The sequence below is a fragment of the Micromys minutus genome, assembly GCF_963924665.1.
Source record: "Micromys minutus genome assembly, chromosome: 8".
NCBI classification, from domain to species: domain Eukaryota; kingdom Metazoa; phylum Chordata; class Mammalia; order Rodentia; family Muridae; genus Micromys; species Micromys minutus.
The window spans coordinates 46,435,174-46,546,585 of record NC_137977.1 but is presented as its reverse complement, the minus strand read 5'-3'; the positions used below and the strand labels follow the sequence as shown (position 1 = coordinate 46,546,585).

The window sequence follows — 111,412 nt, the reverse complement described above, 5'->3', positions numbered from 1 at the left end:
GATCGCCCTATAAGAAGAAATGAGGCTATTCCTAAACAGGAGCCATGGGAGCCAAACGGCTCCTCAAGCCGGAAAAGCCAGGAATAACTTCTCTGGAACCAGCTGGTGGAATCCACCAGCACCCACTGTGAGCCAGAATCTCACTCCCTGAACTCTTCCCCAGAGACAGGCCCTCGGACACTGCAGTTCCTTTCCTGCGTTTAGCCATCACTTTTCCAACTTGATTTCTAGGACAGATCCTGATTTACTGAGATTTGTCCTGATTACCCAAAATTCTGGTAATGATATTATGTAGAATGTGTTTGCTGAGACTCAATCCCAAAAATCTTTGTAATCTTCAAAGCTGTCCCTTTTAGGAACCATTGAGTTGCCTGATAGCTGACAGTTGTTAGGTGGCTTCCTGATGGAGTCTGGTTACCCGAAAGACTAGTGAAGACTAGAACTTTCTGGTTAAAGTAGAGGTTTCTAGAGGAGGAAATGTCCCTTTGTCCCCAGATCTTCATCTGGGGTTTTTTTGCCCTTTGCCATGTCCTGTATAACAAATCAGTATGGGGTTGGAGAGATGACTCAGTGGTTATGAGTACGTATTGCTCTTGCAGAGGACTAAGGTTTGAATCCTATCACCCACATGGTGGCTCATAACCATCCATAACCCCAGAGGACCCAACAGGTATGCATGTGGTGTGTTACATGTATGCATTTTAAAAGTTCACATGTGAAGTGAGATGCTCTAGTGAATTAATAAAACCCATGGAGGACTGTGGTCCCCTAATCAAGAAGTAGGGTAAAGTGGAGACTGGGTTTCTAACTTGGGTATGGGATCTCTCCAAGCAGATAGTGTCAGCATTAGATAGAATAAGAAGACACTCAGCTGGCGTGTGCTGTAGAATGGATAGTTTGTTTGATGTGAGGCATAATTCACTCCCACCACACACATTCCTCCTCCTCCTCCCTCTATTATTGTGTGGGAAATCTTAGCTAGAGTAGCTAGGAAGGAAAAGAGACAGAAGAACTCTATGTGAAAAGGAGAAAGTATAATAATTTCAATTTGTAGATAACATGAAATATATATAAATATATTTCTAAATAAACTAGAAAACAATTAGATATAATAAATGAATTAAATAAAGCCACAGAATACAAGCTCAACACTCAAAACTAAATTGTATGTCTATATACTAGTACTAATCAAAAAAGGAAACTAAAACAGTTTTAATTTTTAGTGCTTACTTTTAGTTACATGTGTGTGTGTGTAGACCTCTGTGAGTGAGTGCGGGTTCACACAGAGGCATTGGATCGCCTGGAGCTGGAGTTACACGTGCCTCTGAGCCACCCAACATGGGTGCCAGGAACTGGGTTCAGGTCTTTCGCAAAGCCAGTCTTCTCTCTTAACTACCGAGCCATCTATCTCTCTATCTCTCCAGCATACCTTATAATAGCATCAAAAATTAATCTCCTGTAATGGATATGGTGATATGGCTCATTGGATAAAGGGGCTTGCTGCCAAGACCAAGGACCTGTGTTTGAATTAAGTTTTCATCTTCTGAGTGACCTAAATGGAGACAACGGACTCTTGCAAGTTGTCCTTTAATTTCCACACATGCATACACCAACACATACACACACACCAACATGCACATACACACACACACACCAACATGCACATACACATATATACACACACCAGCACACACACATACCAACATACACATACACATACACCAACACACATACCACACACACACATACACACACACACCAACATGAACATACACATATACACACACACACCAACACACACATACCAACATGCACATACACATACACACACACACACAGACACATCATATACACAAACACCACACACACATGTGTATGAATGAAAGCTGTAATTTACAACTCAGTAACAAAAGAACAAACAATTCAAATTTAAAATGGGCAAAAAAAATTAAGTAGACATTACTCCAGAAAAATATATACAAATGCTCAGCCCTCCCATGGTAAGATACTCAGTCATGTAAGTCACTAAGGAAGTATAGACCAAACCACAATGAGATGATGTGTCACATTTACTACATTGGTCATCTTTAAAAAAAAAAAAAGCAGAAAGCAGCAGTGTACAGTAATACAGGCCTTTAATTCCAGCACTAGCTTGGCAGAGGAAGGCAGGTCTTTGTGAGTTCCAGGGCTATATAGTAAGACTTTGTTTCAAAAATAAAAAAGAAAGAAGAAAAGAAAGAAAGAAAGGGTAAAAAAGCAACCAGAACCTAACAAGCATTGATGCAGATACAGACAAACCAGGAATCCCACACGTTGCAAGTGTGGTGTGGCTTCTATGGAAATTAATTTGTTAGTTCCTCAAAAAGTTCACAACAGAAGCCAGGTCTGGTGGTGTGTGCCTTTAATTCCAGCACCCTGAAGGTGGAAACAGGCAGATCTCTTGAGTTTTGAGGCCAGCCTGGTCTACAGAGCAAGTTCCAGGATAACCAGAGCTACACAGAGAAACCTTGTCTCAAAAAACCATTTTTAAAAAGTTAGCAACAGAATTACCATATGAACAAATATTATGGTTGGTTTTAATGTCAACTGGTCAAAAAAACAGGGGCTCAAACCAATACATGGATATTCAACTCAGCACTGCGTCTAATATTCAAAAGGTGAAATCAGCTAAGGAGTGGATAAACAGAATGTGGCCTAGCCATGCATGGAATATTACTCAGATACAAAAGGAGAGAAGTTCTGATAGCTTAAGGCAAATGATTCCCCGGCTGACAAGATGGCTCACCTGGTAAATACTCTTGCCACAAAGCCTAACAATGTGAGTTGGATCCAGGCCCCACAGGATGGAAGGAGAGAATAGACTCCTGGGAGTTGTTCTTTGATCTCTACACATATCAATCTCTCTCTCTCTCTCTCTCTCTCTCTCTCTCTCTCTCTCTCTCTCTCTCTCTCTCTCTCTCTCTCTAGCATTCTCTCTCAATAAATACCTTAACAGGCGATAAGTAAGACTTGAAAATACAGAGCCAAGCAAAAGAAGCCAGGCACCAAAGTCAACCTTCTACATGAAACACTTAGAATAAGCAAGTCCATAGGGACAGACAGCTAACTAGCCAACTAGTGGTTGTCAGGGCCTGGGGGAGAAGTGGGAAGAGGTTACTTTATAGGTAGTGGCCACTGAGTCTGTGTGAGAGACAAAAAGACCTTGGAACTATATGGAAGTGGGAGCCCTACAGTGACCAGTTGGAAATAACGTGAATAAACTGGTCTTAGACAAACAACAACTGACTGTGGTTACTGCCGAGCCAACAAGCACAAAGTGTGTGTGTGTGTGTGTGTGTGTGTGTGTGTGTGTGAGAGAGAGAGAGAGAGAGAGAGAGAGAGAGAGAGAGAGAGAGAGAGAGATGTACCTTAAAAGGTAAATGAAAACAAAGATAGCTAAGAATGGAATAAAAGTAGCTAAAAATGAAACTTTGCCATTAAAAATAGCATTTATTTGCTGAGAAGCTAATTTTGGAGTATTTTAGGTCTTCTTGGCCCCATGAACTTTTTCAGCAGCTACTTCACCATGGTGGACACAGATGATACGTAAACCACTGAGAGTAACTGCCAACTGTTTTCAAAAACAGAAACAGGAAGCAGTCTCCATTTGGTCCAAAGGCCACTGTGTGCTGATGACTGGTTAGAGCAAAAATAGCCAGCATGCCACTGTGCATTTGTGCACAGGCAAAAGGGAAACAAATGGCCACCTGCCACAAAGGATGGGAGGAGCGCTCTGAGTGGCCCTGAGGCTCTGCTTCATTCAACATAATATTATTTAGGTAATGTTTCTGAACTAAAGTCATGTACTTGTTAAGCCTCGGATAACCACTGGAAACATGCACTGTTGTTAGCCAGTGGGGAGGCTAATCTAAAACACGGTCAATACAGAAGGAGACAGACACAGAGAGAAAAGGGAAGAGAACCAGAGGAAGCAAACAGAAAGATCCATGGTAGATTTAAACCCACTGTATTAAATATTACCGCAAATGTAACTAGTCTAAATATGTCAATCAAAAGGCAAAGACTCTCTTTGAGTAACAATTTTTAAAAATCCAGCTTTTTTTTTTTAATCTAGAGGAAATCCATTTTAGAGATATTTTCTTCAGAGGTCTTACCAACGGTCCCATAAACAACCCTACTTATATCTATTAGCTCAAAAACAAAAGACAATAGCAATATCTATTCCTAATCTTTAAAAACTCTTGCAAGCTGGATGTAGTGGCTCACACCTGTAATCCCAGCAGTTGAGAGGCTAAGGCAGGAGGATTTTAGGCCAGCTAGACTGCTTGGAGTAGAGAAACACACACACACACACACACACACACACACACACACACACACACACTATCTGGGGGAACAATGAAATCAAATGGAGACAGAATGGATACTTTCCTCCTAGAATAAGAAATAAGGCAAGATGTGTATTCTCTGTTTAAACACTGTACCAGAGACAGACACTGCAGTGAGGCAAGAAATACACACAAAAGCACACACATTTGAAAAGGAAATAATGATCTCTTTGAGAAGATAAAATGAGGGTTTTTACAAAAAAAAGTGTGTGTGTTTGTGTTTCCTACTCAAACTAATTAGAAAACTTAGTAAAATTTTGTGCCAGAACAAGATAGACACATAGAAAGCAACTATATTAAAACACCCTGGTCTGTATAGGAAGAACTAGACCAACAGAGGTTGTATAGACAGAAAAAGTAAAAGCCCTAGTATTTATTTTTAGAAAAATACTGTTTTCATTTATATGTGAATATATTAGTTTATTTCTTAGAAATAAAACAAATTTTCTGAGTTCACTGCAAGGGACAGAAACCCAACCTCCAGCCAAAAAGGACCATTTCTAACAGCACCAGGGACACATGAAATATACACAAAGTGGACTCTGTGTAAAATCTGTATATAGAATACAAAACATTAAAGAAGATATATCTAAATCCCAAGATACGCACCCTGCCTATAGACTGGCAAGCTTAGTTTTGTCAGGCATATCAATTCTATTCTACTGAAAGCTAGAGATTCAACCAAAAAAAAAAAAAAAAAAACCAAAAAAAAAACCAAAAAAAAAAAACCAAAAAAACCACAATAATAAAAATTGCATCAGAAAAGAAATCTAAATTTTTCTACAGAAAATTGTGTAGAAACTGGCAAGTCAATGCTAAAATTTATATAGAAACAGGAAGAAGGACTCAATAGATGGTTCGGCTGGTAATGGGCTGGCTGTATAAGTGTGGAGATCAGAGGTCAGAATTCTAGCACTCACACAGATGCTGGGTGGACATGGTGGCCCATCTGTAAACTCAGCACAGGCGAGGTGGAGACACGGGATTCCTGCTAGACTCTCCGGATCTCTGGGCTCATGTGAAGACACCCTTCCTCAGCATATAAGGTGGAGAGTAAGCTAGGAAATCCCTGATGTTAACTTAGACACACATACACACACACACACACACATGTGCACACACATGCTTACACACATGTATGCACACCCACATATGTGTAAACAAACATGTACACACTCATACCACACTCGCAGACACATGGTTTTTCTTTTTTTTAAAAAAAAGGCAGAAAAGAAAGGAGAGTAGAAGAGAGGGGAGGGGAGAGGAGGGGGAACAGAGGAGAAGAGGACAGGAGAGGAGAGAAGAGAGAAAAACAAAGAATAATAAATAATAATAAGATATATAATAAATAATAATAATAAATAAATAAATAATAAATAAGAATAGGCAATCGGGGAAGAAACCAAGCTGGAAGACTCATATATTACCATCAGTGGAAACCAACGTGCCGTGCCATGCTGTGGTGTGGTCAGGCAGTCTGAGGACTCTCCGTCAGCAACTCGGGGATCTCCATGTAGATGCAGACAGGATTTTTAATTGAAATAGAAGCAGAAAATAATTTTGGAACAAGGCAAAAAGGAAGCAGTATTGGTGGGTTTATTGATTGGGAGAAAGAGGCTTGGAGAGAGTCGCATGTGAGCGTCAGAGCGCGCACCTAAGTGCTTCAGCTGCAGCTATGTGAGTTATTTGGGAGTCATGCTGTTGAAAGAGGTAATATGTAACTGAGGCGGAGAGAAAGGAGAAAATGTGTTTGTTTACTCTGGTCACCTTGACAACCTTGTTTGTGGCATTCTTAAGGAGTGTATGCTTGTGAGTCCTGTCTAGGGCAGTTTCCAGTTGTCAGGGTGTAGAAACTCTTGGGCAGCAAGAAGCCATTGTGGTTCATATTCGGGATGGGAGGGGCTCTTTTTATTCCCCATGCCCTTCTCACCTCTGCCCATCTTTCTATATCACCCTGTCTGTAGACTCCCCGGAAGCTGCCCGTGACACTGGCAAACAGACAGACAGACAGAAACACACACGGGAGCTTAGCATAGTGGAGTCCAGAATCGTGCATGGAGGTGCAAAGGTTTCAAAACAATCACACCCGGTGGGAACAATTGCATATGCAGATAGTGAAAAATGCAAGTGAAACAGGAATAGAAAGCCCTGACTATTCTTTATCCCTGGTTTTAAACACTATACAAAGTTTATTTTTAAATGAACCCAAGACCTAAAAGTTAAAACTACCTAATCATTACAAAATCTATAGAAAACCTTAACGGCCTCGTGACTTGGGAATTCTGCATAGGATATATCAACAGTTAAAATATCTACTCTGAAAGACATGCTTAAAAGACAAAGGGGCCGGAGCAATGGCTCAACAGCTAAGAGCACTTGCTCTTTCAGAGGACCCAGGTTCAGATCCCAGAACCTACATGGTGGTTTGTAACCCCAGTTCTGGGGTATTAGATGCCCTCTTCTGGGTTCCTCAGGCACCAGGAATGCACATTACACATTGCACATATATAAATGTACATAAAAATGCACATGTACACATCAAACAAAAGCAAATGAATCTTTTTTTAAAAGGCAAAGCATGAGGGCTGCAGGCGGCTCAGAAGACTGTTGGCTGCACCAACACGAGAGTCAGGATCTCCTAGCAGTGTGGGCACAGAGATAGGAGGGTTGACTGAGGCTTGCTTCTGCCAGACTACCTCAGGGTCAGTTAAGACAGAGTGACGGACAATACTGGGCATTCTCCTCTGGCTTCATGTGTGTGTGTGCCTGCACATTGCACATACATAACACACACACACACACACACACACACACACACATACACACATACACACACACTCCTCTCACATGCACAAAAGAAAAGTGTGGGGGTTGGAGAGATGGCTCAGCAATTAAGAGCACTGGCTGTTCTTCCGGAGGCCGAGGTTCAGTTCCCAGCACCCACATGGCAGCTCACAATTGCTCTAGTTCCAGGGGATCCAACACCTTCACACAGACATACACGCAGGCAAAATACCAATGTGTCTCTCCTAAGTCTCATATCCAAATCATACAGCGAACTTTAAAAACTGGATACTTCAATAAAAATGGACAAAATGTTTGAATAAAATATATTCAGATGTCAAACATTTTAAAAATATGTCAATCAGTATTTCTTAGATTACAGATTACAGCCACAAAGATATACCACTATATGCACACATGTTAGAATGGCTAAGCAAAACAAACAAAATGCTGCTAACTACAAGTTTCAACAAGGATAGGGACAAACAGCTGGCACTCACATCTTCTGAAGCCAGTACATAGAGATTAACTTCCCCCCACCTTTGGTTTGGTTCCACATAGGTATGTGTATTTGTATACACACATGCATATATATTATAGGGGTGCAAATGGTATTGGTACTTTGGAAATATGTTCAACTATTAACAAAATAAAGTTAGAAAGAAAATATTTACCATGTCACCATAACCCTAGTTTATGCAAAACCTCTCAGACAAATGTTTATAGCAAAAGATCACCTCCATCTGGGATCGTTTATTGACCTGAGCATTTATTTGCCTAAACTAGACTTGTATGTGAATCTTCTGTGTAGAGTAAGAGTTAGTGAAGCAAATGGGGGAAATGTGAAGGACCGAAAATAACCAGGATGATCTTAAAGAAAATGAAAACTTATCGGAGGGAAGTCTCCCTTTAAGCAGTCATCACAATACATCGTGATATAAAAAGATAGTTTACAAAACAGACCCCAGAATAGATCTCTATATATGAACTCTATATATAATCCCTATACATGAACATGACAGAATTGGAATAGGGAAGAGCTCTCTATTCAATAATGGAACTGAGTTTATTAGCTAATCATACAATTTCTTTGTTTTGTTTTGTTTTTTGAGACACGATCTCACTATTTATCACAGGATAGTCTGAAACTCACTTTGTACCACACTAGCTAGAACTCTTGATCTCCTGCCTCAGACTCTGAGTGCTAGGAATGCAGACAGAGAAGTTGCCACACCTCATTAGCCATGTGATATTTTAAATACCATTGGTTCCTGTTGAACAACATGAACATAGGTGAACTCTTACCAATTGATGGGGAAGGTATGGGGACAAGGAAAATTCCCATTTATTGATTCAAAGGGTAAATATTAATGTGGCCACTTATTAAAAACAGGCTGGAGATACACATATCTCAGGATCTAACAAGTGTCACTCCCAGCAGTCAAACGTGCAATTCAAAATATGTGCTCACATGTGTCAAGATACACAGCATCACTTTGTCCTTGCAGACTCAAAGCAGAAACAATATGAATACCCATCACTAATAGACTGGACAGAACAGACAAACCATGATAATCTTATACGATATAAACAAGTGAAAATAAGCTACCCATAATCATATGGATATTTAAGTTATATGGCTGCTGAAGTCTTGTCTCACTGTGGACCCCAGTTCATAGTTCTTTCTTGTTTGAAAGCTCTTGGTCATGTGACCTAATGGTTTCTCTCAGAATAAAAGGTAGACTACGTTTCTCCATGCCTTGACTATGATTTTGGGCCCTCGCTGGCCTTGGCCAGTAGATAGAGAAACAGGGAGTTTCCTTTAAGAGACCTGCTTGTGAAACTGTGTGAGTGGTTAACCAATGACTGGGCCAGCTTGAGACCCATGCCCCAAATGGGAGCCCAACCCTGACACTGCCTGCAAGGCCAGGAAGCAAAGGCTGGATGGTTCTAGGAAAGAAGCAGACATGACTAACAAAACAATAAAAATCATCATCATCATCATCATCACAAAACAATCAATGAAAAGATTAATAATATTTTACTGTATTCATAGATTAATGTCTAACCCAATTGTCATCTGGGAGCTTTCACCCAGCAACTGATGGAAACAGATGCAGAGACCCACAGCCACACATTAAGTAGATCTTGGGGGAATCCTGTGGAAGTGGGGAGGAAGGATTGTAGGAGCCACAGGGGTCAAGGACACCACATAAAAAAAAACCACAGAGTCAACTATCCTGGCCTCATAGGGACTCACAGAGACTGAATCGACATCCAGGGAACCTGCGTGAGACTGACCTAGGCTCTCTGAATATGTGTTAACAGTTGTGTTGCTTGGTTTTCTTGCCGGACTCCTAACAGTGGGAACAGGGACTGTCTCTGACTCTGTAGCTGGCTTTTAGGACCCTTTCCCTCATACTGGGTTGCCTTCTCCAGCCTTTCCCACTCCCACCCCCGATTGGTGAATTATTTTTAATTGGATATTTTCTGTATCTACATTTCAGATGTTATCCCCTTTCCTGCAATCCCATCTCCCTCCACTCCCCTTGCTTCCATGAAGATGCTCCCACACCCCACTCCACCTCAGCACCTTGGTATTCCTTTACACCTGGAAAATGCACCTTCACTGGACCAAAGGTCTCTCCTCCCATTAATGCCAGACAATGCCATCCTCTGATACCTATGCAACTGGGGCCATGGGTCTCTCCATGTGTACTCACTGGTTGGTGTTTTAGACCCTGGGAGCCCTGGAAGGTTTGGTTGGTTGATATTGTTGCTCTTCCCATGAGTTTGCAAACCCTTTCAGCTCCTTCAGTCCTTTCTCTAGTTCCTCCATTGGGGGTCCCCAAGTTTAGTCTGATAGTTAGCTGCAAGCATCCTCATCTGTATCAATAAGGTTCTGGCAGAGCCTCTCAGGAGACATCCATACCAGGCTCCTGCCAGTAAGCACTTCTTGGCATCAGCTATAGTGTGTGGGTTTGGTGGCTGTATATGGGATGGATCCCCAGGTGAGGCAGTCTCTGGATGATTTTTTTTTCTAGTCCCTGCTCCTCTATTTGTCCCTTTATTTCCTCCTATGAAGGACTGAGGCATCCACATTCTGGCCTTCCGTCTTTTTGAGCTTCATAAGGCCTGTGAATTATTTCTTGTATATTCCGAGCTTTGGGGGCTAGTATCTGCTTCTCAGTAAGTGCATACCATGTGTGTTCTTTTATGACTGGGTCACCTCACTGAGGATGATATTTTCTAGGTCCATCCATTTGCCTAAGAATTTCCTATAGACATTGTTTTTAATAGCTGAGTAGTGCAACCTTAATACAAAGGGAGGTGCCTACTCTTAGTGCAACCTGATATGCCATGTTTGGTTGACATCCATGAGAGATCTACCTTATTCTCTGTGATATAACACCATGACCTAAGGCAACCTGGGGAGAAAGGGGTTTATTTTGCTTATACTTCCAGCAAGGGAAGGAACTCGAGGCAGGAAGCTGGAGATGCAAATGCTGTAGAGGAGTGCTGCTTGCTGACTTGCTCCCCCTGGTTTGCTCAGCCTGCTTTCTTATAGCACCCAGGACCACCAGTCCTGAGTGGCAACAAAATGCATCCCAGACCAATCCGGCAGAGACATTTTCTCAGTTGAGTTTGCCTTTTCCAGAATGACTCTACCTGTGTCAAGTCTAGCAAGCCTAGCAAATGTCCACTAGCCAGCAGTCAGCACTTCCTGAAATCAAGGTGTGTGTTGGAGATTACACTAAGTGCTCAGAATTGTATTCTGCCACACTTTAATCAGCCAATGATGTAACAGCTCGAGGCCCAGCCCTAAGCACTCACAGCACACAGAACCTTTTGCCTTCCCCAAATCTTCTGGATTTGTAGTCATTTCTCAAAACCCAAGACCCATTTCTCAAAAGTACAAAGATTTGCTGTATTGTTGATTTGGTTTGGTTTTATACCTTGAGGATGGGTCTTGCTAGATAGCCCCAGTAGTTAAACATATGAACTTTCTGCCTCAGCCTCTAGTTGCTGGAATTAAGGAAACACTCCACCAGACACCCAGGCAACTCTGGGACTTTCACATTGCTGTGTTTGAGTCTCTCCCAATCCTCTAACTGATGGACACTTTTAACCCTTCTGGGTTTTCTCTATGAAAAGCAATGCTACAAGGGAGCATGTGAACCATCAGGTGTAAATCCAACCATTTGAGCTGGATCCATTTCTAGAGAAGTGATGTGTGGTCAGTGCGGACATTTGAAATGTGGAAATACCAAGCTCTGAAAGAGGCAGTGGGCTTGTACACTTCCACAGTGGTGTGGGAAACACAGCACTGCTGTGTTCTTGCTGACACTAAATATTACTGGTTTGTATCTTTTTTTTTTCCCCAGGGCTGGGGGTGCTGATCAGTGTTAAACCATTTACTTAACATGTGCGATCTCAGATTCCATTCTCAGCATCACTAAACCCCTACACAGATGGACGCGCGCGCGCGCGCGCACACACACACACACACACACACACACACACACACACATACACCAATCACTTAGAAACAAGTGTTAATTTACTAGTGTTTTAATATACTTTTCCTGGACCAGTGATAAACACATCTTCATATGTCTCTCATCTTCCATCTTTTGCCCACTTTCTATTTTCCTCTTTGTCTTCTAATGATTTATTGGGACAGCTCGCAAGTGGGACTGTATCTGCTAACCTACTACCGTAAATGTCGAGAACATTCTCCTAGCAGTCTGCCACGTCTCTTGTCATGGTCTTTGGAGGTGTCCCCCACACAGAACTTTCTACTCTGTCCCTGATCAAATCTCCCGTCTTTTCATCTGTGCTGCGTTGTTTACAAGACACATTTATTCCCCTTGTCTCAGGTACAGTCACAACAACCAGGGTCCTGAATGTTATCTTCACTGTACAGATAAAGGAAGACGCTCCTCTGGGGTCCCACTGCTGCTTTGGAGGAGACGAGGGGCCAGAATTGGGTCTCAGTCCCAGGTAAAGGGTTGTTGCTCTTGGCTGCCTAGGTGAGCTGGCCTGTTCCTTCACCCTGAAAAATACCCTGACATTTCTCCTACAGGATTCTGTTGCTGGAGAACTGTTGGCATGCACTTCCTTACTGAGAACACACTGCCTCCCTGGGGTACCCACCCATCCTGCTGCTGTCCTGTGGCTCCCCCAGGAACCCTGTTTCCTGTCCCGAGACAGTCCTGAAGTGTTGGAGAGACAGACCGTGTGGCTATCTTGGCTTTGTCCTTAGACCCCTCAGCCACCTTCCTGGCACAGGATCTCCAAGCACATCTGGTTTCCTTATTCTCTTCACATCTCCAGTAACACGCAGGCTCATCAGTACCACGCTTACTTCTTATGATGTGATACTTTTGGAGGCCAGCAAGTGTGGGTGTATTGAGGCTCCGTCTGTTGCTATGTACTGTAATGATAAATACTGGTTCTGGTTAACTCAGGGTTGAGAGAATCCTCACGCACACCGAGTAATGAGAAGGTAGAGGGGGAAGACACCATGGGGCAGGTGAGTCATAAAAACATTGCTGCTGGAGTTAAGAGCAGCCCAGATGGAACATAGCAAGTTATAACTTGGGGTTATTAATGGAGAGGTAGAGTCTAATAGCTATCTGTCCAGCTTTGGTGCATTAAAGGTGCATAAATATAAAAGGGTTTTTTTTTTGTCATTTATCTTGGAACTGAATGATCTAAGGAGGAGTAGAAACCCCAGACCGAGATTAAATATTTACTACGACAGCTGTGACAGGCAGAGGTCGGAGCATCTGTAAGTTGTCAGAGGAATGGAGTCTAAGCTGGCCTTCAGGAGGAATGAAAATCTCTGTTCCAGAAGAATATTTCAGGGAGGGAATAATATTACGGTAGAGGCTAGTCAGCGTGGGAGGAAGGGGAGGAAGTGAGAGTAAGAAGCAAGTAAGGCCCACATGAAAAGATTTCAGACCCTTCTAGACTCTCAGGCTTAACCATTAGATGATGGGTTCTCAGTGGCCTGAAGGTCCCTAGAGGCATGTGGTTCAAGAGTCGCACAAGCTCAAACAGCAGATTCTAGGACCTGCCAGCTCTGCTGTCTTAGAAGTGGGTGGAGGAACCTGTATGGTACCATGTACAGGCTGATCTCTTATTGCTAAGGCCACTGCTCACCCACCTCTATGGGCACTTGACACACTCACCAGTGGGAAGACCCCAGGCTTTTTGTGCTACCTGGCACAGACCCTGCAGCCAGACTCCCTCATTCTAGTCAGCTCTGTTATCCCTAGGAGTTTGGGTAAGATACCACACCTCTCTGATTTCATGATTGATTTTGTCATCATGAAAACAACGAGCCTCGTGGGTTATCATTGTACAAGATCATCATACAGAGGCTCTGCCTTGGGGCTTGGCACAAAGTCTCAGTGGGTGACCCCAGGGTGAGGAGGTACTAACAATGTAGTCAGGAAGATGACAGGCAGGAGAGACATTGTTCAAGCCCTGATGCCTTGCTCCCTTCTGCCCATGCTCTGGAGCTCTCTGGGCCAGGAAACAGATGACCAACATTGTGGTGGCGTGGCAGCTGTTTCTGTCTCAGCTGCAGGTCATGAATAGAGGGCTGGCCACATCTCCATGAACCACAGATGCTAGGACCAGCCAACTCTGCTATCTTAGAAGTGGGTGAGAGAGCCTGTATGGAAAGTGGCACACGCCTGCCCAGCAGGAGCTCCCTGGTAGGCCTGCAGTTCTTCCATCTGCTGTCCAGCTTTTGTATTTGGCTGTGCCTGGCCAAGGAAAACTCAGTCAGCACCAGCTGCACGAGTGAACGCATCCGGGGCGAACAAGCCGTGAAGAACAGGAGTTCCTCCTTCTCAGAACCAATTCACTTGATGGATACTTCATAGGCTAGGCCTTATCTAGGGCTTGGGGAGACCAGGACTCAGTCTTCACCAGCCTGGTGGAGGGAGGGGCAAATGGCTAGGTGGGGCAGTTACCACTGGGCATCTAGAAATAGGCAAGTGGGACCATGAGTCTCTGCCATGGAGTCTGGAGGTTTCCAAAGCTGAACAGGGAGACAAAGGCTGGGCTCTCTATACGTGTAGACTTCTTACCCAAATGAAGATAAGATCTTAGAGGCTGAAAGGTGGATGCCAGGGCTTCACTGGTACAGGAGGAGAGGCAGTTCTGAGACCCCTGTGCAGTGGGACACTCTTGATGCCACTCTCTTGGCTGGGCTCATTTGGTCACTTCCTTCTGGAACTCCCAGCCTATTGTAGACCGGAATGGATGTATGGGTGTGTTGCTGGAGGTCCTGAGAGTATCAGAGAGTGAGTGAAGGAAGACTTAATGAAAACTGAGGAGTGGGTGTGTGTGTGTGTGTGTGTGAGAAGGAGCAGTGAATGTTCTAGCGAAGGGAATGGGTGTGCAGAGGGCACCAGGGGTCAGGGGTCACTGAAAACATAAACAAACCAACAATAAAACAGCCCTCAAGAGGTTCACAACAGAGCACAGAGACTGCTTTAGCCAAGTTGCAGGAAGGTTTGTGGAGAGGCCACTGCTGCCTAAGGACTCAAGCAAGATGACACAGCCGGCTAGGAATGCCAGGTGAAAGGTGCTGTGCAGAGACCAGCAAGTGTGGGTCTCTCACGGGGAGAACAGGCTTTGGAGGCCAGAGCTGGGAGAGAACATGGCTTGTGTTCCTGGCTAGGGAGGGCCTTGAATACCACGTGCTAGCTGTGTTGGACTGGGAGGAGCCACTGAGGGTGTCTAAGGAAGGAGAGCAAGGTGGTGTCACTGTGTCACAGGTAGATAACAAGGACACGGCCCCTAGGAACTCCCTATGGCTTCTGTGAGGGGACAAGACTCTCTCTGACGAGCCTGGAATTTTCCTTAAGCTTTGCCTGCCAGGAAAACAGCACAGAGGAGCTGGGGAGCACAGACCTGCAATGTTGTCAGACACAGACAGGGAAATGATTCTGGAAGGTAGTATAGCTTCCATCTGCCGTGAGCAGGACTCCTTACCAAGGAAGCAGCCGAGAAAATTCTACTCTGAATTGGGAGACAGAATTCCACGACTCAGAGTGGGCTGGGGATCTCACAGAGAAGCCCCACCCCCAGCTTCATCTTAGCAGGTAGACAACACCATAACCTTAGGCTCTACCCACTGTCTTTGCGGAGTCCAGGGTCTGGCCTGAGCCGGGAAGGCAATGACAAGGATACTGGACAACCCACTCGAGCTCTAAAGCTTCATCTTCATCTGAGCCCGTCTTTCCTTGGCTTCCCTCCTCGGCTCCCTGTGAGGAGTCCCTAGAAAGTTAAAGCGTGAAGTGGGATACCCCCGGGAAGTAGGAAGGCCCAACCGGTGGAGCATCAGATGCAAGGTGGAATTGTCTGTCTAGTTAAGAGCCCGGGGGCTTTGGTCAGTGAGTTTTTATTACCATTCACTGGATCTCTTTCCCTGCTTGTTTACAGTAAGCCGGACAGGTTCCAGACTTTCCCAGTAAGGCCAGGACACCGTGTCAGAATCCAGTATTGTTTGCCACATTTTCACCTTATAATTTTTTAAGCTTCCCAGGGACACTAGAACTTTGTGCATTTTAACCCATTTTTTTAAAAAAGGTTTATTTGTTTTTATTTTACGTGGACAGGGGTTTTGCCTGCTTGCATGTCTGTGCATCACATGCATTGCAATGTTCTGCGGGTGCCAAAGGAGGTGCACTGGGTCCCTTGGAGCTGGAGTTACAAGTGGTTGTGAGCCACCTCAGAGGTGCTGGGACCCAAACCTGGGTCCTCCGCAACAGCAGCAAAACCTCTTAACTACAGAGCTGTTCCTCTAGCTGGAATGTTAAGTGGGTTGTGATGGTTTATGGGGTAGGAGGATCACAAGTTCAAGGTCATTCTCAGCTACAATTGCAAGTTTGAGGCCAGCCTGGGCTACATGAAACCCCATCTCAAGTGGTGGAGGGTTGGGAGTATGGATTTCAGATTCCAGTAGCTTTGTTGTTGCTGTTTACTGTGGGTCTCTATGAAGCCCAGGCTGGCCTAGAATTTGCTGTTCTACATCCATTTCCTGAGTTCTGGGATTACAGGTGTGAGCTTCCATACCTAACACCAGTAGTGTGAGAGGGGAGGGGGAAGGGAGACAGCCAGCCAGCCAGCCAGACAGACAGACAGACAGACAGAGACAAGTTCTTGCTATGATGATGATCCTCCTGCCTCTACTGCCCGAGTTCTGGTATTCTAGGTGTGTGCCTCCCCACCTCTTCTTTAGTTTAAAATAACTATTCCCTTTAATCAGCAATTCTGACTGGAAATTCATATGGAAACAGCCACACAAATGTATATATACACGAGCATGTTTCAAGTTAGAGTGTTGCAACATAAGTTTGTCATTGGGAAGCTGGAAACAATGTAACTGTCTGTCGTAGGTAGTGAGGGCCCAGGAGTACTTTAAACCATATGCAGCTCTCAGGATGGATGAGTGGATGACTCCTGTGAGTATTAAAATACTGTAAAGAAAAACCAAAAATTAAAGGTGCAAAATGCTAGTGGTAGTTTAAAAAATGATTATAACTTAATTATATATGAAGCAAAAAATGTTAGCACAAATACAAAGAATGAAAAATTCTAGACAAACTAAACTTTACACTGAGAAAAAAAAATTCCATTAAGATAAGTTTCTATCCTTGGAGTAGCTAAGCGGAGAGAGTAAATGTTTAAACTGTTAGCAAAATTTAAGCCATGAAAACACATCTGAGGATCCGACTGTGGTATTAAATTCTGTAACAATTACAAACTTAAAACACTTTCACAAAAGGAACTAACTAACCAACGCAAACCTAAACGATAAGCTCAGACCAAATACCTCATGGGAACAGGGCCCTAATGCATAGAACGGGTGCTGATCAGGGCTGGGACCCCTTCATGGGGCAGCCAGAGCCTTCAGTATCGCCCTCTTTTTCCAGGAAAAAGGATCCCTGGCTGGGAGTACAGCAGTGGGAGAACTGAGTGGTCCAAGTGGCTCATTTGTCTGGGGGGAATTCCAGCTCACTTTTCCCCCTATGTGGAGAGGTTCAGAGGCAGGAGCCCGAAAAGGCCTGGGAGGGTCAAGCGAGTCTCCAACTTGTTTTTCATTATCTTTACCCAACCCTAATGGGAAAAGATGAAGAGTACACAAGGAAGAGTCTGTTCTGGGCCCCCTTTCTTGACCTTCTGTTGCCTGAGTCAGGAGTTTCTATATACTGAGTAGAAACTGCCTTATGCAGAAACTATGCAGAACTGTACTCCCTTCCTAAGAATACCACAAACAAGGCTATAAAAACAGCTGACAACCCATGCTTGGGATAAAAACACATGTCATGATCTCTTGGTGTAAACTATGTAAAGCAAAACTTCTTTAAATTTAAAGGTTTCTGTCTACGGGGCTGGTGGTTAAGAGCAATAGCTGCTCTTGCAGGACACCTGAGTTCAATTGCAAGCACCCATATGGTGACTCACAACCATCTGTGACTTCAGTTCCAGGGCATCCAACACCTTCTCCTGGCCTCTGCGGGCACTGGGCTCATGTGCAGGCAAAACGCCCATACACATAAAATGAAAAGGTAAACTGAGGGGAGCAGAGGAAGCCCTGAGTATTTGAAGTCCTGAGCAAATGTGTGTTGTTGACATAGGCACAGCCATGTTAAAGACCCAATAGGCTCAGACCCATAAGCATGGCAAAGCCTTCCTCTAGTGCCTGTGTGGCTGTTGACAGTGTGTGCAGAGATTGTCCACCATTCTTCCCTGGGTGTTTACCACTTGAAGACAACCCTACAGAGGCTGCACCTACTGAAATCAGCCTAGACTGCCTGATCCCAGTGATTTCTGTGTGTCTGTAGGTCTGTTTTTTCTTCATTCTTTTGCCCTTAGATCTATACTGGGAGCCTTGCAAAGATGGGTCAGCAAACAAATCTTGGCAGGGGTTGGGGGGAGGAAGAAGGGAATGAGAGAGAGATTTCTGTGGGTATTGCATGCAATTGGTATATTGTCATACACACACACACACCTAAAATAAAAATAACCTTTAAAAATACATTATTTTTAGCTGGATGTGGTGGTGCACACCTTTAATTCCAGCACTTGGGAGGCAGAGGTAGGAAGACCTCTGAGTTCAAGGCCAACTTGGTTGTCTGGTTCCATGACAACCAGAGCCACACAGAGAAGCCCTGTCTCATAAAACCGAAAAGGTAATTTTGAATGCAGAAGTCCTATCTGGAATCTGAGTCTTGTTCTTTGTAGGGCACAGTGGGATATTGCTTCATTTTGTGCCTTCCACAGCCAAGAGAGAAGGATGTCACTGGCTGGAGATACATTCCTAAAGTCAGGAGTCCTGAGAGGTCCTCTAGTCAGGTGGTTTTCCCTGGTATGTCTCAGCTGCCTCCGAGTCAGCAGCCTGCCTGTGAGTCAGGGCTGTCCCAGAACTCCACAGTTACTCACACTGGGAGCCACAACCTGACGCTCCAAAGCGAGAATTCCTTCACACATATCCAGAGAAACCCTTCCCTCAGCTCAAATAAAGCAAGAGTGTGTCCAAAGACACACAGTAAGGAGGCAGGAGGCCTCTGGTTGAGCTGGGGTGCAGTGGGCCTGGGCTCAGCAGAGGAGCCTCTAGGCAGGAACCAGCAGAAGTCATGATGCTTACCTCATGGTGGTTTCACAATCTCTGGGATGCTGAAGCCACCTAGTCCTGCATTCCGCTGCTGCCAGACACAGTGTGACCCCTGGTGCTCCTCCTCTCCCCTCCACCCTTTTGCCTTCCATACTTTCTCTTGTTCTCTGAATCTCCTGGGTGTTCTCTCTGCCTTGTTCCTACCTAGGTCCCATTGACAACTCTCAAGGACCTAAGATTCAAGTTCTGGTAGAGAACTTTTCTCTATAAGCTACCCCAGCTCAAGTCTGGCTGTGAGCAAGAAATGGGGCAGGGAGAGTGAATCAGCTTAGTGGGCAAAGCCAGAGCACATGGTGAAGCGTGCAAGGTGGGGGTAGGGGACTTGGACCATTTGCCTCCCCTTCTAGATGCCAAGGCCAGAAAAGCCTCATTTGACATCTGGGAACTCAAGCACCGGGTGGTCACCCATACACTTCCCAGGATGAAAGGAAATGAAACTCACTTTGAAGGAAGGCAAACTGAAGGGACACATCTGGGACAAACTGTCTCCACTCCCCTGGATGCTCAGACCCAACCCCGAGAGTTCAGTTATTCTGTGAGAAGCACCAAGTTTAATATTAAAACCTTTCCCTTTAAAAAAGTACAGATAGCAAAACTTAACAGCATACAAAAGAGCACTTCCGGTGTCTAAATGTGGGTTATCGCGAGTCCTACAAGTACTTGGAAACCTAGGTGATTACATCTTTGGTACCATTGTGAGCAGTACTCCCCAGCCTCTGCTGTTCCAGGCAGGGAACTGCCAACCAGCCAGCCAGCAGGGAGGACCCCCAGAAGGGCTGACCTCCCCCAGTCCCTAGGCACTTGTAGTGTCCGTTGGTTCAGGGTTAAAAACATCTGTGTGGTGCTCCCTGAGGACTGGGGCAGCTGGCCATTGAGACGGCAATCCCCTCAGCGTCTTCCTCTCGTGCCCATCTCAAGCCTCATGTCCTGCATGGGACATCTGTCCTCACTGTCCATCAAGTCTGTCCACACTGCTGGTGACAGTGGCCTGAGGTAACCTGGCTTGCCTTCCCTGCCACGCTTGATGGCTTCAGAGTTTATCATGGTGTGAAAGGGTCTCATGGGCTTCTGTGTCCTCAGGACAGCTGGAGGGGGGCTTCCTGGGACACTGACTGTCACTCCAAGGTCTAGGCAGTTGCACTTGGAGACTTGAAGAAGAGGCTTGGTTGCTGGATTCCCCGGAGTGTGGTGTGTATCTGTATCTGGGATCTTCTGGGAGCCCAGCTGACCCCCAAAAAGGTCAGTTTAAGGACTTGATCCTGCTTCCTCCAGACAAGAGAAAACTCTCAGAACACACTAGAAGGGTACTATTGACAGGGTACTCAGAGTCTGTGTGTCCAACTTGCTCATTTTTCAAAGGAGAAAGAAAACTGGTTCCCAGAGAGAACAAGGAAGACCCTAAGGTCTCATAGCAGGTCCAGTGCAGAGCCAGGGCTCCTAGTGGTGCTTAGCACATCACAGGCATGGACAATGGCCCTGGAGACTCTGGTAGGCGGGTCAACTGAGAGCGACATAGTTCTAGGACTGATGGGGCTAAAAGGAGTGGGTGCTTCCTGTGGCCAGGTGTACCCTGAGTGCCGCAGGTAGGGCTGCAGGCCAGAGCATTCAGTACTGGGCTCACCTTCACCTCTGATAGTATTCATTAGGCATGGCTGGCCCCAGACCAGCTCGGGCCTGGGAAAACTAAGACCAGGGGAGGTGGGTTCTGAATGAAATGACCTTGTCCAAGGCTGGCTTCAGTTTGGCCAGGAGCCAGGCACCAGGTCCTTGCCCTGTTCTTAGGAAGATCAAAGTAGAGTGATCTAGCTGAGAGGCGGCTGCTACACAGGAATCTGGGCCCCATGCCTATCCTGTAAGCCAAATACAACTCTTCCTCCTACATTTGGGGAAACTAAGTCCCCTGAAGGAGCCCTGGTTCAGAGTCCAGTGACCTTCCAGAGGCAGAGGCTCAGTCCCCCACAGTTCTCTTGCCTCCTAAGCTAAGCTGGTCCCTGGACCTTGGGAGCTGCAAACCAAAGGCTTTCCTCCAGGGGACAACTTGTGGCAGTGTAGTGCTGGAAGCCCAGACCAGGCCAGGCCAAGAGGGTTGGGTACTAGGAGGCAGATAGGAGTTTCAGGCAGGATAGGGTGGAGTCAGTCCCTACAGGAAGCTGTCCTCTGCTTCAGCCAGAGGTCCTGAGCAGCCTGAATCCTGGGGCAGTTCCAACTGTGCCTCAGACTCTGCCTGTGGCTCTTCTTGGAGCTCCAGGGGGCTGTCACAGGAGATGGTGGAGGAAGTGTTGACTTCATTCAGTGTGGAGCTAGAGGAAGGGAATAAGTCAGAGAGGAACCAGGGGAAACCCCAGATAGGTAACAGCATTGTCTAAGAGCTTTCTGTGTGTTGGCTTTACACACTAAGAGGCCTGGAGTACAACTCAGAGAGGTTACATCATTGCTCCACACCACACCTCGGGGAGCTAGAACCTGAGAGCAGAATTGTTAGACTCTCAAGCGTCTTTCTCATCCCTATGTGTCAGGTATCCATCTTTGTGTGCAGGGAGATGGTAGTATTTCAGCCCCCTAGGACTTTTCACCAGTTCCACCTTATAGAAAAGGAAACTGAGGTTTGTGGAGGTGGAGAATCTGGTCTGAGGTCACAAAGCAAAATGACCTCAGAGTAAACTCTTGAGTTGACTCTTGCACAGCCTAACACCACCCCTACCCACCCCCAAACCTCACACCCACCTCATGCCCCCCTGACAATGCCTGCCTCATTCACAGAACAAATGTGGCCTGCAAAGGCCTATATGCACTGCTAGTTCCTACAGAGAAACTAAGGCCCACAGAAGCAAGTCCTGTCCAAGTTTCATAGTGACAGAAGCAAGCCTGTGTCTCCTACCACTCATCCATGGGCTGAGTCTTGATTTGGGGAGTCCCCCTCTCTGGCTGAACATCAATCCAGGAAAGCAACAGGGTTTCCTGAAGCACACCCCTCAATGGTCTCTGCCACAACCCAAGGCAGACCATGTGTCTCTTTCCCTGTCTGAATTCTAAACTGGATTTGCAGCTCCTCCATCTTCTACAGGCTCCCAAAGTGACAGCTGGGAAATGTCAAATGTTTCCTCTTTGTCCTGGGGACAAGCACAGGACCTAGAAAGGGTCCTGTGGCAGCAATATCCTTAAAAGGAAAATCAATCTTGCAAATGGATGTCTGAACAACTTGTTTCTTTCCAGTCTGCCTTTCTTGACTGCAGCTGTAAGCACTGACTACATTTCAGCTTTACTTGTCACTGGTAAGAGTTAGTCCTTACCCTAGCTAGCTCACAGTCCTTCTGTGGCAAGTCTGGAACACACACACACACACACACACACACACACACACAATATACATGGGTGCTTGAGGCCAAAGGGTCAGGGTGGCTACCTGGCAAGGCTGGGGGAACTGTCTAGGACGCCCTCATCAGCAGCATCAGGCTTGGGGTCAGGCAAGGGGATGATGTAGTCATTGTCACTCTCATTAGGCTGCACAGCAGTGTAGAGAACAGAGCTGGTGTCCAGAGGGGACCGGAGGCTGTGGATCCCAGGCAAGCGGGCTTGGGACCTCAGGATGGCTGGATGGTCACTCCTCAGAAACTCCTCATCTACCTGCTGGTATTTCTGTTCCATAGGATGGATGGGGAATGAAGAAAACATTCGTGAGAGATGGGCAATGTGTACCCCAGCTAGTGCTCTGAGAACAAGGTCGTGCACAAAGCTGCACCGGTGAGCTGCCCTTTCACCTGTTCATCTTGTTCTACCCTGTCCTCTCAAGACAAGTTCTGAGTCCCCAAGGGAAGGGCAGGTAGCGAGACATTGTAACCAGGTAACCATGAACCTAACTCCCACCCCACTTCAGAGTAAATAAATATGGGCTCTTATGTCACTGTGGTCTCCCACAACCTCCTGTTGGGGCTGGAGGTCAGTGTCACTTGCAATGAAACAATGGTGACTCCACTCTGTCTCCCTGGGGCCACCCCAGATGAGAAGACTAAAAGCCGGGGTCAGGACAGACTGGTTCTGTCAGTTTTGCAGGACCCTGGGACAAGGTTTAAGTAGTTGCTGTGAGGGTCCCGGAGAGCCTGGGGTTGCTCACACTTCAGGAGTCCCAGTGTTGTCAGAGTCCACAGGTTTGATAGGCAGGACTATCTACTGCTCCTCACTGGGTCAAATCAATTAGCTTCCACATCTTGGTTCTTCTTAAAATAAATTCACAGTTCTGGCTCAACCCTTTCCAGTACCAGCAGAGAAACTGAGGCTTGGTGTGGGCGAGGGACATTTCTTCCCAAATCCCAGCAAATCACACCAAGCCAAGTGCACAGGATTTGGACGAGAACTCTTGTCTTCCACACTGCCTAGTCTCCACATACCTTTTTATAGCCTTCACTCAGAAGCCTCTCCAGGAGCAGCACCAGCTGGGAGAAGGGGGGCCGAGTCTCAAACTTTTCTTCCCAGCATTTCTGCATGATCTCATAGCTGAGGAAGGCAGAGAGAGGGTCAGAGTCCCCCACTGTAGAGGAAGGGCTGTGGGGGTGGGACTCAGAACAAGGTGCAGGGAGAGATGCTGGGGAGGAGCAGCCTCATGCCTTGTGGATCCCAGCTTTCCCCCATCCACATGATTCTGCACAGCCTAAGATGTCGTGGAGAGCACTGCAACCTGAATTTGGCCAATAGCAATTTTCATCCTCCCAACCCAGGCCTTGTTCTGATGCCCTTAAATGGTCAGCTCTGGTCTTTTGCTGGAGCAATGCACGCAGTAAGATGTCAGGGTGGTGCTAATGGCAGCCACGTGTGCTGGGCAGGCTTGAATTTGAAGCCAGCATAGAGAAAGTAGAGACCTGGTCAGGGACAGAACTTCCCAGTGGTACCATTTTGAACACCTTGATTCAGTCCTAGCCAGACTCATCTAACCTTTGAGCAAGAGTTGCATGCCCCTGGAGCCCTCAAATTCCTCCCAAATGCACAAGGTTCCACTCACATCTCGTCAGAGGCATGAGCAGGCTGGGCCATGCGGTAGCCCCTCTTGATGGCATTGTAGAACTGGTCGTTCATGGGCAGCTCGGGGTAAGGGGTACCACCTGTCATGGAACAGAGACAGGGACAACTGTCTCAGGGTGCGGGAGTGGCAGGGTGTCCTCTCAGGCATGCTATGCTGTCCTGGCATATATGAGAACACAGTGCCCTTGGCAACAGAAGATAGACTCCACACAGATGGAATTGGAGAAGCAACAGATATCTAAGCAGGGTGTGTGTTTGTGTTTGTCTGCTTTGTTTTTCTAAGATGGAGTCTATGTAGCTCAGGCTGGCTTCAAACTTTCCATTTTCCTGCTTCCCAAGTCCTGGGATTAAAGGCAAACACCATTGTAGCTGGCTCCAAGCATTTTTAAAAAAATATGTCTAATCCCTTTGATGCTTGGCTAGGAAAATAAAGACCCAGAGTTGGCAGAGGATTTGCCAATGCCATAGAATGGAAACAGTGGCACTGTCTGGACTTGTCCCTGAGCCCCAGTTCATGTTCCAGTGTCTGTCCCACAGTCCCCTGCTTCCAGCCCGAGGAGCAATCAGGAGGGAGGGGGAAGCAGGAGGGTAGATGCTCTGGCATGTAGCCTGGGGCAGGGTGAAGAAATGGCTCACCCAGTGTGAAGATTTCCCAGAGTAGGATTCCAAAGGACCACACGTCACTCAAGGTGGTGTAGAGGCTGTTGAAGATGCTCTCTGGGGCCATCCACTTCAGAGGCAGGAAGGTCTACAGAGGTGAAGATGGGCACTGAGGACCTAGGGAGTCTCAGTGGCCAGTTGCTCAGCCATACCACACTTGGGAAGGAGGAGGCTCGGCAGCTCTGATGTCCAGTCCAAAGCTCTAAGCACACTCCTGGCCAGAACTGGGAAGCTGTTTCCCAACTCACTAGCTAGAGACGCAGCAACCTGTAACCCTGGGGGAAGCCCCAAGGGTGTGCTATGTCTAGAAGTGGGTAGCCAGGGACATACCCAGGAGTTCTCTTTGGTCCCTGGGATCTGCAGTCATCCTACCCCTGGGCGTCAAGATTTGTCTTATATCATTTGGACTACTCCTCTGCCTACCTTACATCTCCTAGAACAGGGATGACTGTACCTCTTCCCATATTCACCCCAGGGTCCCACTGTAGCTGGTCCTGATTCAGCCCCTACTGTGTGGCATGTGATCCTGACCCTCTCCCCATCTTTTCCCACTGTGCACAAAGCTGGGTGGCATCCTGTCCCTGCTCATCACCTAGGAGTGTTGGCATCTCTGCTGGTAGGATAAGTCAGCAGCGGCTCCATACTGAAGTGTGGTCACATGGATCGGAGGTTAACCTGTACCCAGGGACAGAGGCACCTGGGGACAACCCCATGGATGGTGAAGACACTCACACTGCCTTTGGAGATGTAGTTTGAATCCCGCATGATGTCTCGAGCCAGGCCAAAGTCACAGATCTTGACCAGCTTGCCCTCACAGATGAGCACATTCCTGGCCGCCAGGTCTCGGTGGACACACTGGATCAGGGGAGAGGGGAGCTGAGGCCGAGGGGCAATTGTGGGAGAAGACCCTCTGGGCCAGAGCTTTAGGGAAATTGTGTGCCTTCCTAGGTGTGTGGCTTCTCAATCCTTGCCCATCAGAGGGTTGGGAGCTGTCTCACGGGGCCATGCATGTGGAAGACCCTGGTTGGCTAGCTGACCCCTCTTCCCACAATTCTGCCTTGCCCCATCAAGACTGCACATACGTTCTTAGAGGCCAAGAACTCCATGCCATTGGCCACTTGGTAGCTGAAGCCCACGAGGTCTGTGTAGCTGAGCACTGGTGAGTCATTGATTAAGGTGGCTCGATAGGTCCTTTCAGGGGCTAGAGAGCACAGAGAGTTATGGGTTACTTTGTGTACACCATAAACCTAGAAGAGCCCTGTCTTTAGGCTTGTGGATGGCGGAATAGCTAATAGTTGTGACTGCTAATTCTCTAAGTGTTCCCTTAGGAAAATGAGTTCTCAAGTGTCTAACCAAAATCTCTTCAGCTTTCATTGTATGCATTGTCAAGAAAAACCTCTGGCCTTAGCCCTGGAGCCTCTAACTAGAGTTCGCCTGCTTGCTTCTCAGGACATTCACCATCATGGGATCGATCTATCTTTCTTCTTCCAGGCTCTAGGAGGCCACCTTCACCCATCTCTCCCCTTCTTGTCAGCTGTGTGCATGCTTCTGAAGCCAGCAACAGGACTCAGGTCTGGGCTCCACTGCACAGCAGTGTGAGCAGGCAGCCAGCCTGTTTCCACACAAATGGCACGAGCTGTCTTCTTCCCAGGGTTGCTACAAGACTAAGGACATTGTGGACTTTGAAAGGAAAGCATCGCTGTGGGTATGGGATGAGCCTGCCCAGTTGTGACAGCACTTTATCCTCTTACCAGACGGGACATAGTTATCATAAGGGGCCATGTAGCTGGAGGACTCGATGTCTGCGTATTTGATGTCTCCTTTCATGCCCAGCATGGGCACATAATCTACAGATTCATCCTTGCTCATGTCCATGTAACCGCCATCGCTCTCCCCTGTCAGACTCATGTGGCTGTAGGCAAGAGAATGGGATAATGAAAAGCCACGGATTTTTCTGCTCTTGTCCCCTGCTGAGCTCACAGGAGCCTTGTCATCGGTGAATTTCCTCAGTCGCTGATCTGGTCTGTCACCATACAGTGTGAATGACTAGGAATCAAATCCCTTCAGCTAACCCATGTGAACCTGAGCTGTGTCCTGGGATTGGCAAAATGAAAGACCCAGCGCGTGTTCTCAGAGTTCACACCCAGGAGTGATGTCAGCCGCCAGGACAAGTGTGTTCAATGGGTCTGTAGAGGGGATTCTCTCTAGCACCTCCTACTTATACCTGGGGGGGCTTCGAGGTACAAAGTCCAGAATGGCAGCAAGGCCTCACCGGGACACACCCTTCCTACAGCCTTAGCTCTTGAAGAATAATGGGACTAACACGCTGTGCTAAGAAATGGGCCAGTACCAGAGAGGTCAGGGCATCCTCACAGCCTCTGTGTACATCTTTCCAAGGTTACACTTGTCTTTCCTTTTACATCAACAACCAACAACAAAACAAAACAAAAGAAATGTCCCTTCTGAAGCCATCAGAAACAGAGCTGGGTTGCCCATAGGGTACTGGGAAGTCTGGCTGTAGAGGACAATGGAGCTACGGCTTGTAGCATCTAAGCAGTGGCTAGGAGCCTGGCTCTCTGTCCCTTATGTCCTTAAGGCAAGAGAACAAGACACCTAGGACACAAGGATGGTTCATGGGTTCAAGGGGTCACATCTGCAGAAGGCTTAGGATGGAACCTGGCTCACTGAGATAGCACCCCCCACCCCACCCCCCACCTCACCCCCCCACATCACCATGATTATATCTGGTCAGAGTGTTGGCTCTGGGAAGTGACTGCCCCAGTGCCCACACTTGCATCTTGGGCTCCTGGACAAGGAGAACCCATATGCTTGGCAGGTGCTCACTGGGTACTGCCTCCCTCGTACCTGGGTAGGGAGAGCCCCACCGGCAGGGCGTTGCTATAGAGCTCAGCGCTGGGTGGACAATGCTTGTTGGAGTGTCGCTGCAAGAAGGTGTGTTTGTTTCGGTGCAGATAGTCCACCAGGTCACCGTAGCGGCAGTATTCCGTGATAATGTAGATGGGCCCTGCAGAAGGACAGGCTCAGGGACAGACTCCAAGGAAGGCCTCAGTCTTCCCAGCATGGCCACAAAGCCAGTATAGAGTCTTGGGTGTGCAGCCCAGAAAGATGGCAAGAGGTGCTGGCACCCTGCAAACCCCGGGTTGTTTCCCTGCCTCTGTGGTTTCGAGCAAGCTGTTAGTCTCCAAGGTCCTTCCTTTGCCCACCTGGCCAGGGGCTGACACCCACCCTTGGGGTTGGCACGGAGACCCCTGAGATGCCTTTGAGGGCTCAGCATGTAGCATGCCTCATGCTGCTGCTGTTCTCAGACTGGTGCACATTTCAGATTCTGGTCTACGCAAAGCAGGTGAACGTGACGGTTAGCACAATTTGCTGATTATGCTCAAGTTCAACACACTTAAAGCCGTCTGACAGATGAAAACAACACTTTTGAAACACGGTCATTGCAGGCACAGACAACCGTCCGTGTGCAATGTACTTCTGTATTTAGGCCGATTACACAACATCGAGGAAAATCCCAGATCTCACAACAAGCAGCTGCAAAGGGCAATAACTTCATGATTATTACTATGTTGACAGCCCAGTGGGTAACCAGGCCCTCAAACAATCGCAGTTGGCAGAGTGACTTCCAACACTGATGCGAACAAAAACAGTTCCTGGTTAGTACAAAGTTGGGCTCTGCTGTCTGTGTTATAAAAGTGTAAAAAGAAAAAGCTGTTAGGTTCTCACTGTTTTCAAAATGTATTGTGGGAATATGAAAAAGGAGGTTGGGGAGATGGTCGGCTGTTAAGAGCAGTTATTGTGCATGCAGACAACCTTGGTTCAATACCCAGCACCTACACAGTGACTCACAAGCATCTGCCACTCCATTTTCAGAGGCTCTGATGACCTCTTCTGGCCTTCTCAGTTACCACACCACACACACACACACACACACACACACACACACACACACACACAAAACACAGCATGTACACACACACACAACACAGCATGTACACACACACACACAACACAGCATGTACACACACACACAACACAGCATGTACACACACACACAACACAGCATGTACACACACACACACACACACACACACACACACACACGAGCACTGACATACAGACAAAAAAATAGTCTAAAAAGACTTGAATTCTAAAACTGCAGGAACTAGCAGACCAGAGAATCCCTTCACCATGAAGCTATTGTGATTCTGAGATTGTAAAACTGAGCCCATCCAGTGGAGTAAGAGTGGTAGGCAGGAGTGTGTGGACACTCTGCTGGGGGTGTCCTGTTGTTGGTGGGCTGAGAACAGGAAAGAGAGGAGCCCCAGAATCCTCCAGGACATGGGTTCGGTACCTCCTTTGGTACAGGCCCCCAGCAGGTTGACCACATTCAGGTGGGGTCCGAGATGGCTCATGATCTTCAGCTCCGACATGAGGGCTTGCTTCTCACTGCTTCTGGTTGTAGCTGAGGGAAAAGAGGGACTCAGCCTGGGAGGGCCACTGAGGCACTATAGAGACCCTGTGCCAGGCCTGCTGTTTCCTCTGCCCCACCCTGTTGTGCCACTAGTGTCCTAGGGTGGACTGCATCGGAGAGGGAAGAAGGTGGGAGGAGGGGAGAGAAGGAGGAAGCACCCAAAGAGGTCACAGCGGGGAGCCCTTCTGTCCCACAACCTCAGGAACAGGCTCCCTCAGAAGAAACCAAAAGTACAGGGAACGGTAGGACCAAGTGAGGCCCCGGGCGTGAAGAAGGGATGGGCTGGCTCACATTTCGAAACTCACATTTCAGCATCTTGACAGCCACTTTCATGGTGGCCTGTGAATGGCTCAGACCATGAGCTGTGGCCTCCACCACCTGTCCGAAAGCCCCAGAGCCAAGAGTGCGTCCTAGGATGGATAGAAACCCTCAGTTCCTGGGAGCTAAATCCCTCATCCCATCTTCCCATTTAGGTTGGGGAATATTTTCTTAGGTGACCCTCCACATCCCTCCAACTACCCGACTGTGCACCCCCCCAGGAAGCTTCCCATCCTCTGGGTCTCCTGTAGATCCTGCATGCTGTCTGCCTCCCCTGTTAGTCCCCGAAAGACTTCCTGCGTCTTCAGGGAAGCACAACCCCTCTGCACCTGCCTCAGACTCCCCAGCCTACACCCAGTACTTCCTCTTTGGCCTGGAGGAATCCCATATCAATCTTGGGATTCCGGGGCCTCAGTGCTATGGGGTCACCTTATTGTCACCATATAGAAACGATACTAAGATCCAGAGAAGGCAAGATATCAGCTCTATGTCTCAACTAGCAACAGCCATGCTGGGAGCAGATCCCGGTGTCCCCGTTGCCACTTTAACACCTCTTGGGACTGACCCAGAACAAGCTGGTCCCGTGGCAGCTCCCAGGTGGAGTCGTAAGGCAACTGCACAGGGTCCACGTAGATGTACTCATGGCCGTCAGAGCTCACAGACTCAATGACCTTCCATCGGATCTCATAGCGTGGCTTCTGCATGACAAGATCAATAACAGATGAAACGGTCAGAGGACATCTTCGGCATTGAGCCTGTCAGGTCCAGCCCCTTAGATAGCAGACGAGACAGGAGACTCTGAGACTAAGAGAGAACAGGGGCATATCTGAAAATGACACAAGGAATGGCTAACAAAACCAAGGTCGCCATGAGCTCAGAGCAACCGGCACTAAGGGGTCCCAGCGGTAGAAAGTGTGGCTGAGGAACCCCGAGGACGCAGTCTCTAGGGAGCAACTGACAACATGGCCCTCACTCATAGAGCTGCTTTACCAGCTTCTCTCTGAGCCCCAGTTATTCCACAGACGGAAAGAGCAGGTTCCCCAGAAAGTGACATAAGATAGGACAGATTCCAAATGCCAACTCTGTCTCGGTGGGATCTCAAAAGGATACATACAGCCTTTGGATGTGGAAATCTTAGGGTCTTGGAGTCACAGGATTGGAATCTTATAATGACAGGATGATGGGGACTAAAGTCCCGATTCAGGAATCTTAAGTGTTTTGGAGCTACAGAAAGGGGAAATGTCAGAATAGAGTGCTGGAACAGATTCTTGGGGTCAGATTGCATTCTTGTGACTCATGGCAATCTCTATGGGTAAAAGCTGAAGAATCCTGGGGCCATGATAGACCACTTGCAAAATATCATTTGCGCCAGGACTGAACCAAGCGGGAAGGACCTATGCAGAGGAAAGAGCAGGGGCCAGGAGTCCTGGACCAATCGCACCAGATCACGTCAGCCCAGCAAGGACTGAGGGAGCTGGAGACCCAGTGACGCTCAGTCAGCTCCCAGCTGAGCTCCATGTTGCGTGCCATTCTATCGGCCAGATTGTGTGACATTCAATGGAGACCATGAGGAAATATGGGCTTACCTTCTGCCATAGCATGATGAGGATGATGAGAGAGATGACGGTAAGGACCACCAAGGCCAGGATGGCTGAGATCACCACCACTTTGAAGGGTAAGGCTGAAGACAAAGACCAGAGCAGACCATAAGCAAACAGTAGCTGGGTAGCTGCTTTCCCCCATTCTGCTGTGAGCATCACAGATCCCTTGGACTTGCTCTGCCAAGCACATAGTTAGCCTCAGGGCCCACACTCTGGTCTTCCCTACAAGCCCAGGGCCCCTCAATGACTCCCCTCTCAGATGTCAGCCGGGCTCAGGCCGGCTTCTGCAACATCCTGCTAGACTGGGGAAACCCTCTTCTGGTTCCTGAGCGTGGCTTGTACCTCTCACAGCATTAGGTACCCTGAGAACCAGGCCATCCCTCCCTCTTCTCTGAGTCCATGCCCTGTTAGGCAGTCATGCCTGGGTCATAGATTGAAGAGCCATTCCTAATCAAATGGCTGAGGCACTCACTGAGTGACCCGAAGGAGCTGACTCTGAACTTCAGCAGCTGATGAAACCACACCCACCAAGAAGTCTATTCCTTCCAGCCCCGGCCTGGGGACTATGTGTGTGTGGTGGCATGGTCAGAATGCACCTCCCTGAGCACTGAGGTGAACATGCAGGTACCTAGGCCCCACTGAGTCTTCTCTAGACCAAGACTTCAGCCTCAAGTGCTCTGCATTACCTCCTTAGTCATCCTGGCTGAACCCCCAACCCGTCCTTTCCCACTTAGCAATAGCTGTTGTGTTCTGGGAATTTGCTTCTTCCTACCCTCCCCTGTTCCCCAGGGAGCCTTCCTCTGGCTTAGACCCATGATTTCCTTCTTAGGGTCACTGACTGACATTTCTGTTTTCTCTTCCCAACATCCCCACATCCTGGTCTTACAAAGGAAGCCTGCACCCCCCCCCCAGGGACCCATCAGGGTCATCCAGGGTCTCTGCGTAATAGCACATGCTGTCCCGTCCAGGCATCACATATGGCACATTTACTCAGGCCCAGGGTAACTGCATGCCAGGCTGTGCACATGCTGCTGTGCCCACTTGCTCAGGATGAGAGTGTGCAGAAAGTAAGGTCATTTAAGTTTTTAAATATCTAGACAGTAAGTACCTACGTGCTTGGCAGAGTGAGCCCTCAGCAATTGATACATACCTTATATATTTTGCATGTGTGTATGTGTGCATTTGTATGGCTGAATGTCACACATGTGGATGCCAATGGAGGGCAGAAGAAGGCAGATCCATGGAATCTAAACCACCTGTGTGGTTGCTGGGAAAAGAACCCAGGCCCCTTGGAAGAGCAGCAAGTACACTTAACCTCTGGGGCATCTCTCCAGCCCCAATAACAATGTTTTAAAAGTTCACCCTTTTTCTAAGGGCAGGTGACAGGCACGTGCATAGGCAGACATGTACAGGTCTGTGGAAACCTGTGTGTGTACACCTGTGTGGTTGTGTGCATGCCTCTGGGTTTGTGTGTATATGCACGTGTGTCTGTGTCTGATAGTGTACAAAATGCTCTTTGAGGCTCTGCTTCCTCTGACGTCTACACCCTGTGTTCTGCACCTGTACCTTGGATCTGTATTCTGTAATCTGTAACCCCATTCTTTACCTATAACCTCATTTACTTCCCTCCCTGTTCCCTCCCCTGCCCCAAATCCACACCGTCTGCCCTGCAGCCAGGCTCTTTTGCTTTAACTTCTCAGAACCCACTCCAAGCCCACTCTAGGCTTTCCCACAGTCCTCACAGGCTGACTAACACCTACTTATCTTTCGGCATTTGATGGAAAGTTTTTTTTTTTTTTTTTCCAGGGATACTTCCTCAACTCCATGGTCGGAATAGGGCCTCTTCTTTCTCAGGGCCTTTTCCCTGGAAGCAGTGATCCCATGTGGGATGGTTTGTCCTGGTCAGCCTCCCTACTCTGAACTGTCCCATTAGCCTCTGTACCCTAGCAAGTTTAGGTCCCCATAACTTACTGAGTACCGACAATGGTGAAGTGTGCACACACAGGTGCAGGCAGGGATACGTGGGAGAAGTTCACACCCATCTGGACTTTGGCAAGCACTGTTCATATGTGCAGTAAGTGTACACATGTGTATACCCACTATTGTTCACACACAGTATAGAGGCATATGTGTAAAGTTGTGCTCAAGTGCTTGTATATGTTTTATATGTTGCAATCATGTGAGTACAGACATGCACCATGCCAGTTTTCACACATGCACAGGAATCATGTATGCATGTTCTGTACACATGCATGGGGATTGTGCTCCCGTATGTGCATGCACATAGACATTCATTTTGTGGATATACATACAAGTCTTAGATTTGGGCCGGCTCACACACATGGCTCAAAAAATATTCTGCAGGTTTATATGTATAAACAGCATTAGGCATGCTTGAGTAGATGCTAACATGCGTATACCCTGGAGATGAAGCATCCTCCGCACAGATTGCAAATATGCATATGAAGAGTATACACCTGAATCCCAAACGGGCTCGTGCAAGTTTACAGCATGCATCAGGTATTTGTGGGTGTGCATAGGAACATACTCTGGTAGATTTTGTTACATTCCCATGGGCTTGTGAGTTGGCTGACTTGACCTGCTTTGGGAATTTAGGCTCAGTACAGCTGGATCGAGAAAGGGGTAGGAGCTCATCAGAGCCATCGGCAGCTGGGGCACTCACAGTGTGGGACCACGGTGACCTCCTGCGAATCTCTGCCCATCGAGTTCTGCAGTATACAGTGTACTGACAGTGGCTGATCCACGTGACGCAGGCGCAGTGTGCTCACCACCTCATATTCCTGATCTTCCTCCCAGAAAGTCACATTCGTTTCTAGCTGGCTCTCCTCCTTGGAGCTATTTCCCAAGGGTGTGGGTGACAGTTTTCGTGGACACCTGGCAGGAGACACAATGGGACTGGCTCGCAGCTGTTCTTAGTTTCCCCCTTTGCAAATTCGGAAAACTAAGAGTCAACCAGGTTCTATCTGTGAGTGGTGGTAGAAAGAACATATTTAATTTCAGTGAATGCTTGCTCCTTAAGCAGGCTCCTACGATGCTGTCTAGATGGACCAGCAGGGGGCGCTCCCACTCTAGCACTGAGACACTCATTTGACCCTCAAGGTTACCCAATGTGTCAGGGATAGGAAAAAACCCAGAACTCAACCCTCTCTATATGTACAAGATTCAACTCTGGCCAGGGGTACAAAACATCCACTGGGTGGATTAGACACTTCTGAGAACCGGACTTCTGTACCTTCCTGGGTTGGGGATGGCTCAGGATCAAGGTAAGAAAAGGAGAGATTTAGGTTAGTAAGGGTCTCCCGGAAGGCAGAAGACTGATCTAAGATGTGGCCTGGACTTCTCGGGTGAAAGGTGGGTCTAGATCACACTAGCTGGGTGTTCTAGGAAGCTGTGTATTCTGAGAGGCTTGGCCTCAAGCTGTGCTCACCTTTTGAGGTCTCTGCAGGTAGACCAGGTGACATTTGGCTGAGGCATGCCCCGGCCACGACAGCGGATTGTCTGCTCCCCATTGGCAGGGTGACTCTCACTCAGCTCCAGCACACGAACAGGGACTGAACAGAGTACAGGGTCGGGAAGTGAGGTGGTCAGAGTAGAGCACAGAAAAGACCTTCAGGAGGATGTGCTTCAGAGTGTCATATTTTCTTCATCCTGACTACACACACACACTCACACACACTCACACACATGCTTCACACACACACTCACACACATGCACTCACACACATTCACACACATTCACACACACACACTCACACACATGCAGACACACACATTCATACACACATATTCACACACACATATTCACACACACACTCACATACGTGCAGACACTCACACACATTCACACACACACACTCACACACATGCAGACACTCACACACACACATGCAGACACGCACATACTCATACACACTCACACATGCAGACACTCACACACTCACACACACTCACACACATGCAGACACGCACATACTCATACACACTCACACACACACACACACACACACACACACACACCATCCCCAGCAGGGGGCTGCAGGTGAGCATCAGACGCCAGGAGTCCCAGTGTGAACATGACAGATCCCTTTGGGGTACTTCAAAGGACAAGGCTCAGAGTCTGTCTTTAACACCCCTCTGAGACTTGTCCTTCAAAGAGAGAACATGCCAGAAGCCCTGGGCAGCCAGGCCCATGAAGCTAAGCACTGTTGTGTTTTCTCTCAATTTATTTGAATGTTTCATATTTATGGCATATGACACCGAGTTTCCATCTACAATTGAGATGCTAAATTTGTCTTTCAAAATAAATTTATTTTTAGAAAGTGAATTGACAAAACGTTAAGTGGTTATCATGTCGTTCCTCTGCTCAGGTCCCTGTCATAGCCCTTCCTGTCAGACCCAATAGAAGCCAAAGCCATGTGTACTGAGCCCCTCGCCCCTCCCTGTCTGTACTGAGCTGCAGCTTTTACCCAATGACTCCTCTCCACCCCTCCATTTCTGCCCTAACCGTATGCCCCTCCATATATGCCAGTACCCTCTGTTCTGGCCATACCCAACTTCCTTTTATTTCTCTGGCAATGTGACAAGGGGTGACACATGATCTGGAGTGCCCTTTCCACAAATACCCACTTGTACAATGCCCAACCTTCTTCAAACCTTCTCACAAATGTCACCTCCAGAACAAGGCTAATCCTAATCACCACACTGGAAACTACAACTCTCACCTCCTGCTATGCCATGCTGTGCCAGGTTCTCCACAATCTATCTATCTATCTATCTATCTATCTATCTATCTATCTATCTATCTATTATCTATCATCTATCCATCCACCTATATCTATTATCTATAGAGATCTATCTCTATCTCTCTATCATCTATTATCCATCTATTATTTATTATCTATCATCTATTTATCTATCTATATTTATCATCCACTTATCCATCATATATTTACTTATCTATCATCTATTATCTATCTGTATCTATTATCCATTTATCCATCATCTATTATTGATCATCTATTATCCATTTATTATCTATCATCTATCTATCATCTATCTATTACCTATCTATCTCCCTCCTCATCTGCGACAGTTGTGTGTTACCTTCTAACCATTTTTGCTTCCTGTGGGAACTTCTTTCCTCTATTTCTCTTCCCCTACTCGGATGCAAATCATAAAAGGTAGAACTCTGAAGAGACTGCCATATTGAAACTACTCGGCAGAGTATGAATTACATGTGAGAAGTAAAATTGTGCCATCTGTACATAAATGGCCCAGATTTGGGGGAAGCACCAGTGTAATATAACAGTCATCTTTTATAGCTGGGGAAACTGAGGCCCAGAAGGGGGACATGCCAGATCGACTGTCTAAAATACAGCCTTCTTCATTCCAGGCCCTCTCTCCAGCCTCCCCCATGGGTGGATGGACAGAGAAAGAAGGAAGAGAGATGGAGGATGGAGGGAAGGAAGAGAGAGAGAGAAAGGGAAGTAAGAGGTCCTTACCATTGACCTGCAGCTTGAAGGAGAGCTGGACTTCATCGTCCTCATGGAAGGCTCGCATGGTATAGTAGCCCGCTTCTGACACCTTCACACGTACCAAGGTCAGTTCTGATATGTACCTATGGAGCAGGCCAGGCCAGGGGTCCTGTGATCAGAACTGCAGGAACCCCTAAAGTGGCCTCACCTTCCTACAGAATGCCAAGGGAAGGGATGCCTTTGCCAAGGTCATGTGGGGAATAAAGGCAGAGTCAAGATCAGTACCCAGTCTCCCGAGTCCTCAGCCACAGAAAGTTCATCTAAACTACCAGGAAGGCCTGGGGAGGGCCAGGGTATGTTTCCATCTCTCAAAAGCTTATCCCCATCGTTGGGGCACATTCTTGCCCATCTGCAGATCTCTAGCCTTGGCGACACCCTCTTCCCATCCAGTGCTTTTGCTTTGGGCTGCTACCTGCTGGTTCTATTCATCACAAGGTAACTAAACTCATCAGTGTCTGCTTCCCTCACCCGGAGGGGCAGAGTGGCCTGCTCTGTTTCTGCAGCATCCCTAAAACCTGCCATGTGCCCATCACACAACAGACTCTCAGACAAGAAGGTTCTAGGTTTGTGGGTGGTTGAAGGCCCCAGGGCTGTCTGGCAGCTTTGAAGCTTCCAAAACTAGCTGGTGCTCACCGGGTCTCAGACACGTTGCGAGTGGACAGAACCAACTCGCCAGCGCTGGAGTCACCCAAGGTATGGTTGTCCTTGAGCCACAAGACAGAGGGCGTCGGATAAGCCTCAAACACCACCTGCAAAGTTTTGCTCCGGTGCAGCTCAGCAATTTGTACGTCTCCCAGTGTTCTCAGCAGCCGCACATAGCCATTCTCTGTGAAGGTACAACAGTCAGGGGCGGGCCCTGTGGGCGGAGCTATGCCCAAACACCAATGAGAGTGCGTATCCTGACATCTCTAGTAGAGGGTTCGCGGAAGTCTGCTCAGACTAAAGGCAAGATAAACACTTTCTGGGGCTTCTAGAATCTAGGGGCAGGGCTTCTTCAGGCAACAGAGCCGAAGTGCACATTTTGGCTGGGACGGGAGCAGGGATGGAACTTGATGCTGATGGTGTTAGGGTCCGTGCTGAGGCTGGGACTGGACTTGTAGTTTCCTGTTCTGGATCCATATTGTATACACAGTATACAAGGGATCCTCAAACTAGTGCAGAGGTTGACTCTGGGGCGGGGCTGCCAAGGCCTGCACTGAGGGGCTGGGACTGAACTAGGAGTCTGGCTAGGTGGGAAGTCTAGGTTGGGCTCAGAGTTCTATCGGGGGCTGCTACACTTCATTTGGGTCTAATACTGAAACAGACCCCAGGTCTGTTTGTGCCAGAGTCTGGTCCAGCTCAGGGTGAGGTAAAGGGCTGAGTCCAAAGCACCCACCGATCACAGTAATGTTGATGGCTTTCTCATCACCATGGTCATTCACACTCACTGACACGTTGCAAGTATAGGTACCCGAGTCACTCAGCTCAGCAGTGGGAATATGCAGGATGGAGCCAATGCGGGAGGGCACTCCAAAGAGGTAGTCTGTCACTGGCTCTACCAGCCGCCCACTCTGCAAGGTCAAGTCCCCAAATCAGAAGCTAGCGTGAGCTGAGATGCTCAGCCTGCCTTCCAACCTTTGCCCAGCATTTACCTTCATGCGGGGGTACGTCCACTGGAAGTTGACCACATCGTTGCCCATCACAATGCATCTGACGGTGATGCTCTCACCCTGGCGGACCACAGTCTGCACTGCATTCACCGAGACATTGATGGATGACACTGGAGTGAGGCAGAGAGACTGGATTAGGGCCAAGGACGGCATCATTAGCCACCAGCACTAGGCTTGGGAAACAGGAGTGGTCCACAGGGAAAGACTGACTATTGTAAAAGATTCGTTCCTTGAGTCTATCAGTAATAATTAAACTACTATTATATACAAACACTATTCTAGACACTGGGGCTGAGGAGCGGACACCACAGACAGAGCCTCTTCCTTCATGGAGCTGACAGTGAGACAACAATCTGGGGCTGGAGAGAGGACTCAGCGGTTAAGAGCACTGAATGCTCTTCCAGAGGTCCTGAGTTCAATTCCCAGCAACCACATGGTGGCTCACAACCATCTGTAATGTGATCTTAGTGCCCTCTTCTGTGTACAGGCATAGATTCAGGTGGAACACTGTATACATAATAAATAAATGTCTTTAAAAAAAAGAGAGAGAGATAATGATCTGGAAGGAACCCAAATTTACCAAGCACCTTAATCTCTTTTATTTTACCTTCCCCAAAATCTTGTAAGGGAGGTAGTCATCACCACCTTCATCTTACGGTGGGGGTCAGGCTCATGGGGACCATGTGCCTTGTGCAAAGAAGTCCAAATGGGAAGTGACCAAGCTGGTATCCAAACCCAGCTGACTCCAAGCCTGTGCCTTTGTCCCCACAGCCCAGCCCAGCCCTTAGTGCATTATGACTGTGGACTAACCCCATCCTTTCTCTGAGCCACAGTTTCCTTTATAGAATGTACAGAACACTAGGTCCTTCCCAAAACTACAAGAGAATCTAATAAGATATGGGGCTGTGTGCTTAGCAAACAGGCAGGCTATTTTTCCACGAAGGGCCGGAAAGCAGGGCTCACCCTGGAGACTGTAGACATAGTAAGTATCCGAGTCCACTTCCCTGTCCCCAATGGTGGTTTTGCAAATGTAAGTCTTGTCCTCAAAAGTACCAGTGAACCCTCGCTGGTGGTCATAGGGCACATGTAGGGGGATATCCACTTTCTTCTCGTGCAGCGTCACCTCCAAGTGGGGGTCTGTCACTCGGCATGGAATTGTGGTCTCAGTGACATCAGTGACAAAAATGAATAGGTCCTCAGAGTCCATAGGGAGGAAGCCCATGGTGGGATCTGTCAAGAGTAGAGCCAAGGAATGAATGTCCTGGTTAGAATTTGTCAACTTGATATCAGCTAGAGTCATCTGGGAAGAAGACACCTCGAATGAGAAAATGCCTCCATCAGATTGGCCTGTAAGCAAGTCTGTGGGCCATTTTCTTGATTAATGATTGACGTGGAAAGGCCCAGCACCCTGTGGGTGGTTCCCCTCGTGGGATGGTGGTCTTGAGGTATATAACAAAGCAGGCTAAGGAAGCCACAAGGAGCAAGCTAGTAAGAAACATTCTTCCATGGTCTCTGCTTCAGTCCCTACCACCAGGTTCCTGTTCTTCCTGATGGATGTAAGCTATTAAAATGAAATAAACCCGTCCCTTCCCAAATTGCTATTGGTCAGGTTGTTTAATCATGGACAGGACACAGTGAGTTTCTAGCAGTCTTGTGAATTGCTTTTTGACTTTGAGCAGGCTCTTCCCCTCTCTGATGCTGCTGTGTTCTGATGTTGGTCCCCTCCAAACTGCATCCAAATGTAGTTGCTATTGTAACAGTATTTACAGGTAAGGTTAAGGGATGATAGTCAGCTAGCCTGGGTGGGGAGGGCCTGGACTCCTAGCTACTTGTGAAGCAGATGTGGGAGGTTAGAGAACCGTAGATTTGGGGCCTGCCGATGCTTCTGGGTGAATTCAAGGCCATTCATGGCAACCTAGTGAGACTCTGCCTCAAAACAGAGTTAAAAACAGCAATAGTGGGGCTGGAGAGATGGCTCAGGGGTTAAAAGCACTGGCTGCTCTTCTGGGGTATTCAAATTTGTTTCCTAGAACCTGGTAAACACACACACACACACACACAGAGTACATTTATAGACACATAAATAAAAATAAATAATTAATTTAAGATATAATCATAATATAAAGGGGATGTAGTTCAGTGATGACATCCTTCCCTAGTATGGACAAGACCCTCAGTTCAATCCCCAGTGTTAAAAAGAAAAGTAGAGGCAAGGAGATTGCTCATGAAGGCATCATAGGCCGGTACAGCTACAAAGGGATAAGTTCAGCCTCCTCTTCTCTTCTAGCCCTTCAGTGTATCTCATAAGGTCGCAAGGCTTTTGCTGAGGCTACAGATGTAGCTCAGTGGGTAGATGGCCTGCCTAGCATTCATGAGAGAGGTGTGATAGTACATTCAGGTGGTGGATGTAGGAGGGTCAGAGGTTCAAGATCATCGTTGGCCATATAACAACTAGATAGCGCCTTAAAAAGAAATGAAAAGATGCCAAGTGTGACAGCACCCGCCTCTAATCCCAGCACTCAGGAAGGCAGAGGTAGATGGATTTCTATGAATTTGAAGGTAACCTGGATTACATAGTGAGCTCCCTACCAGCCAAGGTTACATGTGAAACCTCCCAGGGTGGGGGAGGAGGAAGAGAGAATAGGAGAAAAAAAAAAGAAAGAACATAGTCTTGCCATATGCTGGCCCCTAGATCTTGAGGGGCCCTTGCTAGATGCTGGCCCCTGCTTCCAGAACAGAGTACTGATCAATTCTGTTCTTTATAAATACTCTTGGGTCTTCTGTTAGCACAGTGGGACTGAAGAAGATGCTCTCATTGACCATTTCCTGCTCTTCATTCGATGTTGACAGTGGGGGACTTGGAGTGAGGAGGTCAGAGGTCATAAAGCTACCTAGGGCTCAAAGAACAGGGCAGTGGATACTGAAGCCAAAATGAATAGGTTGAAACCAGCCAAGAATGCAGAATTTTTGAGAGGCAAAAGCAGAGGTGGCTGGGAGAGAGGCGACAACCGTAGAAGGAACATGCTCCTGCGCTGAGCCAGGCTGGAGGACGCTCTTTGCTGTGTCTCACGGAGCCCCGAGGCTGTCAGGCTTCCTTTTGAACTGTGTGCAGTAGAGATGGGGGCGAAGGAGTAGGCACACACACACTAGTGTCCTTACCTGGTACAAAGATATAGATCCGCTTCCGTTCACTGAGCTCTGGCACTAGCGAGTTGTTGTAGACGCAAAAGTATTCTCCAGTGTCTCCCCCAGTGACATTGGTCAGTGTCAGCACGCTGGAGAAGGTGCCGTCCTGATTCATGGCCGCTTCTTGCCAGGGCACCTGGGACACCTGTTCCCACATCACTGGAGCTGAACTTGAGCAGGTCAGGACGAAGGTGGTAGAGATGTTGAGGATGAACTCTGGCCCAGGGGGCAAGATGACTAGGCCTTGGGGGGTCTGTGGTCCCAGGAGCAAGAGCACAGACAGCAACAACTGGCCTTTGAGCAGAAAGAGTCACACATCATGGTCAGGGCAAAGAGACCTTAGCCCCTCCCCCAGAGTTGGCTGGGAGGCCTGTCTGGTTTCTCCCAAGTCCTTAAAGAATACATCTTCCCAAGCTGCTTGCATGACCACTGTCAGGCCCTTGAGGGCTCCTTTCCTAGTCTCTGCCTCATTTGACTCCAGCGTCCAAAGCCTTCAGCTATGCTGTGCGCAGGCAATATGCAGGAGAAAGGGGCAGGAAATCCCGTGGAAGCAATCCCCAGACCTCCAGTTCCTGCATTGCCTTCCAGGTCACTCCCTGGTCCTCTTCTCTGTAGCTGCTCTCAGGTGGCCATAGGAAAGGGGTCCTCACATAGCTTAGAGTTGGGACAGACTTAGGGCCATTGAGATGCTGAGGCCCCTGGGGGCTTGAAGGACAGGAGGTGGGGAGGGTTAAGACGCGTATGTGTCAAATGACTGGTGCACCTCCGGGGGAGGACTGGGAGAAGCAGCTCTAGTCACTACTGCTCACAGGGAGGATTTGTCAGCCGCATCCTCATGTTTCCTAGTGATGCAGCCAGTCAGCAGGGCCATCAAACAGTGGTGAGTAAGGCAGGCCACTGGCTCGTCACTGGCTGCCCAGACCATGGAGGGCTGAAGGCAGGTATCCAGCTGGACTGAAGAGGGACAGGGGAGGCTGGGCTGTCTCAAGGGAGCTGTGATTCCAGAAGGATAAGCGAGGAACTTGAGCTGGTGTTGACCTCCACAAACCACCTCCCAATCCAGGGAAACTGAGGCTCAAGAGCCCTATGGAGCTTTCAGACGCTCATGTCAAGGTGCTACCGAGCATCACCACTGCCTGCTCCCTAGGGGCATCCTTGGGGCCCTTGCCCTTGTCCCCAAGTTACTTACCTCTGAGGACTGAAGCTGGCATCACACGTGGAAGCTCCATGGTGCCCTGTAGAGTAAAACAGGGGTCAGGGCCCACTGTGGGTAAAGGCAGTACCATGGCCCACCTTAGACCTGGTTCCTGAAGGGTCAGCTCTGCCTGGGCATCCAACCTCCTATCTCAAGGCTGGGAAAACATTTAGGTCCCCAAGTTCTCTCCTCCCTGCTTATATGACCTTGGTTGAGTCCTTTGCCTATGGGTCTTAGTTTCCTTGTATGTTACAGTGGAGGTGGGGAACTGGACTAGATTGGGGGCCCGCCAGCTCTGACAGCCCTGTCCTCTGGGTGACAGTTCCAATACCAGGCACTTATCTGCCAGGACAAATATTTGGGAAAGTGTGATGAAAGGCCCGGAGGAGTAGGAGGGGGTGAGCCAGAGCCTGGAGAGCTCCCACAGCTCCCTCCACAAGCACAACAGGAAATGGGATGTCTGTGGGAAGGGAAGTGGGGAGGGGGTGGGGGTCAGGACTATGGAATGTGGGAGTGGGCTGGCCCCCCTACTCATCACAGAGCTGCACAGGAGGCCCAGGAGAGAGGGATCAGGTTCTCAGCTCCATCTAATTCATCAAGCTTTGAAGGTCCCTGGAGACCACTGAGGCCAAACTTCCCACCTCCACTTTCCACATCTATATGGGGAAACTGAGGAACAAAGACGTTTACCCAAGGTTCCCAACAGAGCCTGTTCAAAAGGGAGAAAGCTGAATAATGGGAACGGATAGAGAGGAGACTTGTGAACTGGATGCTGGAGCAGGGACACAGATGGATACATTGTATCAGGTGAGTCTTCCATTGGTTCTTCCTCAACAGCTATTCCTCAGATTCCAGATAATCACCAGTAGCCAGGTAGGTCAGAGTCAAAGATGAACAAACGTAAGAGGCAATCATGTGACAAGCAACAAGGAGCGTCCTGAGACTGTGGGACTGCCTCGTCTGTACCAGTTCGTCTCTGCTCCTCTCCATCAACGTTGCCCTTTCTAGTTTCCTACTGAGGAGTCAGGTCTCATGAGAACCATTGCCTGGGCCGTGACTGTGGGCTGAGCCGCCAGCCAGAGAGGAGCCAATGAATGCACCATCGCTGAGGGCTATGGTCACACATGGTGCACGAGACACGGACGAGGCGGTACCCCAGCTCTGTTCAACACCTTAAGCAAGCTGCACAAACCTGCTTTTCCTCCTTTACCCCATCTTCAGACAGCCTACCTGAGGCCCCCTCTGGCCCTGAGTTTCTCCTTTCAGAATTATTCTTATCTTCCTGATGTCCCATTCTCTGTCCTCCCCATGACATCCCTCCGGTGCTGACCCCTCCAGCTGGACACCAGGCATCCTGGAACTCCACAGACAGCATTTGGTGCACAGCCAACAGACCCCTCAGAGGCCATCTTCCCCTTGATGGGTGCCCCTCTGGCTCCCCACTTCCTGCCAGAGATGTGGGCCAAAGAAAATCATTAGCAGCCCAGGGTTGGGGAGGGCTCATCTCAGCCTTCCTCCCCTCCCCTCCCAGCCTCCCTGGCTGGCCGCACTGTTTATTATTCTAAAGGAGGAATTTGGCCTGCTGGCCAGGGGATGGGAGGTCACTGTAAGGAGGCTGGCCTGACTCTGGTAGTCTCTGTTGACCCTGTAGGCTGGAACCTCATGGCATGCAGTCCCCAATTCTTCTACTTGTGACACACCATCTTCCCTTCTCAGGCCCTCTCCGGCAGGGAATAAGACTGGAGTGGCTAAAAGTAAGGAGACTCTAAGCCAGGAGGAAGTAGAGACCCAGAGTGGCTCAGAATCATGACCAGGTCACATAGACACAAAGTGGATTCCAGTTGTCAGGAGAACAGAGGAAGCAATGAGCCGAGGGACACTGCAAGTCAAAGATGCCAGCAGTCCAGGACTGCTCTGATTCTCTCAGAAACAAGAACAGCTCCCTTCACCAGACCCTCGAACCCAGCCACCGTGACAATGGCTGAATCTTCTGCTATCCCAGGCCTCATTTGCATATTCATTCACAGACAGGTTGTTTTTTGTTTGTGTAGGTTGTTTGTGTGTTTTGTTGTTGTTTTCTTTTTTACAGGATTTCTCTGGGTAGCCCTAGCTGTCCTGGAATCTACTATGTAGACCAGGCTGACCTCCAATTCAGAGAGAGATCTGCCTGCCTCTCTGCCTCCCGAGTGCTGAGATTAAAGGCATGCACCACCACGCCCAGCTCTGTGATCTTAAAGAGCTGTCACTATTCAAAGTTCTACCTGATTGACTAATCAAAGCAAAGGTTCCGGCCACCATTATTCTTGGTGGGGTGGCCTGAGGAAGAAAAGGCTGGTCAGGAATGCAGATGACATGTTTGAGGCCACAGTACCTGGGAATCCATGACCTAGCTCACCTCACTGACCTAGGGTGTACATTCAGACACATTGTCTAAATGGCCACAGAGTCTTTCTCTCTGCAGCTGCGAGTTAGATGTTTTCTCAGGTGACTTCTCACCAAATGAACATGGGGTGCAGAAGGGGGTATGGACAGCAAGCTGCAGATCAAGGACTCATCGGAGTGGGTAGAAAACCCCCAAGTCCCACTCCCTGGCTGTGCTCAGGAAGTCCTCAGTATTGCCCTATTCAGGCTATGTCCAGAGAAGGGATCTGCTCAGCTTCTCACAACAGATGTGAGACACCCCTTAGGGAACAGGAGTGAGCCCCAGGGGAGCGAGCATGCTTGGGAGTCATCCTCAGAGCCTTGGCCTTCCCGCTTGTCACAAGCACACACAGTTTCCCACTCCTTTCCCACCATTTTAATCTAAATAAATCTAGCCCATCTTGGCCACATCCGCCAGCATCAGCTTTCCTCCCTCGGGGTCCTGAGGCTCCCACGACACAAGCAGTCTGGGAAAGCGCGGGGGGGGGGGGCTACATTGCTGCCAAAGGGAGGCCTGCATACGGTGAACACATGCACACAGTCCAGATGCTGCCTACGCTCTCTCTCACACGCTCTTCCACAGCACACACACATGTGTGAGCTATTCGGGTGTGTGCCCAGCCCTCACGCTGGCACGAACCATGTGCATGCCCACACAAGGCACACGTGCACACGGCCCCCTCAGTGCCCAGTGCACGTGTACACTTGGATGCTCGGATACTTTACCATGTGTCCATCAGCGGTGCCCTTGTGTATAATGCCCTCCCTCCCCACCCCCCAACTTAGGACATATCCAGAGCCTGTGTACACAAAATTACAGTCACCCTCTGCCCACGTATCTGTGAACAAGCATAATGGGGCTCTGAGCCTCACCTGCTGTGCAGTACTTGGCATATAGTGTCTCACTGGGTCCTCTTGACAGCTCTGTGGCAGGGAAGGAGTATTCCCGTTTTATAGGTAAGAGAACAGAACCGGAAACTGCTTTTGGGAAACTGCCAAGAAATGCAGACCAGACAAGAAGAGCCTTCAGGCTGAAATGAGGCAGTGTGTCTTTCCACCGCCTGCTACCCCCTGCAGATTTCCCTTGGTACAGTGTGTGGTTGGGCAGAGGTCAGTGGGTGGGGACTGGCCGAGACAGATGGCTTTGAGGTGAATGTAGCTGAGGGTCAGCAGAACTTGATGACTGCATGCTGGAAGGACCCAAGAGGCAGGCTCCAAAGCTATGGAGCCTGGGAGTGCCTACGACAGGGGCACAAAGCCATGTTCTAAGATGAGAATGGATGATACGCAGGCTCAGGAGTGGCCGCCAAGCTGGTTTCACATGTGGAGGGTTTTGTTGGCACTGAGCGGGGGCAGAGGTCAAGTCGGACAGAAACGCAATGGTGTAGAAGAACAGAAAGCCAGCTGCGGTTCAAAGGGGCACTTGGTGGAGTCAGACCGCTTCAGTCCCACCAAGTTCTGAATAAACAAGATACCCAAGCAGGAGGCCCAATCCTGGGGTCACAAGGTCAGAATCTTGGAATGTCAATGCCCTGCAGCCAGGAAGCATCTACCGATTCCTTTCTTTGGCTCACCGTACAGATGGGGAGGCTAAGGATTGGGCCAGGGAAATGAGAAATCCCTCTGTGACTCCCACAGGATGGGCCCAAGAGGGTTATGGGATGTTGGAGCTCACCTACCTGCCTGGGTCCCACCACTGTCTAGGGTCTCGCTACATAAAGCTCTGCCTCCCCATAGAACGGTCGGTCACTTTCCTTAACCTAGTTCAGACAGCAGGAGACCCGTGACAGAGATTCAGAGGTGTGACCTGTTAAATCACTGACAAAAGTGGACCCAAACTTTCTTCCCGGTGTTGTCCTATCCTCCAAATCTTCCCTGCATGGCCCCTGAACAAAAGGAAGCAAACCTGGTTATTGCCTCTTTCGACCCATATTGCAGCCCAGGACAAGAGAGTGGAAAAACTTTCTAGACCGACATTAGAGCTCTCAGGACCCTTGCCCTGTGGACTTGGAATGCTGGGTTATGGGTGAGGGTGGGGTGAGTCTCCTCAACCCAGACTCGGATGCTGTGACTCAGCTCAGAAGAGGCAGCCAGTTCTAGATGGGATGTTGGGGGAGGGGGCGGTAAGAGGAATCTGCAGCCAGGGACAAAATCCTTGGCTAGCAGCTGGACAGTGAGCAAGTGACAGAAGTCTGGTCTGGACCTCACAGAGTTTAGCATTTCTAGCCTTCCCGGAGTCAGCTGACATGGGTGTGGTCTTATAGTGCCAGTTAGAAAGGTGCCCTGTTCCACCCCAATCCTGGGAGAAGATTCTGGGATCAGAAACCTGAGAAGGAAAGAACCCATCCCTCCATCCTAGGGCACATCTTACTGGAGAAGTCTCAGCATGCTACCATTCCTCAGTGAATCTCCCCAGGCGCCTCAGGAGCATCTCCGTGTCCCTTGCCCCTCATGACTACTTAGTTTCCCTTGTCCCCTCTGGCCTCACTTCCTTTCTATGAAGCACCCATCTGACCCTGTTATTCCCCTGCCCCATCCTTGGCTCTCTGTGTGACAGTCAGGCAAAGGCTGCTTAGGAGCCATGGCTATAGGGACCATCATCAGAACAAAGGTCACTGTCCTCTCCACTCCCCAGGGCACCACACTCATCCTAAGCTCCTCTCCCCAGGGACAAAAATGGAAAAGAAACGGCCTATTTTCTGGAAGTCCAAAATAAAATGAAACATCTGTCTGGAAAGGAACCAGGCAGATAAAGAACAAACCGATCCCCCTCCACACACAACCCCCAGCCCAGCCCCCACAGAGTGTGAGAGCTGGGGGTTAGATGGCATTCTGACAGCCTGTGGGAAAGTGCTCAGCGTGTGCCTGAAGGGGAACTAGGGGCCCCAGGGAGGGGGTCTGGGTCCCCACGCATGCTGGGAACCAGCCTGGGAAGGAGGTCAGTGAGGAGAATGGGAGGTCCAACCATGCCTCTGCCCACAGCCCAGGCGCCTGGCCTGCAGAGCAAGCACTTGCTGCCCCCTGCCTCAGGCGCCTTGCTGGCCTCAGGCTCAGCCCCCATGGCTTCATTCCAGGCCATGCAGCCTGGCTCTGCAGATGCCCTGGGACCTCAGGCTTCCAGTCTCCAGGGGCTCACTTGAGGCTTCCATTGCCAGTTATTTTGGAAGATATGGGGGACTTAGATGATCTTGGAGAGTTCCAACAGGATAGCAACTCTATACCTTGGGCCATCCCCTCTGGGCCCAACACCCTTTGTACAGTCACAGAAGGCCTATTTCAGGCCTTGCCTGCCACCTGGTCCAGGCTCTCCCGAGAGTGAGCTTGCCAGGTTCTCGGCCCAATCCACCACACCCCGTTGCTTTTCCGCTTCAAAGATGAGCAAACTGAGGTCAAGAAAGGACACACATCATTTGCCCGGCGAAGGCTACAGTGTAAAATCCCTGGCAGGCTGTCACCAAGCCTCTCTAGCACACAGGCTCAACGTCCACTTGTGTACTGTCTTTCCTGCAGGACTAACAGGTCTGCCCACCAGCCTCCCCATATCCACTGAACAGGGAAGAATAGTAGAAGCCCAGGCGGCACCAACTGTGTGCCGGTCACATGTCTGCTGCCTGTCTTCCCCTATTCTGGACTTCTCTACACTTCTGAGCTAGGCCAAAGTGGAATTGATGGTCAAAGGTGCTACAATCTTAGGGCCAGTAGGGGTCACACATGCCCTGTTCCTCACCTTCTCTGCACTGTCACACAGCCTGAGACAGGAATCTCAACACTTCCTCTGTGGCCCTTTCTACCTAGACAGCTCAGGGTCCTCAGAGACCAGACCACCACGGTGGTTTTATTATAGTGAACACAGTCTGTCTCACTTTGTCCCCTACACCACCAGCCTTCCTATAGTCAGTGAGGGCAGTGTACAAGGGACCTGCACCTCTTAGTCATGCAGCAATTTGAAACACAAAGTGCTTTCGAGACTTCACCACAGAATAAGGGCATTAGTAACGTATTGAGAGAAGGGTCCATATCCTGGGCATAGTGGCATAGTGGCTTTAATCTCAGCACGCAGGGGGTAGGGACAGGAAGATCTCTATGAGTTCAAGGCCAGCTTCAACATCGGGAGTTCTAGGCCAGCCAAGACTGTATAGTAATGTTCTATTTTTAAAAAGAAAAGAAATTCTTGCAGAGAAAAAAAAAACCAGTTTGGTCTTGTTACTAGTGCCGTTGAGACAGAGTATCTAGGCAGTCTGGCTCAGCTTGTTACCTCTACGGGTGCAGTAACCCTGGAATACCCGCCAGAGCCTGGGAAGTTGCAGAGTTCTAGTCTCCATTTCCCGGGGCTGCCCTCCCTCCCCACACCCTCTCTAGAGCCTCATCTAGGGCTGGTGCCATAGCAACTGAGAGCACCAGGCCCTGGCAGCCAAAGGAGCCCCTGAGAGGGGTCCTAGGCTGTGGCTGGGAGGAGCGCATCAGGCACAAACAAGCAAACCTTCTGTTTCCCTGGCTGCTACCATCAGGATCAGCCGTGGGCTGGGGGGCCTCACGGAGAATGTGTTCTCAGAGCCAAGTGGGCAGGGGGCAGGCAGGCCTTGAATCCCAAGCCTGGAAGACCAGCACGCGGCCTTCCCCCACCACCAGCCCATGGCCCACAGACCGGCAGGAGCTGCTGGCTAAGGAGAAACCCCGCCACTGACCCGTGCCAATTACGGAACATTGAGATTCTCCTCAGAGCCCTCCTGGGCAGTGAATCGAAAGGGAGAGTGTTCACGTTTTCTTCCCCCTCACCCTCATGCGTTCTCAGCATCTCTTCCCTATCCCTTCCTGCTTCACCCTCCTGCTAACTTGCCTTCTTCGTGTCTTATTCTCCATGCCTTAAAACAGGCTATGAACCAGGTCTTAACAGAGACATTGGGGTTGTGGATGGAGTTCACGTAAGCAAATACTTGGAGCAGGGCCTAGTACCCCGTATAAAATCCGAGGTCACCTTCTTCATCCCTTTCCACCCACAGAAGTCACTCAGCCAGTCTGAAGTGCATAGCTGAGGCCTGGTAGACTAGCTTGGTCAGGGGAAAGAAGCAGGTGATTCAGAAGGTGGCTTAGGAAGTCCTTATTGAGAAGGAAGTCACCCATAGTATGAAATTGCAAGAGCTCCACTCCCCTGTGTTACCCTGAGGTTCAGTGAGAAGTGGCCTTAGCCACCCACGGAGTAGCCAGCCTAGGGATACGCGAAGTCTGATAGATGTCTCCCAGTTCATGGCTATCAGCTAGGCCTTCTCTGGCCCTCAATTTGATTTCCCACAAATCACAGAACAAACCTAATGGTTATTTGGGATCTCTTCAAATTCCCAGTGTAGGACTGAACCTATAGTCAGTGCCCTGCTGATGCTTACAGTGCGGGATGGAGTGAGCTATGCGGAGTGAACGTTTCTTTTCCCCAGGCCTTGTCCTCAGCTATCACCTAGTCAGTGTTTTCTAGGATGGGGACTGGATTGGTCAGACAAGGGTGACTCTTTTCCTTTTGGTAATAAGATAGAGAGCTGTTGGGAGCAGAACGGACAGAGGTATGGTGTCCTGAAGCCAGCAGGCTAACCCTGATGCCACCCAGGGTGAGGACGTGGCATGGGAGCTCAGGCAGTCTGGGAGAGCTTTACCATCCGTCATAAAGGCACTTTGTCCACGACAAATCTCAAGTCTCCTACCTGGCCGCTATGTGGCAGCTCCGAGATTAGCTTGTCTCTGTGTTTCCGGATTTGAGCCTTCTGCCCCGACAGTTCAAGGTGATGAAGAGCCTGTGGCTTACTCCACTGATCAGTAAATGGTAGCCACTGTGATTCTGTGAGGCTCGGCCTCTGGGGTTTAGTTGGGTTCTATGACAGATGACGCCGGGGCAGGCATTCTGTGTGTGTGTGTGACCCTTGGGAAGTGGGAAGGTATCTGGGGCGAAGGGCAGTGACAGGTCTGTTCAACTAGAGCTGATGAAGTTTATCAGCCAAGTGATAGGTGACAGGCAGTGGAGGAGGGCAAGCCTCTGGGGAAGACTTGGGGCGCTGGGTGAGGATTTGGGCTCTGCCTTGGATATATCCGCGAATATATCAGGGGTTTAACAGTGATGGCAAAGGCTAGCTACTGAAGGTGAGAAGGCCATAATGACCAGCCCAGGAGGGGGTGGGGCATGTTGGAGAGTGGCATGGACAAGTATTTCTTGGGAGCTTGGGAGCTAGCACAAGGACAAAGTCAGAGGTGGTTCCAAACCCAGCCAGAAGTCCCCAGGAGAAACATATATATGTGAATATGATGTACAGCAGGTATAAAGTGAGAAGGAAGGGGTGTTTTGTCTTCCTCCTCCTCCTCTTCTTCTGAAACAAAGTTTCTCTATGCAGTTCTGGTTGTTCTAGAAAGTGCTCTGTAGAACTGGCTGGCCTCCCTCGGGAGTGCTCTGGACTTCCCTGCTGCCTCTGTACCATTTAAGCTCGGCCTCAGGAGAACAGGAGGAGCTGGTGGGACTATAGCTCTTGGAAACCCACTTGCCAGGAAAGAAAAGTAATAAGGGCACCAACAAAATGTGACCCGTAAACCTCATGAAGCCCGGTGGGAGCAAAAGGGGTTGTCAGTTGGGAGAGTGGTAGCCTAGCCCCAGAGCAACTCCAGTTGATTCCCTGCACAATGCAAATTCACAGTGGTGGTGTGTTCCTACCCTTCCTCAGCACAGGAGGTGGAGGAAGGTCAGAAGTTCAAGGTTAACTTCAGCTACTTATCAAGTTAGAGGTAAGCCTGAGCTATTCCAGACCTTGTCTAGAAAAGGAAACACCTGGAAAGGGCTTGCAATGCTAGAAGCAAAGCCAAGTGGGCTTCTGGACCCATTTATTTTTCCCTTTCTCTTTTCTTCTTCACAGAAGAGACACCTATGATCAGAACGGAGAAGGGATGGCTCCGGGAGTTCTATGATCCAGAAAAGCACACCAGGGGTTCCCATCCTTCAGGCAGGCTCTTTGGGTTGTGCCTGAGTCAGCAGATAGCTTGCTATGCAAGCTTGGTCCTCAGCACTGCACAAAACAGAGCTGGTGGGACATGCTCATCAGCCTAGCACTTAGGAGGTAGAGGCAGGAGGATTGAAAAGTTCAAGGTCATCCTTGGCTACAAAGGCAGTTCAAGGCCAACCTGGGATACCCAAAACCCTAGAGGGAAGGGAGGTTTGGGGTAGGGTTAGAGGTGGGGGTGAGCTTTGTTTCTCTTATGCAAAAATCTACCCTGTAGCCTTATCGCCCAGAGAGGCATAAAGGCTGGTCCCTAGACAGCAGGTGGAGCAGGGACCCCTCTTTTGGATGGTGGTACAGACACATGCCTTCTCCCATCACTTGTGACCCACCTGGCATGAGATACATCCTTTCTTTTATTTATGACCTTGGGTCCGCTCTCATACCATAGGGAAATCAAATCAAATGAGCCCCGAACACCTTTTCATCTCTGACATTCGGACATTCTTGAGCCTCTGACCCTCCCCAGGGACAGTGCTGTCTATCACAGAATGGAGAAGCTGGAACGTCCAGCAGATGAAAGCGTCAAGCATCAAGACATCAAACAGGCATACTCTGAGGCAGAAGGAGCGAGGGTATTAATGTGATTAAAGCTGTACACAGACTACTTTGATTTTCGCCCATCTCCACCAGGCTAAGCATTAGCTGTGCCCCTGAGAAAGTGAGAAAGTGCTTGGGAGTGGAGGAGCCTTGGGGCCAAGTCTGGGTGGCCAGGAAGCTGTTTTCTGAGCCTCAGACCCTAAGCCTTGTGGGGGAAGGATACCTGGAGGGTTTCTGTGTGAGGGTAAGTGTGTGAGTTCTATATTGCTCCCATAGGGGTGGCTCCCTGGGGGTCCATTCCCACTGCTCCTATTAGTACCCCTTTTTGTTTTGAACCAAAGGCTGCTTCCTCTTCAGACCAAGGCTCTTCCCTGGAAAGGATCTACAGGTCATTCTCATACAGCCCTCACAGCCTGCTTCCCAGCCCTGCTTGCTCTCAGGGAAATAGGCATACAGATGGCAGGAATACGCCCTGGGACGGGAAACTGAATACATTAAAGGGGCCTTTCCAGGTTAGAAAGTTCTCTCCTCCTCATTGCAGGTTAAGGTTTTCCATTAGCAGCCATTGATCCAGACCTCTTTCTGCAATGTGTAGAGAAAGGGTAAGAAAAAGAAAACCTTTCATTGTAAAGTTAAATATGCATGATCCCAGAGTACACAGCAGGGCCTGTGCGGCTGCCAATCTGGGCTGGCAGGGCTTGGAATCCTGGGATTGTTCTGTGGTGGCAGGGAGCTTAGTAATCATCGGGGTCAACCTCTTTGTTCAACTGAGAGAGGACTGAAGCCCACGATCACATGGCATTCTGGGATGTGAACCCCTCTCTGGAACGCTGTAGATAGATGGGGCAAACCATTGGAGTTTATACTGGAGTTTGTACTGCTGGACCCCACCCAGTCTTTCCTCATGAGGCTCTGAAGCCAGAAACACCCAAATGCGAATCCCAGACCCTCTATTTCCTGTCTGTGGGACTCTGAGCAACTGATTAAGCCTCCTCAGGCACTTCCTAATCTGTAAAATGGGGAGGATTTGTATCTACTTTTTAAGATTGCAAAATTTAGTTAGCCTAGCAAATGTGGACCGAAGAGAGTTCTTCAAGGTTTCTTCAAGGCGCAAACAAGGTTAAAACATACACAACAACTGTTTCAAGTTGGTTCTGTTCACACTAGCTGAGATGCCACAGAGGGACCCTGGGGGCCAGTGACTCCTTTCTCCTACCTAATTGTTTCCAGGGTGAGCTGACTATGGGGCAAAAAAGTCCCAGGATCCAGAACCATCTTTCTGGAATGTCTGGTGGCTTTCCTCTCTTTCCTCCCTCTCCACCACACCAAGCGGCACATCTAGAACAAAAGCCAGATTCCCTCTTTTAGCATGAGGGCTGCTGGTCCGGCGACAGGTTCCCTATCAGAGTCTAAAGCCTGTATACAGGTACCAGGTGCTGAGATTCCTTCCACAGTTATCGGTTCTTAGGGCTGTAGATCATTCTCCTATCTGGATGCTGATGCACAGGAAGAAGAGAGAGTCCTGGCTGTTCTCAGCTGTGGCCACAGCTTGCAGAAATCAGACTCACATCGCCTATCTTGGTAAACCCACAAACTGTCACACCGTTCAGAGAAGACTGGGGCCCAGAGAGGCGATACACTCACTCAGCCAACGGTACAATCAAAAGTTAACACCTGATCAGGCATGGTAGTACACTGTTGGTCCCAGCACTCAGGAGGCAGAGGCAGAGGCAGACAGATGTCTGTAAGTTTGCGGTCAACCTGGTCTGTATAGTGAGTTCCAGTATAGTCAGAGTCAGGACTTCATAGAAAGACCTTGTCTCAAAACAAACAGTTAACACCTGGTGTTGATCAGTGTGCTCACAACCTCTAGGTATGGTCCAGGGATACCAGGCTAGCCACAGGGTGCTTACGTAAGAATGGGCTTCTAACTTTGAATCCCTTAGGCTTTCCACTGCCTCCCAACATCTGCTAGCAATTACAAGTCCAGCTTTTTTTTTTCCCCCACAGAGGAAAGAGGGCTGCTGATAACCCCACACTGCCATGCTGTTGTCTGAGGTGCCTGCCAGACAGCCTACCTCCTTGCTCAGGACCAGACATGGGGGTCTTGATTTAGGCCTGATGCTACACTTTCGGCTGGGGATGATGGAAGCCAGGAGAAAGCTCTGCAGGAGGAGGGAGATTGGCCTGAAGATGCACTGCCCAGCCTTTGGGTTTGCTTGCACCTCTGCCTGAACACTAGCTCTGCTGTGCTAGCCTAGGGCCTCCGTTTCCTTGTCTGTAAACAGGGGTCACAAAAGTGGCTCTGAAGCCTTGCTGTAACGCATAACAAATGGATGTGCAACAGGCTAACCCATGACAATGACACTGACTGCCCTCTCTCTGGAGATAAGGGATGACCGATAACTCTAGAGAAATCTGCTGGAGGCTTCAGTGAATCCCTTCTGAACACCACATCTCCATTGCCAACCCAAGGCTGGGCAAAGGATAGTGGGCAGGGGTGGGTGGGGTACAAGCAGCAAAAGCCGGGTCACACTGAGGCAGAGAGGCCAAGTGGTAGTATGCTACCAGGAAAGTCATGGCAGGCACCCGAAGATGGGAGGAACCAGGGAGGGCTGCCTGGAAGAGATTGGGTTAGAGTGCCCAGGAGAGGGAAGTGATGAGGAAGAGCATTCCAAGGGGGATAGAGGGGAGGGCAAATGCCGCCAGGCAGGGTGGTGTAAATTCCTTTCACAAATGCTGGAATCTAACCATCTGGAAGTAAGAAACCAAGCTGGAACCAAAGGCCCAGGTCTGTCTGGGGCGATGGGGTAGAGAAAGTTTATAGTTACTTCAGCTCTGCTACTGGGCTGTGGCTACAGTTTAGTGTCTGTCACATTAGCATAGAGGAAGAAGTCATCCCTGCCCCTGGAATCAGGTGAGCATCACAGGGGACATTCAGATTGCTAGGTTCCGGCTTTCTGCAGTGAGGAGGTGGGGCTTCCCAGTATGTAGACACTGGGAAGAAACAAGAGAGATCTGGACAAGAGGAAGTTCAGATTTTAGGCTAGATCGGAGAAGGAGCGGAGTGCCAAGGGGGAGAAGACATAGAGAGACAGACTGTGTCAGAAGAAAACGGCCCAGCTACAATTCCTCCTCACAGAGGAGCCCCCACATCTGACAGCCCGGAACCAGACCCCACCCCAGACACATGACCACTAGGCGGGTTTGTAAACTTCTCTCCTTCCAGAACTTTGAGACCCAGAATTTTCCCAGTGGCTAGGGGTTTGGAAGGACGTCTAAGGAATCTGGAAAATTTGCCAATCCATTTAAAATCTCCAAAGCCAGCCTGGCGGTTGACTGGCTTGTAGCCCGACTTAGTCTTAGGCACAAGACTTGGTCCAAGGGACAGGGGCCAGGATCCTAAGGTCCTGCAAAAGCTACTGGCTATCTCTGGGTTCTCCTCCTTTACCCCTGATACCTCTTCCCATCCCCCCACAGAGTTTTCTGTGCCTTGGGGGTCCTGTTCAATTGGCACCCAGAAAGCTTTGGAGGTGTCTGAAGACATTGGGTAGGCAGCAGGACTGAGGGACAGTAGCCATCCATGGAGGGTGGAGGGACGTCCTGATATCAAAGGGAGTCCCTGCCTCCTCCTGTCTGAATTTGTTATTTTTTTTCTTTTCTCTCTTTCTTTTCCTTCCTTCCTTCCTTCCTTCCTTTCTTTCTTTCTTTCTTTTTTTCTTTCTTTCTTTCTTTTCCCCCTGCACAAAGAGGTACGAGCTAGGAACAGGGGACAAAACACAGGATGGGGTTTCTCCTCCCTGGACTTACCCGGCTACAGATGGCTTCTGATGTGTGCTGTCACCCCCTCCAGGAAGTCCTCCTCGCTGTCCTCTGTTATTTTGCTGGACCCAAAACGGACAGCAGTAGAAAGGGCTGGCCTGATTGCGGAAAGCCCTGGGAGAGTCGGGGGAATGGAGAGGGTGCTCAGGGACAAGGAGCAGCCCAGCCCCTCCTCACTCCAAAAGCATCCTCTGGGAGGAGCGGAGCCTGAGCTGCAGAGCAGCCTGAGGGGCCGCCCTAGGTCTAGCTGGCAGGCAGGAGAATGACTGGTCTGGGCCCGCGCTGGCTCTGGACTCCTCTGCTCTGCTCTCTCTCAAAGTTACTCCCAGAGCAATCCTAGGTCCCAGATAGGGTAGCCGGGACTGTGGCCACAGACAGCCCTGGAGCTCACACCACTGTGGGCTTTACATGCCCCCACCACCCCCACCACACACTTTGGGGGAAAGGCTGCAGGGCCGATTCTGATTGGCCAAGCTTGGGGAAGGCGGGGGTTGGGGGTGGTGGTGGGGAGAGCGGTGGAGCAGGGAGGGTGGACGCGTGTGTCTGTTTTCAATTTCAGTGGTTTTTTTTCCCCCTCTCTCTTTCTTTTCCCCCCAAGTTTCTTGTTTTTCTTCCTCCTTTCCCTCAGCTCCCTCCCTTCACCGGCTCGTTCAGGATGTTTAGAAATTCCACTGCCCACGCCAGTCACGGAGTCACTTTTGTTAGAGTGGCCTGCCCCACTTGCCTGATGCCCCTCAAATGAAGCCTCCCTTCACCGTGGCACCTAGGGTGGGAGTGTGTGTGTGTGTGTGTGTGTGTGCGTGTGTGTGTGCGCGCGCGTGTGTGTTTTCTCTGTGCCTCATTTTCTCTATCTGTAAAGAAAGTGCTGATAATTTGTATAGTGAACTCAGCATTCACTCACTGAAGATCTGCCCCGTATGAGGAATTGTACCGGGTACGGGGATTCTTTAGTAAGAGACCACCTGAGTTAGACATTCCCAGATAAGCAGGTCCCCAGGAAAGGAGTAACTCATGGCACACTAGAGAAAGACCGGAGGCTCACAGGGCTTGGTGGTTGGATCTCAAACACTGCTACTGCTGAGTTCTAACTCCTCACCTGAGCCTGGAGCTTTCTCCTTTGCTACCTTAAACTTTGCATCTGATTCCTGTTCCTCTCTGCACACCGGTGAGTGCAGATCAAAGGAGTATCTGTCTAAACACTCACTGCAAGCTAAAAACCACTAAGAAGCTGAGGATGGTGGATCTCTGCGGTCCCAGACAGGCGCAACAGAAGATGGAGACCCTGTGTAAAAACAGTATATTCTTTGATTCCAGAAACAGCAAGTCTTACAGGCAGGTCATCCCAGGAACCTAGAGATGATGGGAACTGAATTTCCCTCTCAAGCAGTGGCATTTTCCCAGGAACCAGAGGGACCTTACAGAATCAGACCTGCGATCGATCGATATGGGCCAGACCACAGGATGACGGGAGACAGCCTGGCTTATGCACTCTTTCTTCTCAGTCCCTGCTCTAGATTTGTCCCCTCTAGCTCTTGCTAATGCCAGAGAAAGGACATAGAACAACAGTTCCCATCTCTTCCCAGTGTGGCCGCACTGAGATATAAACACTCTCTTCTCCGCTGTCATATTTCTGACTGGAAATTCTGCACTGTCCACGCAGAAGTCAGGTCTCTGGCCTGGGGCTCCTGAAACTCTCCCAAGAAGGATAACACCAGTCTTGCTTTGCTTTGCTTTCTAGAAGAAACAAAGGCCCAGAGCTAAGGGGCACAGAGAGAGACCGTGATTGCCCAAGGCCATGGTATACCTCGCATGCTCAGGTATAGTATACCTCCTTTAGCATCTGAAAGCTCCTGAGGAAGCAGGAAGAGATTCCTTGCCCTGTTTTATAGCAGGGAAGCTGAGGTATAAGTTCAGTGAGCTTCCTGAGTTCACACAGCAACAGCAAAGGTGGAACTAGGTAGTGTGGAACCACACTAGCAGAGACAGGTGCCCTGCCTGCCTTCCTCGTAGCTTACCAGGCTTAACTGCCTAGCTAGGTGCCACCCATTGTGTTCCTGTTCACCCGTGTCCCTCTCCACAGAGCCCCTGGCTGGTTCTCTTTCACTTTGTCCTCCCTCGTCTTAGGTGCCTATCTCTCAAAGACCCACCGGGCATCCTTTCAAAAGGACGGATAGACTCTAATGAAACCATCCACTCCCACTTCCGAGGAAGCTGGGTTTCAGGGTCTGGAGAAGGGGTATTCCAGATCAGGAACTGCTAGGTTCTGCCCTCTTTCCACCCTATTGTCTGTGTCTCTATGCTCCACCTCTTCCTCTTTTCCAGTCTCACCAAGGTCTCAGATCAGGCACATCTGAGATTCCATCAAGTATCTTGCCTTCGTTTCATGGTCTCATCTCCTTAGCAGTTACTTAGCAACGTGTTGAGCGGGACTGTGTGGAAGAGGAGACTCAGACTGGCCCAGGCCATGTTGGGTAATGAATCTCTAGGTGGAGTGCCTGACCCAGGGGTCATAGAGGACATGGATGAGGCCAAAGGTCACGGGGTCAAGCCTACACAGGATTTCTTGTACAAAGGCAACTCCCTGGGTTTGAGCCACAAACCACAAAACAGAAAGAGGTGTGTGGGGCAGGGAACCATGTCCCCAGAATTTCACTTGGCTGTGCTTCTCTGGACCCTCAGATCAATTCCAGAGACCAGGAGAGCTTGTAAGAAGCAAGGGGGAGTGTCCACTCCATAGTCCCAAAAGAAGTGAGAACACCCGGCCCCGGAGTTTCACGGTCATTGTATGGGTCCGTATCCCATCTGACCCTCAGTTTCTCAGCTGAGGGTCTGCTGTACAAGGACCTTGGATATGACCTAGGGAAAGGAGACTGGCAGGGCTTGGGACAGGGGACAGATGGGGACCAAAGATTTAACATAGAGGGGAGAAGTGGTGGTAGCCGATCCCTAGGAGATGCTGGGGGCTGTTTCCGGCCAGCCCAGCCATCCGCTAGCTCATCTGGAACCACTTAGCTCTGCCACCATTAACCCTTGGTGGGCACAGGAGCTATTTCTCCTCTCACTGAGGGGATGCAGGCAAGGCAGAACTACCCAGAATGCTGCGGGCACTTTTGAGACTCAACTGTTACCACAGAGTTGGGTTCAGATTCCAGCCTCTCTATTCAAAGCTGGAAGACCCTGAATGAGTTCCTGGGCTGCCCCCGCCTCAGTTTCCTGCTCTAGAAAACAGGTAAGTCAGGGCCAGGTCTTCTTCAGCAGTCTTCGGGGAACAGGTAGCAGTATCTTGCTGGGGTGGCAAGCATGACCCCAGCCCCACTGTGAACAGAACAAACCAAGTATACTCCCTCCATGCCCAGATCCTGGAAACCAGTCTGTGGTCAAATGCTGAGGAGAGAGCTGCTGAGGGCAGATGATGGGTAGAGTTCAGAAGGGGCTCTAGGCCTTGGGGCGTCACCCTTCTCACCCACATAGATTGGTGGTATACTTCAGTGCTGAGGGCCTAAGTGCAAAGCCTGAGGATCCAAACCAAACTTCAGTTGCTTCTTAGCTGTGTGACTCTCAGAATGCCCAGAGTCTTGGGACTTTAAAATAATGGTTTGTGTGCCCACCTCACATGAGTAGAAGACTCATACAGGTTCAGTGCAAGCCTAGAGGCAGAACAAGAGGCATCAGACGAAGGGTAAGTGGTCCTCAGGACTTCATGATCAGGGCTGGAGGGAGGCCCCTCCACCCACTCACTTTATAGCCAACCTAAGGGATCTAGACAGAGTGGTTCATGCCTGGCTATATGATCCTGCAGTGTGGGCACAGATACCATGGCAACAAAGGCTTGGCTCCAAGTTTTACACCCGTGTTCTGTCCTAGAGGACTGTGCATAACCCTCAATACCTCCCTCACTGTCAGAGCAGGAAGCTGGGCTCTGTGGGGTGTGGGCTGAGGGGCCGGAAGAGGAGCCCCCATGGGAGAAGTCCCTGTGGACCAGCTCAGCACAAGCAGCAACCACAGCTGGCTCTCCCACGCTCCTGGAGCTGCCCTGAAGGCTCCCAGGGCAGGCACGGGGTGTGAGGAAGCAGCATACGTCCCAGACCTTAGCACGGTCGTCTCGGGTGTCCGGAAGGACGTCCTCTAGAGTAGTCTACTGGACAAGCTCAGAAAATGGAAGGCTTTGCAAAATGGTACCTGAGCGGCAGGATGCTTGAATCTAGTCCAGCACCCTTCCCTGCTACACACCAGGAGTAGAAAGCCAGAATCTTAGGGTAGAAATCAAAGCATGGTGACACTTGGAGCAAGTGGGGGGAGGGGCGCAGCAAGGACATGACTCTCCTTCAATAGAGGTTCTTGGGAACCATCTTGCTGGGCCAGGCTGTAGCCAGGAAAGCAGATTTGAATTTCAAGGCACATCCATTCACACTCACCCCAGCTCCCTAACCATCCTCTCCTATGTTACTCCAGTTTCCCCGGACCACAGGGCACTGTGGTACATCCTCCTACCATATACAGAAGTCTCAGAGAAATACAGCAGTAGAACCCTTGAAGACAATATTGTTTCTCCGTCATGAAAACACTGGCTCTTAAGGTCCAGAGGGGGTACAGAACCTGCTTGAAGGCACACAGCAGAACTTCCATGGGGTCTCTCACCTCTACTCTCAGGCTGCCCTGCTTCTCCCGTCATGCATCTGCACGTGGAGGGAGTTAGTTCACTGAACACCTGCCTCCTCACCCCAGTCCTCAGAGCTCACATGCAAAATTAACAGATTTCTTGCTCAGGTCTGCAGAAGCTCCTTTGGGGGCAACGTATTTCTGCTCAGACCTGAGGTTAAAAGGCTACCCTGTGAAACAGGAATGGGAACAGTGTTGGAAGCAAAGGGATCAGCCTTTGCAAACTCTTTGAGGCTAGCAAGACCTTGAAGTGGTAGATCAGAAGAGAGGAGAGGGAATGCTGGGATGGGGGAACAGGTGGGGCCAGCACGAAGGCTTCAGGGCTCTTGGGTGCCCAGCAAGCCATTGCAGCATTGCATGTACTAGACCAGGTAGCTGAGGTATAGTGTAGAGTTTAAGGCTGGGATGAGTTTCTGGGGAGCTTGTGGACAATTGTGAATCAGAGTTGGAACTTCTAGGTTCTCTCCAAGCTTTGACCACTGGGTCTCCTTGCCTACTTCCCTTCCTGCCTGTCTGTCTGCACATCGTTGGGCACAGGACCCCTTCTGAGGAGGATATTCTCTGCTTGTTCTGAGCCCTGGTTCTGGTGTTTTCTTTGATCTCCGGTGTCTGAAGAAAGAGGCTGTCTCTGTTACCCAGAATAGTGGCCTCTGTCACCAGAGACGAAGCGATAAGGGACTAATTTCTCCTGTCGTGCTCAAGATGGCCAGCAGGTGGCGACCTCACCCATAGAGGGGCGGGAGAAGTGGATGGGCCAGACTGGAAGCCAAAAATGATTACAGGAGACCCTGCTGTCTGAGACTCGGAAAACCATCCCCACTTCTGTGGTGAACCAGGGACCCTAAGAAGGGTACTAACCTGCTCAGTGACAGAGAAAGGATGAAGATTGACTGGCCCTTAATCTGATATCTAGAGAGGGGCTCAGCCGACTGGGGGGGGTGGGAGCACGGTGGGTCGGACTGCCCTGGTGCCCACTGGCTTCTCTAAGGCAAATCATTCTCAGCAGTAACTGAGCCTCAGACCTTTCCAGAGCCATAAACCAAGTTATCAGCACGATCTTTATGAGGCCTTTATCGAGGCACCCCACCCCAGGAGGCCCTGGAATGAGAGTAGCCCAGAGAGAGCTTCAGGTGGAAGAGGGAAGAAGGAGGGGCCCAATAAACAGCCACGCCCAGAGATAAGGGGGCTGCCCGAAAGGAAGAAGCTGCTTCAGGATAGGCTTGGGCCCGGCACAGGGGCAATGCCATCTGCGGCCACCAGTCTCGGGGAGCACATGTGAAACTGGGGTCCAGGGCCTCAAGATCAAGTGACAGGTCAGAGGTGGGGGTGTACGGCACTACAATCTCAGATTTAAATAAGGTTATAATTCCTTTTATTAAGGAACCGAAGGATCCTCTTCTATGATGCTAAAGCCTATACCCAGAGGGTTCACCTAGGTGCAAGGGTGACAGGGACCTAGAGGCTCTTTTGTGTGAAGAAGCCCGAGGAGGAAGAGGAACCAGTAATTTGTTTAAGCAAAATCCAGCTAATAAGTTGTCGGGTGGGGAGCCAGACACACTTGCAGGGTCACTGTGCTTACCAGTCAACCATCTCTAGAAGAAAGAGCAACTGCCAGCTAGGTCTCTGGTTTGCTGTGTGACCCCAGGAGGGTGACTTTGCCTCTCTGAACTCATTTGTCAATCTGGAAGGGGGGAGGGTAGCAATCACTTCTATTTCCCTGGATGGTGGTGAGGGTGAGGTGACACACTTGGTGTGAGGCGTCACTCTTCACACCTGCTCAGTGCATGGAAGTGCCACTGTCACAAACCAGTGTGTCATCTCGGAGAGAGGCTGGTGCAGCCCAGGAGCATCTGTAGAGAGAGTATGTGTGTGGGGGGCGAGGGGGTCTGTCCACCCTTTGAGGGTATAGCATTGGGAACCTCTCTGCAGCAGGCTCCCCAGGATTCTGGGTTTTCTGTGTTTCTCCCTGCTAAGGTCCCCTGCCACTCTGACCCATCTCTAAGCCACTACCAATTCCTGGCTATGCCTCAGTCACTCAGGATCCCTGTCCAACTTCCCTCTCCTGGGGTTGGGAGGGGTGGGCGGGTTCTCAGATCGACTTCCTGCTTCCCACTCAGGACTGGGTTATCTGTTCTAAGGGAGCACACACTGCTTGCCCTTTAAGGCCTCTGTTCATACTGATGGCTGGACTATGGTGCCCTTGTCCACTCGCCCAACGTGTCACCTCCCTCTGAAAGAATTCTCAGGCTTGGTTCCCGACCAGAACCAAGATGTGACAATCCCTTCACTGGGAACCTTTAGTTCACACCTGGCCCCCAGCACTGAAGTCGCCCTGAGGAAGGGGCTTCATTCCTTCCCATGGTGTCAGCATGGCTGTGTGGGTTGGTCTGTATGTGTCAAAGGGACGAATATGTGAGCACATTAAGTTCTAATCCCAAATAGTAAGCCTCTTAACTAGGCAAGAAATAGAGGCCTCCGATCTCCTGTTTTGCCCAGAATAAGATCCTCACTGGAGATGGCCAGCAATCCCTTGCATGCCTCCCCTGACGGTAAACTCACTCTCAACAACCCCTGCTTCATGCTGGATGGTCCCGTAGCGAGCACTTTGCTCTGGACAGGAAGGTTAGACTCCATGCCTGCAGCTATCACTTCCCACAGTAAGGAGCAGGCCGGCTGAGAGCAGAATTCTACCCTCCGGGTCTATCTCTTGGTGTGCCCTCACTGGAACCCAGAACTCCAGGTGTCTTCTGACCTGAAGATGTGGTGGCCCCCATGGCTGTGACACCTATGTGTTCATACTTATAAGCAGCCTTCATTATAAAGCATGAACTGGCGTTTTGCCCTTTCCCCATGGGCACCTCTGCTTCCATCCATTTGGTGGACAGTTTTCCTCGAGCAGGAAGGGGCTTACAGCTCTGTGTAAGTATGACTGAGGGAGGAACCTTCAGAGGCAGGTCCTCTGTGCTGTCACACGGGGGCTCAGCCGAATCTTACTACTGTGAAATTCTAGGTCATTTTTGAACAACCTGGCACTCTCGTTTCACACCGAGTCCACCAGCAAGGTACAGCACGAAGGGAAGTCTAATGGCTAAGACCCGCGTCCACTTTGCTTTGCGGCATTGAACGTTTGGCACATTTCATGGCCCTAGAGCATGAGCCATCCAATCTCGGAGGTCTCCTCTGCACAATTCAGGCTCTGGCCCATAGCCTTCCTTCCCTCACTAACACCTCAGCAATGCCCTTTACTCCCTGTCTCTACTACCCTTCCCTGCCCAGGTAGCTGTGGAATGCCTGCCTGCCTGTCTTCAACTAGTAGGAAGGACCACGTGTATATTTAAAATGCCAGCCAGATCCCTTCCTTAACTAGTGAGGATCATCAAGCCACGTTTCTTTTGTCCCCTTTTCATTTTCTTTCAATCAGTCGGAGCACACTGAATACAAACTGCATTAGATGATAAATACTCAGGAATTTGTCCCTGTATTTTAGAAACACAGGCCGACATGTGTATGAGTAAAATGACATGAAGCCTGGAATTTGTTTTTAAATTGTTCCGAAAATACTTTGGGGGGGGGGAGGCAGTAGATTAGAAAAAAAAAGTGACAGAAACCCGATAATTATGGAAGCCGCAAGGTGGGTTCACCATGCAACTCAGTGAATGTGTATATTTGAAACATCTCAACATGGTAATGAAAGGTAAGTAGGCATCAAGAGTTTGTGAAGTTTCCCAAGGTGTCCCCAGAAGACCCGCTGGCTTTGAGAATTTTTCTGAGCAGCCAGTAAGAGAAACAGTAGCTTGCAGACTGGCTATCTGCATATGCACATTCCCACAGCTTTCATCTGGGACCAGAGGGGTCATGACCCCAACCCCCCCCCCAAAAAACGCCCTCTACCTTACAGACGGAACCCTGTTTGAAGTCAGCTTGCTCTCCACCTCACCTCAAGCTGGTGGTCACTGCTGACAGCGCCACTTGCTCCCTATGCTATGGGAGGCTGGCCTAGGGTCGTGTCACAACCCCCTCCCAGCCCCTCAGAGACAGTTTCTCCACCTGTAACCCGGGGTGGGTGGTGGGGAGGTCCCCGCGACCACCGAAGGAGGAGTCGGAACATGAAGCTGTGCCTGGACCATCATCCAGGCCGCGCCCTCTGGGTCTCCAGCCCTCTGGCCCATCCACCTCCCGCTTAGGGCGGCAATTTGTCTCCTTTTGAACCCCCTAGCCCGACGGGCTTCCCCCTTTGATTCGCGGCCCCGAGGCTTCCCCCCGCTTTGAAATGCAAAGCCGCCCGGCTGGGGCCGCGGACGGCCCGCGGCTATAAAAGGCCGGGGTGGGGCGGGCGCGGCGGCGGCCGCTGGTCCAGGTGAGCAGTCGCTGGTCGTCGGGGCGGCCGGCCGGCGCGGCGGCTCCAGGGCCCAGCATGCGCGGGGGACCCTGCGGTCACCATGTACGTGGGCTATGTGCTGGACAAGGACTCCCCCGTGTACCCAGGCCCAGCCAGGCCCTCCAGCCTCGGCCTGGGCCCTCCGACCTACGCGCCCCCCGGCCCGGCGCCCGCGCCCCCGCAGTACCCCGACTTCGCGGGTTACACGCACGTGGAGCCGGCGCCCGCGCCCCCTCCGACCTGGGCTGCGCCCTTTCCTGCGCCCAAGGACGACTGGGCAGCTGCCTATGGCCCGGGCCCCGCGGCCCCCGCAGCCAGCCCGGCCCCACTGGCCTTCGGGCCCCCTCCAGACTTTAGCCCGGTGCCCGCACCTCCCGGGCCTGGTCCGGGCATTCTGGCGCAGTCCCTCGGGGGTCCAGGCGCACCGTCCTCGCCAGGAGCGCAAAGGCGGACGCCCTACGAATGGATGCGACGCAGCGTGGCGGCTGCAGGCGGCGGTGGCAGCGGTAAGGACCCTCCTCTCCCGTCTGAGCCTCCAGACCTGGCAGGTGCCCGGACAGGCCCAGGTCTCCCTCTTTGACCTTTGTCCTGGCCCTGATTGGCTTCTCAAGAGTGTGGCCCACGACCACTCTTGTCCCGGAGAGTCATTTTGTTTCGCCCTTCCTTATCTCTGGGCTTTGAGAGCTTTGAGTAACCCAACTGAATCTTTGTGCAGAGCTGAGGAAACTGCTAACCCGTGAAGAGAAAACAGTGAGTCTGTGTAAGTGGCAAGGCCACAATCAGAAGGCCAGACGCCAAGTCTCCCTCAGCAGCACTAGCACTGCTGATCTTCCGTAGCTTCTTCCAGTCCTGACCCTGCCACCCAAGCACCTATCTGCTTTGGGAATGTGGATCTTCATCCCCTCCAGAACCAACTGGTTCCCTGTCCTATAGTGAAGAGTAGGATCCTTTCCTTTGGTTGATGGAAGTTCCCATTGGTTGCATAGGCACAGGGGTCCCTACCTAGCCTCCCCAGGACTCTCCATGAACTCTTGACCCCGGGGGAGGGGCAGTAGGAGCAGTTGGGAAGGTGGCTGCTGTTTGGTTCCTTAGCCTGTGAAGCGCCTGCCCCCGGGCAGGCCCCTCTGATCCACCCTCTTCAAAGGCAGGGGAGGGGGCTGGACAAAGGCCTAGCTTAATGAGGGACAGCCTGACCTTTATGGGGACCCCCCTTTGTCATGTAACTGCCTTTGCTTTTGCTCAGTAGTGACTCCTGTTGGCAGGAAAGTGAACAGGACACCTCATTGTCCAGATTGTGTGTTTGGCCTGTCCTGACAAAGGCCACCTGGCCTTGAGGGCGGGAAGCTGGCCTGCCTACTCTTTGATGTCCGACCCCTGCTTCCCTTCTCCCAGCTGGGGGCAGGCCTGGGACTTCCTCCACCTCCTCTCCCTTCCCTCAATTTCTCCCACACACCCATCTATTCCCCTGGGTAGCTGCTCCGAGGTTTTGATCAGTTGCTTCAGGCCTCCGTTGTAGTCACAGCCTTCCTTAGAAGTGCAACAGACACAGACGCTCCGGTCTGTCTCCAGGGATATTTGAGGGGCAAGGCTGTTCACTTCTGTGTCTTGAGTATAGCAGCTAGTAATATGGAACTCTTATACACCATATAAGTACAAAGATGGCAAATACTGGCCCTGGGACACAGCTAGGAACTGGTGGGACACACCAAACACCATACCAGTTCTAATCCTCTGTACAAGCGATTCCCGGGCTCTCTGTCTTATGGCCAATGACACAAGGGGCAGGGGGAGGACGGTGAGGAGGGGGAGGTTACATAGTGATGTATACCCTGCTTCGAGGTTTAGAAAAGAGTCTTGGAAAAGCTGATGGTGAAGATGTTTAAATGTTTCATTTTTTGGAAGACTGTGTGTGTCCGTGTGTCTGTGTGTGTGTGTGTGTCTGTGTGTCTGTGTGTGTGTAGGTGGGTGGTGCTCTGAAGCCTGGTTCATGAGCTTTACATGGGCTGACAGGGTAGGAGGTATAGGGACCTTGCTCCCAGCAGCCTGTGGTCTGTTTGGGAAGTCTAGGAAGGAAGGCACCTTTCCAGTCTCCCACTAGCAGCTTCCTGATGGTCAGGTGGCTCAGGGGAAGGAGGAGAGCATTGGAGAAAGGCCGTCGGTATGAAGGTGCATGAGCAAGAGCCAGTGGACCAGTGGAGTCGTAGTCAAAGCAATGGAGAGTCTGAGGACTTGGGGTGATGTGCGGAAACCTCCTTTATTTACCTTTGCACATGGACCTGCAAACACAGCTGCACTCCTGGTTACCTGTCACTAATATTCTGTTTTCTGCATGCAATGGGGGCCATGGATGTCCAAAGGCAAAACAGTTTTTCTCTAAGAGTCAAGGCCAGGACCACAGGTTTGGATTCCAAGAAGGGTTTTTTTTTTTTTTTTTTTTTTTTTTTTTTTTTTTTTTTTTTCAGGAACCAGATTAGTCACATTTGGCCAAAGATTCTGGAGTCTGGGCCTTCTGGTCTGCTCAGCCCATGTGACTCTCACTAATGCTCCTGAAGTAGGGCAGAATGAGAACTGAGGGAAGGTAGAGACTCTCCCCAGGGGAAAAGCCCTTCACCTTCTCTTTGGCTCAGTTTCTCCTGGGCACTGAAGGTGCTGTGGCCTGGGACAGCTGAGGAAAATTCACTGCCTGCCTCACGCTCCAGTTCACAGTGACACTGTCCATAAAGTGACCAGACTGCTACCGTTCTTCACCCTTTGGAGCCCCAGACCACCTAGAATATCTGCACTGGACAGTTAAAGTGCAGACATGCTGATGAAGTGGGATCCCAAGATCAAGATGCTGATGAATCAGCTCAAATTTTTTGTGTGGTTTCCAATACTGTTGAGGGTAAACAGCATACCCCTCAGGTCTGTGAGATTCTATAGCACCAAAACTTGGTTCCCACCCACCTCCCGACCTCACCCCAGGCCACTCCTTTGGTCACTGTGTTCCAGCCCTCTTTTAACTCCTCTGGCCTGCCAAGTCTTGCTTCAGGTCTGTGCACACATTTGGTTGTGGCTGCTGTTGCTGTTTCTCTTCTCCCGTCTCTCTGGATGCCTGGCTCCTTCTCCATTTCAGTTCATGGCTGAAGGAGAGGCCCCCTGTGATTCCCTAAGTCACACTCCCCACCTTCACTCCCTTTGATGATTTCTGCTGGGTGCCCTTTAGAACCCTGTCATACTCCAACACACTCTCCCATTTCCATGTTTGCATGTTATCTGCTCCCAAAAGGTCTAGAGCCGTGTCTGTCTGACCTAGGACTGCTCGGGGCACCAGCTTCATGCCTGGCATCAGGCATGCGCTCAGGGCGTTCAGTTGGATGAGTGAATAAGGAAAGTAGAGAGTGAGGAGACATCTCTAGAGAGACCAGGGGAGGGGATGAGAGCTCAGCTTCCACAAGTTTCTTAGAGTCTGTCTCTGGGACTTGGACCCATGACTGTCCAGACAGCATTTCAGGCTAATGGTCAAAGGCTGCATGTTCTCCTTACACTTGGTCAGTGCTCCTGACTCTAAGCAGTTTATTCTAGGAAAGGGTGCTAGACATCTGAGCGGAGAAGCAGTGAGCCCTGTTTAGGCTGCTAGTCCAGGAACAAAGGATTACCTTGTTCTGAGGAAGCCATGTCACTTCTGAAGCCAGTGACATCTACAGACCAATTCAGTACTGAAGACACTCTCCCAATAATTTGCTTAGAAGCTCAGGGACTTATTGGAGACGATTAGAAGTTGGCTCTGGAATTACAATTCTCTTAGATGCCACGGTGCTAGAACCTTGTTAACCTGGGTCATTTTTCTTTTCTTTTTTTTTTCCTCTCTCTCTTCTTTTTCTTGTCCTCTTCCTCCTCCTCCTCCTTCTTCATGGTTTCTCAAGACAGTATTTCTCTGTGTGGCCCTGGCTGTCCTGGAACTCACTCTGTAAATCAGGCTGACCTTAAACTCAGAGATCCCCTGTCTCTGCCTTCCTAATGCTGGGACTAAGTCATGTGCCACCACAGCCCAGCTTTTTGGTTACTGCTGTTGCTTTAAAGAATTGTATTTATTAGAATGGGAAGCTGTGTGCCACAGCACGTGTGGAATTCAGAGGACGACTGCATAGAATAGGTTCTCTCCTTCCATCTTAGCTCTAGGAATGAGTCTCAGGTTGTCAGACTTAAGTAGCAAATGCTTTTACCCACTGAGCCTTTTCACTGGCCCCTAACTTGGATAATTTCTTGAAGCCATGGTGTTGTTAAAACACAGCCAGCATTGGGCAGGGAGCCAGTGCTCAGTGATACTTCCTGGCAGGTGTGAACAGGCCTAAGCTTCACACTTCCTGCGTCTCCATCCTGGAACCTTTATTCACCCTGCCTTCTCTACTGCATCTTCAGCACTTCAAATGCTGCTCCTTCTCCAAGGCTGCCTTCTCCAGGAAACCCTCCTTGATTCACCCCATTCCAAATGAAGGAAAGTTATAGCCTACTGCTGGCCCCTTGTTTAAAAAATCTCTATACTACCTACTTCTATCAAGTTGCTTATTCCTGCCAGTTGCCGTCTGTAATCCTATCAAGGGCCAGTCTTAATCAACCTCCTCCTCTTCTGGCATGCACATAGTAGGAGTTCATCATGTAGGCACTATGCAAAGATCTCTCTTGGGGCCTCTTTACTTAGGCCTCATAACTACCCCAGGAGATGAAAGGATCTATCATTGGACACATTTTATAGATGAAAGTGAAGAAGCTTAGAGAGCCATGTGGTCTGCCCAAGCTCACACAACTAGGGTATGACAACATATAGTTCCAACCAGGATCCACAGCCTGCCAAGGGTTTGTCAAACAAAGCAACAGTCTCAAGGACCCAGCCCAAGATCTCTCCTCGGCTGCTTGCTTTTCAGCTAGTGCCCACCCAGGTGAGGAAAACGAGGCCAGCAGGGAAGAGTTGCTGAGTGAGGTGGGGGGGGGGGAGAAAGAAGAGAAAGAAGTAGGCCTGGTGGGCTGACTCTAAAGCTGGCTTTCCCTGCAGCAGAAGCTGTACCTGACACCTTAGCTCTCAGATGCAGCTGGGAATGACCTAGTTAGGAAGTGGCTGGTGATTTTTTTTTTTTTTTTTTTTTTTTTTTTTTTTTGTGGAACGTGTGTCCCTTTTCCCCAGCAGATCTTGTGCTTAGAGCCTCAGGAGTCCTTCTGACATCAGGACAGCTTTGTTAGCAGCGGAGGCCAGATTTGGGGAAGGAAGTCCTCTTCTTGGATAGGCCTGGAGCTCCTTGGGTTCACAAGCAGCCATTACATCTGGAGTCGGGGTCATTACCATGTGTTGCTACCCTTTCCCTGTGTCTCTCCTTAGCCCTCATCTTGGTATAAGCAGGGAGGAAATGCCTGAGCTTGCCACTTGGGTTTGCCACCCTCAGGCCTGCCTGGGCTTGGAAATCAAATCCAGACCCTCCCCCCCCCCAGTCAGAGGTTCTGTTAGTCCTCCAGTCATAGCTAGTGCCTCCCCACTGTCCATTCCTCCTCCATCCCTATCCACTCGCCCAGGAAGGCAGATAATACTGGTCTCTCTGTGCCGAAGGCTCGGCTGGGTGATGGGAACTATGGCTGAACAAAGGTGAGATCTTCATCTGTCCTCAGAGAACTGGGATTTAGCTTCCCACTCAGATCCTCCATCCAAAGGTCTTTGCATAAGCCATTTTCTCCTTCATTATTATTCCCATATAGGATGTGGAAGCTGCTTCCTTCTCAACCTTCTACTCTTGGCCTATAAGCCACTCCCTCCAAGAGACTTCCCCAAGGCTAAGAAGGTCCACCCTCCATCCAACTTAGCCCAGCCTCAGCTCTTTATCCATGGTCCTCCGCATTCCTGATCACAGTTGATTGCTTAATCGGCAATGCTTGCTTTTTCACAGACCTGCTACGGGAGCACAGACCAGACTAGTGCTGAGTACCCAGGACAAAATGAGCTGGTGTCTCCCAGTCACTCGGTGTGTGTTCTCAGCTACCTTCAAAAGCAGTATTACTGACCCTAGAATGGGACACTTTATGAGTGGCTCTGAGGCTGAGCGAAGATGAGGAAGCAGGAACACCAGGCAGGAAGGGCTGCTCTGGAGGCTGAGCCATCAGCGGAAGGGATGGAGTTGCACTCTGGACTGAGGATCCTTGCAGAATAACTTTAGAATAATGAGAGTGGAGGCAGGAACTGCAGCTGGTGTGACCTCAGTGTAGTGAGGTGAGCTAGGTAGCTCGGGTTTCTGGTTCATGGTGGGCAGTGATCCAGTAGCGGTGTCTCATGGAACTTCCTGTCACTGGAAAGGTGTACCAGATCTGGACTGTCTAGCAGTCAGCTACCAGAACACAGCGGTTGAGCACTTGAAATCTGGTTACTGCCACAAAACAAACAAATGGAAACAAAACCAGAAGGGTTCTAGTGGCTTACGTGGGGGTGTACCAGCAGCACATGGTCAATCTAGGTGAAGACTTTCAGGGCCCTAACTCTAAACTTCTTAAATTAGTCTATTATTTTATGTGTATGAATGTTTTCCCATGTGTGTCCCTGGTGCTTGAGGCATCAGATTCCCCTGGAACTAGACTTACAAATGGTTGTGAGCCTCCGTGTGGGTGCTGGGAATTGAACCCAGCCCTCTGAAAGAGCAGCCAATGCTCTCCATCTCTGAGCCATCTCTCCAGCCCAAGATTCCAGGTCTGCTTGTGGGCCTCAAGGAAAATATGAGGTCCAGATGCACAGGTGGCGTGAAAGCTCCCAGGTACAGATGTGACGAGGGAGGGCCCTCACCTGGGCTACCGATTTCCTCATGAGGCCTCCTCAGACTTGGCTGTGTTTAACCCCATCCTGCCAGCTTCATCCTTCCTCCCGGGCCTGGGTGAGGAGCCATGACAGAATAGGCTGTAGTTTCCCTTCAGCCAACACAAGGAGGATTTAGGAAGCCCATGACTCCAGAATGGCTTCCAGTATCCCGAGGATAGGTGGGGCCGGAGCTACTACCTCGGGGACCCTGCTACAGGGGACACAGATGGAAGAAAAGGCTCAAACTGAGGTTGCATGGCAACTGATGGTATAATCTGATTGCCACACTCCAGGGTGTTCTTTGACATGTGACTTCCCATCAGGCAACATTCCTCTTGTTCCCGAGGGAGCGCACTAGCATCCGCTTCTACAAATAGCTCAGATCTGCTTTTTATTGGGGGGTGGTGTAGCCCTATGCCTTTTATAACTGTTTTCACATCTATTCTGTGTGCTGGGCAGAGAGAGAACCCAGAAAAGCTCAAGCACTTATCTGGTCCTTTCACTAAGGATACAGACTGGGCTGCCTCCCAGCTCTTGGTGCTAGGTCTAGATCTTTAGTGAGCACCTAGCTTTTGCAGACCTTGAAGGGCAGAGTGCTAACACCACGGGCGTGATCATACCCTGACACTTTTTGGTAGCCCTCAAGTGTTAATCTGGATGACACCCCAGGGGTCTTTAAAGTTATTTGTATGCTTGGCATACTTGGAATTCTTTCTTCTCATACATGTTTCCTATACAAAAGATGTCCACTCTGTTCTTTCACAGAATACGCCATCCAGCTTTCCCTCAGTAGATGGGACATGCAGGCACGGAATGGAGAAGAGGGGTTCTACCAAGGGTCAGGGGGCAGTGCTGGCACAAATCACCAATGCCAGAACCTATTCTCTGGTGCTCAGGGAAGCTAGTCCTCCAAATACCTTTGAACCCTCTCTGTCGTTCTTCTCTTTGTTCCTTGGCTTTGCAGCTGTCCTCGTCACATGACCCAGTGACCTTTCTAAATCTGTTCTCTCATCTCCATCTTGAAGTGGAATCCAATGGCTTCCTTTCCCATCTCGCTAAGCATCACCCAAACAGGCACCACAGACATCTGTGGGCAGGCCATTGCCCCCTGCTCTACTAAGCTGGAGGGTGTGTGGGTATGGCCTCCTTATGAGTGTACCTGGGTAGGAGGTGAGTAGTGAGGCAGACAGAATTGCAAAGAACTTGAACATAGAGGGCCTGGGGTTATAGTTCAATGAAAGAGTGCATACCTAGCATACATGAAGTTCTGGGTTCCTACCTTGATGCTGACACCCATCCCTCATCAGGACAGACTGAGGTCCACAGGTGAGGGACTTGTTTAAGAACACTCCAGCTGGAGCTTGCTAAAGATGAGAGGGCAGAGGTGTAGCTGAGAGGCAGAGCTGGGCTTAGCCCTGGGTACCGTTATCACCCCCACCCCAATGGTAGAATCTAGCAATAGGTATTTTTAACAAACTCCATACGTGTGTGTGTGTGTGTGTGTGTGTGTGTGTGTGTGTGTGTGTGTGTGTATACAGGCTTAGTGGGAGTGTCATCTTAATGTACAGCCACAGGAGGTGGCCCACCCAGTGAGAGGTCACAGAGGGTCTGGGCTGGACTTGAGGCCCACATCCTGATAGAGTTAGTTAGCACTTGGAGCAACAAACCCAGGAATGCTGACCTAGAAACCATTTGGTTTTCTGGGAGTCAGACTGTCTTGGAGCAGAGGCCAGGCTCTCCTTGTCTGCCCTGGGCTGGATAAGGGCCACAGTGCAGGCCATCGAAACACAATTCTGTCTTCCAGCTGGACAGGCCTGTTGTCTAGGCTCTCAGACTGGGAAATCAGCCTTAGAGTTCTTTCAGCAATAAACACAATCTAAGAATCAACAAACATGGGGAGCCTCCTGCTTCCAAGTTGGAAGGAACCTTAGGAATGCAGCATACAAGTAGGACACAGCCCCATTTCCTGGCATTCACACAGGGGCCACCCCATTACTATTGGGAAAGAATGGGCTCTATTTCTCTCTCTGTGTACCTGCTCTATGCCAGATATTGCACAAGGAGCCCTCCTCATCCAAGGTAAAACCCTGTACATCCCAAGGCTGGAGAGGATTGTGGAAAACCATTCTCTGTGTGATGGGTTCTAGGTGTTTCTGAGAACAAATAGACCTAGCTTTTAAAACATGTTGAACTACATTTGTTTAGGACTTGTGGGTCCCAGGGATAGAATTCAGGTCATCAGGCTTGTCAGTAACAGCTTTCCTGAACCATCTCCATATCCCTAGATAGTCTTGAATCCCATTGTTTTGTCTGCTTGTATTTTATGTAAAAAACTGGATACATAGCTGGTGTGGTGGTGCATGCCTTTAATCCCAGCACTTGGGAGAAAGAGGCAGGTAAATCTCTTGTGAGTCCAGCCTAATCTATAAAGCAAGTTCCAGGACAGCCAGGGCTGTTACACAAAGAAACTCTGTCTCAAACAACAACAACAAAACAAAACAAAGTAACCAACCAATCAAATAAGCAAACAACAGGGAAAACGGAGTTGTTGAGGTGCATACATAAAGTGTTTGGCCCATAGCCACCATGACTATCATTAACTGTTACCTCCACATTACAGAGTCAGAGGTAGGGAGATGATCCTTAGCCATCCTGGCATGTCAGTCCCCTGTACATCCATAGTGTCTGCTTGTGCACACAAGCACACACCAGGGACACCTGGAGAGCTAGTCAAGTAGCAAACCTCAGGAGCCAGCGTCATCACTCCAAATCTGGGGGCCAGGGTTTACAGGTCAGCTCACCAGGAGTACTGAGGCTAAGGGCCAGGCACTGAGAGCTGTCTGACTGTGGCTTCTCCAGACCTTAGACTGAACGTGCTTTAGAGATGTGGAGACCCATTCAAGCCTCTCATAGCAGCCTGTTCCATGGGGATGACACATTCTGCGTATGACAGAACCAGAGCAGAGGGTGAGCCTTCTATTTAGGTGAGTGAGCTGAGGCTCTGACACCGTGCTCAGTCTTGAGGCACTGCACCCCCTCCCCTTACCAATTCTCACTGGCAGCTTGCCTACAGGTTACTCATTCTGAGCCTGGGAGTGGCTGGCCCCTCATCAGACACCTGTTACAGGAGCCTGGACTTCCCCCCAGTGTCCCAAGAACCTGTAAATCATTCACCCTGGTCTCCTCCCTGCTCTGTCCCTCTCTTGCACCACCTTGCCCTTCCTCTCTGGGTTCCAGAGGGGACTTGGGTGCTCACAAATGATTGTCAGGGTACAGGCTTGAGCTCCGTCCAGAGCTTCAGAACTCAAGGCTGTCACTGAACATGCAGTTTCTAAGGATGAGGATGGGCTCACAAGGTCCCACCTCTGGCTGAGGAGCTATTGGCAGTTGATAGGCACTGGGGAAAGAAGAGTCATTCTTCTTTGGTGTGGCCCATGCCCCAGGGGATGAGCACACACCCACACAAATGCAAACAGCGCTAAGTGGACCCTGGGTTAGAGGAGAAAGAAGAGGAAGAAGAGGGGGGGAGGGCACAGATGCAGGTTTGAAGGAGAATGGGATCTTAGGGGAGCTGGAGGAGGGCTCAGGTGTAGATATGATCAAAATCCATTGTATCTATGTATGAAGTTCTAAAAGAATAAGTAAAATCTATTTAAAAACTAGAGTTCAGGGTGGGAATGTAGCTTAATGAATCTCAGCATGCACAAACCCCTTGGTTGGATTCTCAGCAGAAGCCAGGTGCTGTAGTATACACCTGTAATCCTAGTACTTGGAGGTGGAGACAGGACGATCGGGAGCCTAAGACCATCAGTGAGTCCGAGGCCTAGCCTAGCGATGCAGATCCCTCACCCTACCCATGACAGGTCAAGGCAGGAAGCTTTCAAATTCAAGAATCGCCAGTGCTACAAAGTGAAATCAGGGTTTGCCTGGGCAACTCTGTCTCAAGCTTTAAAAAGCATAAAAGGCCTGGGGAAGATTATATTTGTGGTAGAATGCTTGTCAATCATGATGAGGCCCTGGAGTCAATCTCAGTGAAACATACATGCACATAGGCATGGGCATGTACAATCACATGTACATTCACAATACACAGACAGCATATACAAATAATACATTGGACATTTGCACACAATAGCAACTGAAACTTTCTAAAGCCCTGTGCCCTCCTGCTTTCTACCTTCACGTGCCTTCCCGAAGGAGGCAGTTTTTATTGTTGGCTTCTTGTATATATCTTCAGAAAAAAAATTAATAAAAACTAACCAAAAAGTTATACACATCTAGAGCGTATGGCACTTTTCTTGAGACAAGTTTTCTCTGTGTAGCCCTGTATGTCCTGGAACTCCTTCTGTAGACCAGGCTGGCCTTGGACTCAGAGGTCCACCTGCCTCTGCCTCCCAAGTGCAAGTGTGCACCACCACAGCCCAGAATTATGGCATGCTTTTTAAGTTTAAGGTTTTTTTTTATTATGTATTTTCATATGTGTGTGTTAATAAACAGATGTGTTCACCTGTATTTGGGCATGTGGAGACTGAAAGTTTACATGGAGTGTCTTCCTCTATTGCTCTCCAATTTGTTTTTTGAGGCAGGGTTTCTCACTGAACCCAAAGATCAGCATTTCCACTAGACTGGCTGGCCACTGAGCCCTAGGGATTTACTCATGTCCAGCCCGTACACGCGGAACTTGAACTACAGGGGAGGTAGCCACCGTCACTGGCTTCCGTGGGCGCTGAGGATCTGAACTCAGGTTCTCATACTGACACAGCAAGCACTTCCTGCACAGAACCATTTCCCCAGCCTGGGAGCAGGCTTTTCTCATACCGTCCTATGTCTTGCTCCCTTGTACACATGTCTTAACAGTTGCTTAGTGCTCCTCTCCGTGGGTGCTCCATATCATTGTTTTTTAGTCTTGGGCTAGTAGTAACATTCACTCTTGTGGGCAGTTCTTTGTGAGGTTATGTCCTAGAAGTAGAGCTTGTGACCCAAAGCTCTGTGAGTGCAAAGCCAGACTACATGGTAGTTACCTGGGTCCTAGGAGGGTAACTAGTTAGTGCTCACCCTGAACGATATGTGAGTCTCTTGTTTCCGGAACATACAGGGAATCAAACATTTTGTTCCTTGTCAGGCTGTTCTCTTAGAATCAATCTATATTCATTAAGCAGCTGGACTATATAAAAGTTTGTCAGTATTCCTATTCCTATCAACCTCTCTCCAAGCCTATGGACTGGGGCTCCACCGACCATGGTGGGGACAGAGATGCTGCAATGCAGGCTGTACTGTCTAGTTACCATTCTCTCTGTTTTAGGAAGAGCCAGCTGGAGATCAGGATCCCCTACTTTCTGTACATGTTATCACCAGGCTGATGGCCTCGGTGAGAGCAGTTTTCTGTGCCCCGGGTCCCAGCTGTAAATGAATGCTGTGGGTTCCTTCTCAGCACAAGGAGTGGGGAGACAGACGCAGAGATGGGGCATTCGAGCTAGGTACTAAGAGAAGAGCTGCCTCCATGCCCTAGCCTGGGCTCTTGTAAGCAGAGCTCAATCTGCTGCCTAGCCTAGCCCCTTGGAGACAGCTAGGAGTCTTCCTGGCTTTTCAAAGTTCCAGTCCAAGGCCATCAACCATAGTCCAGACCAGGTTTTACAGTCTGCCTTTGCCATGGTCTGACCCTCCAGTCCAGGGAATAATGGCCATAGAGGTGTGGTCTGCTCTGTGAGCTTCTGTTGCTAACACTAAGGATGTTGGGAAAAACCTATGGTGAGATGGGAGTTGTGCTTTGGAGGCAGCAGAGAGCTCTAGACTAGAGGGTGACTCCTTGATTGTAGGGGGGTTGGACTAGATCGAACAGGAGTGCCTAACCTTTTGACATTATTACGTGAAGTAATACATTAAAATTACAGAGTACATAGAATGCATTATGTAATCTAAAGATGTGTGGGACCACATTCATAGTTATCACGGAATACCTGTGATCCACAGCTGCAATTGGACATACCTGGAAGAACTCACAGTCCTCTTATGTAGAACTCCAACAGCCACATGACCACCTTAAACCATGGTCTTGTCATCTGTAAGATGGCAGGGGACTGAAATTCCAGGACTCTGAGCTCTAGCTAGTGACACCAATGGGCAATGGGTCCAGAGCCCAGTGAGGCTGTGGTGGTAGAGGCTTCAGGGGAATGTTGTTTCTGAGACAAGACTGACTTTTCTAGGCCAAGGAGGAGCCACACCTGGAGCCAAGGCCTCAGCAGCCTCACCCTCAGCTCCTCTTCTAGCCAGGCCTGGCACAGGACTGCAGGCTGCCCCGTGCTCTGTCTCTGCTGTCAGCTGGTACCCTGAGCCTGTTGCATATGGAAATGACCAGTGTGGTTCTGCAGCTCTGGCAGAAGCCCAGGGAGAAGCCGCCTAGGAACAGCTGTTGTCTTCCATTCCCCGCAGAACCACTTGCCTGGAGAAGAGCCTAGGTCTTTCCTGCCAGGCTGTGTGGGATGGATGGGTGGAGGTGGGCCAAATATGGGTCTTTAGTGCAGGGGCATGGGGGGACAGGAAGAGCCAGGGTACAGAGCAGGGAGGCAAAGGCCAGGCTGTTCATGGGCACTTGGCCAGCGGGGTTCCAGGGTTATGGCAAGATTCGTTGTTCTCCAGCGTGTCTGCTGCCTACTGTCAGCATGCACCTAGTTTAGCCATGTGTAGCTTCTTCCAGAGAGAGCTGCTGCTCACTAGGCCCCATACCATAATCTTTGCCCCAGACGGCCTTCCAAGCTCGGTTCCAAAGGCAACACTGATGTTAATAACCTCAGACAGCCCTTAAGTCCAGCTCCTGGCCCAAGCAGCACCATCTAAAAGCCAAGTCACCACCCTCTTGTCCTGAGACATGGCAGCCCCCTGCCCCCACTCTCCACATGAAAGCCTGCAGCAGACCACATGTCTCCTCTGCTTAGAGCTTTTCTGTGGCTCTCCCATTCCAGATCGAGTAAAGCCTAAGCCCCTTTCCCTTGACATCTGTCCCCACACCCTTTCCTCTTTGCTCCCCTGTCCCACCAGCTCCCTCACTCATATTTCTACCTCAAGGCCTTTGCCCTCCATGTTCACTTCGCCAGATTCTGTTTCTCTGGGTATCTGCCTCCCCCCCACCCCCACACCTCTGTTAAGCTTTGAACCACCATGCTAGATTTTGTTTTGTTGTTTTTGAAACTAGAATCCCACTATGTTACCTGGGCTGGTTTTGAATTCTTGGATTCAAGTGACCCCAGCCTAGTAGCTAGGACAATAGGCGCCAGCCACCTGTTTCATCTAGCTCTACTCTGAAATTCCCACCACCAGATTTGTAGGCTCCCTGTCTTCTTTCTTTCCCTCAAAATAATTGCCAGCGAGCAAAGCAAGCACTTTCCGTTTCTATTTTCTTTCTGTCTGTCCCCTCCCCCTAGCACCCAAGCAAGGACTTTTCATTTTGTTCCCTGCCCACCACAGTATGTAGCTTGAGACAGGAACTTGGTTTGTCCAGAGGAATGAACTGAGTCACTGGTGCCCTGTACATGGGATATAGGGGGCAGTGTGGACAGCTCGGGTAGATCAGCCCTGTGGTTCCTGATGCAACCCTAGAGTAGGGTGTGGTATTTTGAGTGTTCCTTCTGGGCATCTTGCAGATCCTAGGGCCTACCAGCAGCTCTGGGCCTTCCAGTGTTACTTTGGGCTAGCATTCAGCAGAACTGGGAAGCCCCCAGTCACAGGGTAGTTCCAAATCCTGTTTCCCCTCACCATTGGATCTTCTTTGCACAGGAGGGAGGAGCATCTGGTAATCCCCTTTATCCTTAGTGTCCCCTCACAAACCAGGTGTCTCCTCACCAGCCAGGTGTTTCCTTCATGACTCATGGTCTGGGGACCCCCGAGTGAAAACCATATGGAAAGTTTGTTACTGCACAGCTCTGAGGCCTTCTGAGTGAACAGTCAGGGAATCTCCTGAAGCCTCACTTTTCACAGCTGACAGCGTCAGGCCACAACCTTGTCATTAACTTTCTGCCAGGGGTTGCCGGGTCCTTCCTGAGCATCCTCCACACTCACCTTTTGGCCTTCTGCTCTTCAGGTAAGACTCGGACCAAGGACAAATATCGTGTGGTCTATACAGACCACCAACGCCTAGAGCTGGAAAAGGAGTTTCACTACAGCCGGTACATCACCATCCGGCGCAAGTCAGAGTTGGCTGCTAACTTGGGGCTCACAGAGCGGCAGGTATGTGGGTCCTTCAACTCCGCTCAAGTAGCAAGGCCCAGAGTTGGGCCTTCAGGTTGCCATACATGGACAGAGCCCACAAAAAGAAAACAGGTTGTCTCCAGACTACTGGCACAAAGCCACACACTGGACCACTGTCACACCACCGACTAAACCCAACATTGCCACATACACACAAACACGCATATATGTATGTGTGTGTGCATGCAGGTGCAAACACACACACAGGGAGAGAGGGTGGGGGTTATAATGGCTGGTGATCAATGCTATTCAGACCTGAAGGAAGGGCAGCCACAGAACACAGAGGCTTTGGAGTACTGGGGACTTATAAGGGGAGGAAGGAGGTTTCAGAGAAGGTGTCTAGAGCACAAGGAGGGTGTATATTAGTCCCTGAGGTCTGGGAACTGGAGAAAAAGTGGATGAAGACAACTTCCTTCAACCCAGCTCCTTCCTAAAACTTACAGCATAAATTCTCTGCAATCCCACAGGTAAAGATCTGGTTCCAGAATCGCCGGGCCAAGGAGCGTAAAGTAAACAAGAAGAAACAGCAGCAGCAGCAGCAACCCATGCCTCCCACACAGCTGGCCCTGCCCCTGGATGGCACCCCCACACCATCAGGGCCACCCCTGGGTAGTCTATGCCCCACCAATGCCGGCCTTCTGGGCACTCCCTCCCCAGTGCTGGTCAAGGAGGAGTTTTTACCCTAACCCCTTCCAGTCTGAGGCCCAGGGATCTAGGGACTTGAATGTTGGACACCTGGATTTGCTGGGGCCCAAGGAGCCTGTTCTGAGTTCCAGCCCTGCTGCTGACCTTTGGGGTCACTGTGGACAAACTTCCTACCTAGGACAAGTAACTTACTCCCTGCCTTCCATCGGCTGGGCTGTGTGACAAGCCTGTTGGACAAACTCTTGTGCCCTAGGCCACAGGGTGATGGGGAGGTCCAATGAGAAATCTCAATCATCTGGAGATTTTGCAAGATTCAGAGGGCTCAATGAGCTGTCAAGACAAGGCTGAGGCTCCACCATCTCCTCCGAGCGTTCCAGAGTGAGGTGGGAGGCTGGTGTATAGACCAGACTGGCCCGGGAGAGGGATCGGTGTTGAGAGGTGGTACTTAGAAGTCTAGACTCCTGTGTGATGCACAAGGATCACACCTGTCTCCCCTTCCAGCCTCACCTTTACCAGCCCTGGCACCCCATGCTCTGGTTCTCTCCAGCCTGGAGGTAGCCATGATGCCATCAGGACTGGGTATGAGGTAGAGGCTGGGCAATTGGCCACTGCTCTTGAGACAGAACTTGCTCCCTCTAGCACTCCAGGGAGGCCTGTGGATGGAAGGGAAGGCTCTCAGAGTAGACTCTATGAGTTACCTACTGGCTCATGCCCACCTCCCCACAGGCTGCCCATCACACCCAGGGAGCCCCCAGACCATGGGGAGCTCATAGCTGTACAGGGGTTAAATGGAGTGGAATCTCTTGGGTGCAACTTCAGGAATAAGTTTTTCCCTTTTAAACAATTTATGAAAATCCTACATAGCATTAAAGGAATTTTTAAAAAAGTTTAATCACTGTCATCCTTTCTCATGATTGTGTGTCTCTTCTCCATTTCTGCATTTCCCCCAACGAGGTCACCTTTAAAATACGGCAGATCAAACAGAACCCTGCCAAGCAGGTCTGGGGCTGAAGAGACGCTGTTCTTTGTGTGAGCGGCAGCTCCAGCGCCCACCTGTCCACCTTCTGATCTGTCAAGTGCTTTAGCCCAGGCTTTTCCTTCAACATTGCCATTCACACAGCACTGCGTGCCAGGCATTGCTGCGCCTGGAAAGCACACCGTCTTTGCCCAAAGTGCCTGGTGCGGTGGGAACACATACATAGCGGTGTTAATAGAAAAGATAAGGGCTAGTCAGAACTTTGTTCCGAACATGGCAGGAAGTCGTGTGTCTGTGGAGATGGTGAGCAAAGCAGGCTCCTGTACATCAGGAGGCCTAGAAGGCTTCCTGAAAGAGGCAGTACTTGAACTAAAACCTGTATGTGCTGATCGGGTCCAGAAGGGAAGAAGAAACAGAAGCAATGGGAACTTAAAGCATTTCTAAACCTCTGAAAGGTGCTCTCCTTGCCTTTTTTTCTAGAGGTGGGCAGAAGTCAGCTACCTAGGACCTTCTCTGCCCAAAGGGCTCTGGTGCCAGCTGCTTGCCCCTCTGTTTACTGTTCTGGGAGGTGGCTAGGTCATAAAATACGTGAACAGCCTGCCTGCCTTCGCCCTTTGCTCCTGGCCTGGGATAACACAGTACAGGTGTTCCCAGCCTCAGCACGCCAGCCTCCTCTCCTGCCATCCACCGAGGAGACAGGCAGGGCCCCTCTGTAGCAGTTGACATCTGAGCCTGTGGAACCAGGTGGCGCCAGAAGAATGGAGTACAGAGGGGCTGGTAACTGGCAGTGAGTTTAGCTTTCTGATCTGCATGGCTCCCAGGGTAGACTCTTCCCCTCTCTGGGCCCCCGGTTTCTGCTCTAGTACAGTGGGTTTTGGGTATAAAGGGAATTTATGCAGCAAATGTTTTTACCTGTTGAGCCTTCTCACTGGCCAGACTGACCTGAAATTCACCATATAGGCTAGCCTGGCCTTGAACACTTGGTGATTCTCGTACTTTAGCCTCAGAACCCTGGGATTGCAGGTTTGAGCTAATGTTCTGTCTGTTCCCCATGCTTCCTACCCTGGAAACTCACCACCTGTGAGCACCCCCACATAAGGGAGTTCTGGAAGCTTGGCTGGCGAGCTATACCGTCTCCATGACTGAGTGGAGCCTCAGGTGTTTGGAGTTAAATGGGTTGGGCTCCAGTGTGACAGTGCTTAGCCTCTCTGGGTCTCCCGGTCTGTCAAGGGGAACTATTCTTGGGACTGAGGAGCTTTGCGCCCATTTGAGGTGCTTACATATCTAGTAGCAGTTGTAACCACCACAACACTGAGGACAGTTAGTGGCATGAGATGAAGCCCTGGCTCTAGAAGACCTCTGCCAAGCAGGCAGTGGAGCTGCAGTCGTCACCCACATGGGAGCTCAGGAAGTTGGGTGTGGGTCACCTGTCCATTAGCTTTCGAACTCCATGGGGAAGAGAAGTTACCTATATATCTCTCCAAGCATGCTGTGTTCTTCCTGTCACCTAAAAGCATTCCACCAGAAGGGCTGGGGATATATCTCAGTTGGTAGAGATGCAAGAAGAACCCTGGACTCAGTCTTCAGGACTGAGTAAAACTGGGTATCATAGCACAAGACTGCAATCCCGACACTTGAATGGTGGAGGGAGGAAGATCAAAAATCCAAGGTCATTCTTGGCTACATAGTAAGTTAAAGGCCAGTCTGGAGAACTGAGAACCTGTCCAGAAAGAAGGAAGAAGAGGAGGAAAAGGAGGAGGAGGAGGAGGAGGAAGAAGAAGAGGAGGGGGAGGAGGAGGAAGAGGAGGAGGAGGAGGAAGAAGAGGAGGGGGAGGAGGAGGAAGAAGAGGAGGGGGAGGAGGTAGAAGAAGAGGAGGAGGAGGAGGAAGAAGAGGAGGGGGAAAAGGAGGAAGAAGAGGAGGAGGAGGAGGAGGAGGAAGAAGAGGAGGGGAGGAGGTAGAAGAAGAGGAGGAGGAGGAAAGTTCTAGGAGAAGTTCTGGTGTAGCAGTAACTAAGGAAAAGAGACCTCTTCAGGTTGCATCAGACCCTGCAGCTACTCTAGAGATAGAGGTATCCACCTATCTGTCCTCTGGGCACAGCAGATGCTGTTTGGTACAGGGGAGCTGTATATATCCCTCTGCTAGGTGGCAGTCCCAAGCTGCTGCTAGGAATCTAGGCTCCACAGTAGACCTGGCTTAGACTGCTCCTCTAAGGCACTAGAGAACAGCACATGCCACAACTATTTTGTGTATACTTTCCTTGGATCCACAGAACCCTAACTGAGAATTCTCATTCTGTGGAAGAAGAAGCCACTATCATTAGCCTAGGAATGTTCTGGAGAGACTCCAGGTTGGATGCCCAGTGCCCTGGAAGAGGTGGGCTCCATCAACTGGGAGATTACACACATTCAAGAGCAGAAACTCGAGGGAGGTCTTCAGTCTCTGAGAAAAGCAGTGTGGCCCTGGAATGGCGAGACACAGGCTGGCAGCCCACCAAAGTGACCCTGGGGGGGGGGCGATCCTGACCTGCGGGGTTGCTCCAGAAGGGCGTCCTCCCCGCTGCACCAGATGGACCAGCAGTCTGGAGCCTCGTTTTTCCACACTCACCACTCCCCGTGTAACACATGCTCTACGGTGACAAAAATCTGAACGTTTAAGCAAATTAAAAATGTTTATTTATATGCTTTTAAAAATATCTCCCTATATAATAAAGGAAGTACATTTTCATCTAACCCTCTCCTTAAATCAGCACACATTCCCATTTCACTTCTGGCTTGTGGTGAGACCAGGAGACACACTGAGAGAAGGAAGGAAAGGGGTGAGGGAGGGGAGGGAAGAGGGGCTCATCTAACAGTGGTAGCTATCACGCCCCTCCCCTCTCCTGATGGAGGACAGGAAACAGGCTGCGTGGTCAGTGAACCCCTTGGCTATTACATCATTGCAAAGCTGGGGCTTCAAGGGAGAGAATGAGTGAAGTAGACAACGTCTGCCAGAAAATCTTAGTGATTTGCTTTTATTTGTTTTTTTCCCACCCAAAGCCAGTGACTGGGAGATGGTGCTGGAAGTGAGCAGGAAATGTAGCCTGGGTAGGCGCTTGTCCTATTCCAGGTGTGGCTCTGCCCCCACCCTGAGTGATTTTTTGCAAGTCCTGCCCTCTCTGGGCCTCAGTTTCTCCATCTGGAAAGATGGGGACTCAGCCCACCTGCACACCACGCCCTCTGACTATCACCTAAGCTCAGGGGTCATCACATAATATACTTGTTCGAGGAAGGCTAAGTTTCCATCTCATCCCCAACTCCCAAGCAGGTGTTGCTATTCAGGGGTCAGAAAAAGGCCATTTTCCTGAGATCAGGGGTTGTCCGATTCAGCCTCGCCCCTGTTCTCAAGGTTCTCGGGACCTTCCAAAGGCCTGACAACTTCCAGTACCAAAGAGAGGGTAGGGGGAGAGGGAAGGTAAAGGAAACTGGAGAATGGGACCTGTGTGAGCCTCCTTTCTCAGCTTCCAGGCCTCTGCTCTTCCCTCGGCTTCTAAAGCTCAGAGATTCTCTGAGTTCTTGGGCACATGGTATAATTCTTCTGAAAAAGTTTCATCGTGTATAATATATAATCTATGCATGCTTGCTTGTCTGGAGCTGTTGGGAAGAACTAATCCTTGGATAGTGAGCGTGGGTCTTCATCATAATACTGCAAGACTCAGGAAGTACACTAGGCCCATCCTGGCCACCTGGGGCTCCTAGGGGCAGAAGCAGTGGAAACGAAGTTCTTTCCTCCTAAGTCAGGGAAGCCTTGGCTGGCTGGCAGTATCTCAGAGGCTGGGGAGGAGAGACAGCCCCCTCTCTCCAGAGCTCAGGAACTCTGAAACCCTGGCATCTCCCAAGTGTGGATGGTGCATGTCTAAGGGGGGATGGGTTTTTCTATGCCTGGCTTCAACGGTGGTTCATCCCTGCAAACTAGTCCACTGAAGGCTCAGTCACTCCATTGTCACTCAATGAATGGTCATACTGCTCTCTGAGAGCTTAGCCAGACATCTGCTGGTTGGCAGCCTGGTCAAATGGAAACCCTCGAGGTCACAGCGCTGATAGATAGGAACCTGCTTTAACATTACATCAAAAACCACCACAACATGGTACCACTTGCCTGTCCTTTCTCCTCCCCCTAAACCTCCCAACGGCCTTTCATCCCAAGAAAAGGAGTCATGCCGAGGACTGCTATGTCTAGGGGAAGTCTATGAGGACCGACTGTCCCTGGTGTCACAGGCTAACTGTGTGGCCTTGAGTAACTACCTTCCCTATCATTTACTTTCCTCATCCTTGAAACCGAAGGACTAAACAACCGCCTCTCTGGGTTGAACAAACAAAATGTGGTCCCGGACCATTTTAAGGATATTGGATAAGCACTGATCGACTGGGCGATTGGATGATGGCAAGTGAGCAAGCTAAATGTTAGGTGTGTGCCTACTGTGTGGCAGCTCCATGCTGGCGGTTTTCTATGTTTGGCCTCGGTGAATTCCTTACACCCCAGTAAAGTGACATAAGGGAACGAGGTTGCCCTGCAGGTAACTTAAGGTCACCAACAAAAAACAAAACAAACAAACAAAAATCCCCAAAAAAAACCAAAAAAACGATGTAGCTCGGTGCTGGAACCCCACACAGGAATTTTAATGACAGGAGCACTCTGTCTGCCTCTCTCCTCACCCAACTCATAAAAGGGAGGCCCAGAGATGGAAGTCACTTGCCCAAGGTCACCGTTGCTGCGGCCGATGGTTTCTGTCACGCACCCCCTCCCCACCCGCTTGGGCCGCTCCAATCCGCAGCTCTGCGTGCGGGGGCGCGCCCATCCCCCTGCCGCCGTCTGTCCGTCATCGGATCTGTCTGGGTGACTCCTCAGCCTTGGGCGCTGCGCAGGGAGAGGCAGGGCGTTCGCAGCACCCCACGCCCGCAGCGGCCTCTCGGCAGCGCCTGCGCCCTCCCCAACCCATGCGCGGGAGCCGTGGGGGCAAAGGCGCAGAGGTAGGACCAGTGCTCGGCGCCCGCTTGGCTGGCTCTCTGCGCTCTTGCAAGCGCTGTGCCAGCTCTACAAGATGAAGAAGCTCCAGGAAGCTCACCTCCGCAAGGTAGGGCACGAGGGCGGAGCTCACCTGAGCGAGGCTGGGTGGATCGACGGACCAAAGGGATGTCCCCCACTGTTCCGGGCTAGAGAACCCCCCAAACTGGATTACAGGGAGGGGCGGGGTCACGATCTCTTCTGGTGGCTCAGGGTGTAGTGTTAGGGTCCCGATTCACTGTGCACCGGCCTGCAAACAGGTGTCTGCAGCCCCAGGAGGTGCGGTTCGGTGGCAGGGGTCAAATACCCCTCTCCCGGTACTCCTTTTGTTGTACCAGGGCCTGACTTAGGGTGGGGGCGTTAGAAGCTGAATGTCAACATTGAGCTGGGCTCTCCTGGGGCCGAAATCTTGCCCTGGCTTCACCTAGGAACTCTATACCAAAGGAACCTTTGCCGGCCTCCACGGACCCACTTCAGTCCTGAGGATTCGGGCCCCTGTGATGTCTCCCTTGTCCCTTTCCACAGCACCCTCCCTTTCCTGCTGAGAAATCCCCTCTCCCCGCAGGGACCCCAGACAGCCTGCAATCAGGTTGAAAGGAGGTAAGGGTGGGGTCCTGGAACCTAAGGATGGGATGTGGGATAGCAGCAGAGATGTCAACCAGACCTCTATCTCCCCACCTGGCCAAGCTGGACCTCCCAGTTGTTTGTGGGGGAGGGGGAGTACTGAGGTAAGTTTTTTGGTGACTAAAGTCTCAGTCCCAGACAAGGAAAGAGAACTCCTGAGTACTGTTTCTGAAGCTTCCACTTGGTGGTGACTGGTCAAGTCCTTTCTCCAAACATCCATCTCCTGAATGGAGATGAGAGAACCCCTCCCCCACTGGGCTGTGTGCGTTTTGGAGATGCTATGAACTGGAAGGGGCAGGTACATGTGAGACGACTACATAGGGGCTGGCTGCTACACACACACACACACACACACACACACACACACACACACACACACACACACACACGGAAGCACACCTTCATTCAAGCGTTCTGACCTTATGCTCTCAGACCCTAAAACACTGGGGTCTTTTCAATTGGCTGACAGGAGTCACTTCTTGAAGCTCTTTGTGGTTTCTGGAATCCTATCTGGTCTTGTCCCCGTTTTCCCCAGGGTTCTCTCTCTCTCTCTCTTCTCTCCCTTTTCACAAGAGCCCCTGCCCTTCCCTGTCACAGCCACACATGATAGAAGCAGCCATGTGGTAGGAAGCTCGTGCTGAGTACCCCAGAGAAGCCTCTCCAGTTTCTGGTCCTTCTAACGATTCATTGGACCCCACAAGCCCCATTTTATAGACAGAGCAACTGAGGCACAGGACTGCTTCATGTCTTACCTGGAAGTAGAAGCTACCTAGAACAAGCAGAGCAGTACTGACAACCCACCCTCTCAGTGTCTCAGAGAGAAGGGGGCCTCTGTGAGCAAGAGCAGGCTGGGTCAGCAGAAGCATCATGTGGCTGGATCTTGCCTTAGTAGATGCTCTGACCTTGGCTTGCCATTTGACCTTGGGCCCCTTCCTCTTCACCCTGGGGCTCCATTTCCTGCAGTGAAATGGGAATCCCGGGTGCCTTTTGTCTTTCCAAGAAGGTAGAATATATTTCCAGGCTTGTCTTAATCCCCCTTTCTTTTAATGCCTGGGGGTTGGGGACCTATTTCTATTGGTCCCTAAAAGAGAGGGTGCAGGTGCATTCTCAGAAGTGTGTGCCTGCGTGACCCAGAGTGGGGAGTGGGAGCTCCCGAACAGGTGGAAATGGAGAGCAAGCCAGGCAGGTTCTGGCCCTGCCCCATTTATTTGCCAGCTGTCTGCGGCTTCTGGACCAGCCCCATCCTCTTTGTGTCAGCCTCCTGGGATTCACCTGATGGTGCGGCTAGGACTCCATGTAGGTTCCTGATTGGCTCATCTTTGGGGGACCCCCATTCCCTGGCCCTGGAACAGGAGCAAGCTTCCTTCTGATTGGGGAAGGACCAGTTGGCAGCCTCCTGCTCTTAGAACTCTTGTCGCCATGGAAACAGATCGGACTGCTCTGTGAGTGTAGAAAGGGCAGCATCTCAGAGGAGCCTCATTTCTGGGACCTCCTGTCAGCTGGCCTGAAAGGGGCAGAGGGTTTCAGAGTGACAGGCCTACCTTGCAACCTAGTGACAGGGGTCATGTCAGCTGGCTGCCACCAACTCCCTCTTAGAGTTCCTGTAGAAGCCTGAGGGTCTTCAAAGGCTGTTTCTCATAACTAAAGAGGCAGCCTTAGGGAAAGAGAGTAGAAAGGAGGGGAAGGGAGGGGAGGAAAGAGCCCAGCCAAGCCTGGGAGTTGCTTACCCTCACCTCAGCATGTCCTAGGCTATAGCTAAAAACCCCACTGCTCCTGTACCGTTTTCATTTTGTCTGTCACCATCACCCGCAGTTATGTCAGGCTGTCCCCATCACCAGTGTCCAACCACAGACAAGATTGCTATCATGGTCATACTGTCAGGCCAACACTGTAATCTCAGTGCAGCCTTGGGATCCACTGTCCAGCCAGACACTGCAGCAGACATCTCCAGCTGTGGGATACTTTGTTCACCCCGATCTGCTAGGGATGGAAGCCAGGCCTGGTGCATGTGGAACAGATGCTCTACCACGGAGCCACACCCCAGCCCCCCTTTCGTCTGATGTGGTCTCTGGTTAAGACCTCTAGCAGAGAGCTCCCTGACTTTGTCTAGGCTCACACCTCTGAAGGAGCACACTGGCTCCCTGGGACCCTTTTCTCAAATAGAAATTAGGAACAGTACATTCTAGTCCCTATTTGGAATATCCTGGCCCATTAAATGACCTGACCGGTCCTGCAAGTAAAGACAAATATTTCAGGTTGTGTTAACCCAGCTTTTTGTCTGAAGAATCCTTCCACAGAATGTCTATGCTATGAACATCTCAAAGGATATGTTTCTGGAAACATTGATCTAACCAATCTCTATCTTGTCTTGATGGGGAAACGGAGACCCAGAAGACTATTGTCACACTGTGTGTTAGCATAGACCATGAGCTAGAATCAGTCTCCTGGTTCTCAAAAATTCCTACAAGTGTATCTGGGTAGAAAGCTGAGGGAGGGGCTTTTCTCCTGGGGTACACAGCATAACTGGATATTTATTGATTGGGTCGACTTTGTATTTCCATTCTCCTAGGCACTAGGGAATTTTGGAAGCAAGCAGGCTAGGTGGACTGCCATCTTTTGACCCATTCCCATGTTGCCTGCTGGGAGCTCCTCTCTGAATTTTAGGTGGGTCAAGTGCCTCTGAGCTTCCTCCAGGTAGTAAACTGGAGTAACTTGCAAGTAGGCCAACTTGCATTCTTTGTGGCCAAAAGGAGCTGACCTCCACCTCTCAGCCCCAACCACAGGGAGATTACCCAGCAGACCTCTATGACCACAGTAAATCATGGAAGCAGGCAGCCAAGACAACTGACTGCATTCTCGTCTGAACTCTGCTCTGCATTAATGATAGTTGGAGGGTGACTTTCCAAAGCAAATGTAAGAGGTTTCTTCCTGAGTGCTATGCAAAACCCACGGCCCCCACTATGTCCTCTGAGCTGAGACAGAATTCTGATCTCTTCCCTGGGGAGCCCACATTCTCTGAAGTCCTTTGCTTCCTGTGACAAGGGTACCCTGGCTTCTTCCATTGTCCCCCTTGGAGCCTCTTGTCCTGAACACCTTCCAGTCTGGTGACCTGTCCTTCCTTGGGTGAGCTTCATACTGTAGGCAAAGACTGGGCCATTAGATTATGAGTTCTGGTGCCAGGTATGGTTCTCCTGGCCAAGTAGCCAAAAGCCTCAGGTAGGTCATGACCTCTCCTGGAACCTCCTGGAGCTCACGCTTGGAGTGGAGTGTGGGTGAGTAGTTGGCTCAAGTGTAGAATGTTCACTACTGTGATCACTAACACAGGGTGACTACCAGGCAGTGATATTAAAGTGGGTCAGCCTTGGCCTATTTCTGCTAGCCAAGATGAAGTCAGGCAGCTTCCTAAGGCCTGAGCCAGTTGCTGGTCTCTAAGCATCTGCAAGTTAGGCTCTCTTGAGTCTAGATGAAATCACTGATCATCTGAACCTGATGGAATATTTCCCACTCAACCTTGTTCAGTTCTGGTCTCCATTTGGGTTTCCAGTTCTATTTGTCCTCACCTTCCTCCCTCTTTGCTTTTTGTCTCTCTTACTGGCAGCCTGTCACCCCAGACCTGCTGATGACGCCCAGTGACCAGGGTGACGTGGACCTGGACGTAGACTTTGCAGCAGACAGAGGCAACTGGACGGGCAAGCTGGACTTCTTGCTGTCCTGCATCGGCTACTGTGTGGGCTTGGGAAATGTCTGGCGGTTTCCCTACCGAGCCTACACCAATGGAGGCGGTATGGGCCTGGGAACCTCGTGGGAGTATCTGGGGTGACAGACCAAAGCTTGGGGGCTATAGGATGGCCTTTGAAGTGACCTCAGGTTAGAGGGAGGACACTTATTCTGCCTGTCCCTTTTCACCACCTCCTCCTGCTTTGCATCCACAGCATGTTACCCAGGTTTCCTCCCTAAGGCCTAATGCTTTCCTAGATCCTATGCTGGGCAGAAATTGCTGCCCACTTGCCAATGGTGGGTGTAAAGAGTAGCATCTACTATCACTATTTATATGCTTTGCAGCGTATCTTGTCCCCTCCTTCACTTCCTCCATGGCCCTGGCCCATCCACAGTTCCCTCTCTAGAATCTTTGATGCTCCCTCCCCTCCTGATTCTTTCCATTCAGATTGAGAACACAAGATCTGTGCTATTCCCTTTGTCCTTGACTCTCCATCCAGTTAACATTCTAAGCCTCATTAACAATAGGGTGAAAATACACCAGTGCTGGGTCCTGAGCTTGGTGCCTGCCTCATGCCCTGATAACAACCCTTCTGGGTAGGCACCTCAGAAGTGCTGAAGTAGCAGGGTCTGGAGAGGCCAAGTTTCCTATCTAAGGTCACATGGTGCAGATTCAACCTTCCAACTGTCTTCCCCAGAGCTCTGTGCTCCTGTGTGTCTCCAATTCCCTCTCTCAAACTTGGCAAAGAGGAAACCAGGTAACACCAGACCAAACTCCCAGAACTCCAGGATTCCCCCCCTTTCACTCCCTGCTTCCCTGATATTTTTTTCTGTGTGTTGACCTTACTTCTTCCACAGACAGGCAGTCCCTCTCCTTGAAGTTAGGGTGTTGAGCCCAGATATAGACATTTCTGGGATGACTCTGTTCTGGAGGGTTTAGCCACCCAGAGTCCCTTAGAAGATCACCTAAATGAATCCATAGAGCATTGAAAGGAAAGTGACCAGCATCACTTGGGATATTTACCCACAGAGCTTCAGGAGGGAGGCCAGAGGGCGAGCTGTATGACTAGAGCTCTACCAGAGCCATCTGGTGGTAGACAGCTGTCTGAAGGAGGTGGCTGTCTATGTGTGAGAAGGGGAGGGATGCCAGGCCCAGGAAACTGCAGGGCCCATGAAATCTCAGGTGCCAGCCAGAGCATCCGAGGCAGCATTCATGAGGAAGGGACCATTGGAGCCAGAGTCTGGAGGTGTGGAGCTGGTACTCTGTGGAAGATAACTCATTCATCCACCCTTCATGCAGCCACTCAGCAGGTGTTTCTGGGGTGTCTGCTGTGTGCCCACCCGTGTTCTGGGCTCTCTAGCTACAGAAGTGAGTAAATACCCACCAGCTGCCCCCAGCCTCAGTGACCCTCGGAGAAATGCACCATCCATGTGGTGGATGGTAGGTGGTCGCTGTCAAGGGACAGCGGTGGGCCAGCCAGCACGGAGCCTTGGAGGGGCTGGTCCACCTGAATCCCAAGTCCGTCTGCTACCTCCCTGCAGGAGCCTTCCTCGTGCCCTACTTCCTCATGCTGGCCATCTGTGGCATCCCCCTCTTCTTTCTTGAGCTCTCCCTGGGCCAGTTCTCCAGCCTGGGACCCCTGGCTGTCTGGAAAATCAGCCCCCTCTTCAAAGGTAAGGCTCAGTGGTTCTTGGCTGGAGTGGAGCCACCAGGAGCCATGGGGGAGTTGCCCTGCTCCCAGACTCTCACAGGGAGGTGATGCTGTCTCTCCCCTACCCAGGTGCAGGTGCGGCCATGTTGCTCATCGTGGGCCTGGTGGCCATCTACTACAATATGATCATTGCCTACGTCCTCTTCTACCTCTTCGCCTCCCTGACCAGCAACCTGCCCTGGGAGCATTGTGGCAACTGGTGGAACACAGAGCGCTGTCTGGAGCACAGGGGCCCCAAGGATGGCAATGGAGTGATGCCTCTTAACCTCAGCAGCACTGTCAGCCCCAGTGAGGAGTACTGGAGGTCAGCCTGGCTGGGGTAGCCACTGAGGGTGGGCAGGAGGAGGGGGTGCTGTGCTGGCCTAGCCTTGGATGTCAGGGGATGGGGGGGGGGAACCAAAGGGTTCTGATCCTGGCTCCTTTCCTGGTCAGCTCCTTTTAGAAAAGGACAATTGGGGTAAACTAATCCAGAAGGTGGCTGGTGCAGATTAAAGGGGGAAAAAATGCATGGAAACAGCCATCTAGCCTCGGGGGTGAAGGGGCTTAAGTAAGTGTCCATTTATTGACAGGAGTAATGTCTATTAGCAAGAGTGACATTTGAGAGTCTCAGTTTCTTCCACTGCCACAGTGAGGGTGATAACTGTCTCTACTTCACAGGACGTTATCTGTTTCGTCACTCACACATTGACTAAAACAAATAAATAATTTATTAAGCATTTATTGAGCTGCTATGCCCATTAGTAAAGTGCTTAACCTGGAACCAGGGCCTTACAAAGTCAGAGCCATCTCAGGTTAATGGAAGAGCCGAGGTGAGACAAACAAGGCGACATGGATAAAGCCATCATTGCAGTGGTGGGAACTCACGAGCCCAGGTTGAGAGAACAAGGGCCAGAGGCTTGCTCGGTGGCAGTAATGATGACAGTAAGGACCCCTGACGGAGTCCTGTTCCAGGATATTCTAGAGTAACCCAGATGCTGGATGGATAGTCTCTTCCCCTGCAAAGAATTACTCCCAAGGGCTCCCAATGGGTTTGTGTCTTGAACCAGTTTCTCTCCCAGCTTGCATAGACTGTTCAGTCCACTCACTTGTTCATTACAAGGGAAGCCAGAGGGCCTGCATCTGCTAAAGTATGACTTAATAGTTTGAGTATGTGTCCCAAAACTCAAGACATGGTCGCTGTGGGTGCCAAGGGTCTCTGGGGCCATGCTAAGGCTGATCACACTGGGTGAGGTATAGACAGGGCAGATGGCACTGCCAGGAGGGTTAATTGGGGGGTCTTTTAGTGAAGAGGCTTTGTAGAGGATTAGGGAATTCACATGGAGAGGTAGGGCACTGGAACTGCTGTAGAGAGAGCTGCTAGCATGCAGAACCAACGGGCAGGGGGAGGGGCTGTGGGCTTTGGAGCCTTGGAAGTAGGACTTACCCAAGTGAACCATGGCTCAGATGACCATAGCCATGACCAGGCTCCTGAATGGAGTGCATGTGTGTATGTACATGTATGTATGTATGTATGTAAATACCAGATCCACCAAGCCTATATCTGCTATTTGCTCCTGAAAGGAATGTGGAGTGGGGGCAAGGAGGTAGAGGCAAGCTTCCTGGGCTCCAATACAAATAAAGGGGGCTTGGAAAGCACCACGTGGGGGAAAGAGCTACCTTGCCTACAAGGCTGGGCATGGCTCCCTTCCCCCCATAGCTATGGAGTGTGGCAGGATGACCAGAGGATTCCCTAACCACTATTTCCCACAGCCGCTATGTCCTGCACATTCAGGGCAGCCAGGGTATCGGCCGACCCGGGGAGATCCGCTGGAACCTCTGCCTTTGCCTGCTGCTGGCCTGGGTCATTGTGTTTCTCTGTATCCTGAAAGGGGTGAAGTCCTCGGGCAAGGTGAGGCTTGGGAGGCTGGGTGCCAAGATGCAGTGGCTGGGGAGGAAGTGGGTGCTGGCCAAGGCCCAGAAGATGATAGAATTTACCCAGAGACAGAGAAGAGAGGACCTGGGGAGGGCTTTGCCTGAAGTAGAGAAGGAGGTTAAACACTGGGCCTCCCTGCTTTCTTAGACGAGGTACCTGCTTCAGGCAATACCTAATGTTCAGGTTATTCAAGTTGGCTTCTTTGCCTGCAGCTCGCCACTTTACAGACTCAGTGAGGGCTTGTGGAATGCTTATGGGTTAAATAAATAGATCAGACCTCTTGGAGTTGCAAGTCACCCAAACCCAGATGTTTCATTAACTGGAAAGCCCAAGGGGTTGACATGGCTCGGTATGGGGTTCATGGTTGTTTCCAGTCTTCTCCTCTGACCTCTTGGTGAAGTCTTGCTCCACACTGGCTTCCCCTACCTGCTTCCCAGTCTGCAGATATTGTAGAGCTTACCTTATTGGATAAGGTGGACTGTGTACCCACCCCATACCCAGTCTCTGTGGCAGGTAGGGACTATCTGTTTTGCTGTTCATGAGCCCACCCCCAAAGCTGGACATTAAGTGAACCCCATGTAGGGAAAGCTGAACTACTGCTACCAAGGAAAAGCAAACCAGACATAAGGAAACCAGCGTGCACCGCAGGTGATGGGCAGAGAAAAGAGTAATAGGCTGTTTAGGATTTAGAAATCTGGATCATTTTAAATGACCTTTGCTAAGCAAGAGGACATCACCATGCAATACGGGGTGGAAAGTGTTAGGAGGGACCGCCATGATCACCAGCAAAACAGAGGATGGTGAGGCTGGCTGAGATGGAAAGAGGCTGATTAGATGTTCAGGAGGTTGAAGATGTCCGATGCTTTGCAAGGCCACAGGTTGGACACAGGAGGGGGAGACTCACCCCCCCCCCAGTGGTGCTATCCTGTACCAGAGCAATCAGTAGAGATGGGATAGGGTGGTCTTGGGAAGCAGGGTAGCAGTCCTGGGCTGGTGACAGGGAGGGAGGGACACACACCCAGAATAGTGGCTGCTTCCTAGCTCAGGACCACTGAAGGTTGAGAAGGTGGGTTTCTGGCATCGAGGACAAGGCAGGCAGAGCTGTGTGGATGATCGTCTGCCACTCCAACCTGCTCTCTTCCAGGTGGTGTACTTCACGGCCACCTTTCCGTACCTCATCCTGCTCATGCTCCTGGTTCGAGGAGTGACCCTTCCCGGGGCCTGGAAAGGCATCAAGTTCTATCTCACCCCCCAGTTCCACCACCTGTTATCCTCAAAGGTGAGCAAGGAGCATGAAAGGAAGGCTCTGTGGGACAGAGGACGGGTGGGGACCCTCCATGGGGGAGCCTCCGGCTGCAGCTCTGTCCTGACCCTTCCTGCGTGCCCTTGTCTATTCTTTAAACTCCTAGGACATAGGGATTATTTTCTCCGTTTGACAAAACCAAATCAGGAGCAGACACGAATTAGTGATAGCTGTGAGGTCTTGTGGCAGGAGTCCTGTTCAAATCAGTCTGGCTCCAAAGCCTGGGGTGTGTGGGTGGGTGGGGGGAGGTGACATCAGTGCCAGTGACAATCATAACATGGTCCTGACAGCTGACACTGTTGACTTTTTGACTGGACCTGACACTTCTTAATCACTTAATGGTTTCACGCTCACTGTGCCTCCCCATGAGGAGGGCACCATCTTAGGTCCTTCACCACAGATGGGGGACCTGGAATGCATAGAGGTAACAGGGCTCGCACAGTTTGTAGTTAGACACTGGTTAAGACGGGTACCAGTTCAGATCCCTCTGACTCCAGGCAGGGAGTAAAGTGGTTACCTAGGCCTGTGCTCAACTCCAAACTGCTGGCAACTCTGCATTGGCCACACCTTCCTTCAGGACTGGATCAGGCTTAGAGACTATCTACTAGACCCTGGGTGGTAAACTGAGTCCCAGAAAAGGGAAGGACTTGCCCATATCCCACAGTGTAAATGCCATAGCTGGGTCTGCTCCTGGCCCTCGAGTGTAACCCTGGCTGTTCCCTATTCCTGATCCCATCTTCACCCTTACCCCCCTCCTGGGCCCTCCCTGCCTTCCCTGCCCCTCTCTCCTTGGCACAGGTGTGGATTGAAGCTGCTCTACAGATCTTTTATTCACTAGGAGTGGGCTTTGGGGGTCTCCTCACCTTTGCCTCCTACAACACATTCCACCAGAACATCTACAGGTCAGTGCCTGCAGCTTCCCAGTGCCAGGGGTCAAACTCAGGAGGATGGGTCTCCAGGAGGCCCCCTTGGGTTAAAGCTGTGGCCAGCTCACCCTGGCTTGGGTTTGGACTCTCCTGGCAGAGACACCTTCATTGTCACCCTGGGCAATGCCATCACCAGCATCCTGGCTGGTTTTGCTATCTTCTCGGTGCTGGGCTACATGTCTCAGGAACTGGGTGTGCCTGTGGACCAAGTGGCCAAAGCAGGTAGGTAGAGGCAGCATGTCAGGATTTGGTCGGGGTGAGACCAAATGATAGCATATCTGGGTCACGGCTATGCTATCAACACAGACTGCCAAGACGGGAATAACAAGCTATTTTTTTAAAAAAGGGGGGTGTTATTGTTTTGTTTTTGCATGTATATATGTGTGTGCACATGCACATATGCATGTGCATTCACACTTGTGTGGGACACCCTTGTAAATGCATGGGTGTGCAAATGAGCGTGCAACAACAATCTTCTCTGGAGACAAAGGCTTTTCTGTATGAAGCTGTCTTATCTTTCAGGTCTTGTTTGTCACACCCTGGGTGGAGACGTTTGTGTGAAAGTGAATTTAGGGTGTCAACAATGAATCAGCATGTTTTGTGTCGGTGGGTGAATGTGAGCACGTGTACCGCTGAGGCGCTCTGTAGAAATGAGCACATGCGGACCTGTGTTCCGACTGTGTGTTACATTTGGTTCCTGTGTGTATTTGTGCATGACTGCTAATTCGTATTCAATGTACTGAGCACTTACAGTGTGCCATCCAAGGCCCTGGAACTAAGACAGTTAGTGTTTGTCTTTGGACTTGGGTGTGGTAAGTGACTGTGCTCCCACATGACACAAGCAATCCTATGTATCTGAATGCATATGGAGGCATACTGTGTTACCCCAGGATGCTGACCCTGCATGCCCTGGGTCCAGGCCCTGGCCTGGCCTTTGTTGTCTATCCACAGGCTATGACTATGTTGCCTCTGTCACCCTTCTGGTCCTTCCTCTTCTTCTTCATGCTTCTGACTCTTGGCCTGGATAGTCAGGTAAGCCTTGGGCCATGGGTGCGGGCACTGACGAGCGAGCGGGTAAGACTCTGACCTCAGTACCTCCCGCAGTTTGCCTTTCTAGAAACCATAGTGACTGCAGTGACCGATGAGTTCCCATACTACCTGCGGCCCAAGAAGGCAGTGTTCTCAGGCCTCATCTGTGTAGCCATGTACCTGATGGGACTGGTCCTCACCACCGATGTGAGTGGCCTGCAGGGGCGCCAAGCTGGGGAGCTGGCCAGGGTGTTCTTTGCCATCTGAGGGTATTTTTGGCCAGCTGAGAAGTCACTGAATGGCTTCTGGTCCTACCAGGGTCTGTTTCCTATGGCAGGTACCTTGGTCTATAGTTGAATTCTGACTCTGGAGTCAGTTTGAAAGACCTGGGTTCACATGTCACTCCTCCACTTGCTGAGTAACTCTAGACACGTGAACCCATTTTTTTTCTCATGCATGCATGGGTCCTGTTAGGAGACCAGGCTGCTGGGAAGCAGGAAAGAACACTGTCTCTACAGCGCTGAGCAGGCAGACCGTTTTATGGTTTTACCCCACTCAGCATTTGCCCTGGCTGCTTCCCTCCTGCCAGAAGGAGATGGGCTAGAGCAGAGAAGGAGACTGAGGCTAGAGGCTCCAGAGCTGTGCTTTGTGTTCTAGGGAGGCATGTACTGGCTGGTCCTTCTAGATGACTACAGCGCCAGCTTCGGACTCATGGTGGTGGTGATCACCACGTGTCTCGCCGTCACCCGGGTATATGGTGAGAAGGGCGCAGGGGGAGGCCGACTCTCCCAGGAGTGAGGGAGCAGGGTGTGCGCCCTGCACTGCAGCCGGGCAGGGAGACGGGCATGAAGGAGGGGGTCACTGGCACCGATGGGATCTATCATGGGGACACTCCTTCTCCTCCCCTGTGCAGGCATCCAGCGGTTCTGCCGAGACATCCACATGATGCTGGGCTTCAAGCCAGGCCTCTACTTCAGGGCCTGCTGGCTGTTTTTGTCTCCAGCCACACTCTTGGTAACCAGGGGTAGGAGGGAAGGTGGTTGGCTTGGGTCCCTAAGGCCAAGTGCAGGTCCCTCTGTGCATTTAGTCTAGCTGGGCAATCTTGGCTCTGAGTGAGCCTTTACTGGGGGTGTGGAGTAGGCATGGGGACCTAGCACACCCATCCCTGCCTCCAAACTTCAGTGCTCTGAGCTGTGCTAGACCTGGTCAGCAAATGGGTGGAGCTTTTCTAGTTCTTAGGGCCTTAGTACTGTTTTGCTTGTCATAGGGTAAGAGTAACTGGGAGAGAGGCTTATCTCAGGACTTAGAGTATCTCTGAGTTGGGCTGTCACAAACCTTCGTATTGAATCAGCTTGGAGCTAGCCTATAGCTCAGGTCTGGTAAAAACCCCAGAGATAGACCATCTTCACTTCTGGTGCAGCTGAGAACTATGGGTAGGTCCCAGCTAGGCTGTCTCAAGTCTTAAGGTGGTCCAGGCCCAGGCCACTCCATACTCTGGGTTCCACTCAAGGACCGGTGATGCTGGAGTCTCCATTCTGCAGGCCTTGCTGGTGTACAGCATCGTCAAGTACCAGCCCTCGGAATACGGCAGCTATCGCTTCCCAGCCTGGGCCGAGCTCCTAGGCATCCTGATGGGCCTGCTCTCCTGCCTCATGATCCCAGCTGGTATGCTGGTAGCTGTGCTTCGAGAGGAGGGCTCTCTCTGGGAGGTGAGTCCACCTTCCCCGCCTTCCTATAGCCTTCTGGCTCTGTGGCCCAGCTCTTGGTTAAAACAAAAACAAAAAGCAAACAAACAACAAAACTCCAAAACACCTGTATGGACATTTGTCCAGAACCTGGCAGGATCCCTGTAACCTGCAAAAGGTCCATGGCATCTAGATTCACTTGGGGCTGGGATTAGACTTTGAACCTCACAGCACATGGGTCCATGGGAATAGGAGAGAAGAACTAATCCAAAGCCCACTGATGGTAGTGTACCGTCAGGATTTGAACTCGGAGACCAGAGCCAGAGGATAACATTGAAATACCCCCAGAAGGTAGGTCATCCCCCTTGTCCTGTGTTCGGCATCCCTGCCGGGCCATGAGTACTGGCATAGAATGATTGTGTTAAAGAGAGCAGTTGGTTAACAGGACAGTGTTGGTGCATGCCTTTAATCCCAGCAGTCTAGAAACAGAGGCAGGTGAGTTTAGGGCCAGCCTGGGCTAAAGAGAGAGTTCTGGGACAGCCAGGGGTACACTGAGAAATTCAGTTTCAAAACAAAACAAACAAACAAACAAACAAACAAACAAACAAAAAAAAAAAACTAAGAACCAAGACAGGGACAATGCAATTGGCATAGAAGCCAAGAGGCCTTGAAAGAGACAGGTAGCAACCCACAGTGGACCAGCAGATCTGCTGTATGACCACAGGAAGGACATCTTAGCCTCTCTCTGAGCTGCCCAGAGCATCCATTATACATACAGTCTTCACTTTGGCCCTTATGAGTCTGGAGTCCTCCAATGGCCAGAGACTCATCATGAGTAAACGGAACTCAAGCATGCCTCATGGATCAAGCAGGCCAGATAGAGCCTGGGGACCCTTCCTGTGACAACCTATCAGAGGGTACTAGAGCCGGCTAGTTCCATCTCATGAAAGCTTACTCTTGAGAATTTAAGAACGTGGTGATCCATTGTTAAGCTAGCTCTAGCCAGAGATCGGCAATGACAGGAAGTGACCTGTAAAACAGTCCCCTGCCCCTTCTGTTGGCCTGTGCCTCAGGACACTGCTGCCACATGCTTGCCTCCACACAGCCTCTCTCCTTTTCCCTCTCCCCCTTCTCTCTCTCCCCCCCCCACTTCTCTCTCTCTCTCTCTCCCCCCCCCCAATGCCCACCTAGTGCCCCAGTCACATGGCAGCCTGGAGTTCAGCCATTTTTCCTGCTTCCAGCCACTGTATGACTTGGGGGCTAAGCTGTTCCCTTCTCGGAACCTCAGAGTCTTCCTTAGCCTCCCAGAGGTCTGCCAGTTACTCCCTTGCTCAAGAACCAGGTGTGTGCAGAGGACAGCAGGTCAGGGCAGCCTGGAGCCAAGGAAGTCAGCACTTGGGTTTATTGGTTTTGTGGCTAGGCTCAGGAGCAGTCTTTCCAGATCTGGGCTGCCTTCCGTCCACTGGGTCAGAGTCCCTGCAGCGCTTTATGGCCCTACTCTGGTTATCTCTCTAGCCTTGGTTCCTCCTTAAGGACAGGAATGCTAGCCTATAAGATTGCTGTGAGGAGAAAAGGAGCCAGTCAGTCTATGGAACAGAAAAAATAGAACATGAGAAAAGTTCAAGATGGGGGCCTATCTAGGTTTAAACCCTGGTGCCCTGCTTCCAACCTGTGTGACACTGGCCAACTTAAGTGACCTCTCTGAGCTTTAACTTTCAGCTAATATCCATGAAAGTAAAGGGAATGGGAGGTAAATAACTCTTTTATAAGGTACTGCAAATATTAAAAAGGCCAAGACCCAGCACAGAGCTGGGGTATACTATGTGCTAAATGTTAGGAGTTCTCACAGAGGGTGGTTTTTCCCGGGGCAGCACCCAGTGACATTTTTGATTGTCATGGAGGGTAATTGAAAGGACTATAGGCCAGGACCATGTTGGCACTCTTCCCATGTACAGAACAGCGGCTCGGCTTGTCCCTGTCAGAAGGCCCACGTGCTCAGGCTCAGAGACTACTGTTTTTGTTGTTGTTGGCTTGGTTTGGTTTTTGTTTGTTTGTTTAGCATGTGAGGACACATCTAAATCCTTGCTCTCAGGGATCTCATGTTATGGTGTGGGAGCTAGGCAACAATGACACATTAGTGCTAGCTTCGAGCCATACCTCGAAAGGACAAACACACGAGCTGGAAATAGAATGCACATAGAGGGGTGAAGGATGCTACTTTGGCCAGGGTCAGGGAGAGATGTCAAGATGGACAAGGTGATCAAGAAAGCATCCCCGTTCCGAGGGAAGAGGAAGGCAAAGAGTCCACATGACTGGAGCAGAGATGGGGTGGGGGGAGTGGGACATCCAAGGTTGTGGAGTAGTTTAGTTTGTGTTCTATTGCTGTGTTTAAAACCCCACTATCAGGCTGCAGATGGCTCAGTGGTTAAGAGCACTCAGACTTGCAGGGGACCCTAATTTCCATATCAGGTTACTCACAAATGTTTGCAGCTTCATCTCTAAGAGATCAGACACTTTCTTCTGATCTTCAAAGACGCCTGCACACACACACACACACACACACACACACACACACACACTTACACATGTATTTAAAGTTAAAAGTAAACTCAAAAAAAAAAAAAAAAAAAAAAAAAACCAGACACACCATAAGGAAAAGCAAGATTGGGGGGTGGTGGAGCAGGGGTATTTGGTTTGTGCCAATTTGACAAAACCCACTCAGTACAGGAAGGTGGGCAGGGGCAGGCCACAGAGAGCATGGCAGGCATTCAGATTTTACTCTGAGGAAGAGGAGACACCATTGGCAAATTTGTGAGGAGCTGGCTCTAACAGCTGAATAGATGCCATCACACCCTAGTTGCCAAAATGCTGCCGTCGCTGGACCAAGTCACGCCCTGCGTGCTTGGAGCCTGTGTCCAGTGGGCTTCGTCAGTTGTCAGTAGCCTCGTTTTTCTCAGGGTGCAGGGCTCTTGCTCCAGCAGAATGGGCAGAGGGCCCTGGGAATGTGGCTAGGGATGATCGCTGGAAGTCTAGGCTTAGTCAGCCCCTTCGTCAGCTCCCTCCTTCCTAGACGCTGGGCTCTGGGAAATGTCTAGGGAGGTCACCTCAGCCCCTCCTCTGTTCTGGCTTCCAGTTTTTTCCTAAAAGTCCCCAACAAGTCTGGATTCCACTTTCCACAGAAGAGAGCTGGAAAGGAGCTGAGTCTACCTTTAAATGCTTGTCAGGGAGTCTGTGCGAGCGTGCGTGCGTGCGTGTGTGCGTGCGTGCGTGCGTGCTGTCTCACAACCGTAGAAGCCATGTAATTCCCAGCATGAAACAGCCATATCCTCTTTACAATGCCCCAGTGTGGGTTTCCAGATGGTTCCTGGAGGCCACCCATCCAGAAGTGGCAGAGCAGATTGTCACTGGGCCTAGGCAGGTCTTTGCTGGGCGCCTGGCCATGGAAAACACTCAGTGTCCTTTATCATTGCCCTGTTACAGCGACTTCAGCAAGCCAGCCGTCCTGCTATAGATTGGGGCCCATCACTGGAAGAGAACCGGACGGGCATGTATGTGGCCACGCTGGCTGGGAGCCAATCACCAAAGCCACTGATGGTACACATGCGCAAATACGGGGGTATCACCAGCTTCGAGAATACAGCCATTGAGGTGGACCGTGAGATCGCGGAGGAGGAGTCCATGATGTGAGACCAGAGAGCACCAAACAGGAGGGCTGGTCGGGGCCTCACGGTCCCTTTCTTGACCTGCAGGGGATAGCTATGTCTGTTGGGATTCTGACAGGCAATGGGAGGTTGCCATGGCAACGACAGTCCCCAGCGTAAGTCTCTCTTTGTGGCCTCTACATTTCCTAGAACCTCTATCTATCTAGATGGGCATACATATACTAGGTATTCATTCAAAGCTGAAATGGTCCAGCTCAACCCTCAGTTTGTGAGGGGTGTGTTGAAGCCAAGAAGAGAGCTTGGCCAATGTCACATGCCCAAGAAGACTTGTTCCCAAGCCTCCAGCCAGCCATCTTCCTTTCTCTTTGGGGGGAGAAAGGACCACATTTGATTTCTTTGTTCAGACATTTTGACAAGATACATCTCCATACAACCGAACTTTAAACCCCAGATTCGGGGCAGTGAGAAGCCGGAGAGTCCCAGGGCCCTGGATATAGAGAGGCAGTGAATGAATTGGGCAGAAAAGTCTTTGTGGGTTCCTATGATAAGGCCGGTTTTCCCAGAAGAGGTGGGAGCTTGAGGGCTGAGAGAGATGAAATATTGCAGAACAGGCAGGAGGGAAGGTGTATGGGTCAGAGCTGTCCCTGAGCTAGGAATCCCAACCTGCCAGAGCGGAGACCAGGAGTGGCTAGAGACAATGATGCTCCCAGGTAATGAGAGGGAATGAAGTCTAGCAGGGAAGGGGATCAGAAAGGTAGGGTGGGGGGACTTGCATGGCCCTGTATAGCGTTTTAGGTCTGTGTGGGTGGATTAGGGGCAGATATAGAAGCGGGGGTCCTGCGGAGGTCAGGAGAGAGGTGGCTGCGGAGGCTGGTGTTGGGTGTTTGAGTGGGAGTATAGAGCCCACCCTTCACCATTTGGACATGATGTCTTGGGCTGGCAGGAGGCCCGAGGAGCACCCACCAAGGGGATAGGAATGAGGGCTCTAGTTAGGACCCTTCCCTCACCCATCCCTTTGGCTTCCAGTAACAATGGCTACCAAAACTCAGAGACAATGTCCTGATGCTGCAGGGTACCGAACAGGGGGCAGCCTCTGCCCTGGGTTACCTGAGATGGTGTTCAGGTGTGGCCTGCACACTGAATTCCCCAGGAGAGCAGGGCACATCCGTGCAGCATAGTGGCCTCTGTGCCCCACCTCTCTCCTGGCATCTCCCCAGTCCATTTGTGTTCTGCTGGTTGATTGTCAATAAATACCAAATGAGGTCCTTATCTGACTCTGCTATGGAGGGCACAGTGGGCGGCACAGAGTACTTGCCAGCTCCCACTGGACAGGGGAGGGGCCCAAGGCTGTTTCTGGCAATCCTGGCTTCTGGCGCTTGTTTTGTAATGTCTCTGGAGAAACACTAGACCCCTAGAAAGTGCTCAGTCTCCGTTATACATAAAGACTAATACCCTCCCCCCGGGAGAGATACTTGCCCAAAGTGGGGAAGGTAGAAGATCATGGCAGCATCCTCCACCACCCCAAAGTATCCCTGCAAGTGAGGCTGGAGGTGGCGGTCTGGACTTGGGCTTTCTAAGCAGAGGAATCTCCTGGCGTTCTCACCCCCTTCCTGCAGGGCCTCCACACATGAAAGAGCCCCAAGCCTTTATAATGCAGACCCAGGTGTCTGCAAGGCTTTGATGGGGAAGAAAGGAAGGTGGCTGATATTTGGGTATTAATACACTTCCCCTTACAAAGGGCCAGACCCGCCCACCCCTTTGTTGGTACTCAGGGGTGGGAAAAGGGTGATGCAGGACCCCTTTCCCAAGGCAAGCTCCTCTTTCCATGCTGGGTACAGTCTCCACCTTCTGGAAGAGCCTTCTTGCCATACCCAGTAGGGGGAATTGATTCACTCTTGCCCACTCGGAGCCATAGTTCCAAGGGCCTTGCTTTGGGCACCTAGTCATGGCTGCGGCTGGCAACCAAGGAACAACTGGAGAATCTTAGAGCTGAGACATCACTTCTTCCAAATTGTAGTGTGAGAAGGGTCAGAAGGTCATGGGTCACCCCAGTTTCGTGACCTCTACCTCAGCTCTTGGGGTTTCCCTTGAACTCCCGACTCCTCCACCTCCCCAGCCCTCCTCTCCAGCCTGGACTTGCAAGTTCTCCTGTTACCTGTGCTCAGTCTTCTGTTTTCGTGCTTCCTGACTGCCCTTCCTGTCAGCCCACAGTCTCCCAATCACCCAGGGCAAGTCCTTTACTGATTCCCCATCTCTCTGAGTCACAGCAGACTTGGGTAGACACCAGCCAGGTGGGAAAGCTGATTGGGAACTAGAGATCTATCCCATCTGGAGTGCTCCATGACGGCATAGGACAGAAACCAAAGGGAACCCTGGCTAAATCCACACTAGGCCCATAACTGTACTGGTTAGCTGATTCCACAAGGGTCCATGAAACCAGTCAGGGAGGTGAGTAATGGTAATGGCAGAGGAGGGGAAAATACTGAGCAAGAGATCCTTAGTGGGCATTGTCAGGACAAAAGGAAAGCTGGGGTGTTGACTGGAAAACTAAGTCTATCAGGTAGGTGATGCTCTGTCTCAGAAGGTTGCCTGGTTTCTGCGTGTCCTAGCTTCCTAAGAGTAGCTGGTAGTACGGATTTGGGGTGTAGGTTGTCAGCCCTGCAGACTCAGGGCTGAGCATCTCAGAGGGCAGCACTTGCCCAAGTCTCTCGGGAACAAGCTGGAGCAAGGCCAGGTCTAGCCTTGCCATTCCCACCGAGTCGTCTGCTTCTAGCCCCAGCTGACCTCTGCCCCATGAACCTCTGAACTTGGGAAGTTAATAGGGAGCACAAAGAGGCAGCATGTTGTCCAGCAGGTATGTGGTAGATCACAGGGCCTGCAGTTCTTCCGCCCTGGGTGCTGGGCACTGGGGAAGGTTGAGAGAAGCTTCTCACTCCCTACAGTGGCTTCTATTTTATGCTCTCTGGGTGGCAACCTGGATGAGGGAGGGCAAAGGTCTCTTCCTCAGTCAGTTAAAAATAGCCATGTTCCTAACACTAGCAGTGTGTATGTTTATATGTGTGAGTATGTGTGTGGGTGGGTGTATGTATGTATGTATGTGTATGTGAGTGTGGGTGTATGTGTATGTATATATATATGTATGTGCATGTATATGTGTGTGTATATATGTGTGTATATGTATGATGTATGTGTGTATGTGTCTGTGTGTATAGGTGTATGTGTGTGTATGTGTCTGTGTGTATGGGTGTATGTGTGTATATGTATGTGTGTATATATGTGTACATATGTGTTATGTGTATATATGTATGTGTGTATATGTGTGTATATATGTGTCTGTGTGTATAGGTGTATGTGTGTGTATATATGTGTGTGTGTATATATATGTATGTGTGTGTATATGTGTATATATGTGTGTATGGGTATGTATATGTGTGGATATATATATGTATGTGTATTTATATATGTGCATATATGTGTGTATATATGTGTCTGTGTGTATAGGTGTATGTGTGTATATATGTATGTGTATTTGTGTGTATGTGTGTGCATTTGTGTGTATGTGTATATGTGTGTATGTGTGTATGTGTGTGTGTGTGTGTGTGTGTGTGTGTGTGTGTGTGAGTGAGAAAGAGAGATTGGTTACCTTAGCAGATCCTCAGTAGGCTCCACCCACTCCTGCTGCCATCTACCAGGCCAGCAAATTCATCTGCCCACACAGACCAGGCTATCCTCTGCTTATATCATGCCTTCTACCCTGATCCCGTGCCATCTGAACCCCAGCCAACCCCCTCATGAGCTTTCCTCAACTCCCGGCCACATGTGACTCCTGAGTCTGACTCAGCCCCACATCTGGTGAGTCCAGACAGCCAAGCCTTTATGTCCATGACACTCGTGTCCTTCTGAGACAACGTCCTCTATTTCTGTACCATGGAGAGTCTTGTCACATTCTCCCTGGACCTCAGAGCACTTTAGGATGCGGCAGGGCGCTGCGCAGGAGGCTCTGGCTGCTCAGCCACAGGCTTGGCCTGCTCTCAGCTCTGCCCGAGCCATGTGATCAGAGGAAGTCTCTATTCTTCTCCAAGCACTAGGCTCTTTCCCTGTGGTGGGGAAGACACAATTCTTCAGCATCGACCTTCGTGAGGGTGGGGGCAAGCATCGTGAGTTGAGAGAGCTGCAGGCCCCCGGGAATACCACGGGCTCCTGCCTTGTTCATTTACCGAATGGTGGCGTGCTGACCACAAACACTCATTTTTTGCTGGTGGCTCATGGAAAGTTTGGCTTTGTTAGCGTCAAGCTTTTCCTTCCAGGGCCTAAGCTCTCAATGACACTGGTGTTGCCCTGAAAAGGCGTCCAGGGATGTCTGCCCACGCCATGTCCTGGGCTTGCTTCCCTCCTGCTCTGTCTCCGCCTGACTTCCTACAAGCCAAGGGGCTGGGCAGCAGTTTGCCTCCTCTGCTCTGCTCCACAAGGAGGCCTCCTCCCAGCGCCATCGGCTAGTCTTGGTTTTTGCTGAGCGGAAAGAAAACCTTTTTCCCATTAATGGCCACAGCATCTGTGAGAGCTTCAACCCCTGGGGAATTGCCCTAAGTAGGAGCCAAGGCAGAGAGAGCCACATGGTCAGTTAAATCCTGGCCCTGCAAACCCAAATCCCCTCTACAGTAAAATGGAGAGAGCTACTTTCCTTTGTCTAGAGATTAAGTGAGAGACTATTAAGGTCCCTAGACCATACTTTGAAAAAAATGATCACGAAAGAGCCTAACACAAGATGGAGTATGTAGAGACCTGTCAGGTAAGATTATGCAGATAAAAGACAGTCTCAGTTTCCACCTCCAGTCAGTCCAGAGAGGAGGAGGTCCGGGGGAGGTCTGGAGCCTGAGACAAACTGACATCAGGCCCAGAATTTATCAGCACTGTGACAACACTCCTCAGAGGCCAGGCTTTGGTGTTGCCATCTGAGAAATAAGTTGAATAGGCATCATGGACTCCCTACCAAGGTGCCCAATGGGGAGATGCTAACTATAGGAAGTGGCTGCCCCACCCATTCCCATGGGCCTTCCCATTCCCATGGGCCTTCCGCTGATCACCATTGCTGTGAACCTGGGAAGGAAAGATCTTTGGACTCCCTTCTCCAGAGATGGATTTGCTCAGTGGGAAGGGAATATCATCCCTTTTCTGGATCAGGCTGAAAGCTGAGGAGCCCCGATGGTTTTCCAAAGTGAGCTGGACAGAGCAATCCTGCCTGGTCAGCAGGGGAGTAGACTGTAGTTCTGTAGGTAGAATGCTTGCTCAGTTTTCCTGAGGCTCTGAATTCAAACCCTAACGCAACCTAAAAAGTGTGGTGGCGCATGCTTGTAATACTAACACCAAGGGAGTTAGAGGCAGGGATATCTGAAGTTTGGGGCCATTGGGTATGAAACAAGTTGGGTTATGTGAGAGAGAGAGAGAGAGAAAGAGAGAGATATTTGTCTCTTAAAAGACCAAAAACAGAAAAAAAAAATCTGAGCTCAAGCTTTGTCTTGTCTTGTCTAAAGAGGTTTGGGGCTCAGGGACCTGAGGCATGGAGGGCCCTATCGTCAAAATTCTTCTGAGCCAGGGGGTCAAAGGAGATAAAATGGGAAGCCTTGGGTCGATTTTCCTGTAATGGCATCTTGGGGCACTGATCTCAGCTTTGGAGATTGGGAGGGGACAGGCAGATCCCGGTGCTTGTAAAAACCATAGCTGCCTGAGCCGCCACCAACCTAATGATCTGACTCCCCGAGAGTGGGACCTGGTACATATTTTCATCTAGTGGGTTCTGTGACTGAAACTGTGGCAGCCAACCCCAGCTCCACAGTTTAGACCAGAGGTTCTAGGTCATTCTTATCATGTGGAAACCAAGGTCCAGAGAGGGGCTATAACTCATCAAGACCACTCTAGGAGAGGACAACGGTCTTTATCCCTTTTCTCTTTCGTGATAGGACCGTCTCCTAGCTCCCTCCACCTGAGCCTGGGAAGTGAGCTGTGTGGGCTACACTGGTCCCACACTGGCAAGCTTCAACTGCAGCCTTGTTTCTAGACACTCCCTGCCACCCGAGAACCCCCTCCCACACCTGTTAAGTGTCTTCACACAGCCTCCCAGATTCCCAAGCCACACACCTCTTTCCTCCAGGTCAGGTTCAGCCTCCACCCAGCCCATCCTGGGTTCTTGGCTCTTGAGGTCTGACATAGTGTCAAGAATTCCCAGAAGATAGAAAATATCTCTAGCTCATGTTTAAGTCTTCTTGAGACCTCAACCTGGCAGCCCAGAAGAGTCAGCCTTTGCCATAGTTCACAGCCCAACTCAATGCGCCCGCACTTTCCCCTGACCCCCCACCAGCCTTATCCAGCGCCGTCCCCCCCCCCCCGCTCCCCCTCACTGGGCTGCTTTCTTTACCCTTCATCCACACAGTCACCTTATTCATGTGTGGCCCATCCCAGGACTGTACTGAAGACAGAGCATTCAAGTAAAGGAGGTAGCGCATGTGTGGACATGGTCAGCACCCAGTGATGGCCGTCGCTGTTGTAGGTTGGCGGAACGATGTGTCTGCTCGTATCACATTTGCCTCTTATTCCCAGCGACGTGCTTGCCAGGGTTGGCTTCATGCAAGAGTGGCAATGCCTGCCCCGTGCGCCCAGCGTAGGGACTCGCTGCCTGGCTTGCCTGTGAGGAGCACGTGTAGGGTAGGAGGGAGGCATTGTGGGAGCCTGGGTCCTACCCAAGTGTGTGAAAACTTCCAAAGTAAGCAGGAAAGAGGCAGCTGAAAAGGGACCAAGACTCAAAAGGTGAGGAGCAGCCGAGACCCTCACTCACTATTTGCTAACGCCTAGAGTTGGGAAAGCACGGTATTGGGGTTCCTAGAGAACCTAAAAATCAGAAGGTTGGGTGAGTCTTGGCTCAAGGTTCCAAAGAAGCCCTCTGGGTCCCGCTGTCTTCTTTGCTCCCCCCCAAACTGTTGTAACTAGGGCAAGTGGTGTGAAGACACACTGTAAACTGAAGCACAGCATGTTCTTGTGAGATAAAAACACCGTTCTAACCTGAGGTGCTATGCTTTAAGAATTCAGATGCTCTCTTGAGATCAACTGACCTGCATGGACTCTGCCTGGACGCATAACGCACTTACGTTCTGCCACCTGCCGGTGAGAATCTGTAATGACAGCCTAAAGAAGCTCTCAATCCCTTCTGCCCTGCCCCGGTGCCTGGGGCTAGGGATGCAGAGCTGAGGCAATATTTTTGGCTCTCATGCTCTACTGAAACGTGGCCTGTACTCTCACTGTGAAAATTCTTAGCTATGTGTAAGGGGAACACTCCTCTTAGATCCTCCATTTGACTGTATACCATCAATAAAGACAGATGGGGAAAGCAGCTGATGCAGGGACTCTGGGGTACCAGCACAAGAATCACAGTTTAAGATGAACTGTGGATGCCAATGGACAATCCCCTTGGCCTTATGAAATCCTTTTGGGTAGGAAGGGGTCCTGGCTTAGGATGGCCGACTCATCTGGCTTGCCTGAGATTGTCCTAGTTTCTTTGCTTTGGTGTTTTGGAGACCGAGTTTCTCTGTATAGCCCTGGCTGTCCTAGAACTCACTCTGTAGACCAGACTGGCCTCAAATCCAGTGACCCACCTGTCTCTGTCACCCAAGTACTGGGATGAAAGGCATGTGCCACCACTGCCCAGCTGACCGTCCTAGATTTAGCACCAAAAATCTCACTTCAGCATCT

General features: G+C 50.3%; 3 protein-coding genes across 3 annotated transcripts; 2 read left to right on the top strand and 1 right to left on the bottom strand.

Annotated features, from left to right (window-relative positions):
- Positions 1 to 19,417: 19,417 nt before the first annotated feature.
- Positions 19,418 to 56,694, bottom strand: PDGFRB (platelet derived growth factor receptor beta). The gene is made up of 23 exons (XM_080920328.1): positions 56,342 to 56,694; positions 42,540 to 42,585; positions 41,324 to 41,644; positions 39,128 to 39,394; positions 38,147 to 38,274; positions 37,891 to 38,065; positions 37,149 to 37,341; positions 36,483 to 36,598; positions 34,409 to 34,532; positions 33,644 to 33,855; positions 30,946 to 31,040; positions 29,925 to 30,057; positions 29,347 to 29,451; positions 28,922 to 29,032; positions 27,412 to 27,571; positions 26,298 to 26,458; positions 25,629 to 25,747; positions 25,279 to 25,401; positions 24,523 to 24,634; positions 23,867 to 23,966; positions 23,259 to 23,364; positions 22,277 to 22,509; positions 19,418 to 21,173 (listed from the first exon to the last, which is right to left on the bottom strand). The coding sequence occupies exons 2-23, from the start codon at positions 42,577 to 42,579 to the stop codon at positions 21,014 to 21,016; spliced, it is 3,294 nt and encodes a 1,097-aa protein (XP_080776454.1). The 5' UTR covers positions 42,580 to 42,585; positions 56,342 to 56,694; the 3' UTR covers positions 19,418 to 21,013.
- Positions 56,695 to 65,451: 8,757 nt separating this feature from the next.
- Positions 65,452 to 81,125, top strand: CDX1 (caudal type homeobox 1; the record flags this gene model as incomplete). The annotated part of the gene is made up of 3 exons (XM_080919739.1): positions 65,452 to 65,896; positions 80,273 to 80,418; positions 80,907 to 81,125. 3 exons carry the CDS (start codon positions 65,452 to 65,454, stop codon positions 81,123 to 81,125), a joined length of 810 nt encoding a protein of 269 aa, XP_080775865.1.
- Positions 81,126 to 87,139: 6,014 nt separating this feature from the next.
- On the top strand, positions 87,140 to 103,697 carry SLC6A7 (solute carrier family 6 member 7; the record flags this gene model as incomplete). The annotated part of the gene is made up of 14 exons (XM_080919999.1): positions 87,140 to 87,172; positions 91,325 to 91,508; positions 92,986 to 93,117; positions 93,225 to 93,459; positions 94,905 to 95,043; positions 96,212 to 96,346; positions 97,169 to 97,272; positions 97,394 to 97,518; positions 98,216 to 98,328; positions 98,401 to 98,532; positions 98,983 to 99,082; positions 99,239 to 99,339; positions 99,867 to 100,034; positions 103,491 to 103,697. 14 exons carry the CDS (start codon positions 87,140 to 87,142, stop codon positions 103,695 to 103,697), a joined length of 1,908 nt encoding a protein of 635 aa, XP_080776125.1.
- Between the last annotated feature and the right edge of the window lie 7,715 nt (positions 103,698 to 111,412).

Excerpts from the sequence above, each read along its gene's own strand:
- PDGFRB (XM_080920328.1), bottom strand. The coding sequence starts at position 42,579 with ATGGAGCTTCCACGTGTGATGCCAGCTTCAGTCCTCAGAG. Across the intron at positions 38,275-39,127 it reads CTATGTCTACAGTCTCCAGG|TGTCATCCATCAATGTCTCG; the intron begins GTGAGCCCTGCT and ends GCCTCACTCCAG. Across the intron at positions 24,635-25,278 it reads ACTACATCTCCAAAGGCAGT|ACCTTCCTGCCTCTGAAGTG; the intron begins GTGAGTGTCTTC and ends TCACCTCTGTAG.